The 144,179-nt window shown below is 43.6% G+C and overlaps 1 protein-coding gene across 2 annotated transcripts; it reads left to right on the top strand.

The window, feature by feature from the left end:
* Nucleotides 1-60,365: 60,365 nt before the first annotated feature.
* LOC140196178 (arylacetamide deacetylase-like) lies at nucleotides 60,366-118,104 on the top strand. 2 transcript variants are annotated; one of them, XM_072254946.1, is made up of 5 exons: nucleotides 60,366-60,445; nucleotides 95,958-96,180; nucleotides 99,488-99,557; nucleotides 102,717-102,888; nucleotides 115,423-118,104. In XM_072254946.1, the coding sequence occupies exons 2-5, from the start codon at nucleotides 95,994-95,996 to the stop codon at nucleotides 116,032-116,034; spliced, it is 1,041 nt and encodes a 346-aa protein (XP_072111047.1). In that variant the 5' UTR covers nucleotides 60,366-60,445; nucleotides 95,958-95,993; the 3' UTR covers nucleotides 116,035-118,104. The 2 variants fall into 2 exon arrangements, with proteins under 2 accessions (XP_072111047.1, XP_072111046.1); XM_072254945.1 differs by lacking the exon at nucleotides 60,366-60,445 and adding an exon at nucleotides 66,440-66,870.
* Nucleotides 118,105-144,179: the final 26,075 nt, after the last annotated feature.

The following is a 144,179-nucleotide window of genomic DNA, read 5'->3' as shown; positions in this document are numbered from 1 at the left end:
CAGCAATGGAGATGAGGCTGAGTACAGGGCTACGGTAGGAAACTTTGTCACATGGTGTGATTAGAATTATCTGCAGCTTAATGTGAAAAAGACTAAGGAGCTGGTGGTAGACCTGAGGAGAGCTAAGGTACCGGTGACCCCTGTTTCCATCCAAGGGGTCAGTGTGGACATGGTGGAGGATTACAAATACCTGGGGATACGAATTGACAATAAACTGGACTGGTCAAAGAACACAGAGGCTGTCTACAAGAAGGGTCAGAGCCGTCTCTGTTTCCTGAGGAGACTGAGGTCCTTTAACATCTGCCGGACGATGCTGAGGATGTTCTACGAGTCTGTGGTGGCCAGTGCTATCATGTTTGCTGTTATGTGCTGGGGCAGCAGGCTGAGGGTAGCAGACACCAACAGAATCAACAAACTCATCCGTAAGGCCAGTGATGTTGTGGGGATGGAACTGGACTCTCTCACAGTGGTGTCTGAAAAGAGGATGCTGTCTAAGTTGCATGCCATCTTGGATAATGTCTCTCATCCACTACATAATGTACTGGGTGGGCACAGGAGTACATTCAGCCAGAGACTCATTCCACCGAGATGCAACACAGAGCGTCATAGGAAGTCATTCCTGCCTGTGGCCATCAAACTTTACAACTCCTCCCTTGGAGGGTCAGACACCCTGAGCCAATAGGCTGGCCCTGGACTTATTTCATAATTTACTGGCATAATTTACATACTACTATTTAACTATTTATGGTTCTATTACTATTTATTATTTATGATGCAACTGTAACGAAAACCAATTTCCCCCTGGGATCAATAAAGTAGGACTATGACTATGACACTTAACCACACATTGCTCTCGTGTCTGTGCGAGGAGTGGCGCCCCACACAGACTTCCAATCTGGGCCTTGTGAGGCATGAAAATGCCCGATGCAGGCATCTCATGGTCTAAGCTGACGTACCCCCAAAACTTCAAAAATAACCAATGGCTATTTGATGGTCTGTAATAATTTTTATTTTTTAGTGCTTGAATCATAGGTGAGCTTGGTTGATTGATGTTTCAATATATCAGAGGAATAATATAAACTGCGGACAGAAATTGGTCCAGCAGAGTTTTTCTCCTGACAGAAACCATAAAAGCTAATTTTAAACAGCTGCTTATTCCTTGGAGCCATACAGAGCTCTGAGAACCAGCAAGGGAATGAACGTCCTCATGCAAACAACTGTAGCACAGTGCAAACAAGGTCATTCAGAATGTTGTATCCAGGAATGTTTTGCAAACTGGCTGCTACAAGTGAGAAGGCAGGATAATCCAAGACGCTTGTTTATTAGAGCTCCCAGACCGAGCTGTGGAGGAGGAGTCTTTTCAATTGCAGTCAATGTTGGGAGATCCCTTGGATATAGTATGATTATTTTCTGCAGAGTTTGATTCCCATTCATCACGTACAAGATGACAGATATGGTTGACTGAAACCAATTGGGCTCATCTAAGTGGAAAGAATCTACAGGGTTGCTTGATTATTTCATCAGCTGTACATTAAATTACTCCATAGGGATGGCTTTAAGAAACCCTTCCAGGAAAAAATATTGCATATATTTATTACTCTTCTCCTGAGGAATTTTTACCTTTTGAGACATCAGCAATTCTCTACATTCTTGTAGTTTTTTTTGTTTATTAATTGTGGTCATTATATTTAGCGGCCATTCCACATGGCCACTGGTTTATTAACCCATTTTAGAGGGTAATTGGTTCCAAGTAAATTTATTTTCAGAGTGTGTGTATGTCAAGAACTATCCTGAGATTTATTTTTCTTACTGGCATTCACAGTAAAACAAAGACATACAATAGAATCAACGAAGAGCGACACATAAATAAAGACTAGCAAGCAGCCAATGTGCAAAAAGACGACAAATTATGTAACCACAAATAATAAATACATAAATAAGGTGGGAGAGGGAAAAGGAGATGGGGATTAGTGAAGGGGAGGAAGTTCGAGAAATCAATGTTCATGCCATCAGGTTGGAGGCTACTTAGAAAGAAGATAAGGTGTTGTTCCTCCAACCTGAGTGTGGCCTCATCGCGACAGTAGAGTAAGCCACGGGTAGACATATTGGAATGGGAATGAGAAGTGGAGTTAAAATGGGTGGCCACTGGGAGATGTCGCTTTTCTCTGGTGGACGGAACCATTCACCATTCCCCATCCTCTTTTCCTTCTGTCACCTTGCCTGCCCATCTCTGGTGCTCCTCCCCCCTTTTCTTTCTTCCAGGGCCTTCCGTCCTCTCCTATTAGATTCCCCCTTCATCAGCCCTGCATCTCTCTCACCAATCAACATCCCAGCTCTGTACTTCACCCCTCTCCCTCCCGGTTTCACCTATTACTTTGTGTTTCTCCCACCCCTCCCCCACTTTTTTAAAATCTACTCCTTTTCATTTTTTCTTCAGTCCTGCTGAAGGGTCTCAGTCCATAACAATGACTGTATGCTTTTCCATAGATGCTGCCTGGCCTGCTGGGTTCCTCCAGCATTTTGTGCATATTGCTTGGATTTCCAGCATTAGCAGATTTTCTCCTGTTTGCTTTTAGTGGACTCTGGTTGTGTTTCAATGTGGTCAGAAAATACCAGCAAGTAGCTGACTGCAACTTTAGAACTTCAGTATTTGTGCACATGTCAGGAAATCACAAATCACAAACAGCCAAAAGGTGGGAAATGTCAGCAAATTTGCCCACACTTCCTGGAAAATACTATCATGTTTGCTGTTGTGTGCTGGGGCAGCAGGCTGAGGGTAACAGTCACCAACAGAATCAACAAACTAATTTGTAAGGCCAGTGATATTGTGGGGATGGAACTGGACTCTGTCACGGTGGTGTCTGAAAAGAGGATGCTGTCTAAGTTGCATGCCATCTTGGACAATGTCTCCCATCCACTACATAATGTACTGGTTGGGCACAGGAGTACATTCAGCCAGAGACTCATTCTACCAAGATGCAGCACAGAGCTTCATAGGAAGTCATTCCTGCCTGTGGCCATCAAACTTCACAACTCCTCCCTTGGAGGGACAGACACCCTGAGCCAATAGGCTGGTCCTGGATTTATTTCATAATCTACTGGCATAATTTACATATTACTATTTAACTATTTATGGTTTTATTACTATTTATTATTTATGATGCAACTGTAATGAAAACTAATTTCCCCCTGGGATCAATAAAATATGACAGTTTTCTACCTCAGAAACTTTTTAAAATTTCTCATTCTATTTATTGCTTTGTATGAAGGCTCCAATTCCCAGCATCACAAGAGGCTGCAGAGGGCTGTAGACTCAGCAATCTCCAGCAAAGCACTTGCCATCACCAAGAATATCTTCAAGAGGTGATGCCCCAAGGCGGTGGCATCCATCATTAAGGACACTCACCATTTGTGACGTGCCCTTTGCATTACTGTCATTGAGGGGGCGATACAGGAGCCTCGAGACCCACACTCAACAATTCAGAAACAGCTTTTCCCCTTGATTATCAGATTGCTGGACGGTTCATGAACCCAGGAACACCACCTCACTATTCCTTTTTTTCATAATGTTTATTTATTTATTGTAATTTAAGGTAATTTTATATTTTTGCATTGTATTGCTGACACAAAACAACAATTTTACATCACAGAAATTAGTGATAATAAAGCTGATTCTGATTCTATTAGTGTTCTTTATATATTCATAGTTATAGAACACTCCAGCACGGTCATAGAGCACTGTGGCACAGAAACCTGTCCTTAAGCTCATGTAGTCCATGCCAAACTGATATTCTACCTAGTCCCATCCTGGGCCATAGCCTTCTCTTCCCCTCCCACCCATGTACCTGTCCAAATTTCTCTTAGATGCTGCATTCAGAATCAGGTTTATTATAACTGGCATGTGTTATGAAATTTGTTAACTTACCACCAGCAGTTCAATGCAATACATCATAATGTAGAAAGAAAAAAAACTTTAAAAATAAATAAATAAGTGTGTGTGTGTGTGTGTGTGTGTGTGTGTGTGTGTGTGTGTGTGTGTGTGTGTGTGTGTGTGTTTGTTTTTAAAAAGATTAAAAATATGCAAAGATAGAAATTATATATATATATATTTAAATTGTGGGACTGTTATGGATTCAATGTCCATTTAAGAAAAGGATGGCAGAGACGAAGAACTGTTCCTGAATAAGTGTGTGCCTTCGGACTTCAGTACCTCCTTCCTGATGGTAACAATGGGAAGAGGGCATGTTCTGGGTGATGGGGTTCCTGATGGGGCCTTTCTGAGTCAATGCTCCTTGAAGATGTCTTGGGTACTATGGAGGCAAGTATCCAAGATGGAGCTGGCTAATTTTACAATTTTCTGCAGCTTCTTTCGGTCCTGCGCAGTATCCCCTCCTCCCATACCAGACAGTGATGCAACCTGTCAGAATGCCCTCCACAGCACATCTATAGAAGTTTTTGAGTGTTTTATTTGACAAACCAAATCTCTTCAAACTCCTAATGAAATATAGCTGCTGTCTTGCCTTCTTTATAGCTGCATCGATATATTGAGACCAGGTTAGATCCTCAGAAATCTTGACAGCTAGGAACTTGAAATTGCTCACCCTATGAGGATTGGTTCATGTTCCCTTGTCTTACCCTTCCTGAAGTCCACAATCAGCTCTTTTTTCTTACTGATGTTGAGTGCAAAGTTGTTGATAAGACACCGCTCAACTGGTTGGTTATAGATAGTTTTGAGCTGTACCTAGCCACATACGCATAGGTAGCAAGTGGGAACTTCCGATCGCAGCAGTGAAAGGATGAAAGTGTTGTTGAATACTCTCGCCAGTTGGTTGGCACAAGTTTTCAGAACTTACCAGGTTCTCCATCCAAACCCACATCCACCATTTTCTCTGGCAGTTCACTCCACGTCACCAGAAATATACATTGGTCTTAAAATTTGGAAATGTATAACACGTTATCTCCATTTGTCCACATATACAGTAAAAAACGAATCATTCCATTCACTTATAAGATTCAGATCATATCTGCAGTTTTTCCTTTTACTGATATTCCATGAGTAAACTGTCCATTAGACATAGATTCAAGATACCATTATATTTATCAAAGAATGTATAAATTACATAACCTTGAGATTTGCTTGCTCACAGGTAGCCACACAGCCAGAAACCCAAAATAAACTAATTTAAAGAGAAAAAAAAGAATAAAAATAAAAATAAAAGATCAACACATGGTCAAGAGAAGGAAAAATAAAAGTACAAATCATGCAAACAATTGAAGTGAACAACAGCATTTCGAACCAAAAATGAGTCCTCAGATCTGAACCCATGGAGGAGCCTGAAGCCTCACCTATCAGTTCATCATATTAGTGGGCAAGGAGTGCAGCAGCCGGGGCAGTCTTCATAGCCTCAGTGCCATAGGAGCAGAATTAGACTATTCGACCCATTGAGTCTGCTCTGCAATTCCATTACGGCTGATTTTTTTTAATCACTCTCAATCTCGTTCTCCTGCCTTCTTGTTGATGCAGAGTCTGAGTTAGACAGGAACATGGTACGGTGCTGTTTGGAAGGATAGGGATCAAATCTGGGAAAATGGGATTTTCTGATGGGTATTTTGTTTGGCATGGACCAGTTGGGCTGAAGTGCCTATTTTCGTATTATGGACCCTATGTGCTGTCTCTTCTGGCCCTACTGAATTTGATTGACCAGCAGTCTTCATGTGGAATGCGGCACTTTTAAAGCTGAATGGCCTATTCTTACTTCTAATCCTATTTTCTTGGTTTCAGTCATTAAAACCAAGAACATACATTCTTTTACCTTATTAAAATGCGAGTTTTATTGTTGTCCGTAGCTTTCAATCTATTTCACAACTTAACAGCAGAAATTCTGTTATAGTATTAGTGAAATCTCACTGAGTAATGCCACAAAGGAGATTTTCTCCTTGTTTAACTTGGCGTTAGCGCCAAAAACTCAACCTTCCTCAGAATTCATTTCATGGTCTGGTACGCTGAATGCTGTGATCTCAGCTGTATAAGCCAGCTACTTACCAGTTACACAGGGGAGATGATAGGGGTTGATTCAAATTTCTATCAGTTTATCTAATGCCTCCCCAGAAACCGGCAGACACTGACCTGAGGGCCCTGATCTCCTGCTGACAGCCCTACCCAAAGTATTTTGCTTGTTAATAACTCCCAGGAGGCGTGCATTTGGAGATCAAGTTAATAATGCAGAGTTCACTGTAAAACTGAGTGCTGGCTGTAAGCCAAATAATGTAGAACACAGGACACAACAGCACTGTACAGGACCTTGGGCCCATGATGTTGGGCCAGCCTTACAACCTACTCCAAAATCAATCTAACCCTTCCCTCATACATAGTCCTCCATTGTTCTATCATCCTCTGCATCTCTAAGAGTTTCTTAAATGGCCCTAATGTATCTGCCTCTATCATCAGCCCTGGCACTGCATTCCACACACCCTTTACTCTCTGTGTAAGGAATTTAGCTCTGATTACCCCATTATACTTCCTACCAAACGCCCTAAAATTATGCCCTCTCATATTATGCCCATTTCCACCCTGGGGAAAAAGTCTCTGGCTGTGCACTCTATGTATGCCTTTTATTATCTTGTACACCATTAACAAGCCTCCTCTCGTCCTCCTACATACCAATGAGAAAAGCCCCCACTTGCTTACCCTGTCTTCATGAGACATGTCAGATGTAAATAGTTGTAACAACACTACACAAGTATGATAGTATTTCAGAGCATATATCAATAGTCTATTTTAAGGCATCCGTTAGTCTTGCAAGACCATGGATCTGCGTCTGGAAAGTCTTCACTCTGCAGGGTGCAGGCCTGGGCAAGGTTGTATGGAGGACCAGCAGTTGCCCATGCTGCAAGTCCCCCCTCTCCACGCCACCAATGTTGTCCAAGGGAAGGGCATTAGGACCCATACAGCTTGGCACCAGTGTCGTCGCAGAGCAATGTGTGATTAAGTGCCTTGCTCAAGGACACAACACGTTGCCTTGGCTGGGGCTCAAACTCACGACCTTCAGGTAGCTAGTACAATGCCTTAACCACTTGGCCACGTGCTCACAAATAGTCTACAGGCTGTATTATAATCCAACAAATCATGCATGTACATTTAGATTAAGTAACATACAAATGAACACAACCCCACTGTGAATTTTGTTTTAAAGTTGAATTTGCTTTTGGAGCACAAAAATGCTTAACACTCTAATTAGAAGCATGATTGCTCGCTGTGTTATTTTACTCAGACAGTCTCGCATCTTAAACGTCCCTAATGCATCTGCCTCTACTGGCAACCTGGGCTGTAAATTCCATGCACTCACCACACTGTATCAAAAACTTACCTCTGACAACCACCCCCCAACAGATGCTTGAGTAATTTGTCATTCTCCAGGACTTCAGGGCTTCCAATGTTTACGCAGTGCTGAGCTGTGATCTCTCGAGACCCACTGCTGTGATCACCTCACACCCAAAAGGCAGAGTACAGAGACGCACTGATACAATGCCCGAGAAAGGGAGAACTGAGCTACAAGCAGAGGTTGTGTAGACTCAGACTTTATTCCTTGGGAGATAGGATACTGAGGGATACCGGGATAGAAGAAGCATGAGGAGCAGAGACAAGGAGGAAGCAAATCATCTTTTTCTGAGGGACAGGGTGCTAAAATGTACCCCTAGAGGCATTAGGGGTTGATGCTTTTGCAAAGAGTGGGGGGGTGGAGGGGTTTCAATGTTCTATCATTTATTCTATACATTGTATACATTCTCCAAAATTAAATTATCCAATATTAAAGGAGAATATTTATAAAGGAGACGTGAGTTGGCAGCAGCACATGATGAACGTTGAGCTCTATAATGACCTACCGATGCTCACCACTAAAATCGAGGCGAGAAGACTGCAACTAGCGGGGCACTGTCTACACCACCCCGAGCTACCTGCCAGCCTAGTCATCATATGGGAGCCCAAACATGGGAGAATGAACCCGGGGCGCCCTCCCAAGACTATGGTCAACACGCTCCTAGAAGACAGCGGCGTGGCTAATGTAGATGAACTGAACACACTGATGAGGGAGAGGGAGAACTGGAGGGTCCATCATCATGCCCAACGCCGGCCCCCTAGGCCTGAGTCGACGTAGACGTAGTAGTAATATTAATGGAACTCAAATCCAAAAACAAGAGGGAATAGGTTTATGATTAGAGGTGAGATATTTAGATGGGCCAACTATTGGCAGATGGGATTAGCGTGCTGGACAGCACAGATGGCATGAGTGCGCTGGACTGAAAGGCCTGTTTCCAGGCTGTATAACTCTGTGATTCTTCGACCCTATGGCCCCCCATTTTCCTTCAGGCCCTGGTGGTAGAGTGTGGCATGGTATAGGGGCAGTGCGATGGGGGAGTGGCCTGTGGGTGGCATGATTGTATAGTGCAGTCACTGCACAGTCCAGCACTCCAGCAATCACCCAGCAGTGTTTGATTCCCACCATTCCCTGTAGGGAGTTTGTGTGTTCTCCCAGAGACCGGGTGGGTTTTCTCTGGGTGCCCCGGTTTCCCCCCTACATTCCAGAGGTATGGGTTAGGGTTCATGAGTTGTGGGCTTGCTGTGTTGGCACAGGAAGCATGGTGACACTTGTGGACTGCGTCCAACACATCCTTGCTGATTTGATTTGATGCAAAACGACAGATTGTACTGTATGTTTTGATGTTTCAATTGTACATGTGACTCCACAGGAACCCATGGCAAATTTAAAGAAAAGAGATTTCAGATGCTGGAATATGGGGTAAAAAATAAATGACTTAAGGAACTGAATGGGTCAATAAGCATGAGTGGATAGAAATGGACAGTGACATTTTGGGTTGAGGCCTTTCACCTGGAATGAAAGGTAGAGGGAAGATTGTGAGTGCAAAGAGGTGAGGGAAATGTGTGGAGCAAGAGCTGAGGAAGGGTGATAGGGCAGATTTATTTAGTTATTGTAGGATGGGAGAGAGGCAATAGTGACAGAGACTGTGAGGTAGAGAGATGATAGACAAGACAGCTAGGTAACCGGCAGACCAATCGTGAGCTAGAGAGCTACGAGAGAGGAAGTGGCGCACAGGTCTGGGAGCGAAGTTTAAAAGGGGAAAGATTCGTGGGGACTCAGCTATAACTGGTACACCAAACGTATGTTGGAAAGAAGGGCGGGTTCAGGCATAAAAAGGAAGACACTGCCGAGCAGAGCGGTCATCAAAGGAGCGGTCTGAGACAGAGTGGCAGGGCTTTGGCTCGTTTGGTGCATCAAGATGCAGCTCCTGAGACACCGTGTTACAGATCTGGAGGTACGGCTTGATGACCCACAGCTTATCAGGGAAAGTGAGCAGGAAATCGAAAGGAGCTACAAGGAGTTAGTCACCGCGAGGCTGCAGGAGTTAGATAAGTGGGTGACTGTCAGGGAAGGGATGGGAAGAGCTCAGATAGTAGAGAGCACTCCTGTGGCCATCCCCTTCAGTAATTGTTATCTCATTTTGGATGCGATTGAGGGGGATGACCTGACTGAGAATGATCACAGTGACCGGGTCTCTGGCACTGAGACTGGTTCTGTGGTGCAGAAGGGAGAGAAGGTGGTGAGGAATGGGGTAGTCATAGGGGATTCCATAGTGAGGGGGACAGACAGGAGGTTCTGTCAGCCTGATAGAGATACCCACATGGTGTTTTGCCTCCCAGATGCCATGGTACAGGATGTCTCAGATCGGGTGCAGAGTATTCTGAAGAGAAAGGAACAGCCAGAAGTCTTGGTACACGTTGGTACCAATGACATAGGTAGAAAAAGGGAGAAGGTCCTGAAGAGAGAATTCAGGGAGTTGGGTAGGAAGCTGAAAAGCAGGACCTCCAGGGTAGTAATCTCAGGATTGCTGCCTGTGCTACGTGCTAACAAGCACAAGAACAGTATGATCAGGCATATTAAAGCACGGCTGAGAGACTGGTGTAGGGGGCAGGGCTTTGGGTTACTGGATCATTGGAGCTTCTTCTGGGGGAGGTACAACCTGTACAAAAAGGATGGGTTACACCTGAACCCAAAGGGGTCCAATATCCTAGTAAGCAGGTTTAATAGAGCTGATAGGGAAGGTTTAAACTAATTTGGCAGGGGGTTGGGAACCAGAGTGATAGGGCTGGGAAAGGGGAAAACAGAAATAAATCAAAGATAGTGTACAACAGAGATGACAGAAAGAACAGGCAGGAGATGAGGCTTAATCACAGCTAGTGGGATGAGTTACAGGGCAGTAGAGGCATGGTGCAGTTAAAACAGAAAGCAACAAATACTGGACTGAAAGTGTTATATTTGAATGCATGCACAATGGACGATCTTGAAATTCGGCTACAGATTGGCAGGTATGATGTTGTGGTCATCTCTGAAACTTGGTTAAGCAATGGCTGCCATTGGGAGCTGAACGTCCAAAGATATATGGTGTATTGGAAGATAGGTTAGTAGGCAGAGGGGGTGGTGTGGCCCTGTGTATACAAAATATTAAATCATTAGAAAGGGATGGCATAGGATTGGAAGGTGTAGATTTTCTATGGGTTGAGTTAATAAACTGCATGAGTAAAAGAACCCTAATGGCAGTTGTATACAGGCCTCCAAACAACATCCAGGATGTGGATTGCAAATTACAGCAGGAAATAGAAAAGGTGTGTCAGAAGGACAGTGTCATGATAATTTTTGGGGATTTTAACATGAAAGTGGATTGGGAAAACTAGGCCAGTACTGGACCTCAAGAGAAAGTTTGTAGAATGTCTAAGGGATGGCTTTTTAGAACAGCTTGTTGTTGAGCCCACTAGGGGGTCGGCTGTGCTGGATTGGGTGTTGTGCAATGATCCGGAGGTCATCATCATCATCATCATCATCGGGTGCCATGCCCAGTTTGAGCTTTGACTACCATGGCCCACACACTCCTGTTTCGGGTCAAGTGAATCAATTCATTTGTATTCATTTCCAGTTCTCTGGCTACTGTCTCCATCATCATTTGTCTTTGCCTTCCTTTTGCTTTCTTCCCTTCAAACTTTCTCATAATTACTGTGCATTCTAACATTCTAACTTATCTTTCCTAATCACATGTCCAATGAAGTTACATTGCCTTTTCATTATCACCGGAGCTGATAAGAGAGTTTAAAGTTAAGAAACCCTTAGGGAACGGTGATCACAATATGATTGAGTTCGCTTTGAAATTTGAGAAAGAGAAGCTAAATTCCAAAGTGTCGGTATTCAGTAGAATAAAGGAAATTAAAATGGCACAAGAGGGGAACTGGCCAAATTGACTGGAAAGGGACACTAGCAGGAAGGACAGCAGAGCAGCAATGGCTGGAGTATCTGCAAAGAATGAGGGAAGTGCAAGACAGATATATTCCAAATAAGAAGAAATTTTTGAATGGAAAAAGGACACTACTGTGGCTGACAAGTGAAGTCAGAGCAATAGTAAAAGCGGAAGAGAGCGCATACAAGGAAGCCAAAGCCAGTGAGAAGATAATGGATTGGAAAGCTTTTAAAAACTTGCTGAAGAAAACGAAGAAGGTCATTAGGGAGGAAGAAATGAATTATGAAAGGAAGCTGGCAACTAATATCAAAGAAGATACTAAAAGCTTTTTTAAGTATATAAAGGATAAAAGAGAGTTGAGGGTAGATATAGGACCAATAGAGAATGACGCTGGAGATATTGTAATGAGAGACGTAGAGATGGCAGAGGAACTGAATGCCTATTTTGCATCAGTCTTCACAGTGGAAGATGATTCAAGAGTGTCAGGGAAGTGAAGTATGTGCAGTGAAAATTAAGACTGAGAAAGTACTCAGGAAGCTTAATGGTCCGAGGGTAGATAAATCTCCTGGACCTGATGGAATGCACCCTCGGGTTCTGATGGAAGTAGCTGGAGAGATTGTGGAGGCATTAACAATAATCTTTCAAGAATCGATAGATTCTGGAAATGTACCGGATGACTGGAAAACTGCAAATGTTACTCCGCTATTAACGAAGGATGGGAGGCTGCAGAAAGGAAACTATAGCCTGACATCAGTGGTTGGGAAGTTGTTGGAATTGATCGTTAGGGATGAGATTATGGAGTACCTGGAGGCACATGACAAGATAGGCCAAAGCCAGTATGATTTCCTGAAAGGAAAATCCTGCCTGACTGACCTAATGCAATTTTTTTGAAGACATTACAAGCCGGGGATGCAGTAGATGTGGTGTACTTAGATTTTCAGATGGCCTTTGACAAGGTACCGCACATGAGGCCACTTAGCAAGATAAGAGCCCATGGAATTACAAGGAAGTTCCTAGCATGAGTAGAGCATTGGCTGGTCAGCAGAAAACAGAGTGGGAATAAAGGGATCCTATTCTGGCTCTCTGCTGGTTACCAGTGGAGTTCCACAGGGATCGGTGTTGGGACCGCTGCTTTTTATGATGTCGATGACTTGGACTGTGGGATTAATGGTAGGTGGCTAAATTTGCCAATGATACAAAGATAGGTGGAGGAGCAGGTAGTGTTGAGGAAAAAGAGAGCCTGCAGAGAGACTTAGATAGTTTAGGGGAATGGGCGAAGAAGTGACAAATGAAATACAATGTTGGAAAGTGTATGGTCATGCACTTTGGTGGAAGAAATAAATGGGCAGACTATTACTTAGATGGGGAAAGGATTCAAAATGCAGAGATGCAAAGGGACTTGGGAGTCCTTGTGCCAGATACCCTAAAGGTTAATATCTAGGTTGAGTTGGTGGTGAAGAAGGTGAGTGCAATGTTGCCATTCATTTTTAGAGGTACAGAACATAAGAGCAGGAATATGATGTTGAGGCTTTATAAGGCACTTGTGAGACCACATTTGGATTATTGTGTGCAGTTTTGGGCTCCTTATTTTAGAAAGGATATACTGACAGGACAGGAGAGGGTTCAGAGAAGATTTACGAGAATAATTCCAGGAATGAAAGGGTTACCGTATGAGGAACGTCTGGCGGCTCTTGGGCTGTACTGGAGTTCAGGAGAATGAGGGGGATCTCATAGAAACATTCTGAATGTTAAAAGGCTTGAACAGATTAGATATGGCAAAGTTGTTTCCCATGGTGGGGGAGTCTCGGGCAAGAGGGCATGACTTCAGGATTGAAGAACGTCCTTTAGAACAGAGGTGCAGAGAAATTACTTTAGTCAGAGGGTGGTAAATGTGTGGAATTTGTTGCCATGAGCAGCTCTGGAGGCCAAATCACTGGGTGCATTTAAGACAGAGATAGATAGGTTCTTGATTAGCCAGGGCATTAAAGGGTATGGGGAGAATGCAGAGGAGTGGGGATGACTGGAAGAATTGGATCAGCCCATGATCGAATGGTGGAGCAGATTCAATGGGCAGAATGGCCTATTTCTGCTCCTATATCTTAAGGTCTTATGGCAACAATCAAGAGATTGCAAGCTCTTTCTTCACACCTCTCCATTATCCCTTCACACTGGTTATCTCCACTCTGAGTTCCTCTTGCAGCTTCAGGGATGTCCCAGAATGGAGATTGAGAGGAATTTCTTAAACCAGAGTGGTGGTGCTACAGAATTTATTGCCACAGGTGGCTGTGGAGGCCAAAACATTTGGGGATATTTAGGGTAGAGGTTGTTAGATTCTTGATTGGTCAGGGCATGAAGGGATACGGGGAGAAGGCAGAAGATTTGGGGCTCAGAGGGAAAATGGATCAGCCATGATAAGATGGCGGAGCAGACTCAGTGGACCAAATAGCCTAATTCTGCTCCTCTATCTTATGGTCTTACTTTACTGAAAGTTAATCAGAGTGCCAAAATCTTAAACAAAGCATTCTGTGTGTTCTGTGTTAGAAGGGACTCCCAGCAGCTGTAAGGCACACTTTCCTCATGTGGGGCTGTTTCTCACCTCTTAAAGGAATATATGATCTCAAAAATATGCATTTTACCACTTGCTTCAACTTTGTGTCAATAATTAATAACACTGCCTACTTTGTACACTTCTTTTGTGTGCAGAATGATCAAAGTGCCACAGGCGAACAGGAAATATTTCCAGTATGCTCATTGGAACAGAATAAGACCGATGTGTTGCTGGACGATTATTGTCCTCCGTCTCCACAAAGGCTGCTGCTATTTATATTTATTTATTTATGTATTTATCAATACAATGCAGAATGGGCCCTTCCGGCCCTTTGAGCCACGCTGTCTGGGCAACCCCAGAACCTCGATTAACCCTAACCTAATCATGACGCAACTTACAATGACTAATTGAGCTATTCAGTACATCTTTGGACTGTGGGAGGAAACTGGAGCTCTGAGGGAAAACCCACCCATGCAAACATAGAATTTAAACATAGAACGCTCGGGAGGATTTTCCTTGTCCTCTGCTGCCCCAGTGTGGCCAACACAACAACCCTTTTCAAAAACTAACACATACAAAATACCGGAGGAACTCAGCAGGGCAGGCAGCATCCATGGAAAGGAATTAACAGTCGATGTTTCAGTCCGAGAATTATCATTAGAGCACTTACTGTTTCTCATCTTCTCACCTGCCAATCAGCTCCCCCTAGGTCCCCTCTTCCTTCCCTTTCTCCCATGGTCCACTCTCCTCTTCTATCAGATTCCTTCTTCTTCAGCCCTGTTCATCTCCTAGCTTCTCATTTCATCCCCTTCCCCAATCCAGCTGGTTTCATCTATCATCTTCTAGTGTGTACTCCTCCCCCATCTTTTTATTGTGGCTTCCTCCCCCTTCCTTTCCAATCCTGATGAAGGGTTGCGGTCCAACACATTGACTGTTTCTTCCTTTCCATAGAGGTTATCTGACCTGCTAAGTTCTTCCAGCAACTTGAATGTTTTACTGTGCATTTCCAACATATGTAGAAACGCTTTTGTTTTCAAAGACATACCACAGATTCTGGGGATCCTGAGCAACGCAAGACACACACACACACACCTGGAAGTACTTAACACATCAGGCAGCATCTATGGAGGGGAACAAACAGTCAACATTTTTATTATGGGCCAATTTATGATGAAGGGTCTCAGCCCGAAACTTTGAATATTTTTTCCTCTCCATAGGGGCTGCCTTACTTGTTGAATTCCACCAGCATTTTGGGTGTGTTGCCAGGCTAAATAAATCATATAGTTTTGACATTGGAAATCTTGCTGTCCAATTACCAAGTGTTTCTCTGAGGTTATAGGTTATAAGAAATAGAGAGGATTCGGGAGACCAGCAAAAAATAGGAACATTGATTTTCAAAATTGCATTGGATAAGGTGCAGTTTAAAAGGCACAGCAATGGCTGTGGCACGGTGCTGTACAATAACACACACAAAATGCTGGAGGAACTCTGCAGGTCCGGCAGCATCGATGGAAAGGAATAAACAGTCAATATTTCAAGCTGAAACTCATCAGGACTGGAAAGAAAGGGGTCATAGAGTCATAGAAAAGTACAGCATTAAAACTGGCCCTTGGCCCATCTAGCTTGTGTCAAAGGGCAGGATACTTGGTAGTGTGGAGGAGCAGAGGGATCTGCGGGTACATGTCCACAGATCCCTGAAAGTTGCCTCACAGGTAGATAGGGTAGTTAAGAAAGCTTATGGGGTGTTAGCTTTCATAAGTCGAGGGACAGAGTTTAAGAGTCGCGATGTAATGATGCAGCTCTATAAAATTCTGGTTACGCCACACTTTGAGTACTGTGTCCAGTTCTGGTCGCCTCACTATAGGAAGGATGTGGAAGCATTGGAAAGGGTACAGAGGAGATTCACCAGGATGCTGCCTGGTTTAGAGAGTATGCATTTTGATCAGAGATTAAGGGAGCTAGGGCTTTACTCTTTGGAGAGAAGGAGGATGAGAGGAGACACGATAGAGGTGTACAAGATATTAAGAGGAATAGATAGAGTGGATAGCCAGTGCCTCTTCCCCAGGGCACCACTGATCAATACAAGAGGACATGGCTTTAAGGTAAGGGGTGGGAAGTTCAAGGGGAATATTAGAGGAAGGTTTTTTACTCAGAGAGTGGTTGGTGCATGGAATGAACTGCCTGAGTCAGTGGTGGAGGCAGATACACTAGTGAAGTTTAAGAGACTACTAGACAGGTATATGGAGGAATTTAAGGTGGGTGGGTTATATGGGAGGCAGGTTTGAGGGTCGGCACAACATTGTGGGCCAAAGGGCCTGTAATGTGCTGTACTATTCTATGTTCTATGTTGTTCTATGTAAATGATTAAAACTGCCTTGTCTCATTGACCTGCGCCTATACCGTAGTCCTCCATACCCCTCCCTTCCATATACCTATCTAAATTTCACTCAACCGTTGAAATTGAGCTCACATACACCACGTGCTGGCAGATTGTTCCACACTCTCACCCTGAGTGAAGAAGTTTCCCCTTATGTTCCCCTTAAAACTTCATCTTTCATTCTTAACCCATGACCTCTAGTTGTAACCTCACCCAAATTCAGTGGAAAAAGCCTGCTTTCATTTGCCCTATTTGTGCCCTTCAAAATTTTGGAAACCTCTATCAAATCTCTCCTCAATCTTCTCCGACCCAAGGTATAAAGTTCTGACCTATTCAATCTTTCCTTATAACTCAGATCCTCCAGTCCCAGCAACATCCTTGTAAAATTTCTCTGTACACTTTCAACGTTATTTACATCTTCCTTATAGGTATGTGACCAAAGCTGCACACAATACTCCAAATTAGGCTTCATACTGTATGTCTTATACAACTTCAACATAACATCCCATCTCCTGAACTCAATTCTTTGATTTATGAAGGCCAATGTGTCAAAGCTTTATTTGCATCCCTATTAACCTACACTGCCACTTTTAATAAATGTACCTCTATTCCCAGATTCCTTTGTTCTCTGGCACTCCTCAGTGCCCTACCGTTCACTGTGTAGGGCCACCGAGTTGGTCCTACCAAAGTGCAAATCCACTTGTCTGGATTAAGTTCCATTTGCCATTTTTCCAGCTGGTCCAGATCTCACTGCAAGCTCTGATAGTCTACTTTACTGTCCACTACACCCCCAATCTCAGTGTCATCTGCAAATTTACTGATCCAGTTAACCACGTTACCATCCAGATCATTGATGTAGATGACGAACAACAATGGACCTTGTACCGATGCCTGCGGCACACAGCTAGTCACAAGGCTCTAATCAGAGGCAACCCTCTACTACCACCCGCTGGCTTCTCCCACAAAGCCAATCTCTAACCCAATTTACTACCTCATCTTGAATGCCCACCAACTCCCACATGGGACCTTGTCAAATGCTTTGCTAAAGTCCATACAGGCTGCCCTGTCTTTAGCAACATTCCTGGTTATTTCCTTGAGAAGCTCTGTAAGATTGGTCTGACACCACATACCACACACAAAGCCATACTGATCATCCATAATCAGTCCCTGTCAAATACTCATTTATCCACTCCATTAGAACACCTTTCAATAACTTTCCTACTACTGATGTCGGATTCACCTGCCTATAATTTCCTGGTTTATACTTAGAGCCTTTCTTAAACAGTGGAACAACATTAGCTATCTTCCAATCCTCTGGTACCTCACCTGTTGCAAAAAATGATTTAAATATCTCTAAGGCCACGTAATTTCTGCATTTTCCTCCCACTGGGTCCGAGGAAACAACGTATTATGCCCTGGGGATTATTCCACCAAATTTGCCTCTAGACAATAAACACCTCCTTCTGTGTAATCTGTTGCTGCTTTGACTCACCTCTGCAGACTCTGAAGACTACACACTACAGATTCTGGGACATAAACCAGAATAAGAACATGGAGGAGGTGGAGGAGCAGAAGCTGGCAGGTGATAGGGGGGACCAGGTGAGGGTAAAGATGGGTGGGTGTGGAGAGAGGAAATGAAGGGAGAAGCTGGCAGATGATAGGTGGGATCAGGTGAGGGTAAAGATGGGTGGGTGTGGAGAGAGGGAATGAAGGGAGAAGCTGGCCAGTGATAGGTGGGATCAGGTGAGGGTAAAGATGGGTGGGTGTGGAGAGAGGGAATGAAGGGAGAAGCTGGCCAGTGATAGGTGGGATCAGGTGAGGGTAAAGATGGGTGGGTGTGGAGAGAGGGAATGAAGGGAGAAGCTGGCAGGTGATAGGTGGAAAAGGTAAAGGACTGAAGAAGCAGCAGCATGTTAGGAAAGGACAGTCGACAATGGGAGGAAGGGAAGGAGGAGGGGCACCAAAATGGGGAATGGAAAAAGAGAGTTACTGCGTTCGTGAAATTGACGCTCATGTATCAGCTCAAAGGCTCAGAAGATGAAATATGAGGTATTTCTCTTCCAACAAAATGGATTAAAAAATTAAGGCATTCTCATACCAGGTCACAGAGCACAGAAACAGACATCAACTCTACACCCACTAGGAAGACCCTATTTATACTAATTCAATTTTATACTTCCAGTATTTATTTAAACTTCATCCAGAATCACCTACGCATTGAAGATAATTTACAATTAAGATCTGATCTTTGAGTTCTATACAAACTCCACTCAGGCTGAATCCAAGGTCAGGATTGAACCCAGGTCACTGAAATCGTGAGGAAGAAGTTCTACCAGCTGTGCCACCTCGCTGTCTCCTCTGTCATTTTGCTACATTGCCCTTTGTCAGTAGCGTTTACACTATTTTGTATTGTTATTAGACCATAAGAATATATATATGTTCTTATGGTGTGAGTGTATATATATATATATATATATATATATATATATAAAAGACCATGGATTTGCATCTTAGAAGGTTTCCAGGGCGCAGGCCCGGGCAAGGGTGTATGGAAACCAGCAGTTGCCCATGCTGCAAGTCTCCCCTCTCCACGACACCAATGTTGTCCAAGGGAAGGGCACTAGGGCCGATACAGCTTGGCACCGGTGTCGTCACAGTGCAATCTGTGGTTAAGTGCCTGTTCAAGGACACAACACATTGCCTCTGCCAAGGCTCGAACTAGCGACCTTCAGGTAACTAGACGAACGCCTTAACCACTTGGCCACGCGCCAGCACAACCATAAGAACAGAAAACATAAGAAACCATTCAGTCCATTGAGTCTGCTCTGCCATTCCATCATGACTGATTTGTTATTCCTTTCAATCCTATTCTCCTGCATTCTCTCTTTAACCTTTGATACTCTCATGAATTAAAAATCTATCAACCTCCAAGCTTAATATGTATACATATCTAGTTGGCCTCCACTGCTGTCTGTGGCAATTAAGTCTGCAGATTCAGCATCCTCTGGATAAAGAAATTCCTCTTCCACTGTATTCTAATTGGACATCCTATTCTGAGACTGTGCCCTCTGACTCTCCCACTACAGGAAAAAATCTTCTCCACATCCACTCTGTCTAAGCTTTACAATATTTGATTGGTATCAATGAGATTCTCCCCTCAATTTTCTAAACTCCATCAAGTACAGAGCCAGAGCCATCAAACACTCCTCATACATTAACCCTTTCATTCCTAGGTCATTGCCATGATCCTCCTCTCCAATGACACACATCCCATCTCAGGTAAGACACCCAAAACTGCTCACAATGCTCCAAGTGTGATCTGACCAATGCCTTATAAAGCTGTAACGCTATGTAATGGCTTCTCTGTAATGTTCACCGCTGAAGTAGCGGTTTCTCTGTAGCAGCATTGTTTGGGTTATGGCTGGAGAGAACAGGACTGTAGTTCTGCATGTTAGCTAATCAGGATTTTGTTGCCCTGTCTTGTGAATCTGGAAGGAGTTGATTTCACGGGCATTTGCCGGAATGAGAGTAGAGATGAGGAGAGAAGACGAGAATGGAGAGATTTGGTAGACTGCCGGACGAGGTGGACTCAGAGCAAAGATCCAAAGGGCAGCAACAATCGGAGGAGGTCGATGGTGAACGATAGGTCTATGAGTGAGCTCCAACTTTGCGCACAGACTGTTTAATAAGATTGGGCCCTTTTTTTTTCTTTTATTTTGTTTCTCTGCTAACCATATAGTCAAAGTAAGAGTTATAAAGCTTAATCATTTAATCGCATATTGTGTACTATTTGTTATTTCGGGGTACTGATTTCTAACAGGGGACACATGGCACAGCATCCATCCAAACGAGATTTCTTAAGTCTGGCCGGGCCGGGGGGGTGGGGGGGGGAGGGCGGGGTTATCACCCCCTATATTAAGCCACTAGGCGAAGGTAGATTTACAAAGCCTTAGCTTTTTTTTAAATATGCTAGCACTGATGAAATGAATGCTAAGATTGCATTTGCTTTCCTTACCACTCATTCAACCTGCAAGTTAACCTTTAGGGAACCCTGCATGAAAGCTCCCAAGTCCCTTTGCACCTCTGATTTTGAATTTTCTGCCCATTTAGAAAATAGTCTACACCTTTACTCCTTCTACCAAAATGCATGACCATGCACTAGATTCCATCTGCTACTTCTTTGCTCTTTCTCCTAATCTGTGCAAGTCCTTCTGCAGACTCCTTGCTTCCTCAACACTACCTGCCTTTCCACCTGTGTTTGTATTGTTTGCAAACTTGGCCACAAAGCCATCAATTCTGTATCCAAATCTTTGATATAATGCGTAAAAAGATCCCTGTGGAACACCACCAATCACCAGCAGCCAACCAGAAAAGTACCCCTTTATTCCCTCTCTTTCCCTCCAGTCAGTCAGCCAATCATCTACCTTTTGAAAGGATTTTGTCTTACCTTATTCCAGCTCAATGTAACAATCTGATCTGTATGAATAGTATACAAGACAGCTTTACACTGTATCTTGATACATATGACAATAATAACCAATATATTCACTGTAATTCGAAGTGAAATTTACAAGTGATGACGTTCTTATGAAAATACCTTTCTTGTCATCGTAAGTGTTCAAGGTTGTGGATTTGGGAGTTGTTGTGGAAGAAGTTTTGATGAGTCTCTGGGGTGTATTTTACAGACAATGCTCACCGCAGTCATAACCTGCTGGGTGTGAATAGAGGGAATGTTTCAGGTGGAGCCATGCGAGTCTGCAAATGCTGCGGTCCGTCACAGAAAGCAAACCAGCTGGAGGAACTCAGCAGGTCAATCCACATCTGTGGAGCAAAAGGGTTTGCTAATGAGAGGATCAACCCAGAACTGTCTCTTTGCCTCCACAGATGCTACATATCCAGCTGGGGTCTTCCAGCCACTTGCTTTTATCTTTTTATTTGCAAGGATGTAACGCTGAAGACTTATAAGCATTCGTCAGACCACGCTTGGAATATGGTGAGCAGTTTTGGACCTCTTATCTACGAGAGGATGTCCTGGCATTGTTGAGGGTGCAGATAAGTTTCGCAGGAATTATCTCAGGAATGAAAAGGTTAAAGTATGAGGAGCGTTTGATGGCTCTGAGCCTGTACTCACTGGAGTTTAGAAGAATGGGGGTGGGGTGATCTCATTGAAACCTATAGAATATTGAAAGGCCCAGATAGAGGATGATGATATGGGAAGGGTGGGGGGGAGTCTAAGACCTAAAGGCAAAGCCCCGAAGTACAAGGATGTTCCTTTAGAACAGAGAAGAGGGATACTTTATTTAGTCAGAACGTGGTAAATCTGTGGAATTCTTTGCCACAGAGAGCTGTGGAGGCCAAGTCATTGGGTATATTTAAAGTGAAGGTTGGTAGGTTCTTTGATGAGCAAAAGTGTCAAAGTTTACAGGGAGGAGGAGGAAAATGGGTTGAGAGAGATAATAAATCAGCCATGATGGACTGGCGGAACGGACTTGATGGGTCAAAAGGCCTAATTCTCTTCGGTGTCCCTATATCATATCGCATGATGTTCTAACTGTGAAAGACAGAGATCATTTCTGAATCTGGTATGAAAGTCCTTCTAGTTTATTTTGATACTGTATTTAATCTTGTACCATCAGGTTCCTGAACCACCGTGGATAACTTCATTCACCTCAACACTGAACTGATTCTACAACCTATGGACTCACTTTTAGGGATCTACAACTCATGTTCTCGTTATTATTTATTTACTTATTATTATTGTGGGCCACATGAGAGTGTAATGGTTAGCATAACACTATTACAGTGTCAGTAACCCAGGTTCAATTTCACTACTGTCTGTAAGGAGTTTATATGTTCTCACTGTGAACGTGCAGATTTCCTCCAGATGCGCTGGTTTCCTTCTACATTTCAAAGACATATGGGTTAGTAGATTAATTGGCTACATGGGTGTAATTGGGTGGCATGGACTCATTGGGTTGGAAGGGTTTGTTTCTATTCTGTATCTCTAAATAAAATCCATAAATATATATTTTTCATATTTGCACAGTTTGTCTTAATTTACACATTGGCTGTTGGTCAGTCTTTGTTTGTGTGTAGCTCTTCGTTGGTTCCATTGCACTTCTTTGTTCTCCTGTGAATGCCTGCATGAAATTGAATCTCAGGGTGGTATTTGGTGATATAAACATACTTCTATGATAGATTTACTTTGATCTTTTGAACTTTGAACTTTCAAAAAAATGATAAAACTTTAGTTAAGTCATACTTGAAATACTGTGTGTAATCCTGGTAACCCCATTGCATAAGGATGTGGAGACTCTGCAAAGGCTCCAGAGGAGGTTCATGAATATGCTGCTGGATTGAGTAAGAAGGAGAGCTTGAACTAACTTAGGCTCTCTGGACCAGCAGGGGCTGAAGGGACAACTTATAGAAGTTTATAAAATTAGGAGAGGCATAGATAGACATCCAGAATAATTTTCCCAATGTATAAATGTCAAATACTAGAGGAAATGCACTTAACTTGGAAAGGGTATGTTTAAAGAGTTTTGAACCAAAGGGAATTTCTCTGAGTTTCACTTGCCCTGTCATTGAAATTTTCCCACAATCAATGGACTTACTTTCATGGATTTTTCATCTCATGTGCTCAATATGTTTTACTTATTATTAGGTCCTCTTTTCATATTCACATACTTTGTTGTCTTCTGCTTTAATGCCCTATATGGGCTGTCTTTCATTGATTCCATTATAGTTATTAATACAGGGATTTATTGAATAAATCCCCAGAAAATGAAGCTCAGGGTTAAATATAGTCATACTTTATTGATCCCGGGGGAAATTGGTTTTCATTACAGTTGCACTATAAATAATTAAATAGCAATAAAACCATAAATAGTTAAATAGCAATTTGTAACTTATGCCAGTAAATTATGAAATAAGTCCAGGACCAGCCTATTGGCTCAGGGTGTCTGACCCTCCAAGGGAGGAGTTGTAAAGTTTGATGGCCACAGGCAGGAATGACTTCCTATGATGCCCTGTGTTGCATCTCGGTGGAATGAGTCTCCGGCTGAATGTACTCCTGTGCCCACCCAGTACATTATATAGTGGATGGGAGACAGTGTCCAAGATGGCATGCAACTTGGACAGCATCCTCTTTTCAGACACTACCATCAGAGTCCAGTTCTATCCCCACAACATCACTGGCCTTACGAATGAGTTTGTTGATTCTGTTAGTGTCTGCTACCCTCAGCCTGCTGCCCCAGCACACAACAGCAAACATGATCGCAGTGGCCACCACAGACACGTAGAACATCCTCAGCATCGTCCGGCAGATGTTAAAGGACCTCAGTCTCCTCAGGAAATAGAGACAGCTCTGACCCTTCTTGTAGACAGCCTCAATGTTCTTTGACCAGTCCAGTTTATTGTCAATTCATATCCCCACGTATTTGTAATCCTCCACCATGTCCACACTGACCCCCTGGATGGAAACAGGGGTCACCAGTACCTTAGTTCTCCTCAGGTCTACCACCAGCTCCTTAATCTTTTCCACATTAAGCCGCAGATAATTCTGCTCACACCATATAGTGACATAGGTACTTTGATAATAAACTTACTTAAAAATTTGAACTTTGAAGCATATTGCCACTGGGAGTGGTCGGTATCTGGAATGAATTGCAGTGGTCTGTGATGGAAGATAGTTTAGATGACTGTTGGATCGATACATTGAATCTCGAGAATGGAGGGGTATGCAGCATGTGCAGGCAGAAGGGACTCAGTTTAGTTCTGTACCTTGTTTGGTGTAGTTTTTGTAGGCCAAAGGGCCTGTCCTTGTGTTGTACTGTTCTATACGCTATCTTAATCACCATTATTGGATTTAGCTTTGGAATTGTATGTTTTCTCATTTAATTAACCACATTCAAATTGTCTCAGCTGTGTCAGTAACAATGGAATGTTATCAGTGGATTAGAAATGTTGGTCTGTGGTTTTCTGGGCCAGACACATAGGTAATACACAATACCGATAAAATGTAGAACTTCTCCCTTGGAAGTTTTCATGTTTTTTAGTTTTACCACATGGAGTCACTGTGGATTTAATTTGGTTTTTTTTTTGGATACTGATCAACAGAAAAAGACTTGTGTCAAAGTGAAAGCAAATTTGTACAAATTGGTCTAAGTCTATCACAATTATTAAACACAAAATAACTTACTGCATAATTACTCACCCTTTTCAAGTCAGTATTTAGTAGATGCCCCCTTGGCTGCAATTACAGCCTTAATTCTGTGTGGATAGATCTCTATCAGCTTTGGACATCTGGAGACTGCAATTTTTCCCCATTCTTCTTTACAAAACCGCTCAAGCTCGATCAGATTACATGGGGATTGTGAGTGAACAGACCTTTTCAAGTCTAGTCACAAATTCTCAATTGGATTGAGGTCTGGACTCTGACTTGGGTAATCCAGGACATAATTTTGTTGTTTTTAAGCCATTCCTGTGTAACTTAGGCTTTATGCTTTGTCTTACTGGAAAACAAACCTCCCAAGTCGTAGTTCTCTTGCAGACTGCATCAAGTTTTCCTTGTATTTTGCTGCATTTATTTTACCCTCTACCTTCACAAGCCTTCCAGGGCCTGCTGCAGTGAAGCACCCTCACAACATGATGCAACCACCACCATGCTTCATAGTATGGATGGTGTGTTTTTGATGATGTGCAGTAGCTGGCTTACACCAAACATAGCATTTAGTCTGATGGCCAAAAAGCTCAATTTTGGTTTCAGCAGACTATAGAACCTTCTTCCAGCTGACTTCAGTCTCCCACCTAACTTCAGGAAAATTCTAGCCAAGATTTCATGTGAGGCTTTTTCAGGCTCTTTGCCACTTTCCCATAAAGCTGCGATTGGTGAAGCACTCGGGCAACAGTTGTTGTATGTGCTGTCCCTCCCATTTCAGCCACTGAAGCTTATAACTCCTCTAGAACTGTCACAGGCCTCTTGGAGATTTTCCCTCACTTGTCCCCTTCTTGCACGGTCACTCAGTTTTTGAGGAGAGCCTTCTCTAGTCAGATTTACAGCTGTGCCATATTCTTTCCATTTCTTGATAATTGACTGAACTGTACTCCAAAGGATATTCAGTGACTTGGAAATTTTCTTGCACCCATTTCCTCACTTGTGCTTTTCAATAACCTTTTCATGGAATTGCTTGGAATGTTCTTTTATCTTCATGGTGTAGTTTTTACCAGGATACTGACTCACCAGCAGATAGACCACTTTAGAGATACAGATGTATTTAAACTACAATCAATTGAAACAGCTTGACTGCACACAAGTGATCTCCATTTAACTAATTATATACTTCTAAAACCAATTGGCTTCACCAGTGATGATTTGGAGTGTCATAGTAAAGGGGGTGAATACTTATGCAATCTATATTTTGAGTTTTATATTTGTAATTAATTTAGATCACTTTGACATGGAAGTGTCCTTTTCCATTGATCAGTCAAAAAAAGCCAAATTAAATCCACTATGATCCAATGTTTTAAAACAATAAAACATGAAAACTTCTGGGGTTGGGGGAGGGGTTGAATGCTTTTTATAGACACTGTACTACTGCACACTCTGGGAAGAAAAGTGAAAAGCATGTCTTAAAACATCACTGCAAGATGTTGGATCATGTTGCATGTTATTTAACTAGGAATGATCCGAATTAGTAATAATCTCTCAAGAATCACTAGATTCTGGCATGGTTTCAGAGAACTGGAAAATTGCAAATGTCAATCCACTCTTTAAGGGAGGGAGGCAGAAGGAAGGAAATTATATGTCAGTTAGCCAGACTTCAGTGGTTGGGAAAATGTTGAAATCTATTATGAAGGATGAAGTTTAGGGATACTTGCGGGCACATGATAAAATAGACTAAAGTCAGCATGGTTTCCTTTCGGGGTAATCTTCCCTGACAAATCTGTTCAAATTCTTTGAGGAAGTAACAGACAGGATAGGCAAAGGAGAGTCAGTGTTTATTTGGATTTTCAGAAGGCCTTTGACAAGATGCTGCACATGACGCTGCTGAGCAAGATAAAAGCCAGGAAAGATACTTCTATGGATAAAAGATTGGCTGATTGGCAGGAGATAAAGAGTGGGAGTAAGGGGGGGGCTTTTCTGGTTGAGTGCCAGTAACTTGTGGTGTTCCATATGGGTCCGTGTTGGGACTGTTTCTTTTCACATTAATTGCTAATGATTTGGATGATGGAATTGACGGCTTTGTAGCCAAGTTTATGGACAATTCAAAGCTAGGTGGAGGGGCGGGTAGTGTTGAGGAAGCAGGATGTCTGCAGAAGAAGTGGATAGATTGGGAGAATGGGCAAATAAGTGGCCGAAGGAATGTAATACAGGGAAGTGTATGGTTATGCACTCTAGTAGAAGGAGTAAAGGTGTGGACTATTTTCTAAATTGGGTGAAGATCCAGAAATCAGAGGTGCAGGGGGAATTGGGAGTCCTCACGCAGGTACTTGCTGTGCACAATTTTGTATCCATCTAAATTGATGGATCTACAATGAAAGATTGTGGGAATGAGGGTCAAGTGGACTGGGCGCAGTGAGGAGGTGAGGTGAGGAGGTGAGGTCTGGAGTTGATCATCCTTGATCATAGTTACTGGTGGGTCAATGTTCAATAGGTGTCGAATGGCCTGTTCCTGCTCCCATGTTCCGATGTATGGTAGTACCGCGCAAGTGCCAAAGGCAGAATACAATCTCAGAGCATTTTCATTGTACAGGTAGTTCTGTCTTTGCTGTATCTTCTACAAGGATTGAATAGTGTTATGCAGAATGTGCCATAACAGTAATATGCAGAATGACATTGCTGCATATCAAACTTTGGAATAGATGGGCTATGGTAGCAGAGGACCACGAACGTACACTCAGTAGCCACTTAGGTACAGAAGGTGCATAATAAAGTGACCACTTAGTGTATATTTGCAGGCCTTCTGCCATTAGATGGCAGTGCAGCTCCTGGTAAATACCTTGTGAGTAAGCCTATTTGTAAATGAGCCCAGTGAACCCAGTTTTATTAAATTTTCATCTACCCCTCACCCTCCCCCTACCCCTCCACTTCTCCTTCTCCCCTCCTCCATCCCCCTGTCCTCCCTCCCCCTTCCTCCTTTCCCCCTCCTCCTCCCCCTCTCTCCCCTTCCCCCCCCGAAGTCTGTTCATTACTCCAGCATAAAGTAAGAAGCTCCCTTGCCCCTTTTTATCCCCTTCAAACCTTTCATCCTAGTAATTTCCCATGGTATTAGGCGGTGCTTTCTTCACCGTTTTGCCCTTTCGGTCTGGACAACTATTTAGAAAGAGAAACAACACATTTTCCACCATCATCAGGCAACTTGCTTGTCCTTACTGTTACATGGACATCCGCTGAGAATTACTTTAACTGCAATAACTCTCTCTTCCCCTAGCCATAAGACATAGGAGCCGATTAGGCCACCCAGCCCATCGAGTCAGCCACGCCATTCCATCATGGCTGATCCCAGATCCCACTCAACCCCCATATACCCCCGTATACCTGCCTTCATGCCATGTCCTGACCAAAGTATCAATATTTGCTTTAAATATACCCGTGGATTTGGGCTCCACAGCTGTCTGTGGCAGAGCATTCCTCCTTACCTTTGTTCTAAAGGGTTACCTCTCAATTCTGAGGCTGTCTCCTCTAGTTCTGGACACCCCTACCATAGGAAACATCCTCTCCACATCCACCCTAATCTAGTTCTTTCAACGTTCGTTAGGTTTCAATCAGATCCCCCCTCACATTCTTCTGAATACCAGTAAGTACAGGGCCAAAGCTGCCAAACGCTCCTCATAGGTCAACCCTTTATTCCTGGAATCATTCTTGTGAACCTCCTCTAGGCTCTCTCCAACGACACCACATCCTTTCTGAGATATGGGGCCCAAAACTGTTGACAGTACTCCAAGTGCAGCCTGACCAATGTCTTATAAAGCCTCAGCATTATCTCCTTGTTTTTATATTCTACTCCCCTTGAAATGAATGCTAATATTGCATTTGTCTTCTTTACCACAGACCGAACTTATAAATTAACCTGGAGGCCTTGGACTCCTAAGTCCCTTTGCACCACTGAAGGGTGAATTTTCTCCCCATTTAATTAATAGCCTGCACATTTGTTCCTTTTACTAAAATACATTTCTCGACACTATATTCCATCTGCCGCTTTTTTGCCCATTCTTCCAATTTGTCTGAGACCTTCTGTAATCGCATTGCTTTCTCAGCACTACCTACCCCTACACTTATTTTCGTATCATTTGCAAAATTTGCAACAAAGCCATCAATTCCATTATTCCTTCTAAAGATTACTGTGCTGTGCTTCAACTTATAGGTAGTTGGGTTCATTTTAAAACTTATTGGTCACCACTCTTATGTTTTGTAACTCCAAAATATAAAATTAATTGAAAGCAAAGCACGGAGCTGTGAATAATGTGTATATTTTGTTCTTTAGTGAGGTGCACACATATGACATGGCGACGTAATGACATAAGACCTTCGCGTACTTTTTTATATAACCTGTAATGAATTATACAAACAAAAAAGAATGCTTAATCAAGCAAAGTATTTACAATATCACTCAAATATTACTGAAATATTAAAACGCAACATTTAAAGCTTGTAAATTTATTAATTACGCATAGCAGAGTGAGTGGACATAGCGGGAAGGAAATTGCCACAATGATAGATAGATAGATATACTTTATTAATCCCGACAGCTCAGTTCAAGACTGACTGATTACATAAGCTTCAGCCAGGATATAGAAATCCATTTCAGAAACTTCTTTTTCTATGACCTTTTGCACATCCTGAGGAGGGATCAAATATCTCTTCCATAAAATTTAATTCTCTCCTCATTATTCCCTCTATTATTAGACATTTCAACCCTGGGAAAAAGATACTGGTTGTTTATCTGTGCCTGTCATAATCCTATAAACCTCTACAAATTCTTTCATTCACAGGGATGGTGGTAGAGAGAGAGAGATACATTAGTGACATTTGAAAGTCTCTTAGATAGGCACATGGATGAGAGAAAAACAGAGGATTATGTGGGAGAGAAAGGTTAGATTGATCTTCAAATAGGTTAAAAGGTCAGGACAACATTATGGGCCGAAGGGCTTAAATTGTGCTGTATTCTATGTTCTATATCCCCCTCAGCCTCGAGCACTGGATAACATACAGGCAGATTGCTTTCCCTAAAGGATATTGGTGAAATACACCTTTTATTCAACTTAGTTGTCAGTTTAATATGTTCCTTGTATTTTTTTTTGCACATTCCTTAAATTCCCATCTCCTCTTGGATCTAACCCAATGGTTTAGGCACAGAGTAGATGGGCTGAAGGGCCTGTTTCTGTGCTGTGGTTTCTATGACTCTGATCTTATTTTAACCAACACAGGTTCTCATACCAACCACCCACCTGGGCATTTTCTCATCTTCCTTCACTCATTGGGTAGAAGATGCAAGTGCAGGAAACCAGGCTTGAGGACAGCTTGTATCTCACTGCTATATCGGAGTCAGAATCAGACTCTGTCTCACTGACATAGGTCGTGAAATTTGTTGTTGTTGCGGCAGCAGTACACTGTAACAACAAGCTGTGTGAACTGAGAGCCAGAGTCTCCTACCAGTGGGAAACAAAGGAATGTAACATTTTGTGCTTTGTGGAGACCTGGTTGATGGAGGAGGTACCAGGTCAAGCCCTTTGGTTTCTCCCTGTTCCAGGCAGACAGGTCAAAAAACCTCTCTGGGAAGAGTAAAGGAGGAGGGGTATGCTTCATGGTCAACAATGCTTGGTGTGACCCCCAGAATGTGCACGCACTCAAATCCTTTCGTTCCCCAGACCTGGAATATCTGGTGCTGCTGTGCAGACCCTACTGGCTGCCTAGGGAGCTCACTGCTGTTATCATCACAGCAGTGTACATTACGCCGCAGGCTGATACTGACCTGGCTCTGAAGGAACTGTATGGGACCGTCAACGTGCTGGAGACGGCACACCCAGGGGCTGCCTTTATCATCGCTGGTAATTGAGCATCGCTGACGAAAATCTCTCTGAAGTTTTGTCAGCACATCCAGGTGAGCACTCGTGGAGGCAACACACTTGATCACTGCTGTACTCCCTTGTGCAATGCTTACAAACCTCTCCTTCGCCCAGCTTTTGGAAAATCAGACCACTCTTCGATCCTGCTTTCGGTGACGTACAGGCAGAAGTTGAAACAAGAGATGGCCATAGTTAAAACCGTCCACTGTTGGTCCAACCAATCAGCCTCCATGCTGCAGGAATGTTCAATAACGTTGACTAGAATGTCTTCCGTGATGAGGATTTCTGGAAGTGCATGGACGATGCTGTCCCCCAGAGGTCGGTCAGGGTCTTCTCGAACCAGAAACCCTGGATCGATAGTTCTGTGCGACATAGAGCTTACATTGCCGGTAATCAGCAGGAGCTCAAGAAAGCAGCTACAATCCACGCAAAGCTATCAAGGCTGCAAAACAACATACAGGGACAAGATTGAGTCAAGATTCACAACAAATAACACACGTGACTTGTAGTGGGGAATGCATACCATCGCAGACTTCAAAGCCAATCATAGTGATGTTGCCAACATCGCGTCCTCTCTCCCAGGTGAGCTCAATCGCTTTTACGCTTGGTTCAATGTTGCTAACTCTGAGCCTCTGAGGAAAGCCACCGCTACAACCTGCAACCTGGTCACCTCTGATGCTGAGGTACACAGATGTTTCCAACGAGTGGACAGTCACAAGGTGCGGGACCAGACGGCATCCCAGGCGAGTACTCAGGATGAGCACAGCACAAATGGCAGGTGTGTTTACTGACACTTTTAATCTCTCTTTCTACCAATGTAGAGTGCCCTCCTGCTTCAAATTATCCACCATTGTCCCTGTACCAAAAAAGACCAAGGTAACATGTCTGAACAACTGGCGTCCTGTCACACTCACCTCAATAAGCAACACACACAAAAATTGCTGGTGAATGCAGCAGGCCAGGCAGCATCTAAAGGAAGAGGTACAGTCAACGTTTCAGGCCAAGATCCTTCATCAATCCTGGAAGGAGGAGGAGGAGGAGGAGATGGCAGCGTGATGCAGTGCACGCAGCCTCTCCAGTGAATGATATCTGTAATCTGTCAAGTAGGGTACCGTGCACAGTTCTGATTTGATGGAGACAGACGTGAGAGTACAGAGGAACATCTGGAGAAACTTCTGAAATGCCCGCTTCGCTGCTGCTGCTACTGTGTGGTAACGGGAATCTCCGGAGCAGAAGGCCCCGAATCCTTGGCTTTGCTTGTTTCGGCAGCCAGGGCTAGGTCGAAGGCACTCGGAAGAGGATGGTGCTCAGGAGGCCGTGTCAGAGGGGCTGGTTGGAGGCTTGAAGTTTTCGGATGGACGGACTCAGTGTCGGCTATAGTCGGCTGCTTTCAATGCATCGGCTGCTATCGGTGCCTGGAGGTTTATGGCAGGGAGTATCTCCCTTTTGCCACCTGCTATTGGGGACTCGGAAGTCGATCGGGACTTGAGACTTTTTTTATTGTGCCCATGGTCGGTTCTTTATCAAATTATGGTATTGCTTTGCACGGCTGTAACTATATGTTATAATTATTTGGTTCTGTCAGTGTTAGTCTTTGGTTTGTCCTGTTTTTCTGTGATATCACTCTGGAGGAACATTGTATCATTTGTTAAAGCATGTATACATTTCTAAATGACAATAAAAGAGGACTGAGTGTTCTCATAATCTAAAAAAATCTAAAACGCTATCAAAAGTTTTGGATCTGAATCTACAACCTAATTTGCTTATGGCAATTTTTGGGATTATCCAATCGGAAGCAGGAAACATTCCTGTTTCTGCTCAACATATGATAGCCTTTTCCACTTTATTGGTTCAGAGAGCCATTTTACTGAATTGGAAGGATTCTAATCCACCTACTGTCTTTTATTGGCTTTCCTCCATTATGTCCTGTTTAAGTTTAGAGAAAATAAGAAGTTGAACATTTGATACATCCTTTAAATTTGAGCAAATCTGGCAACCTTTTATTCAATATTTTCATTTAATTTGATTTATAACGCTTCCAATTTTTTTTTTGAAGTTTTTGATTTCATCAGAAAGTTTTTCTTTTTTTTTGGTCATATCCTCAGAATGGACTGCCCAGTCCCTTTTTATTTGTTTCTTTTTTTTGTATAGTGTAGTGTTTTTTTTTTCCTTCATTGAAAGTCCAAAGTTTTTTCTTTCCTCTTTATGAACTGATAAGAGGAGAATTGCTGTTTTCTTTTTTATAAATTATATACTAGATTAACACTACATATGATGTTGATAATGTTTATATCTCGGTTGGTATTGTTATTGATATATATATCTGAGATAATTCTCCTGTTGTTTGTATTTATGTTTCTTTTAAATCAATAAAAAGATTAATAAAGAAAGAGAATGCTGTTCTTGGACTACAGTTCAGCATTCAACACCATAATTCCATCCAGGCTCGACAGGAAGATCAGAGACCTTGGCCTTGACCCTGCCTTGTGTAGCTGGATCCTAGACTTCCTGTCAGATCGCCAGCAGGTAGTAAGAGTGGACTCTCTCACCTCCACCCCTCTGACTCTCAACACAGGAGCCCCTCAGGGCTGTGTACTAAGTCCCCTCCTTTACTCCCTGTATAACCATGACTGTGTCGCTACCCACAGCTCTAATCTGCTAATTAAATTTGCTGGCGACACTTGGCCTTATCTCAAACAATAATGAGGTGGCCTACAGGGAAGAAGTCATCTCTCTGACACAGTGGTGTCAAGAAAACAACCTCTTGCACTCAATGTCGTAAAAACAAAGGAACTGGTTGTGGATTACAGGAGGAATGGAGACAGGCTAGCCTCTATTGACTTCAATGGATCTGGGGTTGAGAGGGTGAACAGTTTCAAGTTCCTTGGCATCCACATCACTGAGGACCTCACGTGGTCTGCACACACCAGCTGTGGTGAAAAAGGCACAACAGCGCCTCTTTCACCTCAGACGGTTGAGGAAGTTTGGAATAGGCCCCCAAATGTAAGAACTTTCTACAGGGGCACAATTGAGAGCATCCTGATTGACTGCATCACTGCCTGGTATGGGAACTGTACCTCCCTTAATCGCAGGATTCTGCAGAGAGTGGTGCGGACAGCCCAGCGCATCTGTAGTTGTGAACTTCCCATGATTCAGGACATTTACAAATACAGGTGTGAAAAAAGGGCCCGAAGGATCATTGGGGACCTGAGCCACCCTAGCCATGTCTATTCCAGCTGCTACCATCCGGGAAGCAGTACCACAGCAAAAAAGCCAGGACCAACAGGCTCCGGGACAGCTTCTTCCACCAGGCCATCAGACTGATTAACTCACTCTGATTTGAGTATATTACTATATTACATTAGCTATTCTACTTATTATAAATTACTATGATTGCACATTGCACATTTAAACGGAGATGTAACGTAAAGATTTTTACTCCTCATGTATGTCATCGATGTAAGAAATAAAGTCAATTCAATAAAGTAATACATAATAATAGAAAAGAAATTAAATAAGTAGTACAAAGATAAAAAAAAGTAGTGAGGTAGTGTTCACAGGTTCAATATCCATTCAGAAATCAGATGGCAGGGAGGAAAACACTCTTCCTGAATCTTGAGTGTGTGCCTTTAGGTTCTGTACCTTCTTCCTGATGGTGGCAATGAGAACAAGGCATGACCTGGGTGATGGGGCTCATTAATGATGGACGCCGCCTTTTTGAGGCATCTCCCCTTGAAGATATCTTGCATACAATGGAGGCTAGTGCCTACGATGGAGCCGACTAAGTTTGCAACTCTCTGCAGCTTTCTTCAATCTTGTGCAATAGCCCCCTCCCTCAAAACCAAACAGTGATGCATCCAGTTAAAATGCTCTCCACAGTACACCTGTAGAAATTTGTTAGTGTTTCAGGTGACATACCAAATCTCCTCAAATTCCGAATAAAATATAATCACTGTCGTGCATTCTTTGTAGCTTCATCGATATAGAATAGCACAGCACAGTACAGGTCCTTAAAGCCATGTCCTCTTGTATTCAGCAGTGGTGTCCTGGGGAAGAGGCGCTGGCAGTCCACTCTATCTATTCCTCTTAATATTTTGTACACCTCTATCATGCCTCCTCTCATCCTCCTTCTCTCCAAAGAGTAAAGCCCTAGCTCCCATAATCTCTGATCATAATGCATACTCTCCAAAGCAGGCGGCATCCTGGTAAATCTCCTCTGTACCCTTTCCAATGCTTCCACATCCTTCCTATAGTGAGGCAGCCAGAACTGGTCACTGTACTCCAAGAGTGGCCTAACCAGAGTTTCATAGAGCTGCATCATTACCTCACGACTCTTAAACTCTATGAAAGCTATCACCCCATAAGCTTTCTTAACACCCTATCTACCTGTGAGGCAACTTTCAGGGATCTGTGGACATGTACCCCCAGGTCCCTCTGCTCCTCCACACTACCAAGTATCCTGTCATTTACTTTGTACTCTGCCTTGGAGTTTTTCCTTCCAAAGTGTACCACCTCACACTTCTCCGGGTTGAACTTCATCTGCTACTTCTCAGCCCACTTCTGCATCCTATCACTGTCTCTCTGCAATCTTTGACAAACCTCTACACTATCTACAACACCACCAACCTTTGTGTCGTCTGCAAACTTGCCAATACACCCTTCCACCCCCACATCCAGGTCGTTAATAAAAATCACGAAAAGTAGAGGTCCCAGAACTGATCCTTGTGGGACACCACTAGTCCAACCCTCCAATCCGAATGTACTCCCTCCACCACCACCCTCTGCCTTCTGCAGGCAAGCCAATTCTGAATCCACCTGGCCAAACTTCCCTGGATCCCGTACCTTCTGACTTTCTGAATAAGCCTACTGTGTGGAAGCTTGTCGAATGCCTTACTAAAATCCGTATAGATCACATCCACTACACTACCCTCATCTATATGCCTGGTCACCTCCTCAAAGAACTCTGTCAGGCTTGTTAGACACGATCTGCCCTTCACAAAGCCATGCTGACTGTCCCTGATCAGACCATGATTCTCTAAATGCCCAGAGATCCTATCTCTAAGAATCTTTTCCAACAGCTTTCCCACCACAGAGGTAAGGCTCACTGGTCTATAATTACCCGGACTATCCCTACTACCTTTTTTCAACAAGGGGACAACATTCGCCTCCTTCCAATCCTCCGGTACCATTTCCATAGAAAACAATGACATAAAGATCCTAGCCAAAGGCTCAGCAATCTCTTCCCTCCCCTTGTGGAGCAGCCTGGGGAATATTCTGTCCAGCCCAGGTTAGATCCTCAGAGATATTGACATCCATAAATTGCTCACTCTTTCCTCTTCTGATCCCTCTTTTTTATCCTTTTTGAAGACCACAACCAGTTCTTTGATCTTATTGATGTTGAGTGGAAGGTTATTGCTGCAGTACCACTCAACCAGCTGGAATATCTCGCTGTATGCCCTCTCGTTACCATATGAGATTCTGCCAACAATGATGTACCATCATCAATTTTATAGATGGCATTTGAGCATTTGAACTGTGCCTAACCACACAGTTATTGGTGTAGACAGAGCAGAGTAGTGGGCTAAGCAGACATCCCTGAGGTTTGTCAGTGTTGACCATCAGCAAGGTGAAGATGTTACTTCTAATCCATACTGAATGAGGTCTTCTGGTGAGGAAGATGAGGATCCAATTGCAGAGAGAGGTACAGAAGCTCAGCTTCTGGAGCTTTTTGATCTGAACTGTCGGAATGATTGTGTTAAATGCTGAGCTGTAGGCTATAAACAGCATCCTGACATAGGTACTTGTGTTGTCCAGGTGACCCAAGGCCACGTGGAGAGCTAGTGAGATCACATCTACCATAGACCTGTTGTAGCAACAGGCAAATTGCAGTGGGTCCAGGTCGTTGCTGAGAAAGGAGTTAATTCTAGCCATATCCAACCTCTCAAAACTCCTCATTACTGTAGATGTGAGTGCTACTAGATGATAGTTGTTAAGGCAGCTTATCCTGCTCTTCTTGGGCACTGTTAAATGAGTCTATTAACCAGTTTCCTTGTATGATAAATTGGAATTTGACCTCACAATCCACCTCATTATAATCTCGTACCTTATTGCTTACCTGTACTGCGTTCATTATTTCGTATTCACTTACTGCCCATTACGCTGCTGGCATTTAGGGCGGCAATGAAGATCCTCCGTCTCTGGCAGTGATCAGGGCTTCCTTCATCATGTCAGTAGCTTCTCTCAATTTTCATCGCTGTCAGTCATGCAAATCCCAGGTGGAGACTCAGGAATACCGTCACACTCCTTGCTGTTTCCATAGCAACTTTATTTTACCATCAGGGCTGCTGTTAGCCCTGTGCTGAACCCCCGAACCTGGAAGATGGCTGGACCAGTCTTAGTCCGGCATCTACGCTTTAACCTGTTTGGCAGGTTATGATTATACCAAAGAGCTAAAAAGTAGTATAGCTCTCCAGGTCATTGAGACATCCAAATCACAACAAGGTTGTGGCCCTCTTGGAGGTACATTCATTAAACACTCTGTTATTCCTTTACCTCATTCTACCTCATTGTATGGTGAAATAACCTGATTTGTATAATAGTACGTAAGACAAGCTTTTCTTTCTGTGCCTTGCTACATGTGACAATAATAAACCAATTCTAATTCCAATTCCAAATGTTAGGTACAAACAAAATTTAATTATAGTTTAATATTCCAGATAAACAATTCTCATGTTTCCAGCTGCTAAGACCATAAATTCAGGAATTTCCTCTCTTAAACATCTTTGCCTCTACTTCTTCCTTTACACTCCTTCCATCTGGCCACTGTGCATTGCTGGAATGACTTGCAACCTTGGGAAAGGTTTCAGTTGACCAATGGTTTGTGGTTGGCTCATGGGTATCCCATCATTTTGCAGTTCATAGCCTGAGGATGTTCTGGTTACTCGTTAAAAAAAAATGGATTCTCACAATACAGATACAGGCCCTTCCATCCATCACATCTATGCTAACATTTTTGCCATCTACACTAATCCAAGTAAGAACTGTATCATTCTGTGCCTTGTGGAGACAGAAGGGACTGCAAATGCTGGAAACTGAAATAACAAACTTAGCCCATTAAGCTCCTCCAAAAGAGTGATTGCTGTCTATTTAAGGGGATCGCTTGCTGCCTCTTAAACACAGCAACGGAATTTGATTCCACCACTTTGCAGATACATCCCAGATATGAAATACCCTTCATGTAAAACACTTACACTTCAGATTAGCTTTAGAAATCCTCTAAAAATCACCTCCCTCTACACTGATCCCTGAGGCTCAAGCACACAAGGTCCTCCTTCACATTTCAATGCTCGAGGTCCATGGTGGAATCACGAAGAAAGCACACCAGCAGCTATACTTCATTGGGACTTTGAGGAGATTGGTATGTCACCAAAGGTTCTTACAAATTTCTACAGCTATATGGTGGAGAGCATTCTGACTGGTTGCATCACAGCCTAGTATGGAACCTCTAATGCCCTGGATGAAAGTGGCGTCAGAGGGTTGTAAACTCAGACAGCTCCATCACAAGCACAAGCCTGACATTATCGAGGACATCTTCAGAAGGCAATGCCCCAAGAGGGCAATATCCATCATTTAGAACCCCCGCTACCCAGGACATCCCCTCTTGTCATTACTGCCATCAGGAAGGAGGTACAAAAGCCTAAGGAAATATACTGAAAGTTTTAGGAACAGCTTCTTTCCCTCTGCCACCAGAATTCTGAACAATCAAGGAATGCAAGAACACGGTCTCGCAATTCCTCTTTCGCACTAATTATTTATTTTGTAACTGACAGTAATTTTTATGTCTTACACTGTACGGCGCCCATAAAACATAACTTATGTCAGTGCTATTAAACTTGATCCTGATTCTCATTCTGATTACACCAGAGAAATGTTAAGTGCTTTAAGACATAAAATTTGGAATATCCCTGGGAATTCCATCTGGGTAACCTCCAATCTAATAGCATGAACAGTGATTCTCTAACCTCTGGTAATTTCTCCCCCCCCCCCCCCACCTTTCCCTCCTCTTCTTTTCCATTCCCCATCCTGGCTCCCCTCTTACCCCTTCTCTTCTCCTCACCTGCTAAATCACCTCACTCTGGTGCCGCTACTCCGCTTGTTCTCCCATGATCCACTCTCCTGCCCTATCAGATTCCTTCTTCTTCAGCCCTTCACCCTTTCCTATCAACTCCCAACTTCTCTCTTCATCCTTCCTCTGCCACACATCTACCTTCCCCCTCACTGGCTTCACCTATCACCTTCTAGCTTGTACTCCTTCCCCTCCTGCCACTTTCTAATCCAGGCTTCTGCCACTTTCTTTTCCAGTCCTAATGAAGGGTCTCAACCTGAAACATTGGCTGGTTATGCCCCTCCATAGATGCTGCTGAGTTCCTCCAGCATTTATGGGTTCCGCATTTACAAGAGACTCACCTGTAGCCTGCACTGCCATCTAATGGCAGAAGGCCAGCAATTACATGTTGATGACAAATCAGACACTAAATTGAGTCACAGGTAGATAGGGTTGTAAAGGGAACTGTTGCACATTAGCTTTCATTATACAGAGTATTGGCTATAGAATGTTAGTTTATGTATGTTACTTCGGAATATCTCTGAAATCTAAAACTTTTAAAAAAGAATTTTAAGAAGAATAATTCATCTGTTCTGATTAGTTTTAAATGCAGCATAACAGTGTTCAAAGTAAACTTATTATAAAAGTACATATATGTCACCTTATATTACCTTGAGATTCATTTTTGTGGGCATTTACAAGGGGAAAAATACAATAGAATTTATGAAAAACCATACATAAATGAACACCGAAAAGCAACCAATGTGCAAAAGAAAACAAGCAGTGTAAATACAAAAGGAAAGATAAAAGAAAGAAATAATAATAATAATAATAAGCAATAAATATTGAAAACATGAGGTGAAGAGTCCTTGAAAGTAAGTCCATAGGTCCTGTGAACAATTCATTTATAGAGTGTGAAGTTATCTCCCCTAGTTCAAGAGTCTGATGGTTGAGGTGTAATAACTGTTGGTTGAGGTGTAATAACTGTTTCTGAACTAGCTGATGCAGGTCCTGAGGCTCCTGTACCTTCTTCCTGATGGTAGCAGTGAGAAGAGGGCATGCCTGGGTGGTGGAGGTCCTTGATGATTATTGCTGCTTTCCTGCATTAGCGCTCTGTTTAGATGTGTTCAATGGTGGGAAGAACTTTACCCGTGATGGACTGTGCTGTATCCAATGCATTTTTGTAGGCTTTTATATACAAGGGCATTGGTGTTTCCATACCAGGCCATGATGTAACCAGTCAATATATTCTCCACAACACACCTATGGAAGTTTGTCAAAGTTTTAGATGTCATGCTGAATCTTCACAAACTTCTAAGAAAGTAGAGGTGGTACCATGCTTTCTTCATAATGGCACTTGCGTGCTGGACCCAGGCCAGGTCCTCTGAAATGATAACACTGAGAAGTTTAAAGTTGCTGACCCTTTCTACCAATGAGAACTAGCTCATGGACCTCTGGTGTCCTCCTCCTGAAATCAATAATCATCTCTTTATTCTTGCTAACATTGAGTGAAAGGTTGCTGTTGTTGCACTCAGCCAGATGTTCAATCTCCCTCCTATATGCTGACTCACCACAACCTTTGATTTGGCCAGCAACAGTGGTAACATCGGCTAACTTCAATATGGCATTGGAGCTGTGCTTTGCCTCACAGTCGCAAGAGTAACGCGAGTAGCAGGAGGTTAAGCACACGGTCTTGTGGTACACCTGTTCTGATGGAGATTGTGGAGGAGATCCAAACTGACTGGGGTCTACAAATGAGGAAATTGAGGATCTAGTTGCATAAGGAAGTATTGAGGCCAAGGTCTTACAGTTTATGGATTAGCTTTTAAGGGACAATAGTATTGAATGCCAATCTGTGATCAATGAAGAGCATCCAGATGTATGAAGCTTCTCTGTCCAGAGGTTCCAGGATTGAGTGAAGAACCAATGAATGAAATGGTATCTGCATACACAATGGAATAGCATCTCCATTGACCTGTTGCACCAGAAGGCACATTAGAGTAGGTCCAAATACTTCTCAGGCAGGAGTTGATAGGTGTCATCAACAACCTCTTGAAGCACTTCATCACTTTGGATGTAACTTGAAGCGGGTGGGTACCTCAGACTGCCGAAGTGAGGGGTTAAAGATATTAGTGAACGCTGTGCTGTTGATCAGCACAGGTCTTTGGTACCTGGACAAGTACTCAGTCTGGGCTGGATACCTTTAGTGGGTTCACTCTTCTGAAGGATGCTCTCATGTTGGCCTCAGAGACTGAAGTCCCAGAGTCATCAGGGGCTGTAAGAGTTCATGAAGGTGCCTCCATGTTTTGATGGTCAAAGGGAGTATCAAAGGCAGTAAGCTTATTTTGGAGAGTAATCATATTGTCACCTATGTCGCTTGATTTCACTTTGTAGAAGGTGATAGTATACTGTGACGGGGTCCTGAATTACCCCTATGAACTGTGCTCGATTACACCTATAAACTGTGCTTTTGAAAAGAGAGAGGAAGAGGTATTTAACACTGACATCTTGTTTTTAAGAGAGAGAGAGGTGAAGACTGCTCGCAGTATGTTTACATTTCTACAAGGACGCTGCCTGCTTGCAAATTCTTACAGACAGAGAACGGAGGAGCTGTTTGAGTGGCAGTTGGTATTCAGCATGGGGAGATAAATAGAAGGTCAGATGATAGACCTCAGACGCATGGTTTTGGAAACTGAATGAGCTTTGTTGTGCCCACGGAAAAAGTGGGTTTTGGAGGATCAAACAGGCGGATCGATCAGTGGCTCTTGCAGTGTGAACAGAGCGTGACTGGTGGGGAGTTATTTGTATCCAACCCTAGCCTGGGTTGATAGCTCCACCACAGAAGAACAGTCCCCTTTGTTGTGGTCACAGTCGGTGACTTTTAAAGGATTTCGGAGGACAATGGGACAATCGACGGTGTCAGCTCACCTGAAGACTCAAATCTCTCCCTCTCTCTCTCTCCATCACTACTCAACTCAATACCACGAACTGAACTGAACTTTACTCATCATTGTATTTACCCCTAGACTTGAAGAAGCTTGATTTTCATATATTTCCATATTTATATATATTCATTGCTAACCTGTTTGACTTATCTGCATTTATATTACGGTATTGCGTAGTTACTAATAAATACCACTAGTTAATAGCAATACTGGACTCCAAAGTGTTTTCCATTTCTGCTGGTTCTTTAACCCGTCACAGGGCACGTGTCAAAATAAGCCCTGCCACAGCCATTGAGCATTGTTCAGTGATTCAAGTTTGGTCTGGAGTTGCTACTTTGCACCTGAGTTGGCTTTCCGGAGATTGTACCTGGACCTCTTGTGTTCTACTTAGTTGCCAGACCTGAGTGCCAAGATCTGACCCTCAGCAGATTACAGATATCCAGGGCATCTGGTTAGGGGCATTCTCACCTATGACTGGTTTTTATAAAAGGCGTGACAACCATGGTGTATTTGTTCAGATCCTCTGACGAGTCCTTGAATACGACCCAGTCCAGTGACGCAAAGCAATCCCGTAGCTGTTCGTCTGCCTCCCACGACCACCTCTTTGTTGCCTTTACCTCCGGAGCCTTGCTCTTTAGCCTCTGCCTGTATGCAGGTAGGAGAAGGGCAGCTAGGTGATCAGATTTACCTAAATGCACTCTGGACATAGAACAATAGGCATTCCTAAACTTAGTGTAGCAGTGATAAGAGTATGTTGGGACCCCTGGTACTACAGGTGATACACTGATGCTAAACTGGGCAGATATTTCTTCAAACAAGCCTGACTGAAGTCCCCGACAATGAATTGAAAGGTGTTGGTGTATGCTATTTTTTGTTTGCTGACTGCGGTACTCAATACATTGAGTGCTTGTTTATCATTGGCCTATGGTGGTATATAAGTTGTGGTCAGGATCACAGAAGAGAACTCTCTTGGTAAGAGCATAAGAACATAAGAGATACAAGCAGAATTAGGCCATTTGGCCCATCAAGTCTGCTCCTCCATTCAATCATGGCAGATTCTTTTTCCCTCTCCTCAGGTCCACTTCCTGGCCTTCTCTCTGTGACCTTTAATGTTGTGTCCAATCAAGAACATATCAAGCTCTGTCTTAAATACATCCAATGACCTGGCCTCCACAGCTGCCTGTGGTAACAAATTCCACAAATTCTCAACCCTCTGACAAAAGAAATTTCTCTGCATCTCAGTTTTAAATGGATACCCTTCTATCCTGAGGCAGTCCCATCTTGTCCTAGACTCACTCACCATGGGAAACATCCTCTCCACATCTATGCTGTCTAGGAATTTTAATATTCAAAAAGTTTCAATGAAATCCCCCCCCCCCCCATATGCTTCTAAACTCCAGTGAGTACAGACCCAGAGCCATCAAATGTTCCTTGTACAATAACCTTTTCATTCCTGGTACTATCCTTGTGTACCTCCTCTGAATTTCTCCAATGCCAGCACATATTTCCTTAGATGAAGAGCCCAGAACTGTTCCCCCTCCCCCTCCCACTTTCAAATCTCTTGCTAGCTCTTCCTTCAGTTAGTCCTGATGAAGGTTCTCTGCCTGAAATGTCGACTGTACCTCTTCCTAGAGATGCTGCCTGGCCTGCTGCGTTCACCAGCAACTTTGATGTGTGTTGCTTGAATTTCCATCATCTGCAGAATTCCTCGTGTTCACAATACTCAAGGTGAGATTTCACCAGTGCCTTATAAAACCTCAGCAATATATCCTTGCTCTCGTTTTCTAGATCTCTTCCTCACTCCCGACTCTACCTGCAACTTAACCTTTAAAGTGTTCTGCACAAGGAATCCTGAGTCCCTTTGCATCTTCCATTTAGAAATTAGTCTGCACATTTATTTCTACTACCAAAGTGCATGACCGTGCATTTTCCAACATTGTATTTCATTTGCCACTTCCTTGCCCATTCTCCTAATCTGTCCAAGTCCTTCTGCAGCCTACCGGTTTCCTCATCACTACCTGCTCCCCCAGCAATCTTCGTATCATCTGCAAACTTGGCAACAAAGCCATCTATTCCATGAACTAAATCATTGATATAGAGAATTAAAAAAAGCGGTCCCAACACTGACGTCTGCGGAACACCAATGTTCACTGGGAGTCAACCAGTAAAGGATCTTTTTATTCCTACTCACTGTCTCCTACCAATCAGCTGGTGCTCTAACCATGCCAGGAACTTTCCTGAAATACCATGGGCTCTTAACTTGGTAAGCAACCTCATGTGTGGCACCTTGTCAAAGTCCTTCTGAAAGTCCAAATATACAATATTCACTGCATCCCCTTTATCTATCCTACTTGTAATCGCTTCATAGAATTCGAATAAGTTTATCAGGCAAGATTTTCCCTTAAGGAAACCATTCTGGCTTTGTCCTGTCTTGTGCTGTGTCACCAAGTACTCCATACCTTCATCTTTAACAATTGACTCTAACATCTTCCCAACCACTGGGGTCAGGCTAACTGGTCTATAATTTCCTTTCTGCTGCCTTCCTCCTTTCTTAAAGAATGGAGTGACATTTGCAATTTTCCAATCCTCTGGCACCAAGCGGGAGTCCAATGATTTTTGTAAGATCATTACTAATGCCTCCACAACCTCTACCACTACAACTTTCAGAAGCCCTGGATGTAGTTCATCTGTTCCAGGTGACTTATCCACTTGGATCAACGTAATATCTTTGTGGAAGGTATAACCTGTACAAAAAGGATGGTTTATGCATGAACCCATAGGAGACAAATGCCTTTGCAGGCAGGTTTTCCAGAGCTGTTGGGGAGGGTTTAAACTAATTTGGCAGGGGAATGGGGACCAGAGTGATAGGGCTGAGAATGAGAAATTTGGCATACCAGTTGATGCTGTGAGTATTGAGACTGTGAGGAAAAACAAGCTGATAATAGGGCAAAATTGCAGTCAGCAGGATGAGGTAGAGTGTAACATGGGAGGGAAATCAAAAAGTGTGATGAATACAAGATTGAAGGTGTTATATTTGAATGCACACAGTTTACAGAATAGGGTAGATGATCTTGTAGCACAGTTAGAGATTAGCAGATTGTGGGTATCACTGAGGTGTGCCTGAAAGTTGGGAGATTAATATCCAGGGATACACGTTGTATCAAAAGGACAAGCCATTAGGCAGAGGAGGTGGGTGGCTCTGTGGGCAAAAAAATGAAAGGAAATCCTTTGAAAGAGGTGACATAGGATCTGAAGGTGTAGAACCCTTGCGTTATAGAGTTCAGAAACTGCAAGGGTGAAAAGACCCTAATGGGAGTCATATACAGGCATCCAAACAGTAGCCAGGATGTGAGCTACAAATTACAAGGGAGATGGAAAACGCATTTCACAAGGAGAATTTTATTATAGTCATGGGGGTTTTCAATTTCCAGGAAGATTGGCAAATTAGGTTGGAGCTGGATATCAAGAGAGTGAGCTTGTAGAATACTTTAGGGATGGCTTTTTAGATCATCCTATGTTGAGCCCAAGCAGGGAAAGGTAATTCTGGATTTCATATTGTGTAATGACCCAGATTAGATTAGGAAATTTAAGGAAAAGGAACCGTTAGGAGACAGTGATCATAATATGATAGATTTTTTTTGAGAGGGAGAAGGTAAAATCAGATGTATCAGAGTTTCATTGGAGTAAAGGGAATTGCAGAGGCATAAGAGAGGAGTTCACCAAATTTGATTGGAAGTGGACCTATCAGTGTAGGGTCTCGTCCCAAAACATTGACTGTGTACTCTTTTCCGTAGATGCTGCCTGACCTGCAAAGTTCTTCCAGCAGTTTGTGGGTGTTGCTTTGGATTTCCAGCATCTGCAGACTTTCTGATGTTTGTGATCCACTGTCAGGGATCATGGCAGAACAACAATGGCTGGGGTTTCTGGGGGCAAATCAGAAGGCACAGGATAGATACATCCCAGAGATGTTGAAGTATTCTGACGGGAGGATGAGGTAACCAGGGGTTCCAAGGAAAGTCAAAGGCAGCATGAAAGCAATATAATATTGCAGTGTGAAATTAAAGGATTGGGTATCTTTTAAAACCAACAGAAAGCAACTAAAAAGACCATTAAGGAGAGAAAAAATGAAATATGAATGTAAAAGTTTTTGAAGATATATAAAGAGTAAAAGAGAGGTGATAGTAATATCAGACTGCTGGAAATGATGATGGAGATGTAGTAACTGGGACAAAGAAATGGTGAATAAACTTACTAAGTATTTTGCATCAGTGTTTACTGAGAAAGACGCTAGTAGTATACCAGAAACTTGAGAGTATAGTGGGCAGAAATGAGTGTAACCACTATAACTGAAGAGAATGTATTTGGGAAACTGAAAGGGCTGAACGTAGATAAGTCACCTAGACCAAATGGACCACACCCTAGGGTTCTGAAAGAAGGAACTGAAGAGATTGTGGAGGCATTAATAATGAACTAGATTCTGGAATAATTCCAGAGGACTGGAAAATTGCAGCTCACTCCATTTGTGCTGTGGAATTAAAGTTCACATCACAGCAAATAAGAAAACAACATCACAGTGTAGATGTGAACTGATATCAGTGACCTTGCAGTGAACTGCGCTGGACTGGATCCTGTGAGGTATCCTTATGAGGGAGGCATAGGGAAGGAAATTATATGCCAGATAGGCTGACTTCAGTGATTGGGTAGGTATTGGTGTCTGAGAGGACTAGAATATAAGAGCAAGGATGTAATGCTGAGGCTTTATAAGGCATTGCTCAGATTGCACTTGGAGTATTGTGAACAGCTTTGGGCCCCTAATCGAAGAAAAGATGTGTTGGCATTGGGGAGGATTCAGAGGAGGTTCATGAGAATGATAGGTTTAACTAATGAAGAGTGTTCGGTGGCTCTGTGCCTGTATTCACTGGAGTTTAGAAGGACTAGGCGGGATGTCATTGAAAGGCCTAGACAGAATGGATGTGGAGAGGACGTTTCCTATCTTTGTTGAGCCTAGGACCAGAGAGTACAGTCTCAAAATAGAAGGACATCCTTTTAGAACAGAGATGAGGAGAAATTTCTTTAGCCAGAGGGTGGTGAATCTGTGGAACTTGTTGCCACAGGCGGCTGTGGAGGCCAATTCTCTGGTTATTTTTAAAGTGGGGCTTGATAGTTCTCGATTCGTCAGGATGTTAAAAATTAAAGGGATAAGGTGGGAGAATGAGATTGAGGGGGATAATAAATCAGCCATGATGGGTTTTCCTGGCTCAGTTCTGCTCTGCTGTCATGTCTTATGATCTTCTGAGTGGTGCTGGACACACAGTGTATCTGTTCATCTACCAGGGCCTGAATCCATCTTCAAAACATCCTCAGTGCTGGAGAATCTTGTGACTTCAGCACTTTTCATCATGAGAATCACATTACTTTTCCTCAAAACTTCACAAATCCTACCTTGTTTAACTCATTAAAGATCAAAACGCGTCAAGGCTTTTCTTCGGAGGATGTCAGTGATGAACTCAATAATCTAATTCTTCTCCTATGTCTCATGGTCTTTATGGTCTCATACCTAGAGTGGGTAAGGTTTTCGTATAAGGAATAGATGGACTAGTTCGACAGCTTCAAAAGGTGAAAGGGATTTCAGTGGAGCATACAAGGTTCTGAGGACTCTTGACAGGGTGATGGTGGAGAGGATTATTTCCTTTTATGGGAAAACCTAAAACTAGAGGTTACTGCTTCAACATGATTGGTCACCTATTTACGACAGAGTTGGGGAGAATTATTTTGTCTTAGGAGCCTTGAACTTCATAAATATTTTAACGACAGAGGTACTTGATGAGCAAACAGGCGAGAAGTACAAGTTCAAGTTTATTGACATTCAACCGCTAAACAAAAAAAAGTTCCTCTGGAATCAACATGGAAGACACAGTACATATATGACATACAGCATATAAAGTAATAGTAACACAATAATATTAACAGATAATAATTTCTAAAAATCTGCATACGTTCAAATTAATAAAAAGTGCATATAGAACATATAGTCTGTGGAGTGACTAGAATGAGGAGTTGAAATTATCATGATATTAGCCAGAGACTCCAGTTCATCTGCGAAACAGTTAATTCTTCTTTTCTTATGTCTTTCTTTTCTTTTCAAGGAGGCTGGTGCGCTATCGGAGTCTGTGATTTACAGCTGTAATTCAAGCTATGGTTCTCTGCGAACAGTTTCTCGGACTTGCCGTGTGGCCTGGCATTTTGATATCTCCAGGTGTGGACTGGAAGACGAGCAACTTCAGGATGCGGCCACATGCCCGACAGGGTTCCTCACCAGTGTCACTGACTGAAGCGCTGCTGTCAGAAAAAAATCCCCTGAACAATTCATTCTCTCTCTTTCCCTCTCTCTCTCTCTCTCTCTCTTTCTTCTCTCTCTCTCCCCCCTCCCTCTTCCCCTCTCTCCCTCCCCCCTCCCCCCTCTCCCTATCTCTCTCCCTCTCCCCTCTCTCTCCCTCTCTCTCTCCCTATGCCTCTCTCCCTCTCCCTCTCTCTCTCTCCCTCCTCTCTATCTCCCCCTCTCCCTTTCTCTCTCTCTCTCTCCTTCTTTCCCTATGCCTCTCTCCCTCTCCCTCTCTCTCCCTCCCGCTCTCCCTCTATCTCTCTTCCTCCCTTCTGGCCCTCTCTCTCTCTAAAAATCAAAAAAGAGGCTTTTGCTACCTCTTGTGTGTGTGGGGGGTTAGTTTGGGGTTCTGACGTTTCTTTCATTCATTCTTTGAGTTTTTTTTGTTTCATGGACGTCTGCGAAGAGTAAGAATTTCAGATTGGATACTGCTGACATTCTCTGATATTAAATTGAACTATTGAATATGGTTCCTTAAGGCTGGTGTAGCCTGGGAGGTAATGGGGACAAGCTCCCACTCCCTATTAAATGTTCCCAATGGTGTGCACCTCAAATAGCCTTTGACAACCAAGTCCAGATTCTGGCCTTCATGTGTGGCTTAGTCACTAAGCACAATAGAACCATTTCTACTGACAGGAGGTGGGGCAAAGGTGGGTTACTAGCACTTTAAAACCAGTCGCTTCGGGCAGGTGGGGCTCCTCAGCCTCGGTTGGCAGCTCAGCCAGGAGAAGGAAAAGTCTGTCCTCAAACCTCCGCTGCCTTGTAGCTATACCTACTCATGGGGAAGGCTTCAGAAGTAAACCCTGTGGGAAAGATCTGGAGATGGAGTCCCCAAGGGAGTCCTACGCTGAGTTCAACGTTGATTAGAAACTCCTGCGATGCTGCTGGGGCCACTGGTCTAAGCTGTTTCTTTGGGTTCATCAGATGCATGGTGAAGGGAAGCTTGCTCTCTGTACTGTTCTGCCTAGATTCCCATATCTAGACAACTAGGACACAACATCCAAGGTCACCCCTGACTGATGGGGCCAATATTAGCAACAATTTTGGAATCAGATTTATTATCACCTATATGATGTGAAATTTGTTCTTTCGTTATGGCATTTCAGTGCAAAGCCTTAAAATTACCTTAAATTGCAAAAGTAAATAAATAGTGTAAAAAAGTAATAGTGAGGTTCATGAACAGTTCAGAAATCTGATGGTGGAGAGGAAGAAGTTGATCCTGAATCACTGATTGTGGGTCTTCAGGCTCCTGTACCTCCTCCCTGATGGTACTAACAATAGACGGCATGAACTGAGGATGCTCAGTGATGGACGCTGCCCTCCTGAGGCACTGCCTCGTGAAGGTGTCCTCAATGTCATGGAGGGTTGTGCCTATTGTCGAGATGGCTGTGTCCCTAACCCTCTGCAGCCTTTTGCAATCCTCCATATTGAAGCCTCCAGTCTAGACTGTGATTCAACCAGTCAGAATTTATAAGATTGTGTGGTTACTGACTATATCTCCTCAAAACTCTTAGAAAAATAGAGCCAATGATGCAATTTCTTCATCATTGTATTAAGGTGTTTGTAAATCTGATTAAATCAGATAGTTCTGTTCTGATTTCATATATATCGATTGTGATGGAGAGTGTTCGATAAACACACACACACAAACAAATTTTGCCTTGTCATTCGGCTGTCATTGCAGTGAGTGTGCACACTTCAATGTCATCCCCCCCCCTCTCCCCCCGGTGTATTCTCATAAAGTCCGAAAGGGTTTGGGCACCTTTCCCACCATACACAGTGGAACATTCTATTTCTTTAGTGACGGGGATGTGTAAATATGTACATGTTGTCTGTATACTGTATTGAAGATAGATACTTCTGCCTATTTTGTAATATGAATGTAACTACATTGTGGGGTGCATCATATTCTAGTTCACGTGTAGTCTTTGTGGGTAATTATGGATGGTATGTCCAGATGCCGAAAAAACAAACAGAGCAGATTGCTCTTGGTAGGGGAGAGAGAGATCGGGATGCTGGGAGTTCACGCTGGACAAAATGGTATACTTCAGCTTCCAGTAAACAAATTCTCCCTCTGCCCCCACCACTTTATTCTATTCATCACTGTGACCTTTCACTTCTTCTCACTCTGCCTATTACTTGCCCATAGGTCCCCTCCTCCTTCCTCCTTCCCTTTTTTCCTGTGGGCCACTCTCCTCTCCTATCAGATTCTTTCTTCTCCAGCCCTGACCTTTCCCACCCACCTAGTTTCACCTATCATCTTCCAACTAGCTTCTTTCCCCTCCTCCCTCCTTTCTATTCTGGGGTCTTCCCCCTTCCTTCTCAATCCTGAAGAAACGTCTTGGCCCAAATCTTTGTCTGTTTACACTTTTACATATTTGCTGCTGAGCTCCTTTAGAATTTTGTGTGTTTTGCTTTGGATTTCCAACATCTGCAGGATTTCTCAAGTTTGAAATTGCGTGGAGTTATGTATTGTGTTTTCTGGTAGATATCTCAGTAAATATTGGCAGTTTTCCTTTTCCTAAATTCGCTAATTTTTCTAAGTTTTATTTTTGACGCACTAAATAAATACTCTTGCACAAAAGCCATTTTTTCTTCAGTCATAACCCAGAATTTAATGAAAGCCTTGCAGGCATAGTACAAAATTAACATCAAGAGACTCAACCGGGACTTGTGATGTTTATTTGCCTTCTACTGGATGCCCACGTGTGGGATTGCATTCAATATAACGATGTTGTTAAGGATTGTCACAGGATCCAGTCCAGCGCAGTTCACTGCAAGGTCACTGGTATCAGTTCACATCTACACTGTGATGCTGTTTTCTTATTTGCTGTGATGTGAAGTTTCATTCCACAGGCCAAATGCCTCCTCAATAGTATAATCTAACACCAGATGGCTGAATGAAAAGTAAGCAAAGCATTCAGTTCAGTAATGTAAAACTTTTTTTTAGAAATCAGGATGTGTATCAAAACCCATTGTAATAAGTTCTAAGTGATACACCCAAAATGCTGAAGGAATTCAGCAGGTTAGTGAGCAAAGGAATAAGCAGTCAACATTTCAGGCTGAGATCCTTCATCCGGACTGGAAAGGAAGGGGAAAGAAGCCAGATTAAGAAAGTGGGGGGAGAGGAAGGAGTACAGGCTAGAGGGTGATAGGTGAAGCCAGGTGGGTGGGAGAGAGAGGTTGAAGTGAGGGGCTGGGAAGAAGTAGGTGGAAAAGGAAAAGGGCTGGAGAAGAAGGAATCTGATAGCAGAGTGAACCAAGGGAGAAAGGGAAGGAGGAGGGGGTGTTAGCACGTGAGCAGAAGAGGAGAACTGTTGCTCATCCAACCTGAGACTGGCTTCATCATGGCAGTAGAGGAGGACATGGGCCAACATGTCAGAACGGCAATGAGGATTGGAATTAAAATGTTTGGCAACTGGGAAATCCTCCTTGCTGCAGATGGAGAAAAGGTGTAATGTCTGAAAGGGAGATCATTTTTAGAAAAGATCAATGCATTAACAAAGTTGCGTTCAAGTCAACAGAACGGTTTTGTAATTTACAGCACAGCCACATGCCCCTCGGCCTTCAGTCTATGTGCTGAACATTATGTCAAATTATATCTCTTCTGCCTGCAGGTGTTGCATAACCCACTCACTTAATTGTCTGTCTGAAAGCTTCTTAAACACCATCTCAATCACATTCTCTGGCAGCCCGAACCAGGCACCCACCACTGTGTGAAAAAAAAACTTGCCCTATGCATCTCCATTGACCATTTCCCGTCACCTTTAAAAATATATCTTCTTATATTATACATCTCATAAACACAAATAAAAATAACAATTGCAGATTCTAGAAAACCTGAAACAAAACCCTAAACTGCCACTTACACCCAGCAGGTCTCCAACAGTTAATACCCCTCAACCATCAGGCTCCTGAACCAGATTAGATAACTTCACTCAACTCAACACTGAACTGATTCCACAACCAATTGACTTATTTTCAAGGACCCTACTACCTATATTCTCAATATGTATTACTCATTTATTTATTTATTGTAATCTTGTATTGTTATTTTATATATTTGCATAATTTATTGCCTTTCGCACATTGGTTGTTTTACTGTCTGTGTGCAGTTTCTCATTGATTATTTGTATGCTTGCAAGGAAATGAACCTCAGGGTTTTATATGGCGGCATAGTGTACTTTAATAATAACATTTTCTTTGAACTTTGAAACCATATTTATATTCTTTCAAGTTTGCGGAGAAATTACTTTAGTCAGCTGGTGGTAAATCTGTGGAATTTGTTGCCACGAGCAGCTGTGGAGGCCAAGTATTTGGGTGTATTTAAGGCAGAGATAGATAGGTCCTTCATTAGCCAGGACATCAAAGGGTATGGGGAGAAGACAGGGGAGTGGGGATGACTGGAGGAATTGTATCAGCCCATGACTGAATGGTGAAGCAGACTCAATGGGCCAAATGGCCTACTTCTGCTCCTATATTTTATGGTATTATAATAACTGGCAAGTGGCCAAGTGGTTAAGGCGTACGTCTAGTGATCTGAAGGTCGCTAGTTCGAACCTTGGCTGAGGCAGCGTGTGTGTCCTTGAGCAAGGCACTTAATCACACATTGCTCTGTGACGACACTGGTGCCAAGCTGTATGGGTCCTAATGCCCTTCCCTTGGACAACATCAGTAGCGTGGAGAGGGGAGACTTGCAGCATGGGCAACTGCTGGTCTTCCATACAACCTTGCCCAGGCCTGTGCCCTGGAAACTTTCCAAGGCGCAAACCCATGGTGTCATGAGACTAATGGATGCCTATATAGAAAAAAATAACTGGAGGCATGTAGAAAATTTGCCACAGAAAACAGCTACTTCAGTAGTTCAAATTTTGTTTTAGCAACCTAAGTTGAGGGATAAATTGTTCTCCTGATTGTTTGGGTGGTCCATAATAAAATAGCATGGACACTGGACTCTTCAATTTCAAGTAAACTGTTCCCCCGTCTCTCGCTGTGATCTACCATGAACCTCCTACACCCACCACAGACCACACTCCCATCATTCTGTTTCATTCTCTATCTTTCCTCTTCCCCAATCATTCCATCTGCACACCTCTCCCACTGTGTCCCCCCCACCTACTGTTCACATCTGCCCACTCCACCTCCCTTATTTGGTTACATGTCCCACTTTACTTTCACGTCAGATTCCATCATCTGCAGTTCCTTTGTCACCACCAGCTGTCTACCCTCACCTATTACTCCCCACCACCTATCTTCCCCCCACCTATTACCCCCACCACCTATCACCCACCACCACTTATCGCCCACCACCACCTATCACCCACCCAGCAACCAACCCCCACCACATATCACCCCCCTCCACCTCACACCCCACACCACCTATCACCTTCCCACCTATTAGCCCCCCACCACCTGTCACGCGTAGTTATTTGAGTTACTATCACCTTCCTGTCAGCTTGAACCAGTCTGGCCATTCTCCTCGGACCTCTCTCATTAACAAGGCGTTTTCACCCACAGAACTGACACTCACTGGATGTTTTTTGCACCATTCTCTGTAAACTCCAGAGACTGCTGTGTGTGAAAATCCAGAGAGATCAGCGGTTTCTGAGATACTCAAACCACCCCGTCTGGCACCAATGATTATTTCCCAATCAAAGTCATTTAGATCATATTTGTTTCCCATTCTGATTTTCAGTCTGAACAACAACTGAACCTCTTGACCATGCTTACATGCTTTTTTGCATTGACTTGCTGATGATTGGCTGATTAGAGATTTGCATTAAGAAGCAGGTGGAGAGGTGTACCTTTTAAAGTGACCACTAAGTGTACAAAATATTAGAGCATAAAATATAGGAGCAGAATTAAGCCATTCCATCATGACTGATTCATTTTCCCTCCCAACCCCAGTCTCTTTTCTCCTTGTAATCTTTGATGCCCTTAATAATCAAGAAGCTAACAGCCTCCAATTAAAATATACCAATGATTTGGCCTCCGCAGATTCACCAACATCTGGCTAAAGAAATTTCTCCTCATCTCTGTCCTAAAGGGGTGTCCTGTCTGAGGCTGTGTCCTCTGGTCCTAGATTCCCCACTATAGGAAACTTCTTCTCCACATTCATTCTATCTCGGCCTAAAAACGAATAGAACACACCTGTTGTAACGTTATTCAATGCAGCAGACATCATGTGCTAAAAGGCTTGTTCTGGCTTCAATGTTCTGTATGAAGTGAGGCTGAAGATCAGCTGCTATCATAGTGAATGTCACTGCAAGCTAATTACAGGATTAATTTACAAATTCTTCCACTATCATTCAAGTGGAGAAAATTTAACAAAGTGGTCATCCACCCGCTGTTTCTTACCGGAATTCGATATTCAGTGAGTACAAGATCACCACCCTATTAAAAATCAACCACGCTCACAAAGCTATCGAGTAAACCAATGAGGCTTTAAAACACTCAGAGAATGATCAAAACTGAATGGAATATTTAGAGGCAAGTATAAGGAGACGGAAAAGTACGTTACTGACATTAATGCCAGAAAACCCAGTTTCAACAACTTGCTTCACGTCAAACACACGATGATATTTCCTATCGACTGTGGTAGACAAGATGGAGAATTTAGATCACAGTGATGGAGGCAGTGGACCTGGAGCAATAATTATTCTGTTTCCCTTACACTGTGTACAGAAAATGATATTAAACAATCTTGACTCATTGAGGCATCATCTTAATACATTCCCTTCCATCCTGACTTGCTGTACCTACTGTTTCTAATTACCTTCTGTGATGTGTGCACTTCAGGAAAATACTCAAGTGCTTCCATCAAAATGAGAGTAGAATTCCTGGGCTAGGTTATTCAAAGATGCTGCATTTATAGTGCTTCCTTGATTTTGTATCTCTTGTGCATTTAATGAATTAGATTGGCATCTTAAGGAGAAATGAAAAGATAGACTGCATGAAAACTCAATTAACTGAGCAGAAGGTGTCAGTTCTTGGCTCAGGTGTAGTTGTCTTGACATGTTTGAAAAGTTTGCAGTCTTGTCTGGTTGCACAAGGTAGTACCAAGACCTAACTTCAGTTTCTTTTTGCTACAGCTAAACCATACATGTCTGCATAAGACCATAAGACATAGGAGGAGAATTAGGCCATTCCTTCATGGCTGCTGTAGTATTCCTCTCTACTGTATTCACCTGCCTTCTTCCCAATAGGTTTATCGAGATTCTCCCTTGTTCCTCTAGTCCTAGACTTCCCCAATATAGGGAGCATTCTCTCCACATCCACGGTATCTAGTCCTCTCAATATCTGATATACAAAGGGTATTTCAATGAGATCCCCCTCAGTTTTCTAAACAGTCAGTACAGGTCCAGAGGCATAAAATGCTCCTCATATGTTATCCCTTTCATTCTCGTGAACCTGGACCAAAGCCAACACATCCGTTCTTAGACAAGGAGCCCAAAGCTACTCACGATTCTGCACTGCAGTGTCCACATGCTGAAGTTCTGCAAACAAGGCAGAGCTGGGAATAAAACTGCGAAAGAAAATGCAATGGGCAACACAAAATTCAAAGTTCAAAGTAAATTTATCCCTTTCAACCCCTATTCAAAAGTAAATTGGTACTTCCCTCTGTGTCACAATAATTTTATTTCTGAGTGGCCTGGGTCAGATTCGTTCAGACCTGGGTCAGCGCATTTGGCTCCAGATTGGCAGTGTTAGGACCTGGGTTGGCGGCCACTTTTTACAGAAGGACTGAGTTTGCGCGGCTGCTCTCCACACATGCGGGCAAAAAGACGTTTCCCGTATTCTGAGATCTGTGTGATGATCGGACTGTATTTTATATCGGCTTCGTTCAGTTTTCGGTGTTTTCTTTCTTGTGGACTACTGGCAGGTGGGTGATATGTTAATTTTTGTGTGGGGGGGTGTTGGGGATTTGGTGCTACTGTCACTGTAATTTGCTGTGAGTGAAGGCGTCGGTGATTGCTATGCGTAAGGGGTTGGTGAAAGTTATTGTGGCTGTTTTTTTTTTGCTTGGGGAGGGAGGAGTTTGGGGTCTGTGAGTTTTTTTTCTTTTCCATAATGGGGTGGGGGGGAGTTGATATCTTTTCTTTCATCAACATCCATGGTCATTCTGTATTTAATGGCTATCTAGAGTAGACAATTATCAGAGTTGTATTGTACATACATAGTTCGACAATAAAGTCAACCTAGGAACATATGGACTTACATAATCAACGTTTTGGAGCTGCATGACTAATAACGAGGAATCATAATGAGGAACGATTCATAATCTGATTGGCACAGGAAGATAGGGCAATGCGGCATTGAAGAACAAATGGTTATTGGCTAGAAGCAAAGGATTATATAATCAAATTCCCAGCAATGTTTAAAACCAGATACAACTGCAAAGGCAAAAGTGATTCTGCAGATACTGGAAATATTGAGAAATACACAAAAATGTTTTACAAACTCAACTGGTCAGGCAGCAACGATGAAGAGAAATATCAGAGTTAGAAATATCGCCCTGTCATCATTTCAGGCTGAGGGTATTCATCAGCCCCTTCCACTTCACCATTCCCATTTCCATTCCCCTCTCTCACCTTATCTCCTTCCCTGCCATCACCTCCCTCTGGTACTCCTCCCCCTTCACTTTCTTCCACAGCCTTCTATCCTCCCGTATCTCCAGCCCTTTATCTCTTTCACCAATCAGATTCCCAGTTCTTTACTTAACCCCTTTCCCCCTCCCAGTTTCACCTATCACCTACCACCTTGTACAGGTCGACCTTCACTAATCCGGCACCATTGGGACCTGAGGTGTGCCGGATTAGTGAAAATGCCGATTTACAGAAGGATTACATTAAGCATAATCAGTGCCGGATTATTTGGCTTATTTCCCTCTAAGCCTCACCTGTTGAAGAATCTTTTAGCAACACACATAAAAGTTGCTGGTGAACGCAGCAGGCCAGGCAGCATCTCTAGGAAGAGGTGCAGTCGACGTTTCAGGCCGAGACCCTTCAGCAGGACTAACAGAAGGAAGAGTGAGTAAGGGATTTGAAAGTGGGAGGGGGAGGGGGAGATCCAAAATGATAGGAGAAGACAGGAGGGGGAGGGATAGAGCCAAGAGCTGGACAGGTGATAGGCAAAAGGGATACAAGAGGATCATGGGACAGGAAGTCAGGGAAGAAAGACAAGGGGGTGGGGGACCCAGAGGATGGGCAAGGGGTATATTCAGAGGGACAGAGGGAGAAAAAGGAGAGTGAGAGAAAGAATGTGTGTATAAAAATAAGTAAGAGATGGGGTACGAGGGGGAGGTGGGGCATTAGCGGAAGTTAGAGAAGTCGATGTTCATGCCATCAGGTTGGAGGCTACCCAGACGGAATATAAGGTGTTGTTCCTCCAACCTGAGTGTGGCTTCATCTTTACAGTAGAGGAGGCCATGGATAGACATGTCAGAATGGGAATGGGATGTGGAATTAAAATGTGTGGCCACTGGGAGATCCCGCTTTCTCTGGCGGACAGAGCGTAGGTGTTCAGCAAAGCAGTCTCCCAGTCTGCGTCGGTTCTCGCTACTATATAAAAGGCCATTTAAAAGAATCTTTTAAATGTTTCTGTATTTTCATCACCTATTTGCTCTTGCAGCTTGTTCCATAGAGTTATCTTACTCTGCAGAAGAAGTTGCCCCTTTGGTCCTTTTTAAATCTTACCCCTCTCACCTTAAATTTATGTCCTCTCATTTTTGATTTTTTCCGGAGAAAAAGACAGTGTGCACACACTCCACCTGCGTCCTCTATAAATTTATACACCTCTATGAAGTCGCCCTTCAGTCTCCAATGCTCCGAGGAAGATCTAGCCTGCCCAACTTCTCCCTATAACTCAGACGCTTGGGTCCTGGCAATATTCTCTAAACTCTTCATTGCACTCTTTCCTGCTTTATGACGCCTCTTACAACAAGGTAGTCAAAATTGTACAAAGTCTTTCACCAATGTCTTGTATTTTATCAGGTTCCAAACTTAGGTCTTGTAAATTGTGGAAAGGTTTTGTTGTACAGGTCGACCTTCACTAATCCGACACCATTGGACCTGAGGAGTGCCGGATTAGTCAAAATGCCGAATTATAGAAGGATCACATTAAGCATAATCAGTGCCAGATTATCGAAGGATCCAGATTACAGGTAGTCGGATTAATGAAGGTCGACCTGTACTTCTTCCTCACCTCTCCCCACCTTCTTGCTCCAACTTCTCATTCTGTTTTTTTCCAGTCCTGGTAAAGGGTCTCGCCCAAATTGTTGGCTGTTTACTCTTTTCCATTGATGCTGCCTGGCCTGCTGAGTTCCTCCAGCATTTTGTGTGTGCTACTTGGATTTCCAGCATCTGCAGATGTTCTCTTTTTGTGCCTCCTGATCTGCTGAGTTCCTTAGGAATGCTGTGTCTCTGATTCAACAACAGCGACATCAGTTCTAAAATGAGCCTCTGCGAGAATGGTTGACTGCTCCCAACAATCCCCTGCCCTGCTAACAACCTAAAATCACCTCTCAGAGGAATCTTACCGGATCAAAGTCACTCTTTTGCTCAGGGGAGTTTAGAATCACAGAAGAATGGATAGGGCTTTAATCTAAATCATAGGTGGTGGTTTCAACAGCTTGGAAAAGTATGGATAAAGTAAACATAAGAACATAAGAAATAGGAGCAGGAGTAGGCCATCAGGCCCATTGAGCCTGCTCTGCCATTCAATAAAATCATGGCTGATGTGGCTGATTATGACTCATCTTCACCTACCTGCCTTTTCACTACAATCCTTAATTCCCCTACTACGCAAAAATATATCCAACCTTGTTTTAAATATATTTACTGAGGTAGCGTCCACTGCTTCATTGGGCAGAGAATTCCACAGATTTACCACTCTCTGGGAAAAGCAGTTCCTCCTCATCTCCGTCCTAAATCTACTCCCCCAAATTTTGAGGCTATGTTCCCTAGTTCTAGTCTTACCTACCAGTGGAAACAGCTTTTCTGCCTCTATCTTATCTATCCCTTTCATAATTTTATATGTTTCTATAAGATCTCCTCTCATTCTTCTGAATCCCAGTGAGTACAGTCCCAGGTGACTCAATCTCTCTTTATAGTCTAACCCCCTCATCTCTGGAATCAACCTGGTGAATCTCCTCTGTACCTTCTCTAAAGCCAGTATATCCTTCCTCAAGTAAGGAGACCAGAACTGCATGCGGTACTCCAGGTGTGGCCTCACCAGTACCCTGTACAGTTGCAGCATAGCCTCCCTGCTCTTAAATTCAATCCCTCCAGCAATGAAGGCCAACATCCCATTTGCCTTCTTGATAGACTGCTGCACCTGAAAAGCAACCTTTTGTGATTCGTTCCCTTTTGTAAAACGGAAGGAGAGGGCGGGAGAGATTACGCAGGTCTCCAGAATAAAAAAAAGGACACAAAGTTTGGCTAAGCGGTCATTTCTTCAATAACAACTTTGGATACTGTTGGTGAAGGGAAAGGGAAAACAACAGTGACCAGATCTTTGACACTGAGTCTGGTTCTGTGGCTTAGAAGCGTGGGATTGGGGAGAAGAGAGTGGTGGTGATAGGAGATTCAATAGTTCGAGGACCAACTCAAGGTCATGAACTACAGCACAAAAAGGAATCTATTCCACTAATTCAGTCAAAGTCAGCTCCGTTAATGCTTTCTATTCACTTATTCTTTGCCTGCTGACCTGCAAGTTATTTTCATGAAAGCCTATATCCAACTCTCTTTAGAAAACTCCCATTAACTTTGCTTCCATCACCCTCACGGCAGTGAATTCTATCCCTGCTTAAAAATATCATCCCAAATTTTGTGGTGGCACAGCAGTGGAGTGGTTAGCACAACACTTTACAGTACCCAGTAACCTAGGTTGAATTCGTTTCCCGCTGTTTTCAATAAATTCTCCCCGTGACTATGTGGATGTCCTCCGGGTGCTCCTGTTTCCTCCCACAGTCCAAAGATGTACCAGTCGCTAGGTTAATTGGTCATTGCAAATTGTCCTGTGATTAGGCTAGGGTTAAATCAGTGCTTGCCGGATGGCACAGCTCGAAGGGTCAGAATGGCTTATTTCACATTGTATCTCAATAAATTAAAAACATAAATAAATATTCCCCATGTACTTCCTTATTATAACCTTAACTTTTTCTCCTGATCCTTGTATCTACTGCTAATTGACGCAGCTTCAGGTTAAGTATACACTCAGTGGCCACTCTGTTAGGTTCACCTGTACACATGCTTGTTAATGCAAATATCTAATCAGCCAGTCATGTGGCAGCAACTCGATACATAAAAGCTTGCAGACATGGTCAAGTTGTTGTTCAGACCATTCACTGGAATGGGGAAGAAATGTGATCTCAGTGACTTAGATCAGGCAATGATGGCTTGTGCCAGAAGGAGTGGTTTCAGTATCTCAGAAACTGCTGATCACCTGGAATTTTCACACACGACAGTTTCTAGAGTTTACTGAGAATGCTGTGGGAAGCACAACATATCCAGTGAGTGACATCCTGGTGGGTGAAAATGCCTTTGTAATGAGACCAGTCAGAGGAGAGTGGCCAGACTGGTTTACACTGACAGAAAGGCAGCAGTAACTGAAATAATCACATATAACAACAGTGGTGTGCAGAAGATCACCTCTGAATGCAGAACATGTCAAACCTTGAAGTGGATGGGCTACAGCAGCAGAAGACCATTAACACTGAGTAGGTAAAATGAGAACTAAAACAGTGAGATGGTGTTAATGGTCCATTCAGCAACGTGAAGGAGGCTTAGAAGCTGTTCCTAAAACTTTGAGTGTGTGTATGTTTGTAAACATCTAACTTAGATTTGAACATATCCCTGGTCCTATTTTAATTTAAATGTTGTTGCCTATTGCTAATTTTAAAAACCAGAGAGTCTTGTGATTACAGTTTGGAGTATGCAAGGATCAAAGGTGCCCTGATATATTTAAAAGCTCAGTTATATGGACTCACTTTTGGGGACCTTGTGTTCTGTGTGTTATTTGTTTATATTTTTATTGTTGCACGATTTGTACTTTTTGTACACACTTTGAGTGTTTGACAGTCTTTGTTGTAAGAGGGGTTTTAATGGTTCTATTGTGTTTGTTTAGTGGCTGTCTGCAATAAGATGAATCTCAAGGTTGTGTGCAGTTTACATACTTTGAGAATAGATGTATGTTAAACTTTGGTAAGCAATGACTTGAGGTCACACAGCAGCAAGAAATCTGAGGCTGAAGTTAATGAAGTGGAAAAATAGCAGGCTGTTAGGAAGTCTGTAGGCTAATTAATAAACCTATATTTGAGTTATTAATGGTAATGCTCAAAACCCATAAATCTTTACTTCAAGGCATTTAATTACTGCTGAAAGAGGCTTGTGTGAGATTCCCTCCTGGCATTGTGAAATGGAACTGCAAATTAATTTATCAGGCATTCATATGCAAAACGAATCTCTGCATCATTCATCAGGAATGACATAAAATAGAAATGTAAAGGCAGCAGAGACTGTAGCCAAAATAGGCAGAAGGAAATATTTTATCTTTAAAAATTTGGGTGGCATAGTAACATACTGTACTGTGCAAAAGTCTTAGACACGTATATATGCTGTAGCCAGGGAGCCTAAGACTTTCGCACTGTACTGTATTTGCCAACATGAGTTTAAGCCTGGCGGCAGCTAAAGTTTTTAAAATAATGAGTGTGGAGCACCAGGGGAGGGGTGTGGGGCAGGTGGCAGAGGAGTGCCAAGGATGGGGGTGGTGTGGGTGCAGTGCAGACACAGCCAGCCCTGAGACATTAGGCAAGGTCTTTAGATTCCATACAACTGGTTTATTGATCACTACAGAATGTCACTTTGATGCTTCCCATTCTCTCTCCTCTCCCTTCCCATTTTCCCAACCATGATTCCCCTCTCTTTGCCCTTCCCCCACTCCTTCCCACTCTCTGTCCACAATGGAGAACCCTGTCGGAATCAGGTTTATCATCGCTTGCATTTGCCATGAAATCTGTTTTTGTTTGCAGTACAGTGCAATACATAAAATTACTACAGCCCTTTGCAAAAGTCTTAGATGTGCCTAAGACTTTTGTACTGTATTGTACCAGTTAGTGCAACATTTACAGCAGCCGGCTGTAAGAGCTGTTCCTGCTGCTGTCTGTAAATTGTTTGTATGTTCTCCTCATGACTATGTGGGTTTCCTTCAAGTTCTTCTGTTCCCTCTCACATTCCAAACGCGTACAGATTATGGGTAGTGAGTTGTGCGCGTGTTATATTGGCACAGGAAGCGTGGCCACACTTGTGGGCTGACCCCAGCATGCCCTCACTGATTTGATTTGATGCAATATGACACACCTCACTGTACGCTCCGATGGGCATGTGACAAGTAATGCTCAGCTAATCTAATCTCTTTTTTTTACGCAAGTCTGTAGTGTCTGATGAATGGCCCTCTGGAGCATCTGAACAGCATCTGGCCTTGAATACTGTAAATCACTGAAACGCTGTACAGAAGTGGGAGCAGACAGAGGTCGCCAACTGGACAGTGGAAGGGTTCTCAAATGGTCAGCAAAGAGCTGGAGTTGTTGCAGGACAACAGGAAGATGAAGAGTTTCAGGAAGTGGTCCACAGTGGAGCAGTAGCCTGGAGAAGGTGTGGGAGGAGGACAAGGAACATTGGGGGATGGGGGGGGGGTGGAAGGCATAAAATGAGATGAGGGAACTTCATTCGGATGGCAGAGAGTCTTTGGAGTTCTTTACCACTGAACACAAGCAACAGTAACAAATGGTGTACCGGGGTACTGGGCTATTTTTTACCTCTAATACCCAGAGTCAATGTTGTGTTTATTGCCATACACATATATGCACAGGTGCAACGAAGAACTTAAAAACAAGAGAAAGTCTGCAGATGCTGGAAATCCAGGCAATAGACACAAAATGCGGGAGGAACTCAGCAGGCCAGGGAGCACCTGTGGAAAAGATTATAGTCGATGTTTCGGGTGAGACCCTTCAGCAGAGCAAATGAACTCAATACAGTTAATTTCAACTTGAAATTTGATAGGGAAAAAGTAAAATCTGACATAGCAGTATTTCGGCTGAGTAAACTAATGGAAGGAGGTGCTGGCAGAGATGACAGCAGAGTAGCAGTGGCCTGGGATACTGGGAAAAGTGAGGGAGGTGCAGGATAGATGCACTCCAACCACAAAGAAATACTGAAATGGCAAAATAATACAGTTGTTGCTGCCAAGGGAAGTCAAAGTTAATGTAAGAGCAAAAGAGGGCATACAACAAAGCAGGAAGATAGAGGATTGGGATGATCTTTCAGGAATCATCGGAGATTGGCATGGTTCCAAAGGACTGGAAAATTGGAAATGTCACTCCACTCTTTAAGAATGGAAGGAGGCAGCAGAAAGGAAATTATAGACCAGTTAGCTAGACCTCAGTTGTTGGGAAGATGTTGGAGTCAATTATTAAGGTTGAGGTTATGGAGTACTTGCTGACACAGGACAAGATAGGACAAAGTCTGCATGGTTTCCCTAAGGGAAAATTTTGCCTGATGAACCTATTGGAATTCATTGAGGAGTTTACAAGTAGGATAGATAAAGAGGATGCAATAGATGTTGTATATTTGGATTTTTAGAAGGCCTTTGCCAAGGTGCCACATATGAGGCTGCTTACCAAGTTAAGAGCCCATGGTATTACAGGAAAGTTACTAGCATGGTTATACCATTGGCTGGTTGGTAGGAGGCAGCAAGTGGGAATAAAAGGATCCTTTTCCGGCTGGCTGCCAGTGACGAGTGATGTTCCACAGGGGCCAGTGCTGGGATCACTTCCTTTTATGTTGTATATCAATGATTTAAATGATGGAGTAGATAGCTTTGTTGCCACATCTGTAGGTGATACAAAGATTGCTGGAGGGACAGATAGTGATGAAGAAACAAGAAGGCAGCAGAAGGGCTGGCCGGCTGGTGGTGCAATGGCATCAGTGCCGGACTCCGGAGCGAAGGCTCCTGAGTTTGAATCCAAGTCAGACCACCCCCCCCCCGAGCACGCTTTCCATGCTGGGTTGAGCATCGAGCTAGCCACTTGGCCTCGTAAGGAAAAAAAACAAGGGTCGAGTCAGGAACATTCATATCGTGACCTGGTTAACCCGAGGAGACCAATCCTGACACCACTGGCCAGACAAGAATGGCTGACTGTCTGGTGTGACACACTAAAAAAAAACAGAAGGGCTTAGACAGATTAGGAGAATGGGAAACAATGTGGCAAATGACATATAATGTTGGAAAATGTGAGGTCACGCACTTTGGTAGAAGAAATAAATGTGCAGACTATTTTTAAATGGGGAGAAAATCCAAAAATCTGGGATGTAAAGGGACTTAAGAATTCTTGTGCAGAACACTTTAAAGGTTTACTTGTGGGTTGAGTTGGTAATGAGGAAGGCAATGCAATGTTAGCATTCATATCAAGAGGTCTAGAATACAAGAGCAGGGATGTGATGCTAAGGTACTCGTGGAGCCTTACCTGAGTATTGTGAACAGTTTTGTGCTCCGCATCTAAGAAAAGATGAGCTGGCATTGCAGAGGATTCAGGTGAAGTTCACAAGGATGATTCCAGGAATAAAACAGTTAACATACGAGGAATGTTTGATGCCCTGGATCTTTACTCATTGGAATTTAGAAGGACTAGGGGGATCTCGCTGAATCCTTTCGAATATTGAAAGGCCTAGAGAGAGTAGATGTGGAAAAGATCTTTCTCATAGTGGGGGTGGTTCAGGACAAGAGGCACAGCCTTGGGACAGAGAGGCATCCATTTAAAACAGATGAGGAGAAATTTCTTTAGCCAGAGGATGGTGAAGTTGTGGAATTAGTTACCATAGGCAGCTGTGGAGGCTGGGCATATTTAAGGCAGAGATTGATAGGTTCTTGATTGACCACAGTATCAAAGGTTACAGGGTGAAGGCCAGGGAGTGGGGCTGAGGAGAAGGGAAAGAAAGGATCAGCCATGATTTAATGGCAGAGCAGACTCGATGGGCCAGCTGGGCTAATTCTGCTCCTATATCTCGTTGTCTTAAATATACTGGCCAATGAATAGTCTAAAGATTGATACAAAGTCAAATAAATAAAGCAAGGTGAAAGGTTTGGAACTTTGATCAAATTAATTGACTTTTGGTGTTATTGTGACAATTACCTTGGATTTTTGGTAACAGTTTTGTAACTAAATTCTCACATGATGGTCCACAAGCTGGTGAGGTATGGAATCAAAAGCTTTAGATTCTGATATGTCGAACATTTGGAAAAAGTGGTTCTAATTTAAAAATTCCATCTGTCTGAGTGCCTGTGAGTCCTCTCAGGGAAGGGAATTAAAAAACTAGAAGGCACAGGTTTAGGGTGCGAGGGATAAATTTTAAAAAGGACTTGAGAGGTGATTTCCTCATGGGGAGTTTAGTGTGTGTATGGAATGAGCTGTCATAGGAAGTGACGTTTAAGACATTGATAGAAAAGGCTAACATAGATATGGGCTAAATGTGGCAAATGTGACTAGCTTAGGTGGGGACCTTAGTCAACATGGAAGATTACGGCCGAAGGACTGTATTACTTCACAACTCTCAATCAAAGAGAAATTTGGATAAATTCCCGGAGGTGTGGATAACAGAGTGATCCTGTACCTTCAGTATCTTGTTCGATGATAGAGCACATAATCTGAACTATTCTTATTGGCTGCAGAAGATCACAGTGCAATAATATGCAGAGCAGAAAGATTACTCCAATGTGATTTGTAAGGAATGTTCTTCCAGAAACTCCTGGGAGCCCACAAAGGCATCACTGATGCTATTTCAGTCCTGTGAAATGAACAGCTGACGAATTTAAACATGGAAACCAGGAGAAATGTGTAAGTATAGATACTGAAAAGCTTGCTGCTTTTCTGTGGTTATTTGAGTTACTGTCACCTTCCTGTCAGCTTGGCCCAGTCTGGCCACTCTTATTAACAAGGTGCTTTAGCTTACTGAACTGCTGCTCACTGGATGTTTCTTGTTTATTTTTGTACCTCTTTCTGTAAACTCTAGAAACTGTTGTGCCTGAAAATCCAAGATCAGCAGTTTCTGAGATACTCTGACCACCCTGTCTGGCACCAACAATCATTCCACGGTCAAAGTCACTTAAAATGCAGCTCTTCCCTATTCTGATGTTTGGTCTGAACAACTGAACACCTAGACCATGCCTTCATGCTTTTATGCACCATGTGAAATGTGATCTAAGTGACCCGTCAATGAGAAAGGTCAGAGGAGAATGGCCGGATTGACAGGAAGGCGACAGTAACTCAAATACCACACTACAACAGCGGTGTGTAAAAAAATAAACATCTCTGAACACACAACACGTCCGACCTTGAAGAGGATGGGCTCAGCAGCAGAAGACCACGAACCTGCACTCAGTGGCTATTTTATTAGGTGCAGAAGATAACTAATAAATTGGTCACTGAGTGTCTGCTCTCCTGTTTTCTGTCTTCCTTGCTTGGAAATATTCCGGCTGTTCAGTAGCTCCCCGGGACAGTGTCAGTATTTAAAACAAGACCCCGGGAATGATTCGCTAATACTTAGCATACGGGGAGTAATCAAGGGTCCCGAAGATTTAGCACCTCCCCCTCCCACTTCATCACGTTAAAGTTATTTTAAAGGGCCGGCACTGCCCCGTTTAACTTGTTACAGGCAGCGTTATTCGCTGTACACACTTCGGTAGCTTCGCATTGAGGTCGAGTTCTTCGGGTAAAACACAAATCTCAGCAGCAGTGTGGAAGCAATCTCACCGACAAGAGGTTGCTCCTCGACGGCTACCAGTGACTGAACAATGTCATCAGACCTCTATCACATCCGCTTAGCAAAATTGAACCTCACCTTTGTCCCTCCCGCGGCAGCTCGATGAGACTGCCCAATTCAGTTTATTTTTTGATCTTCTAATCTTCGTGTGGTACCTTATCTGAGGTAATCTCTTGGGGGCAGAGCGAGCATGGGAATCAGACTACTTTCCCTCGCCGTGGTCGGTATACTCCTGGGTTACTATGTGTACCTCCCCCTCCCGGAGACATTGGAAGAGAGATGGAAATTGATGGTAGTCGATGCCTGCTTCCGAAGTTTGGAACATCTGGTAAGCTTTCTAAGGCGCTCTCGTACTGAAAGTGAAGTGTATGGTATGCCTGCCGGATTTGTATGATTTAATTGCAACTTCGTAATGACTGTGGTAGCCTTGCCCAGACATTTCCTATAAGGCTGCTGGTGACTCTCCACTCCTGGAGCCGTCTGGATGCCTCAGCGTTTTATTCAATTAAAATGATCTTTTGATGCACTTTGAATTATATTTTATTAAATTATTTGTGGTAACAAATCCTATGCGTGATATATGTTTTGTGGGTGCACCGTGGTCTACAGGAACGTTGTTTAGTTTGGTTGTATGTTAGGGGCGGCATGGTTAACACAACACTTTACAGTACCAGCGATGCTGGTGCAATTTATGCCGCTGTCTGTAAGGCGTTTGTAGTTTCCCCCGTGTCTCCGTGGGTTTCCTCCGGGTGCTTTGGTTTCCTCCCACAATCTAAGGACCTACCAGTTGGTAGGTTACTTGGTCATTGTAACTTGTCCTCAGATTAGGTTAGAATTAACTCAGAGGTGAATTGCTGGCCAGTACTGCTTGGAGGGCCAATTCCGTACTGTATCTTGATAAATAAATAGTCAGGTGACAATAAACTTGAGCTTGAACTTGGTATAACCTTGGCACTGACAGTCCATTTGTAAAAACAAATTGATACATTCTTGAACATCCAAAGGGTCCAATATGACCTTAGTACAGAAATGACATACTGAGATGCATTTTGAAGTTAACTTTGCAGCCCGGCGCACTCAGGAGGGAATTAATCTGTTGTTTTCAGTTTCTATTGTTCTTCACCTGAGTACTTGCCCTCTGTGAGGTTCCCTGTCCTCTAAACAGAGCAATACCAGATACATTCCACTTCAAACATGAGGAAGTCTGCAGATGCTGGAATTTCAAGCAACACACATAAAAGTTGCTGGTGAACGTAGCAGGCCAGGCAGCATCTCTAGGAAGTGGTACAGTTGACGTTTCGGGCCAAGGCCCTTCGTCAGGATTAACTGAAAGAAGAGCTAGTAAGAAATTTGGAAGTGGGAGGGGAGATCCGAAATGATTGGAGAAGACAGGATGGGGAGGGATGGAGCCAAGAGCTGTACAGTTGATTGGCAAATGGGATATGAGAGGATCATGGGACAGGAGGCCTAGGGAGAAAGAAAAGGGGGAGGGGGGGGAAAGCCCAGAGGCAAGAGGTATAGTGAGAGGAACAGAGAGAGAAAAAGGAGAGAGAGAAAAAGAATGTGTGTATATAAATAAATAACGGATGGGGTACGAGGGGGAGGTGGGGCATTAGCGGAAGTTTGAGAAGTCAATGTTCATGCCATCAAGTTGGAGGCTACCCAGATGGAATATAAGGTTCCTCCAATCTGAGTGTGGCTTCATTTTTACAGTAGAGGAGGCCTTGGATAGACATATCAGAATTTACATTCCACTTCATACATTTTACATTCTCCTGAAATGTAAATTGTGCGGGTTATCAAGGAGTTTAAATCGGGTCTCGTACTATTTTCTTGTTGTTCACAATCTGGCTGAGGCTTTTTAAGCCATTGATCAGAGTGCACTTGGAGTACTGTAAGGTACATGAAATGCTGGAGGAACTCAGCAGGCCAGGCAGCATCTATGGAAAAGAGTATACAGTCGAAATTTCAGGCTGAAAGCCTTCTTCAGGCTTGAGAAAGGGCCTCGGCCCGGTACATCAACTGCTTACTCTGGCCTGCTGAGTTGCTCCAGCATTTTGTGTTTGCTGCTTTGGATCTCCAGCATCTGCAGATTTTCTCATGCTTGGGGTATTGTGAGCCGTTTTGAGCCCCTTATGAAAGAAACAACATGCTGGCATTGGAGATGGTTCAAAGGAGCTTTAGGATAATGATCCCAGGGATGAAAGGGTTAACATATGAGGAGCATTTGATGGTGCTGGGCCTGTCCTTGCTAGAGTTTAGAAGAATCGGGGGGGACCTCACTGAAATCTATCGAATATTAAAAAGCTCAGATAGAGTGGATGTGGAGAGGATGTTTCCTATAGTGAGGGATACTAGTACCAGAGGGCACAGCCTCAGAATAGAGAGGCATTCCTTAAGAACAGAGATGAGGAGCAATATCTTTAGCCAGAGAGTAGTGAATATGAGGAATTCACTGTCACAGACAGCTCTGAAGGCCAAGTCACTGGGTATATTTAAAATCAAAAGTTGATTGGTATTGATTAGTAAAGGCATCAAAGGTTACTGGGAGAAGACAGGAGAATAGGATTGAAAGATAATAAATCAACTATGATGGAATGGCAGAGCAGACTTGACGGGCTGAATGGCAGAGCAGACTTGATGGGCTGAATGGCCTAATTCTGCTCCTATGTCTTATGATCTTGTGCTCTTGTAGTTGGTTTGCATTTACTACCATCCTTAGTTAGAACATGGAGGAGCACAACACAGTAACAGGCTTGTGCCAAGCTAATTAAACTAGTCATTAAATGCCTAACTACACTGATCTGTTTTACCTACACAACGTCCCAAGGCTTGCCACCTTGTTGTGCTGGAGAGGCTTGTGAATTCCTGAGATTACAAGAGCGATGCTGACCAGAGTTTAGCTCCCGGTAGGGTCACCATTGGAGTTAAGGTCAAGAGGAAAGTTCCAGACAAAGAGCGATCCAACCAAGACCTGAACAGTGGAGCTGGTGGAAGATGATGACTCATCATAATGGTAGTGAAGATGGAGGAAGGCTGCAGCAGTGAAGGGTCCCCGGTCACTTTGCATTCCACACAACTTGACCCTGACTCCAATCTGTTAAGGACCATGTGGTGGTTGCACAGGCATCAGCCTCTCTACGTTAAAGAAAGTTGCCCACTGGCGTTCTCCATTAAGGGAATACCCCCTTGTACCATACTCTACTTGAATGGTTGCACTACAATGTAATGCCCACATCCCTCCAATCTCTTCATATTCATGATGAAGGGTCTCGGCCTGAAACGTCGACTGTACCTCTTCCTAGAGATGCTGCCTGGCCTGCTGCATTCACCAGCAACTTTGATGTGTGTTGCTTGAATTTCCAGCATCTGCAGAATTCCTGTTGTCTTCATATTCATGTAACTCATCGAAAGCACTTCTGTCATATTTGACATCGCTAGCAGCACATTCCAGGCACCCAGCTCCCTGTGCATGTATATAAAACCACACACATCTCATTAGAACTTACCCCCGCCCCCATCACCTTGAATGCCCACTGGCATTAGACATTGTGTTCTCTGGGGAACAGAGGATACCAAATATCTACTCTGTCCATGCCTCTCGTAATCTTAGAAGCTTCTTACATTAAGTCTCCTCAGTCTGTGCTGCTTCAGAGATAACAAACCAAGTTCAATTGTCCTGGGGGGGGGGGATGAAGTGGTGGGGAAGCTTTCTTGTGCTACAATCCTTCAGATAAAGGCTCTTCCAGAGTTGGGACAAAGTAGATCCAATTCAGGATTGTGACTTGGAGGGCAACCTGCTGCTCTGCTACTAGGTTGTACAGGTCAAGGGTATGCGGGGGAATAGGAACTGGAACACCAGAGCAGATAGCAGAGTTGTTGTAGGGAAAGGTGTTTTAAGCCAACATACAAAGCCAATAATCAAAATGTTGAGCATGGTGGGACTAATATTCTGAGCTGTGTATATATCAATGCAATGAGTATTGTAGGAAAGGAGGATGATCTTGAAGCAAGGATCAGCACATTGCAGCCATTAGTGCTACAGTACCCAGGCTTGTGTTCCTAGACAGCTAGGACACAACATCCATGTTCGACCCGGACTGATGGAGGACTCGTCATCATCAGCCGCTGTTAGTGAAACTTGGTTGCAGGAAAGGCAGGATGGGTAGCAATGTCCAGGGTTCCATTGCTTTAGATGTGATAGCGCAGAAGGGATTAAAGGAGGAGAAGTGGCATTACTAGTTATAGAAAATGTCACGGCCGTGTTCAGTCAGGACGGATTGGAAAGCTCACCCACACGGCAGAAGTCTGGCAAATGTTCATATATGCATGGTGTTCTGCATAGGTATGTTCCATTGAGACAGGGAGAGGATGGTGGGGTAAAAGAACAATGCCGTACAAAGGATGTAAAAAATCTAGTTGAAAAGAAAAGCTTATGAAAGGTTCAAAAAAGCTAGGTACTGTTAGGCTTTAGGAACTTACAAGGCTGCCAGGAAGGAGCTCAAGAATGAAATTAGGAGAACTAGAAGGGGCCATGAGAAGGCCTTGGAAAGCAGGATTAAGGAAAACCCAAAGGTATTCTACAAATATGCGAAGAGCAAGAGGACGAGCCGTGTGTGAATGGGACCAATCAGGTGTGATAGTGGAAACGTGTGCAGGGAGCCAGAGGAGATAGCAGAGGTAATTCATGAATGCTTCAGTATTCACCAGTGAAAAGGACCTTGGCATTCGTGGGGATAACTTTCAGTGGACTGAAATACTTGCGTGTGGAGACATTAAGAAAGAGGATATGCTGGAGCTGTTGAAAGGTATTAAGTTAGATAAGTCGTCGGGACCGGACGAGATGTACCCGGGCTACTGTGAGAAGCAAGGGAGGAGATTGCTGAGCTTCTGGCAATGACCTTTGCATCGTCAATAGGGACGGGAGAAGTACCAGAGGACTGGAAGTTTGCAAATGTTGCTCCCTTGTTCAAGAAAGGAAGTAGAGATAACCCAGAAATTATAGACCAGTGAGTCTTACTTCAGTGATGGGCAAGTTGTTGAAGATCCTGACAGGCAGGATTTTTGAACATTTGGAGAGACCTAATCTGGTTGAAGATGGTTCGTATTCTGCATTGAGTTCATTGACCAGTGGTGTTCTGTAGGGATCTGTTCTGGGATCCCTTCCCTTTGTGAATTTTAGAAATGACCTGGATGAGGAAGTGGAAGGTGGGTTAGTAAGGTACGTACATATGGAGCTTAGAAAATTAGAGGGCTATGCGGTAGGGAAATTCTCAGCAGTTTTTAGAGTAGGTTACATGGTCGGCACAACATTGTGGGCTGAATGGCCTGTAATGTGCTATATTTCTATGTTCTATATGTGTGGAACTGAGGAATAAGAAAGGGATGGCAACATTTTTATATTATAGTCCGCTGGATTTATAGGAGCAAATTTGTAGAGAGATCGCAGACTATTGTAAGAAACATTTAACTTTCAACTAAAGACTGGGCCTCCTATACTGTAAAAGGGCTGGATGAGATAGAGTTTGTCAAATGTGTACACTGAAGTCCCAAATAGAGAGATCTCCTATTCTCCTAATAGATCTCCTACTGGGAAATGAGACAGGTGACAGAAGTTTGTGTCAGGGAACACTTTGCATCTAGTCATTATGATGCCATTAGTTTCTCCACCCTGCTCTGCTGGGGGAGAAGCTGACAGCGATGCAGGTGGATGCTTCCTTGGTATCATGGATTCTTGGTTTCCTGACTGGCAGACCACAGTACGTGTGCTTGCAAGACTGTGTGTCCGACAGAGTGATCAGCAGCACTGGGGCTCCACAGGGGACTGTCTTGTCTCCCTTTCTCTTCACCATTTACACCTCGGACTTCAACTACTGCACAGAGTCTTGTCATCTTCAGAAGTTTTCGGATGACTCTGCTATAGTTGGATGCATCAGCAAGGGAGATGAGGCTGAGTACAGGGCTACGGTAGGAAACTTTGTCACATGGTGTGAGCAGAATTATCTGCAGCTTAATGTGAAAAAGACTAAGGAGCTGGTGGTAGACCTGAGGAGAGCTAAGGTACCGGTGACCCCTGTTTCCATCCAGGGGGTCAGTGTGGACATGGTGGAGGATTACAAATACCTGGGGATACGAATTGACAATAAACTGGACTGGTCAAAGAACACTGAGGCTGTCTACAAGAAGAGTCAGAGCCGTCTCTATTTCCTGAGGAGACTGAGGTCCTTTAACATCTGCCGGACGATGCTGAGGATGTTCTACGAGTCTGTGGTGGCCAGTGCTATCATGTTTGCTGTTGTGTGCTGGGGCAGCAGGCTGAGGGTAGCAGACACCAACAGAATCAACAAACTCATTTGTAAGGCCAGTGATGTTGTGGGGATGGAACTGGACTCTGACTGTGGTGTCTGAAAAGAGGATGCTGTCCAAGTTGCATGCCATCTTGGATAATGTCTCCCATCCACTACATAATGTACTGGGTGGGCTCAGGAGTACATTCAGCCAGAGACTCATTCCACTGAGATGCATCACAGAGCGTCATAGGAAGTCATTCCTGCCTGTGGCCATCAAACTTTACAACTCCTCCCTTGGAGGGTCATACACCCTGAGCCAATAGGCTGGTCCTGGATTTATTTTATAATTTACTGGCATAATTTACATATTACTATTTAACTATTTATGGTTCTATTACTATTTATTATTTATGGTGCAACTGTAATGAAAACCAATTTCCCCCAGGATCAATAAAGTATGACTATGACTATGACTAAGATAATTATGGAGAAGGACAAGACTGGTCCTCTGGTTGAGATTCTAAATTGGAGGGGGGGGTGGTGGGGAAAGGCCAATTTTTGGGATTGTTCTGGGATTTTCATGCACATCAACCTCTAGGGTTTATAGAGAAGAGTGTGGAAAGCAAAAAAAAAAAATCTAGTGAGCACTGGTTCTGTGGATGAAAACACCTTGTTAATGAGAGAGCTCAGAAGAGAGTGGTCAGACTGGTTCAAGCTGACAGGAAGGTGACAGTAATGCAAATAACCACATGTTGCAACAGTGGGGTACGGTAGAAGACGTCTGATTGCACAAGCTTGAAGTGGATGGGCTGTAGGAGCAGAGGACCATACCGGCTTCCATTCCTGTGACCACTTTATTAAGTACACTCCTGTACCTAACAAAGTGGCAACTGAGTGTATTTGCGGTCTCTTTGACAATTTTGCAATCAGTTCAATAATGTTTCCAGTTAAACAGCTTTTAACAGAGATTTAATTCCACATGGTTTGTTTATCACACAGTCTAAACACTAGCAATCTCCGTCCTATCACACTTCATAACTCAGACTACAAACGACAAAGATCCTCAAAATCGCAGCTGAGCGAATCAATGCTGGCTTTGCCAGTGATTAACACATTCCATATGAATAATAAAATAAATACTGAATTGTCAGCAGTTTTTGGGCCTCTTTTCTAAGAAAGGGTGTGCTGGCATTGGAGAGAGTCCAGAGAAGGTTCATGGGAATGATCCTGGGAATGACAGGTTCACTGTAAGAGGAATTTTTGATGGCTCTGAGGCTGTGTTCACTGGCGTTTAGAGAATAAGGGTGGGTCTCATTGCAATATCTGTCGAATATTGAAAGGTCTAGGTGGGGTGGACGTTTCCTATAGTGGGGGAGTCCAGGGCAAGAGGGCACAACCTCAGAATAGAAGCATGCTCCTTTAGAACTGAGATGAGGATGTTTTTTTTTATAGGTGAATCTGTGAAATTCATTACCATGGACGGCTGTGGAGGCCAAGCTATTAAGCATAATTAAAGCAGAGTTTGATAGGTTATTGATTAGTAAGGGTTAAAGGGGAAAAAAAGGCAAATGGGGTTGAAAGCAGTAATAAACCAGCCATGATAGAACTGTAGAGCATAGCTAGATGGGCTGAATGGTCTAATTCTACTCCTATGTCTTGTGTTTGGGTCAGAATATTCTGCCTAATAGCAACTACCTTTTCCTATCCATCTCTTTGTCCCCCCTCACTTCCCACATCTCTGCTCTCCATATCCCCCACAATACGCATTTCCTGAAATTTCTGCTGTTAAACAAGTAAGTCAAATTGAGGAACAAGTTTACATTGTTTCTCCTCACCAACGGGCATATCTATAAGGAACACTGCCACAAAGCCATATCCATCATCAAACAGCATCAGTATCTGGGCCATGCTCTCTTCTCGCTGATGCCATCTGAAAGGGGTACAGGAGCTTCAGGTCCCTCGCCACCAGGTTCAGGAACAGTTATTACTCCTCAAACATCAGGGTCCTGATGGGACCACATCACTCACCTCAACACTGAACTGATTCCACAACCTATGGACTCACTCTCAAGGACTCTACAACTCATGTTCTCAGTTCTATTTATTTACTTATTTTTTTGTCAGTCTTTGTTTTTCATTGATTCATTGTATTTCTTTGTTCTACTGTGAATGGTGCAAGAAAATTCATCTTATGGTATTACATCATGACTAATATGTACTTTGATAATAAATTTACTTTGATCTATTTGAATTATTCTATATTAACAGGCAGATGTGAACCACAAGCAGAACAATGTGTTTCACCATGAAAGGAACCAGAAGTGGAAAGAAAATGTTTTTCACGTAGAGTATTTATAAAAGCACATTGTGTGCGGTTCTGGTCCAGAAAATATATCAACAAGATTGAAAGGGTGCACTGAAAATTTATGAGGATGTTGTCGGGAATTGAAGACCTGATTTATAGGGGAAGATTGAATAGGGTTAGGACTGTATTCCCTGAAGCATTAGAGAATGAGGGGTGATTTAATAGTGGTATAAAAAATCATGACGGATATAGATGAGGTGAATGCATGCAGACTTTTGACACTGAAGTTGGATGAGTCTAAGACTGGAGGTCATAGGTTGAAGGTGTAATGTTTAAATAGAATATGAAGGGGGCCAACTTCACTTACAGAGATGAGAGTGCAGAAGGATGTGGTGGATGTGAGTTTGATTTTTAACCTGCAAGAGAAATTTTGGTAGGTACATGGATGGGAGGGGTTTGGAGGGCTATGGTCCGAGGGCAGGTCAATGACAAAGACAAAGTAATAGTTTGGCATGGACTAGATGGGCCAAAGGGCCTGTTGCTGTGCCATGGTATCTATGACTCTAAAGCACTTACTGAAGGCTAGAGGAAGCAGAGTCAACTGTACATTCGTAAAAGGATAAAGGATAAAACGGAGGACTACTGCCTGAAGATAAGAAATGAAAATTGTATTGCACGCTCAGAAAGCTAAAAGATACATAATGGGATGAAAGAGACTCTTCTCCAGTGCTGTAGCTCTTATGATTCCAAGGTTAGAAGTTATCAAAATTACAAAATTATGAGGCATATTTCGGGTAGAGTCAGAATCCTTTTCAAGGGCAGAAGTGTGAGTGGTCCCACCCAGACATTCTCTCTCTCTCTCCTGTCAGACAGAAGGTACAAAAGTCTGAAAGTATGTACCACCAGTCTCAAGAACAGCTTCTATCCTGCTGTTATAATACTACTAAACAGATCACTTATGGGGTCATGATTCCTTCTTATTGTACGATCTACCTTGTCATAGCATTATTAACTGCCTGCACTGCACTTTTTCTGTGAATGTAACAATTTATTCTGTATTGCCTTTTCCCTGTATTATCTCAATGTATTGATGTGAAGGAAATGATCTGTATGCAAGGTTTGCAAAACCCTAACCCTCATGCCTCCATGCATATGATGGCCTCCATTGGCTGTGGTTGACCATGGGTGTTGCGTCCTTGCTGTCTACACGATGTGCAAGCCTGGGCAGTATGATATGGAGAGCAAGCTGTTGCCCATGCGGTAGGCTCCACTTCTCCATGCGCATGAAGAATCGAAAGGAACAGCAAAGACCAATATGGTTTGGCATCAGCAGCCTCGCAAGAGTGACCAGTCTGCATTGAACTCAACATAGTCGAGCCTGGGCTTTTAGATCATAAGATATAGGAGCAGAATCAGGCTATGTGGCCCATCGAGTCCGCTCCGCCATTTCATCATGGCTGATCCAATATTCCTCTCAGCCTCAGTCGCCTGCTTTCTCTCTATATCCCTTCAAGCCCTGACCAAACAAGAACCTATCAACTTCCATGTTAAATATAGATAAAGACTTGGCCTCCGCAGCTGCCTGTGGCAAAGAATTCCACAGATTCACTGCTCTCTGGCTAAAGAAATTCTTCCTCATCTCCTCTCTAAAAGGATGCCCCTCAATTCTAAGACTGTGTCCTCTGGTCTTAGACTCTCCCACCATAGAAACCATCATCTCCACATCAACCCTATCAAGGCCTTTCACCATTCGATAGATTTCAATGAGGTCACCCCTCATTTTTATGAATTCTAGTGAATGCAGGCCCAGAGCCTTCAAACACTCTTCATATGGCAAGCCATTCAATCCTGGAATCTTTTTCATGAACCTCCTTTGAACCCGCTCCAGTTTCCACACATCCTTTCTAAGATAAACATCACAAACCTGTTTGCAATACTCTAAATGAGGCCCAATCATCGCTTTATAAAGTTTCTACATTATATCCTTGCTTTTATATTCAAGTCCTCTTGAAATGAATGTTAACATCACATTTGCCTTCCTCATCAAAGACTCAACCTGTAAAATAACCTTTAGGGAATCCTGCATAAGGACTCCCAAGTTCCTTTGCATCTCAAATTTTTGTATTTTCTCTCCATTTAGAAAATAGTCAACCCCTTCATTTCTTCTACCAAAGTGCATGACCATATACTTCCCACATGGTATTCCATCTGCCATTTCTTTGCCCATTCTCCTTATCTATCCAAATTCTTCTGTAGCCTCACTACTTCATCAAAACTACCTGCTTCTCTAATAGTCTTTATATCGTCTGCAAACTTTGCAACAAGCCATCGATTCTATCATCCACATCTTGGACATATAACGTAAAAAAAAAATTCAGGCCCAACACTGACCCCTGTGGAATACTACTAGTCACCGGCCGCCAACCTGAAAAGGCTAACTTTATTCCTAGTCTTTGCTTTCTGCCAATCAGCCACCGCTTTATCCATGCTAGAATATTTCCTGTAATATCATGGGCTCGTAGCTTGTTAAGCAGCCTTGTGTAGCACCTTGTCAAAGGCCTTCTAAAAATCCAAGAACACAACATCAACTGATCCTCCTTTGTCTATCTTGCTTCAAAGGATTCCAACAGATCTGTCAGGCAAGATTTTTCCTTCAGGAAACTATACTAACTATGGCCTATTTTATCATGTACCTCCAGGAACCCCAAAACTGCATCCTTTATAATTGACTCCAACATCTTCCCAATCCTAACTGGCATGCAGTTTTCTTTCTTTTGCCTCTCTCCCTCCTTGAAGAGTGGAGTGACAATTTTCCAGTCTTCTAGAACCATTCCAGAATCTAGTGATTCTTGCAAGATCATTGCTAATGCCTTCACAATCTCTTTAGTCATCTCTTTCAGAGCTGTGGGGTGTACAAAATCTTGTCCAGGTGCCTTATCTGCCTTCAAACCTTTCAGTTTCCCAAGAACCTTCTGTCTCGTTGTGACAGCTTCACACATTTCATGCCCCCTGACACCTGGAACTTCCACCATACTACTAGTGTCTTCCACAGTGAAGTCTGATGCAAAATACTTATTCAGTTCGTCTACCATTTTGTTGTCTCCCATTACTACCTCTCCAGCATCATTTTCCAGTGGTCCAATATTGAATTTCAACTCTTTTACACTTTATGGATCTGAAAAAACTTCCAGCATCCTCTTCAATACTATTGGCTAGCTTACTTTTTTATTCAATCTTTATTTTTAGTTGTCTTCTATTGGTTTTTAAAAGTTTCCCAATCCTTTAACTTCCATTAATATTTTCTCTATTACATGCACTCACTTTAGCTTTTATGTTGACTTTGACTTGTTAGCCATGATTGTGTCATCTTTCCTTTAGCATTCTTCTCCATCTTTGGGATGTACAAAGTATATATCCTGTGCCTTTTCAATTGCTTCCACAAATTCCAGCCATTGCTGCTCTGCCGTCATCTCTGCCCGTGTTCTTTTCCTATCAATTCTGGCCAGCTCCTCTCTCATGCCTCTGTAATTCCCTTTACTCCACTGTAATACAGATATGTCTGATTTTGACTTCCCCCTTCTCAAATTTCTGGGTGAATTCGATCATTTATAATCTCACGCCCCTAAGGGTTCTTTGATCTTAAGCTCTCTAATCAATTCTGGTTCATTGCCCAACACCCAGTCCAGAACAGATGATCCCCTAGTGGGCTCACCACGAGCTGCTCTAAAAAGCTATCTTGTAGGCACTCTAGAAATTACCCCCTCCTGCAATCCAGTACTAACCTGATTTTCCCAATCTACCTGCATATTGAGGTCCCCATAACTATTGTAACATTGCTGTTTATAATATATTCTGTGCCTTCTGAATTGCTTCCAGAAATGCATAAAACGTACAGCAGTACAGGCCCTTTGGCCCACAATATTGTACCGACCTTTAAACATTCTCTAAGGTCAACCTAACACTTCCTTACTGCATAGTCTACCATTTTCTTACATCCATGTGCATATCTACAAGTCTCTTGAATAGCTCTAATGTATCTGCATCTACTACCATCCCTACCATCCCTGGCTGTGTGTTTTATATACCTACCATATGTGTTACCTCTGATATCACCCCCCCCCCCCCATACTTTCTCCTAATCACCTTAACATGATGTTGTCTCTTATTAGTCATTTCTGCTCTCGGAAAATGGGTGCTGGCTGTCCGCTCGATCTATCATCTTGTATACCTCTATCAATTGTGCTTAAGAGGCTGAAAACACATGTAATGGAGGAATATGTATCATATGTGAACAGCAGAGACTTAGCTGGTTTTGGCATCGTGCAGACCATGTGGGCTGAAGGTAGATTTCATTTTTTTTTTGTTGTTTGCCTTGGCAAAAGACTTCTCACATCCTTAAATACCTCTGTTAATCGGTTTACTATTTTAAATTGTGGCTTCTCCCAGTAACCATGCAATTGATTTTCCCTTCCAACTACTTATTTAAAAAAAAAATCTTTTCAACAGCACAGATGAATGAGTAGTTATTGGCTGCTGAGTGCTTTAGAATGACCTGATAAACGTCAACTGTTTATTCATTTCCATAGATGCTGCCTGACGTGCTGAGTTCCTCCAGCATCTTGTGTGTGTTGCTTTTTAGAAAGACCTGAAGTAGTTACAGGAATGCAAAGCCTTTCCTCTTCATTATATACTGTAGTGTAGTCATATCCAGTATATGACATGTGCACAGGAAGGTTCTACAAACCGCAGCGATGGAAGTGACTGGTTAATCCGCTGCTACAAAGTACAAAATGTGTGTGCATACCCAGCAAATCTATAGAATAGTAACTACAACAGGATGAATGAAAGACCAAGAGTGCAGAAGACTTCTTCCCCTCTCTTAGGGAGGACTGGTAGCACAGTGGTTAGCACAACAATTTACAGTACAAATGACCCGGACTCAATTCCCACCGCTGCCTGTAAGGAGTTTGTACATCTCACCCCCACCCCCCACGCTTGCATGAGTTTCCTCCGAATGCTCTGGTTTCCTCCTACAGTCCAAAGACATACTGGTGGGTCGGTTAATTTGTCATTGTAAATAGTCTTGCAGCATCTATGGAAAAGAGTAAACAGTCATGTTTCGGGCTGAGTTGCTAGTTAGAACCTGTTCAAGTCTCCTGTTCCAATTAAGTGGCATAGTGTACCAAATAAACAGAGGGAATCCCAGATATTTTCTTGATTAGTTTTTGTTCTTAAACAGCTGTCCCAATAACCAATAGTCCAAATAACCACTGTATATGTTATTATAATTAATGGTGATTTTTATGTATTGCACTGTACTGATGCTACAAAACGAGACTTTTTATGATATGCGTTAGAAGTAGGTTCTTTAATCAGAGTGGTGAGCACATGGAATGCCCTGTCAGGGGGTGGAGGTAGAGGCAGATACATTCGGGGCATTTAAGAAACTCTTGGATAGGAACATGGATGATAGAAAAATGGAGGGTTAGGAGGGAGGGGATAGATTGATCTTGGAATAGATTTAAGTGTTCAGCTCATTGCTGTTTGCCAAAGGAACTTTACTGTTCTATGTTGTATATGTCAGTAATAATAAATCTGAGGCAACACGCATAAAAATTACTGATGAATGCAGCAGGCCAGGCAGCATCTCTAGGAAGAGGTATAGTTGACGTTTCAGGCCGAGACCCTTCGTCAGGACTAACTGAAAGAAGAGATAGTAACAGATACACATATGGACCAGAGAGCAGAATTCCAAAGGGGAGATAGAAATGACTGCCTTTGACATCAAAGAAACATTAATTGAACGTGGTCCCAGTGCCAGATCAGAAACAGAATCAGATTTATTATCGCAAACACGAGGATACTACCTCTTCTTTCAGTTAGTCCTGACGAAGGGTCTCAGCCTGAAACGTCAACTGTACCTCTTCCTAGAGATGCTGCCTGGCCTGCTGCGTTCACCAGTAATTTTTGTGTGTTGCTTGAAATTCCAGCATCTGCAGATTTCCTCGTGTTTGCGATAATAAATCTAATTCTGTTTCTGATCTGGCATTGGGACCACATTCAATTAATGCTTCTTTGACGTCAAAGGAAGTCATTTCTATCTCCCCTTTGGAATTCTGATCTCTGGTCCATATGTGAACCAATGCTCTAATGTGGTCAGAAGCATATGATTAAGAATGATGCATTCATGGCTAGCTTCCATCATTTGCTGCCAAAGGGTTTCGGTCTGAAACGTTGACTGCTTTTTTCTATGGATGTTGCCTGGCTTGCTGAGTTCCCCCAGTACTGTGTGTGTCAGAATTAGATTCGGGTTTATTGCCACCAGCATGTGTCATGAAATTTGTTAACTTAGCAGCAGTAGTTCAATGCAATACATAATATAGAAGAGGAACAAAAAAAGGTAATAATAAATAAATCAACCAATTACAACATATGTATATTCAGTAGATTAAAAATCATGCAAAAAGCAGAAATAATATGTATTTTTTTTTAAAAAGTGAGGTAGTGTTCATGGGTCCAATGTCCATTTAGGAATCGGATGGCAGAGGGGAAGAAGCTGTTCCTGAATCGCTGAGTGTGTGTCTTCAGGCTTCTGTATCTCCTACCTGATGGTAACAATGAGAAAACGGCATGCCCTGGGTGCTGGGGGTCCTTAATAATGGACGCTACCTTTCTGAGACACCACTCCTTGAAGATGTCGTAGGTACTTTGTAGGACAGTACCCAAGATGGAGCCGACTAGATTCACAACCCTCTGCAGCTTCATTAGGTCCTGTGCAGTAACCACCCCTCCCCCCCCCCCCCCCCCCCATACCGGACAGTGGTGCAGTCTGTCAGAATGCTCTCCACGGTACAGCTATAGAAGATTTTGAGTGCATTTGTTGACATTTCAAATCTCCAAGTTCCTAATGAAGTATAGCCAGTGTCTTGCCTTCTTTATAACTACATCAATATGTTGGGACCAGGTTAGGTCCTCAAAGATCTTGACACCCAGGGACTTGAAACTGCTCACTTTCTCCACTTCTGATCCCTCTGTGAGGATTGGTGTGTGTTCCTTCATCTTACCCTCCATGAAGTCCACATTCAGCTCTTTTGTTTTACTGACGCTGCGACCCCATTCCACTAGTTGGCATATCTCACTCCTGTACGCCCTCTCGTCACCATCTGAGATTCTACCAACAATGGTTGTATTATCAGCAAATTTATAGATGGTATTTGTGCTATGCCTAGCCACACAATCATATGTCGCTCGAATTTCCAGCATCAGCAAATTTTCTCTTGTTTCCATTATTTGCTGATGTTTGAGAGTGAATGGTTGCTAATCAGGTTGGATTGGTCCTTGTATTTGTGTATTGAAAGATACCTTGGCAATTTTCCACATGGCTGGGTAGATGCCAGTGTTTTAACTATACTGAACAGATTGGCTAGAAGCACAGTAAATCTGAAGCAATGGTCTTCCATCCTACCGTTGGACATTGCAAAGGACATGTCAAGCCCATGGGCTTATAGATTGCAGTGGGTTACACTTGTTCTGGTGATGGTCGATAAAGATTCCTGTTCGCCCATTCTTGAGCAGGCCAGCTTTGTCTGAAGCTAAGCAACACACACAAAATACTGGAGGAGTTCAGCAGACCAGGCAGCGTCTATGGAAAAGAGTGAACAGTTGATGTTTCAGGCTGAGACCCTTCATCAGGACTGTATATAAAAAAAAAAGATGAGAAGTAGGAGCAAGAAGATGGGGGAGAGGGGAGGAAGAATTACAAGGTGGAAGGTGATAGGTGAAACTGGGAAAGGGTGATTGGGGGAGAGAGCTGGGAATCTGATAGGAGAGGGTAGACCATGGAAGAAAGACAAAGGGGGGGGGCACCAGAGGGATGTGATAGACAAGTAAGGAGATGAGAGAGAAATGGGAATGGTGGAGGGGGGGAGCAATTACTGGAAATTTGATAAATTGATGTCCATGCCTGTTCTGTTGAGTTTCTCCAGCATTTTGTGTCTGTTGCTTGGATTTCCTGCATCTACAGATTTTCTGTTCTTTGAAGCTATCACATTTGTAGTGTCACACAACGTGACTCTGGAGTTCATTGTTCCAGACAGCTGTGGAGAGCAAACCATTGGGTAATTTAAAGCAAGGGGTGATGGCTACTTAAGTAGTAAGGGTGCCAATGAAGATGGGGGAAAAAGGCAGGAGAAAAAAGTTGAGGGATAATAAATCAGCCATGATTGAATGACAGACCAGACAATGGACTGAATGGCAAATTTTTTTGTCTTGTCTTACAGTTTTGTTATCAACATGATGGAAAATACAAAGCAAAAACGTAAGAGATTCTGCAGATGCTGGAGATTTAGTAACACACACAAAATGCTGGTAGAGCTCACCAGGCCAGGCAACACCCATGGAGAGGATAAACAGTTGATGTTTCAGGACCTATTGAGTTCCTCCAGCATTTGTTGTGTTATGATGGAGGATGGAGATAGTACTGTCATTGGATTAATCACTAGATGTGACAAATCCAATGCTACCCAGAAGTAAACAAGCTAGTTCAGGGGGTCTTGGGAGTCCTCGTGCAAGACTCCCAGAAGGTTAATTTACAGGTTGAGTCTGTGGTATAGTAGGCAAATGCAATGTTGGCATTCATTTCAAGGGGAATAGTATATAAAAGCAAGGAGATAATGCTGAAGCTCTGTAAGACACTAATGGCCACACTTGGAGTATTGGGCCCCCATCTCAGAAAGGATGAATGAAGTCTGACCAATGCTTTATAAACGTTCCACATTATATCCTTGCTTTTTGTATTCTAGTCCTCTTGAAATGAATGCTAACATTACATTTACCTTCCTTACCATGATCTTTTGTTTGCATACTATCCTGATAGATCATTCCAAAACAAAAGTACATTGAGGAAGTACAAAAGGAAAAACAATTATGGAATGTACTGTCAGAGTTGCTGAGAAAGTGCAGTGCAGGTACAGTAAGTACCATATTGAGGTAGAGTGAGATCAAATCAATATTTATCAATCAAAGGTGCAATAATGAATCTTATAGCAGTAGGTTATGAATTTCCCTTCAGCCTGATGGTACATATTGTAAGCTTTTGTATCTTCTGCCTGATGGGAGACAGCAGTAGAGAGAAGATGTACTTTGATATACAGCATGCACTTTGCTAGTAAATTTACTTGGACTTTGACTTGAATGACTGGGGTAGGAGGTGGTCCTTAATTATGTTGACTGCTTTCCCGAGGCTGTGGGAAGTGTAAACACTGTCAGTTGAGGAGAAGCTGGTTTTCACGATAGATGTTCACAACTTGCTACAAATTCCAATAGTCAAAGTCCAATGTGCACTTATTATCAAAGTATGTATACATTATATAACCTTGAGATTCATCTCCTTACAGAGAGCTACAAAACAAGAAACCCATTAAAAAAACATATATCACCAATGCACAGAATGGAAAAAAAGTCAAATGATAAAAGTAAGCAAATAACCTTCAGCACTGAAGTTTTACAAAAGGCACGGAGCTAGGCATCACTGCAGCTGGAGTAGGCTACAACCTCAGTTTAGCGCAGAGATGAGTAAATGCCACAGAGCAGCTTGCTGAACCGGCCTGTTCCTCACCTCTGGTCCCAGCACCTTGACCTCGTCAATATGGCCTGGTGCTTCAATCGCCCTCACTCTCGGCCAGCTCCTGGGTCTGGATCCTGCTGCCGTGACTCGGCCCATAACAGACCTTTCCAATTTGACCCAGTGCTTAAATCGATAAGACATCAGGACTTTTCTCACTTTAAACTTCACTTGTCTCTGCTATGCTTTTGTCTTCACCTTGGCCTCTGCCTCCACTAGCCTCTACACATCTCTTGGGCAGGTCTACAATTTAGGTGCCAGTGTTGGTGACTGCACAATCTTGACTGATGCTAAAGCCCTCTGGAAAGGGAAATATGCTCTTCATTCAGTGACTCCAGATCCATTTATAATGTAGTTGGGTCTTAACTTGAGCCCCCAGTAAGACGATCAGTTCAAGGGCATTAAATACTGATGTTGTCAACAACTCCTCCAACAGGACCACACCTTGTCCTAGGGTTTCGAGCCGAGCGTGCCTCAATGACTCTGAGAGCTATACGGCTGGAGTTGGGGCTTTATACTTTGGTTGTTAGCAGGGTCACCCATGCAAACAGGTCAAAGAGTAGATGCCTAAGAATGGTCCACAGATCCTCCAGGTTTGTGGTTCATCTCAGGGCTAACAACCCTAAGTGGTAAAACAGAATTGTTACGGAAACAGCAATGAAAAATCCTTCTAAATCTGTGTGTGATAGACAGAGATGGAGGACCTTCATTGCTGCCCTAAATGCCAGCAGCATAAAGGGCTGTAAGTGAGTTGTCAACAACAGATGAATCTTGAAAGAGGTTTTAAAATATATAGTTTATAAACTGGGAATCTTAATGCAGTTAAATGATTAGTAATCAGTGCAGAGTAGAAGGAAAATTTGAACTTCAGATATTTTCGCAAAAGGGCAGTTAGACCATTAATTTTAGGCCAACCTTGGACTGAGTCTTTAAAAAGTGATGTGCAGTGCCAAAGTCAATTCTTTGGATTAAGTACAATCCTTCTGCAAAATGATATCAAGATAGATTCAGTAGCTGTTAAGTCAGTCAGCGGATTGCCTTGTTTACAATGAAGGTGAAAAGTCTCCCTCAAGAAACTATCTTTATTTGCAGCTTGTTCACATTGCACTGGTGTTTCGTCTTCAAATAGTACAGCACAGTACAGGCCCTTCGGCCCACAATGTTGTGCCGACACTCAAACCCTGCCTCCCATATAAGCCCCCACCTTAGATTCCTCCATATACCTGTCTAGTAGTCTCTTAAACTTCACGAGTGTATCTGCCTCCACCACTGACTCAGGCAGTGCATTCCGCACACCAACCACTCTCTGAGTAAAAAACCTTCCTCTAATATCCCCCCTTGAACTTCCAACCCCTTACCTTAAAGCCATGTCCTCTTGTATTGAGCAGTGGTGCCCTGGGGAAGAGGCACTGGCTATCCACTCTATCTATTCCTCTTATTATCTTGTACACCTCTATCATGTCTCCTCTCATCCTCCTTCTCTCCAAAGAGTAAAGCCCTAGCTCCCTTAATCTCTGATCATAATGCATACTTTCTAAACCAGGCAGCATCCTGATAAATCTCCTCTGTACCCTTTCCAATGCTTCCACATGCTTCCTATAGTGAGGTGACCAGAACTGGACACAATACTCCAAGTGTGGCTTAACCAGTGTTTTATAGAGCTGCATCATTATATCGCAACTCTTAAACTCTATCCCTCGACTTATGAAAGCTAACACCCCATAAGCTTTCTTAACTACCCTATCCACCTGTGAGGCAACTTTCAGGGATCTGTGGACATGTACCCTGAGATCCCTCTGCTCCTCCACACTACCAAGTATCCTGCCATTTACTTTGTACTCTGCCTTGGAGTTTGTCCTTCCAAAGTGTACCACCTCACACTTCTCCGGGTTGAACTCCATCTGCCACTTCTCAGCCCACTTCTGCATTCTATCAATGTCTCTCTGCAATCTTTGACAATCCTCTACACTATCTACAACACCACCAACCTTTGTGTCATCTGCAAACTTGCCAACCCACACTTCTACCCCCACATCCAGGTCATTAATAAAAATCATTAAAAGAAGAGGTCCCAGAACAGATCCTTGTGGGACACCACTAGTCACAACCCTCCAATCTGAATGTACTCCCTCCACCACCACCCTCTGCTTTCTGCAGGCAAGCCAATTCTGAATCCACCTGGCCAAACTTCCCTGGATCCCATGCCTTCTGACTTTCTGAATAAGCCTACCATGTGGAACCTTACTAAAATCCATGTAGATCACATCCACTGCACTACCCTCATTTATAGGTCTGGTCACCTCCTCAAAGAACTCTATCAGGCTTGTTAGACATGATCTGTCCTTCACAAAGACATGCTGACTGTCCCTGATCAGACCATGATTCTCTAAATGCCCAGAGATCCTATCTCTAAGAATCTTTTCCAACAGCTTTCCCACCACAGACATAAGGCTCACTGGTCTATAATTACCCGGACTATCCCTACTACCTTTTTTGAAAAAGAGGACAACATTTGCCTCCCTCCAATCCTCCGGTACCATTCCCATGGACAACGAGCACATAAAGATCCTAGCCAGAGGCTCAGCAATCTCTTCTCTCGCCTCGTGGAGCAGCCTGGGGAATATTCCGTCAGGCTCCGGGGACTTATCTGTCCTAATGTATTTTAACAACTCCAACACCTCCTCTCTCTTAATATCAGCATGCTCCAGAACATCAACCTCACTCATATTGTCCTCACCATCATCAAGTTCCCTCTCATTGGTGAATACCGAAGAGAAGTATTCACTGAGGACCTCGCTCACTTCCACAGCCTCCAGGCACATCTTCCCACCTTTATCTCTAATCGGTCCTACCTTCACTCCTGTCATCCTTTTTTTCTTCACATAATTGAAGAATGCCTTGGGGTTTTCCTGTACCCTACTCGCCAAGGCCTTCTCATGCCCCCTTCTTGCTCTTCTTAGTCCCTTCTTAAGCTCCTTTCTTGCTTCCCTATATTCCTCAATAGACCCAGCTGATCCTTGCTTCCTAAACCCCATGTATGCTGCCTTCTTCCACCTGACTAGATTTTCCACCTCACTTGTCACCCATGGTTCCTTCACCCTACCATTCTTTATCTTCCTCACCAGGACAAACTTATCCCTAACATCCTGCAAGAGATCTCTAAACATCGACCACATGTCCATAGTATATTTCCCTGCAAAAACATCATCCCAATTCACACCCGCAAGTTCTAGCCTTATAGCCTCATAATTTGCCTTTCCCCAATTAAAATACATACAATGACACACATACACAAACCAGTGACTAACAATTACTTCACTACAAATAGACAATACACATTAAACTAATATGCTTCCACCTCTGTCAGTGATGACAATTACCCCCCGCAGAGCCCAACGGTCCCGGATTGCCTCTATGGTTATCATGGACAGCGTGTGTTTCCTCTCAATATTTACTTGGGCACGAACATACCCCCTAAACATTGTTAGGCACTCTGCCTGGGCAGATCCTCCCACCACCCATTTCCAAGACCCACAGATGGCTGATTTTGCCAGTCCCAGGAGCAAGTTGATGAGGACATCCTCATCCCTCTTACTGTATATAAATAGGACCTCCTTTACCTCCAGGTGGAAAGACCAACCGCCAAGGCGTGTCTGGATGGTGGACAAGGGCTGGGAAGTGGAGGGTGTGCAGCAGTCCATACAGATACCTCCTACTTGCATCCCTGAATGGGATTGTGGGTGTCGAGGAGAGACGGCTGAAATTGTGTGGACTCTGTTCTCGGATAAGATTGCGAGGCCCGGGCGGGCCCGACAAGCAGCTCAGCCTGAGTCGGTCCACACACCTGAGCCACACCGACATCCATTGAGGTAGGGCAAGGGTCGGCCAGGACTCCACCCTCTGCCAGAGGAGGGGATTCTCGGCCTGAGGCAACCATGTTCCAGACTCTCAGTAGATCCTGATAGAATCTGGCAGACTCCGCAAAGCAGCACGGCTGACGCCCGCCGGTGGTAGCCACATTTCATCATGAAGACAGCAGCCCCTCCGGAGAAAGAATGTTGCCAACACGTGCCACCTGGGGGTTGCTTGGCATTCAGGAATCTCTGCAGAGTCCTGAGGCGGAAAGCCGCCAATCACATACATACGCACTCCAGTGACTGTCCGCCCTATCCCACTGGGAGACTAAAGACTGCTGCAGAGATCCAGTGTTTCCTGTTACCCCAGAAGAAGTCCACTAACTTCTTCTGCATTCTCACTACAAAGGGGGCAGGAGGGGCCAAGGTGACCATCCGGTACCACAACATGGAGGCCACCAGCTGGATTATGACAAACCACCCTGCCTCAATAGGAAAGCACCCTGAGAAGGCATGACCAGCACCCCAGCCAGGCCACGACTTTCTTCTCCAGGTCCTGCCAGTTCACCAGCCGGGTCTCCCCAGAAGGACACTGGTAGACTCCCAGATAGAGGAGATGCCTGGTGCTCCATTCAAAAGCTCTCATCTCCTCCGTTAGGGAGTCCGCCTGCAACTGACCCACGAAGAGTCTGGGACATTTTGCCCTGTTGATCCTAGTGGAGGACGCCGTTGAGAAAGCTTCTTGGCACTCGCATATCCTCCGCAGGTCACTGGGGTCTGTCACGATGAGTACGTCATGGGCGTAGGCCGAGGGGACAACCTCCATGTCTGGTTCGCACAGGACCAGACCCGTCAGCCTACGCCAAACAAGGCTCAGGAATGGCTCGACACAGATTGCATACAATTGGCTGGACATGGGGCACCCCTGACATATTCCTCTTCTGAAGGGAATGAGTGCTGTCAGTGACCCATTGATCTTAACAAGACACTCTGTGGCAGAGTATAGGAGCCGAACTCGGGGCCATAAAGTGTTGTCCGAGCCCAAAAGCCTGCATAGTGCCCACCAGGAAACTGTGGTCTACCCGGTCAAATGCCTTCTCCTGGTCAAGAGAAAGAAACGCTGCCTGAGGCCCAGTCTCCTGTTGCAGGTGAATCAGGTCCCATACTAGGTGGACATTGTCCTGGATGGAGTGACACAGGACTGTGTAAGATTGGTCAGGATGGATCACTTATCTCATTACCGAACCAAGATGGTTGGCCATTGCCCAGGCGAAGAACTTGTAGTCCGTTCACAAGAGGGACACCGTACACCTGTTCTTTAGCAGGCGGAGGTCTCCCTTCTTGGGCAGTGGGACCACGACAGCTCTCCGCCATGAGAGGGGCATTTCCCCGGTGGCTAGGCTCTCCCTAAAGCAAAGTACTTCATCAACCCAGATGGAACTTGAACCCACGATCCCTGGCTTAGGAGGCCATTGCCTTATCCATTACACCCTGAGTATTTGGGACTGTGGGCCGGTTCCAAGGAATGACACTGTGCACAGTGCAGATGTGCTCTCCTGCCAAGCTTGTGGTCCAAGATATCTTATTACTTGTTTGCATGAAGTGCACTGAGAGTGCTCAGTGTAGAGACTGGTTGTGAAATGCCAGCAAAGCAGGCAGCAAGAATTTGTAATGTCTCAAAGAAAATTGCATGTTTTGAGACTAAGTAAAGGCATCTGTTAGTCTTGCAAGACCATGGATCTGCGCCTGGAAAGTCTTCACTCTCCAGGGCACAGGCCTGGGCAAGGTTATATGGAAGACCAGCAGTTGCACATGCTGCAAGTCTCCCCTCTCCACGACACCGATGTTGTCCAAGGGAAGGGCATTAGGACCCATACAGCTTGGCACCAGTGTCGTCGCAGAGCAATGTGTGATTAAGTTCCTTGCTCAAGGACACAACACGTTCCCTCGGCTGGGACTCAAACTCGTGACCTTCAGGTAGCTAGTCCAATGCCTTAACCACTTGGCCGCATGCCCACACTTTTGAGACTAGGCTCTGTTTTAACCTTCAACAATTAGGTTCCTGAACCAACATGGATAACTTCACCCAAGTCGACATTGAAATGATTCCAAAACCTAGAATCTCACTCAAGGACTCTATAACTCATGTTCTCTATTATTATTAATTATTAGGTTTTATTATTTTTTTGTACTTGTGCAGATTATCTTCATTTGCACATTAGTTGTTTGTCAGTCTTCCTTTGAGTGAAGTTTTTCATTGATCTGTTGTATTTTTTTGTTCTACTGTGAATGCCTGCAAGACAATGAACCACCGGGTAGCATTCAATAACATATACATACTCTGATAATAAAGTTACTTTGAATTTTGATCTGAAATCTGACTGCAACATAGTGTAAATAGACATTGTAAAATAGCAATTAGTTTGAGAAAAGAAGAGGGCAAATAAACATTTACAAAGCATCTATGTATGTACACTGGAGAGTATCTTAATTGGTTGCACCATGGCCTGGTATGGAAGCACCAATGCCCAGGAAAAGAGAAGTCTACAAAGTGATAGAGAAAGCTCTTCCCACCATGGAGCACCTTTACATGGAGAGCTGCATCCATCCTCAAGGACCCCAACCATCCAGGCCATGCAATCTTCCCAGTACTAACATCAGGCGGAAGGCACAGAGCCTTGGGTCCGGCATCACCTGGCTCAAGAATTACTAACCGACAATCATCAGGCTCCTGAACTAGTGTGGAGAACTTCACTCACTGAAACTCTGACTATTGATTCTGCAACCTACAGGCTCACTTTCAAGGATTCATTACAACTCATGATTAGTATAATCTATTGTTTGCATTTTGGGGCAGCAGTTCGTCAAGCACCTCTGCACCATCCACCACAAGCGGGACTTCCTGGTGGCCAAACATTTTTCATTCTGATTCCTATTCCCGTTCTGTCCATGGTCAAGATGAGGCCTCAGGGTGGAGGAGAAACCCCTTCTATTCTGTCTGGGTACGCTCCAACCTGATGGCATGAACATTGATTTCTCCTTCTGGTGAACAAAATTCACTCCCTTGTCCTCTATTCCCCACTCTGACCTTTCACTTCTCACCTGCCTATTAATGGCCCAGGGGTCCCCTCTTTCTCCCACTGTTCACTATCCTCTCCTGTCAGATTCTTTCCTCTCAAGTCCTTAGCTTTTTCCACTCATCTGGCTTCACTTAGTACCTTCCAGCTCTCCTCTTTCCCACCAACCCCCCTCACCACCTTTTTATTCAGGCATCTTCTCCCTTCTCGGTTCTGACGAAGAGTCTCGTCCCAAAATGTCAACTGCTCACCCTTTTCCATCGACGCTGCCTGGGTTGCTGAGTTTCTCCAGCATTTTGCGTGTGTTGCTTTTGTTGCACAACTTGTCTACATTTCCACATTGGTTGTTTGTCTTTGTTTATATATAGTTTTTCATAAATTCTATTTTTCCTGTAAATGCCTGCAAGAAAATAAATCTGAAGGAGTAGTATATGGTAACATCGACAGACTTCGATAATAAATTTTACTCTGACAATGACAATGCAGAATAAAGTGTATCCAGAATGCTGGAAGGACATGGACACCAGGTAACATCTATGGAAAAGAGTAAACAGTCAACATTTCAGGCTGAGACCCTTTGTCAACTTTGGGGAAAAATTGAGATTAGAAGTCAGAGTAAGAACGTGGGGTTGGTGGGGGGGGAGGACAGGAAGAAGTATAAGGTAGTAGGTCATGGGTGAAACCGAGAGAGTATACTACCTTGTACTTCCTCTCCTCTCCCCCCCCCACCCTATATGAGGAATTTATTTAATCAGAGTGTGGTGAAAGTGTGGAATTCATTGTCACTAATGGCTGTGGGGAGGCCAAGTCACTGGGTATGAATTGCAGAGCAAACTCGTTGGGCTTAATGGCCCAATTCTGTTTAAAGATTAGCTTTAATTGTCGCATATACATGGAAACATCAAATCATTTTATTTTTAAACACATTAAATAATTTGTATCTCATTCTGAAGGTTCCCTGATATTTATGTGATAAGGTTATTTCTCCGCAACTCAAAACTGTTAATCTAGCTGTTGCTCTTGACTCGAAACCACTTCTCACCATTGTTGCAGTGCCCTGAGATGGCACCAGGTGTCGCCATGCTTCCAATGCCAACGTTACGTCCTCAACCTACTGACCCTTACACTAACTGTACACCTTTGGAATGTGGGAGGAAACTGGAGCACCCAGAGGAAACCCATGCTGTCAAGGGAGGATGTACAAACTCTGAATAGACAGTGGTAGAAAATGAACCCTGAAGTGTCTTATTACACTAGCTATTATGCTGCTGTGCCATCCTGGCCATCAAGCACCCAGTTCTCCACTAATCCTACATTTTATTCTCCTGTTCCCATTTACTTCCCCTCAGATTCTACACCCTCCTACACACGCAAGGCAACTTACAGCAGGCAGACTAATCTACAAAGCCAAGGGTTTAATGCAGGGTTTCCCAGCCTTGGGTCCATGGACCCCACTGTCAATGGTAAGGGTTCATGGCATAAAAAGGGTTAGGAGCCCATTGGTTTAATGGAATGTGGGAGGAGATTAGCAGGGATAGAAAATTGGCTAACTGGCAAAAGATAAGGAGTGGGAATAAAGGGGGCCTTTTCTGGTTGGCTGCTGGTGACTAGCAGTGTTTCACAGGGGTCAATGTTTGGACCGCTTCTTTTTCACACTATATGTCGATGATTTGGATGGCAGAGTTAATGGATTCATGGCCAAGTGTACGGATGACATGAAGATGCATAGGTGATAGGTGGGGCAGGCAGTGTTGAAGCATGGAGTCTGCAAAGGGACTTGGATTAGGAGAATGGCAAATAAGTGGCAGATGGAATATAGTGTAGGAAAGTGCATGGTCATGCACTTTGGTAGTTGGGATAAAGCTGAAGACTATTTTCTAAATGGGGAGAAAATTCAAAAATCCAGAGGTGCAAAGGGTCTTGATGGTCCTTGTGCAGGATTCCCTAAAGGTTAACTTGCAGGTTGAGTCCTTGGTAAGGAAAGCAAATGCAATGTTAGAATATATAAGCAAGGATGTAATGCTGAGACTTTATAAGGCATTGATCAGAATGAACTTGGAGTACTATGAGCAGTTGTGGGCCCCTTATATAAGAAACGATGTGCTGACATTGAAGAGGGATCAGAGGAGTTTCATGAAAGTGATCCCAGAAAACATAGGGTTAATGTATGAGGAGTGTTTGATGGCTCTGGGCTTGTACTCATTGGAGTTTAGAAGAATGAGGGGGGACGTCAAAGGTTACAGGAAGAAGACAGGGGAATGGTGTTGAGAGGGATATTAAATCAGCGATGAACAGACTCAATGTGCCATATGGTCTAATTCTGCTCCCATGTCTTAATGGTTTTATGGAAACTGGAGCACCCAGTAGTAATCCATGAAGACATGGGAATTACATGCAATCTCATACAGACAGCACTCGAGGTCAGAATTGAACTTGGATCATTGCAGCCTTGAGGCAGTGGCTCTGCATAATCTGTCACAGTGCTGCCCTAGGGCTACTTGTGGTGTTTCCGAGAAGACGACTGGTGAAGCAGTACGAGCTTCTACAAGTCTTCGGCCCATGATTCACTTTGAGCACTGGCTGTCTCCCCTCTCTACTCACTCCTGCTGCAGTGTTTTTTAGCGAAAACCTGGACAATCCCTTTCCTTCCAGAGATGCTGTTTGACCTGCTGAGTTCCTCTGGCAGATTGTTTATTGTTCCTGATTGCAACATCGTGTGATCTGAATTGTGTTTGCATAGATTTGGCATGTTATCTGAGACTTTGATAAGGTTGATAGATGCACAGTGCAGTGTGGCCCAACTGGTTGAATCACAGCCTGGTGTAGAAGTACCAATGTACAAGAATGGAGAAGTCTACAGAAAGTGATAGATATATCCTAGTCCATCACAGGCAAAGCCCTCCCCACCGCTGAGTACACCGACAAGGAGCACTGCCACAAGAAAGCCGCATCCATCATCGCGGGTCCCCACCATCCAGGCCGTGCTCTCTTCTCGTTCCCACGATTAGGTAGGAGGTACAGAAGCCTTTGGTCTCACACCACTAGGTTCAGTTACAGTTATTATCCAACAACCATCAGGCCTCTGAACCAGCATGGATAACTTCACTCACTGCAACACAGAACCGTTTCCACAATGTATGGACTCACTTTCAAGGAGGCGACAGCTCATATTGTCAGTATTACTTGCTTTCTTTTGCACGTTGGTTGTCAGTCTTGATGTATAGTGTTTCATAAATCCTATTGTACTTTATTTTCCAGTAAAAACCTGGAAGAAAATGAAACTGGGTTGTATATGGTGACATATATGTACTTTGATAACATTTACTTTGGTATTGACTTTGCATTCTGTTTTGTTTTATGACCTCAATGTAATTATGTATGGCATCTGTTCCGATGCCTGACAAAACAAAAGCTTTCCATTGTATCGCGGTACATGTGAGTATAATAAACTCATCCAGTCCAATGAACTGTCCCTTATTTTAAACAGCAGCTGCTCACATTAGATCCTTCCACAAGTGGAAACAGCTTTTCTACATCTGTCTTGCCGCAGTGTTGTATTTCAGTCCCAACCCATTTCTCTTTTAACCTCCAGTAGAGACAAACCTAACCTGGCTAACCTTGTCAGGTAAGGAGCCTATTCCATAGGGCAGAATTAAGCTATTCAACCCATCGAGTCTGCTCTGCCATTCAATCATGGCTGATTTATTTTCCCCCTCAACCCCATTATCCTGCCTTCTCCCTGTACCATTTGATGTCCTGAATAATCAGAACTTATTACCCTCTGCTTTAAATATACCCAATGACTTGGCAGTAAATTCCACGTATCCGCCAACATCTGGCTAACGAAATTCTTGTACATTTCTGTTTTAAGTGAATGTTCTTGTATTCTGAGGCTGTGCCCTCTGGTCCTAGACTCTCCCACCACAGGAAATGTCCTCGGCTTGTCCACTCTATATAGTCCTTTAAAGATTCAGTAGTTTCAATGAGATCTCCCCTCACTCTCCTAAACTCCGGTGAGTACAGCCCCAGGGCTATCAAACCTTCCTCAGACATTAACTCTTTCATTCTTGTTCTTCATACATTAACCCTTTCATTCCCAATATTGAGTCCTGGTGCCCCTGCAACTGAAGATACATCTGCTAATGGTGGGGTGAATGGAATGGGTGACAGACAAGAAGGAGGATTGGAGGAGGACTGCAGGTGGTCACTACGTAAATGCCTGTGTTTGGATTAACCTGGATATCCCTGTTTCCTTGTCCAAATCTAGGCTGAGCTGACCGAGTTCATTGGGCTGAAACACTACATGGAAGTGATGATGCTGCTCACCGTCGCCGAGATGGTCGGGCCGACGTCCGACGTGAACGTCACTGTGGTGGACACCACCTTCAACGGGGTAGCTGTTCGTGTCTTTGAGCCGGCCACTCGGAGCACAGGACTGAGGCGGGCGGTCATTTATCTGCACGGTGGTGGTTGGTGTTTAGGAAGTGCGAGTAAGTTAGTGAATTAATCCTCGAGAGAGTGGCTAACATGAGGTCACATCTGTCGTTGCTTTCCCTTGTACTACCTCAATGCATCGTCTACCTCAATGCATGCAAGTCGAGCTTTTCACTCTACCTAGGGACATGTGACACCAAGAAACAAATTCGGCTCTATCTATCACAACCTCAGGATTGTCCCAGGCTGATCAGCAACCAGCAAAGTGCCTTAGAAGTCTATTTGTATAATATAGGGGGCAGCACAGTAGTAGCAGCTAGAGCAAAACTTCACAGCACCAGCAATAGCTGTTCAATACCCACCACTGTCTGTAAGGAGTGTGGATGTTGTCCCTCGGACTGCGTTGGTCGTTGATGCAAATAATTCATTTCACTTGATGTTTTGATGTGCATATGAGAGGTTTGTCTTTTGATCTTTATCTTCAGAAAACACAGTAGCAAGTTTACACACAAGCTCCCTCAAACTGAATTTGCCTTTCCAAATATTCTGTTTAATATCCTGGAACTAGATACATGGTTAATGTAGGAAGAGGTGCAGCCTGGCCTGCTGCGTTCACCAGCAACTTTGATGTGTGTTGCTTGAATTTCCAGCATCTGCAGAATTCCTGTTGTTTACATGGTTAATGATAGGCTTTGCAAAGATTTGAACATTCAAAGGTCAAAGATGGATTCTCTGAGCTCTGGCAACACACACAAAATGTTGGTGGAACGCAGCAGGCCAGGCAGCATCTATAGGAAGAAGTACAGTCGACGTTTCGGGCCAAGACCCTTATCGTCAGGACTAACTGAAAGAAGAGATAGTAAGAGTTTTGAAAGTGGGAGGGGGAGGGGAAGATCAGAAATGACAGGAGAAGACAGGAGGGGGAGGGATGGAGCTAAGGTCTGGACAGTTAATTGGCAAAGGAGATACGAGGCTGGAGAAGGGAGAGGATCATGGGATGGGACCTACACTCTGTCCGCCAGAGAAAGCAGGATCTCCCAGTGGCCACACATTTTAATTCCACATCCCATTCTGATATGTCTATCCACGGCCTCCTCTACTGTAAAGATGAAGCCACACTCAGGTTGAAGGAACAACACCTTATATTCCGTCTGGGTAGCCTCCAACCTGATGGCATGAACACTAATTTCGCTAAATTCTGTTAATGCTCCTCCTCCCCTTCTTACCCCATCCCTTATTTATTATTCTCCCCCCCCCCGTTTTTCTTTTTTCTCTCTCTGTCCCTCTCACAATCACTCCTTGACTGCTCTCCATCTTCCCCTGGGCTCCCCTCCCCCTTTCTTTCCCCCTAGGCCTCTTGTCCCATGATTCTCCCCCTTCTCCAGCTCTGTATCCCCTTATTGGAATCCACTTTCCAGCTCTTAGCTTCATCCTTCCCCCTCCTGTCTTCTCTTATCATTTCGGATCTCCCTCTTCCCCTCCCACTTTCAAATCTCTTACTATCTATGCTTTCAGTTAGTCCTGAAGAAGGGTCTCGGCCCGAAATGTCGACTGTACTTCTTCCTATAGATGCTGCCTGGCCTGCTGCGTTCACCAGCATTTTGTGTGTGTTGCTTGAACTTCCAGCATCTGCAGATTTTCTTGTGTTTGCATTCTATGAGCTCTGAATCATTTTTCAGTATTGAAATGCACAAGCAGTCCCATGGAGAAGCTGAATAATAAATTACCAGAGCAATATAGAATTTTATTCAATTCCATTTGTAATGAGGAAATTGGTTTCAATATGCAGAGTTTTCACTTGTAAATTGGATGTTTGTTTCTCTTTTGTTTTGCTGTGATGCTCATTGCTTTGCTGAGGATGTATTCAGAGTTCTGCACAGAAACAGGCATTCAAACCATCATATCCACACTAACCTTTATGCTAGTCCCAATTGCTCAAATCATTACTGAATCTCCCCACGCCTTGCCTATTCAAGTACCCATGACCTGTAGTTTAGTCTCATCTGACTTCAGTGGAAAATGCCTGCTTGCACCAATACTGCTACCCCAACCCCCAAACCTTTATTCTCTGCACTATACATACTGAGGGTTTGCTTTAATTTTTGAAATGCTGATGTATCCATATTCAGATTTGGTAGTCACTAGGCATAAACTCTGTAACTAACTGCATTGTATCCGGAATGTTTGGCACTGTGGTTGTCAGGAAGTGCAACAGCGCTGCATGGTGGCAAAATGAGGAACTGCGTTTGATCTGCCAGCACTCTAGGATTTCCGCAGTTTCCCAGAAATTCAGTACTTCTGTCAGCATCACTGGCAACCTATCACAGGGGCATTTCAGACCTGATTGTCTCACAATAGTAAAGACGTGGAAGCTTTAGAGAAGGTGCAGAGGAGGTTTGTCAGGAAGCTGCCTGGATTAGGGGGCACATCTTATAAGGAAAGGATGAGTGAGCTAGGGCTTATCCCTTTGGAGTGAAGGAGCATGAGAGATGAGTTGACAGATGTATACAGGATGATAAGAGGCATAGATCGAATGAGCACCGAAATATCAATCCCTCTCCCCATTCCAACAAGAGGACTCTAACCTGAGACATTAGCTCCATGTCTCTTCCTACAGATGCAGCCAGATCTGCTGAATGTTTCAACAATTTTCGTCTTTTACTTTGACTGGCAGATGGGTTGGCCATTTGAATTTGTTTGCCACTGTGGCCAAAAATGGTAGATGTGTAGTGCTAATACCCTTCGGAACTGTTCAATCAGAGCTGAGAATTCTACATTGATCTAAACTAGGTTTTTGTTAAAGTTACACTATCTGAATAAGTGCAGCCGCTACATTATGTCCTGCTTGACATCATTCATTTGACCAACACAGAGATTGCAGAGAGATCAATAATGGAGCAATCTCATTGGTTGTTGATTCCACCTGGAGAGAAATTGTATTTGAAAACAAATTAAGTGATTTGAATTGAAAACAATTTATTATGGCAGATGAAATTGCAAATATTAATGCAACAACAACAATTTCTATGTCTCGTGTGTTGGGAAACTTCCCAAGGGCCTTCATAGAAGGGAATACAAGATTAAGTTATCACCAGGCCATAGAAAATTAAAGACAGGTTAACAAGAACTTGAACAGGTTTAGGAAGCATCCACTCTGAAAGTTTTGGAGACTTCCGGTAAGATGGTCGACTGTATGGACAGTGAACCCAGTACTGTCACAGATGATATTGCCAGGACTAGAAGACCTGAGTTATTGGGGGAGGTTGGCCACTTGTGGACAGCATGAATGTAATTTGCCATTTATTGCTGATATTCTTGTGCTTTTTTGCCAGCCAATGACTGAATCTTTTATTTCCCTTTTAGAAATGCTGCCCTATGATATCCTGTCAAGAAGGAGTGCAACAGAACTGAATGCAGTTATTGTTTCAGTGGAGTAAGAGCTTTTGTCATTTTTCTTCCCCCACACAATAGACTGTGATCGAGTTTGTACTCAAATTCCTGAAAGCTACCAGTATGTAGGGGTTCTCAGGTCAGACATGGGTAATTTTGTGAGTCATTTTTGATATGAATGGGTGATCTAGGCAGATATAAAGATTATTTCAAGCAGTTTAACTTTATCATTGTAATTATCCAGGCTTTTTGTAACACACTATGCTTACTTAAAGGGGCAATCCCAAGGTAGAAATTAGCCATTGGATGTAAGTAGTTAATGGGGGCTGGGATTTAGTACTGATTGTTCATAGATCTCCAGATAGCTGGCTCCACTGTTAATGCCTGCCTGTGGGATTGTCCTCTTTTTAAACACTTCATTTTTGGGAATTTGGTTGTTATTTGCTGGCAGAATGGAGTGGGTGAGTCATCAGCTTGATTGAGTGCTGGTCTTCTGATGCACCAAAGGGTGAGTTCAACTGCTACACAAAGCCACAGAGAGATCATCATCATCATCATTATGAGCCATGTCATATGACATGAACAATCATGGTCTTTCCATGAGCACGATTGTTCTAGGCAAATTTCCTACGATAGTGGTTTGTCATTGCCGCCTTCTGGGCAGTGTCTTAACATGGCGGGTGACCCCAGCCATTATCAATACTATTCAGAGATTGTCTGCCTGGCATCAGTGGTTGCATAACCAGGACATTATAGGCACCAGTTGCTCATACGATCATCCACGAACTGCTCCCAAGGATTCACGTTACCCTGATCGTGGAGCTAAGCAGGTGATGCACTTTGTCAAGGGTGACCTGCAGTGCCTTACTCCTCTGTTAGAGACAAAACTCCACCTTGCCACCCACCGAGAGATACAGGTGGAAAACAGGCCATTCATCCCATTGACTCCATGCTGACCATCAAACACCCTTTTATACAAATGTTACCTGAATCCCAATTTTTATTCCCATCCACCGCCACATATTCTAGCACTCCCCAGCACATTAGGGGCAATTTACACTGGAGAATTGCCCCATGAATCCACATATGGGAGGAAGCCTGATAACATCAGAAAAAACAATGTGGTCATTGGGAGGGGATACAAACACCACACAAATGCCACGCGGTCATAGGGAGGGAACGCAAAAGCTGCACGGAAGCCACACAAAAGCAATGTGGTCATAGGGAAGGGATGCAAATGCCACACAAACAGCATTGGATGTTGGGACTGAATACAAACTGCCTGTGCTGAGAGATAGTAGTAAAGACCATAGATTATCCTGGGCCTTAAGTCAACTTCCCCTTCCCTTCAGCTGATTTCATTAGTGTCCAAAAGATTAGATTTTTATTTTATTCTAGAGATGCAGCATGGTTACAGGTCCTTCCGGCACATTGAGCACGTGCTGGTCAATTACGCCCATTTGACCAATTAACACAGCAATGGGTACGTCTTTGGAATGTGGGAGAAAACCAGAGCACCTGGCGGAAATCCACACAGACACGTGGAGAATACACAAACTCCTTCCAGACAGCAACAGAATTAAACCCGGGTCACTGGCGCTGTAAGTGTTGTGGTAACCGTTAGCTACCATGCCACCATGTCCGCCCCCGAAAAATATTCTCACCGCCGCTTACTTTTTTTAACCAATAAACATTATTATAAATTCAAACCACCACAGTGCTATTGTACATTCACATTACAAGCCAAGACCAGGCAAATTATGACATTTCCATCCTCTTCGAGGATGGCATGATATATACTCAACAACAGAGTGTCCACGTCCATCTGGGATAAGGGTTGACAAACATCCGCTGAAAGAAATTTGTCCCTGTACTAAATGAGAGGGGTATTGAAGACAATGCTTTGGATGCAGGTGAGGGAAGCATCCGTGGAAAAGATCAGTCAACGTATTGGGCCGGAACCCTTCGTCAGGACTGAGGGCGTGTGAATCAGGGAGTTGCGGAGGGACCGATCCCTGCGGAAAGCGGAGAGTTGTGGAGAGGGAAAGATGTGCTTGGTGGTGGGGTCCTGTTGAAGGTGGTGGAAGCTGCGGAGGATATTGTGCTGGATCCGGAGGCTGGTGGGGTGGTAGATGAGGACAAGGGGAACTCTGTCCCTGTTGTGGTGGCGGGAGGATGGGGTGAGGGCCGAAGTGCGGGAAATGGAGGAGATGCAGGTGAGGGCATCATTGATGACAGCCGAAGGGAAACCACGATCCTTACAGAAAGAGGACATTTGAGCTGTCCTGGAACGGGAAGCCTCATCCTGGGAGCAGATGCGGCGAAGACGGAGGAACTGGGAATAGGGAATGGCATTTTTTCATGTGGTGGGGTGGGAAGAGGTATAGTTGAGGTAGTTAGGAGAGTCAGTGGGCTTGTAGAAGATGTCAGTGGACAGTCTGTCTCCAGAGACGGAGACCAAGAGATCAAGAAAGGGGAGAGAAGTGTCCGAGATAGACCAAGTGAGTTTGAGGGTTGGGTGGAAGTTTGAAGTAAAGTTGATGAAATTGACAAGCTCAGCATGGGCGCAGGAAGCAGCACCAATGTAGTCGTCAATGTACCGAAGGAAAAGTTGGGGAGTAGTACCAGAATAGGTTTGGAGCACAGACTGTTCCACATAACCAACGAAGAGGCAGGCATAGCTGGGGCTCATGCGAGTTCCCATAGCTACACCCTTAGTCTGAAGAAAGTGGGAAGAGCCAAAAGAGAAGTTATTAAGTGTGAGTACCAGTTCCGCCAACCGGCGAGGGTTGTGGTGGTGGGGAACTGGTGAGGTCTATTGTCCAGAAAGTAGCGGAGGGCTTTGAGGCCTTCTTAATGGGGAATGGAGGTGTATAAGGATTGGACATCCATAGTGAAAATGAAGTGGTCGGGACCGGGGAACTGGAAGTTATTGAAGAGGTGGAGGGCATGGGATGTATCCTGGATGTAGGTGGGGAGGGACTGAACTATGGGTGGATCAGGGAGTCGCGGAGGGACCGATCCCTGTGGAATGCTCAGTCCTGACGACGGGTTCCAGACCGATACGTTGATGCTGGCTGAGCTGCTGTGTTCCTCCAGCGTATTGTGAGTGCTGCTTTGACCCCAGCATCTGCAGAGTATTTTGTGTATCTGATATTACTGATAATCGTTAGCAAAACTCAGTTCCTGTGTTATCTTTCAGATACCGATTAGCACCACAGCATCACTTTCCTGATCAGTTCAATGATGTCTATGCTGTGGTGAAGTACTTTCTTCAGCGAGATGTCTTGGCCCAATACTCTGTGGACCCAGGCAGAGTTGCTGTAGCTGGGGACAGTGCTGGAGGGAACTTGGCGGCTGCAGTGACCCAACAGGTAGTTATGGGCGTCAATAATTGTTTGTGGCAGTTCTCAGTTATAGAATCATAGAAATATACTCGACAGAAATGGACTCTAGGACCTAGATCACTCATGGGTCCTACCGGTACTCTGGCCTCTTTATTAGGTACACCTGTTCATCTTGCAAAATCTAATCAATCAATCAATCACATGGCAGCAATTCAATGCATAAGAACATGCAGACATAGTCAAAAGGTTCAGTTGTTGTTCAGCCCAAACATCAGATTAGGAAGAAATGTGATAGTGATATAGAGATGTATACCCAGGGTACCTAAGACTTTTGCACAGTGCTGTAGTAATTTTATGTATTTCACTCTACTACTGCTGCTGCACCAAAAAAAACAATTTCATGACATATGTGAGTGATGATAAACCTGACTCTGATACGGGTCTCTAATTGCGGACTGAGAGTATGAAGGGGGCAGGGAGAGGGGAATCATGAATGGGGGAAAAGGAGAGGGGAGATGGGGAGGGAGTGGGAAGCTTCAGGGAGACATTCTGTAATGATCAATAAACCAATTGTTTGGATTCAAATGGCCTTGCCTGCTGTCTCGGGCTGGGCGTGTCTGCACCTGCGCTACCCCGACACTCGTCTCAGCCACCGGTCCCACAGCCATCCTGTGGCACACCACCCTCAGGATTTCCAACATCCTTTGCTCCTGCCAGGTTTACAGACTCGCTCTCCACTCCACGTTGGCAAATGCAGTACTGTGCAAAACTCTTAGGCACCCTAGCTACGGATATGTGCCTAAGATTTTACGCAGTACTGAAGATTAAGCTCATGGGTGCATTTGATCATACAAGAGGTCCATTAAATGTCTTAGAACAGTGGGATAGAAGCTATCCCTGAAAGAATTGACCTCTACTTCTGTTGAATGTTCCCTGACGGATTGCACCATGGTCCGGTAAGACAAAAAGAACGAAGATCGAGCAATAGGATTCTCATTTTCCACCATCATTTGCTGCCAGGAATCAGTTTATCATATTCCTTGGCAACACAGCAATACAGCTCCACCCAGTGTCCATAGACACAACATTTAGTAGGTCAATCGGTCATTGTAAATTGTCCTATTATTCAGCTCGGGTTAAGCTGAGGGTTGCTGGGTGGTGCAGCTTGAAGGGACAAAAGGGCCTACTCCACCCTGTATCCCAACAAATAAACTTGACATTTATGGAATCATTATGCAAAATACTAAATAAGAATCAGAGTGTACAGTATTCACGTGAATAATGCTTGCCTGTGGTGTAGAATGCTACAAAGCAGCAGAGGTTATGGATGAGACCAGATAGCAGCTTCAGGATTTCCCTTTCTGAACTCTGCCCGTGTGCAAATACTCAAGCTGCCATCAACCGCACACAGTCGTGATAATGAACAGCAAAAGTTTTGTCTGATTCACCCCAGCTGCAAACCCTACAAAGGGGATAGCAAAACACTAATGTCGAAATATTTATCCATTTGGATCATGGAGACAATCTCCTGGTGCCTTTACTTTGCAAAGCTGTGCCTCCGTCGTCAAACTGATTGCTGCTTGCAATGAAGAATTGGGGACTGGTCCTTGTTTGAAATTTGAAAAAGCTGAGCAAAAAGTATTTGTCAAATGTTTAACTTTATCATCAATAACGCTGACCATTTGGAAAGGTCATGCAGCTACAGTAAAAAGCTAAATTTAGTAATAAGCCTCTCTGGGCCCCAAAAAGTGATTATCCATCACACAAGATGATTAGTCAGTTCAAATCCCCACCAGAGCCTGTGGGAATTTTAATTATAAACCATAACGTTACTGGTTTGTGGAAACTCAAAACTGGATAGGTAACCAGACAGCTATGGGGTTATCGTAACTGCTACTGCTGTGAAAATAACCATATATCCACCGTACAGATAACCATGATACCACAGGCTGGTTTATGTCAGTTTTACAAGTAATTATAAAGCTATCTGATTCATTAATGTCTGTGATGGAAATCAGTTGATATCATTTAGTGTAGCTGCTATATGCAGAAATGGTTGAGTCCTGATGAAGAGTCTCTGCTGGAAACGTGGACTGTACTCTTTTCCATAGATGCTGCCTGGCCTGCTGAGTTTCTCCAGCATTTTGTGTGTGTTGCTTGGATTTCCACCATCTGCAGATTTTCACTTGCTTATGGTTGACTCCTATCTGCTTAGAAAAGCTACTCAGCAAAATCAAAATTATGGATTCTTACAGCATAGAAACCGGATCTGCAGCCCAACTGATCCACGCTGACTGTGTTGTCCAGTAAGCTAATGTTTTTGCCTGCATTTGGCCCATACAACTCTCCTATCTGTTATGCTCGTCCATCGTCGTCATCGATGAAGACCTCGACACCATTGATGGTGTCAAGACTGGCGCATGATTTGGATTTAAGTGAGGGAGAGTTGCGCAGCATCAGCCTTGCTCTCCCTTCCCAATTCCCATCTGGATCCAGTGGCAGGACAGAGTCGAGACGACTGGAAATGGGACTAGGCGCAGTGGATAACCAGGACATCTTCTGTGTCTTGTCCTGCTCTACACTTTCCTATCTGTGTACTTATCTTGAAGGCTTTTAAGTATGGCTAATGTGCCTGTGCCAACCTGCACTTCTGGCAGCTTGTTCCAAATATGCACCACCCTTTGGTTACAGGGCGAAAGCAGGAGAATGAGACAGATAATAAATCAGCCATGATGGAATGGAGGAGTAGACTTGATAGGCCATAAGACATAGGAGCAGAATTAGGCCATCTGGATTCTCAAGTCTGCTCTGCCATTCAATCATGGCTGATCCTTTTTTTTAATCATCTCCTCAACCACAGTCCTGTTCTTCTCCCCGTAACCCTTGATGCCATGTCCAATCAAGAACCTATCAATCTCTGCCTTAAATACACCCAATGACCTGGCCTCCACAGCTGCCTGTGGCAACAAATTCCACAGATTCATCACCCTTTGGCTAAAGAAATTTCTCCGCATATCTGTTTTGAAAGGGCGCCCCTCTATCCTGAGGCTGTGCCCTCTGGTCCTAGATTCTCTCACTGTGGGAAACATCCTTTCCACACCTACTCTGTCTAGGGCTTTCAACATTCGAAAAGTTTCAAAAAGATTCCCCTGCATCCTTCTAAATTCAAGCGGGTACTGACCAGGAGCCATCAAATGTTTCTCATATGATAACCCTTTCAGTCCTGGAATCATCCTTGGAAACCTCCCCTGGACCCTTTCTAATGTCAGCACATCTTTTTGAAGATGAGGGGCCTAAAACTGTTCACAATACTCTAGCTGAGGCTTCACCAGTGCCTTATAAAGCCTCAGCATCACATCCTTGCTCTTGTATTCTGGACCTCTTGAAATGATGCTAACATGGCATTTGTTTTCCTCACCACTGACTCAACCTGCACGGTAACCTTCAGGATGTTCTGCACAAGGACTCCCAAGTCCCTCTGAATCTCAGATTCCTGGATTTTCTCCCCGTGTAGAAGATAGTCTGCACATTTATTTCTACTACCAAAGTGCATGACCATGCATTTTCCAACTTTGTATTTCATTTGTCACTTTCTTGCCCATTCTCCTAAATCTAAGTCCTTCTGCAAAAAAAAACATCCAGTGAAGGGCAGTTCTGTGGGCAAAAAGGCCTTTGTAAATGGAAGCGGTCTGAGGCAAATGGCTAGGCTGAGTCAAGCTGACAGGAAGGCAAAAGTAGCTCAAATAACCATGCATTACAACTGTAATGTGCAGAAGAGTATTACTGAACACAACCTCACATGGTACCTTGAAGTTGGTGGGCTGCAGCAACAGAAGACCACAAACGTGCACTCAGTAGCCACTTTATTACATGTAGGAGGTATCTGATAAGGTGGTCATTGTGTGTATGTTGTGAAATTTGACGTTTATGGAAGCAGTACAGTACATTAAAATTGCAATAATAAATAGATGTAGTGTTCACAAACCCTTCAGACATAAGGCCATAAGATATAGGAGCAGAATTAGGCTAATTGGCCCATTGAGTCTGCTCTGTCATTTCATCATGGCTGATCCTTTTCCCCCTCGGCCCCAGTCTCCTACTTTTGCCCTGTAACATGATCTGACTAATCATGAATCTGCCAACTGTCTTAAATATACCCTATCACTTGATCTCCACAGCTGGCTGTGACGACAAAGTCCGAAGATTTGCCAGTCTCTGGCTAAAGAAATTCCTTCTCATCTCCATTCTAAATGGAGGTTGTGCCCACATGTCCTATATCCCCCACGATAGGAAACATCCTCTCCACATCCACTCAATCAAGGCCTTTCAACATTAGATAGGATTCAAGGGGATCCTCCTTCAGTCTTCTGAATACCAGTGAATACAGTCATAGAGCCATGAAACCCTAATTCATACGCTAAGCCTTTCAATCTCAGAAACATTTTCATGAACCTCCTTTGAAGCCTCTTCAATGCCACCACATCCTTCCTTAGATATGGGGCCCAAAACTACTCGCAATGCTCCAAGTGAGGTGTCAGCAATGCTTTATAAAACCACAAGACACATGCTTGCTTTTATATTCTAATCCTGTCAAAATGAATGCTAACATTGCATTTGCCTTCCTCACCACCAACTCAGTTTGCAAATTAGCCTTCAGGGAATCCTGCATGAGGACTGCATGTCCTTGTTGTCCATTGGAATGGTACCAGAGGATTGGAGGGAGGTGAATGTTGTCCCCTTGTTCAAAAAAGGTAGTAGGGATAGTCCGGGTAATTATAGACCAGTGAGCCTTACGTCTGTGGTGGGAAAGCTGTTGGGAAAGATTCTTAGAGATAGGATCTATGGGCATTTAGAGAATCATGGTCTGATCAGGGACAGTCAGCATGGCTTTGTGAAGGGCAGATCATGTCTAACAAGCCTGATAGAGTTCTTTGAGGAGGTGACCAGACCTATAAATGAGGGTAGTGCAGTGGATGTGATCTACATGGATTTTAGTAAGGTTCCACATGGTAGGCTTATTCAGAAAGTCAGAAGGCATGGGATCCAGGGAAGTTTGGCCAGGTGGATTCAGAATTGGCTTGCCTGCAGAAAGCAGAGGGTGGTGGTGGAGGGAGTACATTCAGATTGGAGGGTTGTGACTAGTGGTGTCCCACAAGGATCTGTTCTGGGACCTCTTCTTTTCATGATTTTTATTAACGACCTGGATGTGGGGGTAGAGTGTGGGTTGGCAAGTTTGCAGATGACACAAAGGTTGGTGGTGTTGTAGATAGTGTAGAGGATTGTCAAAGATTGCGGAGAGACATTGATAGAATGCAGAAGTGGGCTGAGAAGTGGCAGATGGAGTTCAACCCGGAGAAGTGTGAGGTGGTACACTTTGGAAGGACAAACTCCAAGGCAGGGTACGAAGTAAATGGCAGGATACTTGGTAGTGTGGAGGAGCAGAGGGATCTGGGTGTACATGTCCACAGATCCCTGAAAGTTGCCTCAAAGGTGGGTAGGGTAGTTAAGAAAGCTTATGAGGTGTTAGCTTTCATAAGTCAAGGGATAGAGTTTAAGAGTCACGAGGTAATGATGCAGCTCTATAAAACTCTGGTTAGGCCACACTTGGAGTACTGTGTCCGGTTCTGGTTGCCTCACTATAGGGAGGATGTGGAAGCATTGGAAAGGGTACAGAGGAGATTTACCAGGATGCTGCCTGGTTTAGAGAGTATGTGTTATGATCCAGAGATTAAGGGAGCTAGGGCTTTACTCTTTGGAGAGAAGGAGGATGAGAGGAGACATGATAGAGGTGTACAAGATAATAAGTGGAATAGATAGAGTGGATAGCCAGCGCCTCTTCCCCAGGGCACCAGTGCTCAATACAAGAGGACATGGCTTTAAGGTAAGGGGTGGGAAGTTCAAGGGGGATATTAGAGGAAGGTTTTTTACTCAGAGAGTGGTTGGTGCATGGAATGCACTGCCTGAGTCTGTGGTGGAGGCAGATACACTAGTGAAGTTTAAGAGACTACTAGACAGGTATATGGAGGAATTTAAGGTGGGGGGTTATGTGCGAGGCAGGGTTTGAGGGTCGGCACAACATTGTGGGCCGAAGGGCCTGTACTGTGCTGTACTATTCTATGTTCTATGTAGGCCTCCTATGTCCCTTTGCACCTCAGATCTTTGAATTTGCTCTCCATTTAGAAAATAATCTATCCTTTTATTTCTTCTATCAAAGTGCATGACCATACACTTCCTGACGCTATTCCCACTACCACTTCTTTGCCCATTCTCCTCATCTGTCTAAGTCCTTCTGTAGGCTCTCTGTTTCTTAAACACTACCTGTCCCTCCACCTATCTTCGTACCATCTGTAAATTTGGCCACAAAACCAAAATTCTGTTGTCCAAATCATTAACAAACAACATAAAAAGAAGCAGAACCAACACAGATTCACAGTAGCGGAACCCCAGTGGTCACCAGCAGCCAATCAGAAAAGGCTCCCGTTATCCCCACTCTTTGCCTGCTGCCAATCAGCCAAAGTTCTAACCATGCTAGTATATTTCCTGTAATACCATGGGCTCTGAACCTGTTAAGCAGCTTCATGTTTGGCACCTTGTGAAAGGCCTTCTGAAAATCCAAATACACAACATCCATCATTTCTCCTTTGTCTATCTTGCTTGTTATTTCCTCAAAGAATTCTAACAGATTTGTCAGGCAAGATTTTTCCATAAGGAAACCATGCCGACTTCAACCTATTTTACCATGTGCTTCCAAATATCTGTGAACCACATCCTCAACAATGGACTCGAACATCTTCTCAACGACTGAGATCAGACTAACTGGCTATAATTTCCTTTCTTCTGCCTCTCTCCCTTTTTGAAGAGTGGAGTGATATCTCCAGTTTTCCGGTCCTCTGGAACCTTGCCAGAATCTAATGATTCTTGAAAGATCATTACTAATGCCTCCACAATCTCTGCAGCCACTTTTTTCAGAACCCTGATGTGTAGACAATCTGGTCCCGGTGATTTAGACATTCCAGTTTTCCAAGTAGCTTCTCCTTAATAATGCCAGCTTCACTCACCTCTGCCTCCTGACACCCTTGACCCACTGGCATACTGCTGGCATCCACAGTGAAAAGGGATACAAATACTTATTCAATTTGTCTGCTATTTTCTTTCCCCCCATTACTACCTCTCCAGCATCATTTTCTAGTGGTCCAATACCTACTCTCACTTCTCTTTTAGTCTTTATATATACAGTATCTGAAGAAGTTTTTGGTATCCTTAATATTGGCTGTTCAATTTTTCTTATTTATGACTTTTTAAATTGCCTTCTGTTAATTTTTGAAAGCTTCTTAATCCTTTAACCTACATCTCTTTGGCTTTTATGTTGGCTTTGAATTCCCTTCTCAGCCATGGTTGTATCATCTTGCCTTTAGAATACTTCTTTGGGATTTATCTATTCCGTGCCTTCCAAATTTCTCCCAGAAACTGCAGCCATTGCTGCTCTGCCATCATCCCTGCTAGTGTCTCCTTTTAATCAACTTTGGCCAGCTCCTCTCTCATGCCTCCATAATTTCCTTTACTCCACTGTGATACTGATAAATCTGACTTTAGCTTCTTCCTCTCAAATTTCACTGTGAATTCTATAATATTATGATCACAGCCCTCAAAGGTTCCTTTACCTTAATCTGTCTAATCAATTCCAGTTCATTGCATAACACCCAATCCAAAATAGCTGGGTCCCTAGTGGGCTCATCCACAAGTTGCTCTGAAAAGCAATTGTGTAAGCATTCTGCAAATTATGCTTCTTGGGATCCAGCACTAGCCTGCATATTTTCCCAGTCTACCTGCATATTGAAATCCCCATGACTATCGTAACATTGGCCTTTTGACATGCATTTTTTACTTCCCATTGTAATTTCTAGCCCACATCTTTGCTGCTGTTTGGAGGCCTGTATATAACTCCCATCAGGGTCTCTGTACCCTCACAGTTTCTTAGAGTTACCACAACTCTACACTCTCCGATCCTGTGTCACCTCTTTCTAAGGATTTGATTTCATTATTTACCAACAGACTCACCCCATCCCCTCTGCCTACCTGCCTGTCCTTTCAATACAACGTGTATCCTTAGATGTTAAGCTCCCAGCTGTAATCTTCTTTCAGCCACGACTCAGCGATGCCCAGAATGTCAGAATCAGGTTTAATGTCACTGGTAACCATCATGAAATTTGTTAATTTATTGGCAGCAGTACAATGCAATACATGATAATGTTGAAAAGAAAAGAAAAGTAAATCAATTACAAACTGCTACAAGTTCATCTACCTTATTCCACATATTGCATAAACTTAGATAAAACATCTTCAGTCCTGTATTCATCACCCTTTTTGATTTTGTCCAACATTTATATTTTACCATCCTGTTGACTGTAATTTTGCCCTATAATCAGCCTGTCCTTGCTAGCAGTCTCACTAAATACTGCCTCTGTTTGTAAACCAACTGCCCCATCCTCAGACCTGCTGCTATAGTTCCCATTCCCCTATCAAATTACTTTAAACCCTCCCGAACAACTTGAGAAAACCTGCCTGCAAGGATATTCAGGTAGAACCCACCCCTTTTATACGGGTCATACCTTCCCCAGAAGAGATCCCAATGATCCATAAATCTGAACCCCTGCCCCCTGCACCAGCTCCTCAGCCATGCATTTATCTGCCAATCTGTCCTAGTCTTACCTTCACTGGAGCATGGTACAGGCAGCAATCTAAAGATAACTACCCTGAAGGTCCTGTTTTTCAACTTTCTAACTAGCTCCCTAGAATCTCTCTCCAGGACCTTCTTGCCTTTCCTACTTATGTCAATGGTATCAACATGAACCAAGATTCCCTCCCCTTAAGAATTCCATGGACCTGATCCAAGACACCCCTGATGCTGGCACCTGGGAAGGAACAACATACCATCCGGTATCTCTATCGCATTCACAGAATCTCATTTCTATTTCTCTATCTATAGAATCTCCTGTCAGTCTGCTTCACCTCCTTTCTCTTCTGAGCCATAGTGCCAGGTTACTGAAGCTCCCCTGGTGGATCATCCCCCTTGACAGTGTCCAAAACCACATCCTGATTGTTGAGGGAAATGACTACAGGGCTATTCTGTACTGGCTGCCCATTCCCCTTCCTTCACCTGACAGTCACATTGTTACCTGCCTCTTGCTACTTAGAGCTGACTACCTCTCTGTAGCTCCTAAGTATCATTTCCTTGGTCTCCCATATGAACCGAAGATCATCAAGCCGCTGCTCCTATTCCTCAATATGTTCTCTGAGGAGCTGCATCGCAGTGTACCTGGTGTGGATGTGATTATCTGGGACCCTGTAGGTCTCCCAAGTTCGCACATCGCGCACAATGAACACAGCACCACCTGTGGAGCCATTCTCACTGCACTAACTCTGTCCTCACAGACAAGAAATGAAGAATAAAGAAGAAGCAGAAACTAAACTCGCTCAAGCTTGATCTCGCCTAAGTCTGGTGAGCCAAAGCTTCTCCACTCTAATACCAGCCCACTCCAACAATGGCTGCTCTGCTTGCCCCTGCTTTATATTTATTTGCCCTTGCTAATGAATACTGATTGGGCACAGTTCAAATTCCAAAAGCTTCCATAAAGCACTGTTTTTTTCAAATCTTCAGTTGCGGACCTGTGTGAAATCGTCTCTTTTTCTCGCACTCCTGTTATGATGCCTGATTGGCTCTCTTGGTTACCTACTCAAGAATACCAAGAAATTTGTCAGGTATCAAGTTCCAGGAATTAACAAGCAGAAATCCAGCCAGACAATAGAACATGGAGAAAATTAGCTATATTTTTACTAGACTCAAGAGATTTTGCAGATGCTGGAAATCCAGAGCAGTACACAGAAAATGCTGAAGAAACTGAGGAGGTCAAGCAGCATCTATGGAGGGAAATAAACTGTTGCCATTTTGGACCAAGACCCTTCATTAGGACTGGAAAGGAAGGGGGAAGAAGCTAGAATAAAAAGGTGAATGCTGTTTCCCTCCTAGTCCTCCCTGAGCAATGACAGTAGACATCTGGAGCAGGACAACAGCTGGTCCTGAACGGGAGTCTCCCCACAATTATCATCCTTAACATGTATAAGATGTGACCCTCTTCCTTCTCTTTCTCCTATTTTCCACTCTCCTGTCAGATTCATTCTCCTCTTCAGCCCTTTCCTCTTCCAGCTTCTCACTTTATCCTCCCTCCTCCACCCATCTTTGTTTCCCCTCACCCGCTTGTATTCCTTCCTCTTCCCACTCTTCCTTATTCTGGCTTCTTCCCCCTTCCTTTCCAGTCATAATGAAGAGTCTCAGCCCAAAACGTTGACTCTTTATTCCCCTCCATGCCTTTTGTGCATTGTTTGTCCTGGATTTGGTTGAGCTTTGCATGTTTTATTGAAGTGGGACTCATCCGCAGAAGAAGAGAAGATTCCAACTTTCAGCTTACTTATCAAAGTCAAGTTTATCATCATTAGCACAAGTATATGTATGTATGTACAAGTACAATGAAGACATTACTTGCAGCAGCATCACAGATACATAGTATACAAGGAACATTCACAATAAAAAAAACATAAATTAAACACAAATTATATACCCAGGTTTTACAAGAAGGAACACAACTTAAAACAAAAAAAACAAGTCCATTTAGCGCCAGGGGATCAAAGTGACCATAGCGTTGTTAGACTGACGTAGTGAATAAGACTGGTTCAAGAGCCCGATGGTTGAAGAGAAGGAGCTGTTCTTGAAAGTAGTTGTATAGGACGTCTGTACCTCTTGCCCGATGGCAGCTGCAAGAAGATGACATGACCTGGATGGGGATCTTTGATGATGAACCCTTTGCCTTCTTAAAAGTCAAAGTTCAAAGTACATTTATTAACGAAGTATGGATACATCATACAACCTTGAGATTCGTCTCCTAACAGGCAGCTATGAAACAAAGAAACCCAAAAAAATTCATAAAAAAAGAACGTCAAACACCCAATATGCAGACAGGGAGAGAAAAAACAAATCATACATCTGAGACCCTTAGTTCAGTGCAGAGCCAAGTAAACGCCATGTGGCAGCCAGCGGAACTAGCCCATCCCTGGCCTCGGGACCCGACACCCTGACCTTTTCAATCTTGGCCTGGTGCCTAAATCGATGTCCAAGCATCGGGTTCAGTCACCTCTCTGCGCCCCGGAGCCTGGTCCCTGCCACCTTGATTTGGCCTGTACCTGACCTTTTTGATCAAAAGCAAGAGAGAATCTGCAGATACAGGAAATCCAAGCAACACATACAAAATGCTGGAGGAATTCAGCAGACAGGCAGTGTCCTGCTGAAGAGTCGCCCAAAACATCAACTGTACTTTTTTTCCATAAATGCTGCCTGGCCTGTAGAATTCCTCCATCATGTTGTGTGTGTTGCCCCAACCTTTCCGATTTGGCTTGGTGCTTAAATCGATTGATCCCTGGGTCTTCCTCACTCTCAGTGACGGACCCACTGCCTCGCCTCGACTTGGTTCTGCCTCATCAAATTGACTCCAAGTCCAAAGAGAAGCTTGCGATAATCGTTTGCCAGAAAAAGAGAGAGATTAACAAAGTATTTAGTTGGTTTCCTTGACTCACTGGCCACCAGCCAGAAGCCACTGAGATTCACCAGCTCCATTTGAAACTGGAAATACCTTAAGGCAATTCCTCCTGCAGATACTACTGATGGTGGGGAGGGAGATGCCCATGTTGCACTGGGGAGAGTCCACTACTCTCTGCAGCTTCTTGCATTCCTGCGCACTCGAAGTGCCATACCAGACCATGATGCACTCAGTCAGGACACTTTCAACAGGACATCTGCAGAAGTTCATAGAGTGATCGGTGACCAGCATGTTGCATGTGGAAAGTTTAGGGGTGGTAGGGGTGCGGTGAGAGCTGGAATCCTGCTTGCTCTTGTTGCTGCTGTAATTGTGTTGTTAGGCCAGTGAGTTTGAGAGATATAGGAAGGTAGTTATAGTTTTTCATTTGTACCATGTCCACTAATAAGTAGGAAGTACATTAGTGCCATTTAAAAGACTGTTACAGGCATGTATAAGGATGCAAGACAAATGAGATTCTGTGGGAGCGAAGGGTTAGATTGGAGTAGATTAAAGAGTTGGCCCAACATCGTAGGTAGAAGGGTCTTTCCAGAGCCTTGTTGTACTATGTTCTACAGCAGGGGTTCCCAACCTATTTCTGCCTGGACCCCGATATTGCCAGAGAGTGGTAAATTTATGGAATTCATTGCCGTAGGTGCTGTGGAGGCCAGGTCATTGGGTATATTTAAGGCAAACGTTGATAAGTTCCTGATTAATCAGGTCATGAAGGAATATGGGGAGAATACAGGAGACTAGGACTGAGAGGGAAAATGGATTGGCTATGATAATACGGCAGAGCAGACTCGATGGGCCGGATGGCCTAATTCTGCTTCTGTATCTTACGGTCTTGTGGTGAATCACCGAGGGGTCCAAAGAACCCACATTTAGGCATCCCTGTCAGTGACGGGCACCAAGTAATGACAGAAATGTTTTGCAGATCAAGGAAGAGCCTGGGGTTGAAGTTGAAATCAAGATTCAAGCCTTGGTGTACCCTGCACTTCAGACCATCGATTTCAATACTCCTTCCTACCAGCAGAATGAGAACATGCCCATCCTGCCCAAGAACCTAATGGTCAGGTTCTGGAGTGAATACTTCAGTCGAGACAAGTCACTGCTGGAGGCCATGGTGGCCAATGCCCACACTGGCCTTGAAGCCAGAGACTTGAGCAGCCTGGTGAACTGGAGCGTCCTTCTGCCAGAGAAATTCAGGAAAGAGTACAAATACATGCTACCCACTCGAGGGAATGAGGGGACGTCCCACACAAAGGTCCCCGGGGTCTTCGACCCGAGGGCTGCTCCACTCTTGGCCAAGGACAAGGAGCTCAGGGCGCTTCCCCGTGCCCTCATCATGACCTGTGAGTTTGACGTTCTGAGAGATGATGGGACCATGTATGCCACGAGACTGCAGCGAGCCGGTGTCCAAGTAGCCCTCGAGCATTTCGAGGACTGCTTCCATGGTGTCTTGATGTTCATTACGTGGCCGACCAATTTCGCCATTGGCCACAAGCTGATGGACCGCTACATTGACTGGCTGCGGGAAAACTTATAAACAGAGTTTTCATTTAATTCTCACTCCCCCCTCCCCCACTATTTACCACCTTACTTCCATACCTGTGGATTATCAGCAAGTGATTTTTTTCTCCTAATGATCCACTTCCCTGATTATCATTGTATCTAAAATATCGTTTTACTGAGGAGCTTTTAGTCAGGGATTTTAATCACTTGAATTAAAATATTTAAAAGAAGCTTACTAGGTACGGAAGAGTGGGGAGGTTGATGTCACGTGGCTCAAGAACGGATGCAAACCAGGCCACAGAGTCAAAGAGCCATACAGCTCAGAAAGAGGCCATTCGGCCCAATTGCTGCATGCTGACCGAGACTCCCATCTAAGCCAGTCCCATTTGCCCGTGTTTAGCCCATATAATTCTCAACCTTTCCCACTTAAATGTCCCTTTTAAATGTTGTTCATGTACCTTCCTCAGCCTCTCCCTCTGGCAGCTCATTCCATAAACTGATCACCCACTGAGTGAAAAACTTCCCCTTCAGGTTTTACCATTAACTTTATCTCTTCTTGTCCGAAGCCTATAGCTCTTTGGTTCTTGGTTCCCCAACTGTGGGGAAAAGACTGTGAACATTGACCCTGCCTATGCCCCTCATGATTGTACACATCTTGATAAGATCCCCCCTATTTCTGTTGCACACTTACTCATCCTCTTTTCATAACTCAAGTTCCTCAAGTCCCAGCAACATCCTCATGACTCTCCTCTGCACTGTTTCAAGCTTTATGCTATCTTTCTTATAACAGGGTGGCCAACACTGAACACAGTATTCCAAATGTGGCCTCACTAGTGTCTTGTACAACTACAGCATAATGTACCATCTTCCCAATTTGCCCTCTCCAAAATCATAAATGGAAGAAGGGTGTTCATGCCTGCCCTACCATTCAATAAGAACACAAGAAACTGGAAGCAGGTGTAGGCCACTCAGGCCTTCAAACCTGCTCCATCATTCAATGTGATCATGGCAGATTTCTGCTGACCTCATCTCCTCTTCTGTGCTAGTTCGCTCCCCCACCACCACCCCATAACCCTCAACTCCTCGTTTTTATCAGCTAATTTCACTGCCTTGGTTGGATACCGCTTGTTTGTCTAACAAACATCTATCAGGTTCAGACCTGATAGTATAAAAGGCAAAATACTGCAGATGCTAGAAATCTGTGGAAAAACTGAAAATGCTGAGTAGGTCAGGCAGCATTTGTGTGGAGAGAAGCAGTGCCATCATGTCAGGTTGGTAACTTGATAGAACATCATTGACCTGAAATATTAATTGTGATTTTATCTCCACAGATGCTGTCTGACTAGCTGAGTGTTTCCAGTATTTTGTGTATTATTTCAGTTTTGAACTTTTCTTTAATGCCTGGCTTTTTGGGGGAGAGTTAGCGTCCTGTCATTGCCACTGGATAACCTGGTTCCAGCTTCAAGCTTCCATCTCCCTGTCCTTCCAGAGGAGACCTGCCTGCTTAACTTACCAATTGTCTCAAACAGCAGATCATTTCTTAACATTCCACCCAAGGGAATGAAAAGACTTGTCCGAATCAATTCAGCTTTCTTACCTGACAATCTCATTCAGAAAGTAATCATTTCTGCTGCATCCATTCCAAAAGCTCACAAGCTGTGATATAACCTTCACAATGCTGAGACTTTGATAGCACAATGTCTATGTCAGAGCTGAAAATTAATGTATGCTTATGACAACAGTTGGGATGTGAAATTTGGAATGTCCATATTGACACTCACCAGTGTTTATAGATGCACAAGAGAAAGCAACCTATCTTCATGCATCAAAGCTTGGTGGTCCCCAAACCAGTTGAATGCCTCGTTGCTCACGACCTTCTCCCACCATAACACCAGAAAATCCAGCCCCTCCCACTATACAATGCCCACCTAAGTTGTTCAGGTACTGAAAGCCTTTCCACTATCACTGTACTCCTGATGAAGGTTAACTGCAATGGGGTAATAGTCAAGTTCCATGCTGTGTATCAACTCCATTTCTCTATTGATATGTTCTGTGTGTATATCACCTGCCCTATTTGTATCATGATGAATAAACTATTGTGTGAAAAGGCCCTTTCTTGGTTCAAATGTCTCCAATCTTGTTGTTTTCCTGAGAACACAGATATGTTAGAGATTCAGATTCAGATTTAGATTTCTTACCACATGTAGATCCAAACATACAGCAAAATACACCATTTGTATTCACAACCAACACACTCAAGGATGTGCTGGGGGCAGAATCAGATTTAATATCACTGCCATATGTTTTGAAATTTGTAGTAATGCGGCAGAAGTACATTGCAAAATATAATACAGTTTTTTATAATTATGTATGGGTGTTACTTATTGAAATACAGTGCAGAACAGGGTCTTTTGACCATTCAAGGTGCACTGACCAGCAATCACCTAACTTATTCCTGGCTTAATCAAGGGACAATTTACAATGACCAATTAACCTATCAACCAGTATGTCTTGGGACTATCAGAGGAAACCAGAAACCCAGTAGTCACAGGGAGAACATACAAACTCCTCACAGGCAGCATTGGGAATTGAACCCGGGTCGCCTGTACTGTAAAGCTTTGTGCTAACCACTGTTAGCATGCTACCATTATCAAAGAGGGTGTAAGGTTCTCTTTCCGTCTGAGTACATTATGTAGTGGGTGGGAGACATTGTCTAAGATGGCATGCAGCTTAGACAGCATCCTCTTTTCAGACACCAACATCAGAGAGTCCAGTTTCATCCCCACAACATCACTGGCCTTACGAATGAGTTTGTTGATTCTGTTGGTGTCTGCCACCCTCAGCCTGCTACCCCAGCACACAACAGCAAACATGATCGTACTGGCCACCACAGACTCGTAGAACATCCTCAGCGTCGTCCGGCAGATGTTAAAGGACCTCAGTCTCCTCAGGAAATAGAGATGGCTCTGACCCTTCTTGTAGACAGCCTCAGTGTTCTTTGACCAGTCCAGTTTATTGTCAATTCATATGCCCAGGTATTTGTAATCCTCCTGCTGGTTCGACATACAATCATGAATGTCCTCCATCACATGTCCATGTGTCTGGCCATCAAATGCAGAATTTAGTCTGATTTCTAACTCTCCCGCCGGCCTATCTCTAAACCCTAGGCTAACACCCTGCTTCCCTCTCTGTCCCCTGAACCATCCCTAAAAGACTTTAAATGCAACAACTAAATCTGAACCATGACCTCGATGGAGACTACAACTTGGCGCCATCTTGATCAGAACTGCACAGTTCATGCCCTTCAGGCTACAATGTTGTGCTGAACTGTTGGTCTACTCTAAGATCAATCTCACCCTTCCCTCCCTCCCACATTCCCCTCTACTTTTCATTCATCCATGGGCCTGTCGAAGAATTTCTTAAATGCGCCTCTACCACCATATCTGGCTATGCATTCTGTGCACCTACCACTCTCTGTAAAAAAAAAAAATATATTAGCCATTTGTGCCCTGGGCAAAAGGCACTGGCTCTCTATATATCAACCTGTACACCTCTATCAAGTCACCACACATCCTCCTTAACTCCAAAGAGGAAAAAACTCGAGCTCACTCAACCTATCGTCATAAGGCATACTCTTTAATCCAGGCAGCATCCTGGTAAATCTCCTTTGCACCCTCTCTAAAACTTTCACATCCCTTCTATAATGAAGTAATTGGAACGGAATATGATGCTGAGGATGTTCTACGAGTCTGTGGTGGCCAGTGCGATCATGTTTGCTGTTGTGTGCTGGGGCAGCAGGCCGAGGGTAGCAGACACCAACAGAATCAACAAACTCATTCGTAAGGCCAGTGATGTTGTGGGGATGGAACTGGACTCTCTGGCAGTGGTGTCCGAAAAGAGGATGCTGTCCAAGTTGCATGCCATCTTGGCCAATGTCCCCCATCTACTACATAATGTACTGGGTGGGCACAGAAGTACATTCAGCCAGAGACTCGTTCCACCGAGATGCAGCACTGAGCGTCATAGGAAGTCATTCCTGTCAATTGTGGGCATGCTATGTTGGTGATGGAACTTTACAACTCCTCCCTTGGAGGGTTAGACACCCCGAGCCAGTTGGCTGGTCCTGGACTTATTTCCTGGCATAATTTACATATTACTATTTAATTATTTATTGTTTTATTACTATTTAATTATTTATGGTGCAACTGTAACGAAAACCAATTTCCCCCGGGATCAATAAAGTATGACTATGACTATGACTGTTCCAAGCATGGTCGGCATTTTACGGAGCTGCAGTATTACCTCGTGGCTATCGAACTCAGTTCCCTGACTGCTGAAGGCCAACACACCATGTGCCTTCTTAACCATTTTATCAACTTGTGCAGTAATCCATCAGATTCACTGAACCAGTGACTAGAGTTCTGGGCCGTTGATGCCACCCTTGCAGTTGCAAAATTTACATTCAAGGAGATAAAGAGATTTGACACATGTACATCGAAAGATATAATGAAATGCTTCGCGTCAGATCTAATCAGCAAGGGTTGTGCTAGGCAGCTTGCAAGCATTGCCACATTTCCATCACCAACATAGCATGCCCACAATTGACTATCTCTAATGTCTTTGGAAAGTGGGAGGAAACCAGAGCTCCTGAAGGAAACCTACGCAGTCATGGAGGGAGCGTATGGACTCCTTACAGATAGCAGCGGGAATTGAACTCTGACCTTACTCAAACATGGTTTAAGAAATAATCTTGATAATGACAGCTATTCAGGTTTCTACCAAAGGAGGTGTAAGGAGCTCCTTCCTTCTGTTAGCCTGCAGATCACCCTTGGGTAACCGGTAGCACTTGCTTAGCCTCCTCCTTCCCCACATAATTAGGGTCACATCAAGCAACGGGAGCAGCTGGTAGATGGTCGTATGAGCAGCTGTTGCATATCACAAGTTCTATAGGCAAACACTGATGCCAGGCAGGCAGTTTCTGGAGAGTATTGATAACGTCTGGAGTCACCCGTCTTGTAAAGGTACTGCCTAGAAGAAGGAAATGGCAAACAACTTCTGTAGAAGAATTTGCCCACAACCATGATCTTCATGGAAAGACCATGGTCGCCCATGTCATATGACTTGGCACGTAACAAATGAATGAATGATAGGTATGACTCTACCAGAGTGTTGTATAGAAATGTTACTCGATTTGCTAATATCCTTCAAGGATGGCTTCATCTGTGTTGGCCTGTGTGTGATATCAGACCCACTAATGTTGCTCAGTTTAAACTGGGACCGTGTTCCGAAGCACAGAGGGATGAATAATAAAACTTGGACTTGTAAACAATCATGTTATGTAAATGACTGAAAAAAAGCAATAGGGTTGACTAAATCCCATTCCCTCTTAACTTCATCTTTACCTTCATAGTCTTAGAGTCAAAGAGCACGACAGAAGAGAAAGTTGTTATTCTGCCTAGTCCTATTGAGTCACATTGGGACAATAGTCCTTCATAATCCTCCCATCCATGTACTTCTCCAAATTTCTCTTAAACACTCTAATCAAACCCTCATCCACAACTTCCATCGGCAGTTTGTTTCACACTTGCTCCCCCCTCTGATGAAGTGAAGAAGTCTCCCCCTCAGATTCACCTGAAATATTTCCCCTTAACCTATGACCTCTAGCTCTCATCTCACCCAACCTCAGTGGAAAAAAGACTTCTTCCATTTATCCTATCCATACCCTTCATAATTTGGTATCATTATCATCCTTATGTGCCGTGTTATATGATGTAGGTGATCATGGTCTCTGACTAGGATCGTTCTTAGCAAATTTTTTCTACAGAAGTGGTTTTGCCATTGCCTTCTTCTGGGCAGTATCTTTACAAGACTGATGACCAGCTATTATCAATACTCTCCAGAGATTGTCTGCCTTCAGGACTTGTGATATGCAACAATTGCTCATATGACCTTCCACCACCTGCTCTCATGGCTTCACGTGACCTTGATCGGCAGCCTAAGCAGGTGCTATACCTTACCCAAGGGGGACCTGCAGGCTAGAGGAGGGGAGGAGATCCTTAACACCTCTTTTGGTGGAGACATATCTCTACCCCGCCACCCTACTTTGTATACCTCTATTAAATCTTCCCAATTTTCCTGTGCCAACTTAAAGAACCTTGGATTGTTTTTTTTTGAGGCCAAGGCGAGACCTTATAGAAATTTATGATACTATGAGAAGGATAAATAGGGTAGAGATTCATAATATTTTATTCAGGGGAGTAGGAATGTTCAATACTAGAGCATATGTATTTAAGTTGAGAGAAGGAAAGTAGAAAGGAGATGTGCAGGGCAAGTTTTTTACAAGGAGGGTGCTGGGTTCCTAGGGGTGGTAGAAGCCATTATGTTAGGGGAATTTAAGAAGCTGTTAGACAAAGAAAAGAAATATACAGGGAATGGAAGGATATGAATCACATACAGGCAGAAGAAAATTAGTTTATTTTGGCATTGTGTTCACCAGGACTTGTGATTTCAGGATCAGAATCAGGTTTAATATCACTGGCATATGTCATGAAAGTTGTCAACTCTATGGCAGCAGCACAATGAGATATATGATAAGTAAATACAGAGAAAAAACTGAGTTTCATTAAGTATGTGTATGTCTATTAAGTTAAAATAAGTGGCACAAAAAAAAAGTAGCGAAGTACTGTTCATGGATTCAATGTCCATTTAGAAATTTCCGAATCATACGGCAGGTGTGAAGAGGCTGTTCCTGGATCACTGAGTTTGTGCCTTTGGGCTTCTGTACCTCCTTCCTGATGGTAACAGTGTGAAGAGGGCATGTCCTGGGTGGTGGGGATCCTTAATGATGGATAATGCCTTCCTAAGCTACTGTTCCTTGACGATGTCTTCGATACTACAGAGGCAAGTACCCATGATGGAGCTGACTAATCCTACAAGTTTCTGCATCAGCTCCTCGTACACCCATCCACCACCTGCTCCGATGGCTTCATGCCACCCTGATCGGGGGCTAAGCAGGTGCTACACCTTGCCCAAGGGTAACCTGCAGGCTAGCGGATGGAAGGGGCGCCTTTCATCTTCTTTGGTAGAGACGAATCTCCACCCAGCCACCCAGGAAATACTTACAGTAAAAGAAACAGGAAATGTGCCCAGTGGTGATTCCCATGTAGTAGGAATTTCTGTATGTAACTTTGGGCCTATGTTCACTGAAGCTTCAAAATACTAGAGGTAATCTTATTGAAAAACAGGATTTTATTTTCAAGTGGGCACATGGCCAAGTGGTTAAGGCATTGGACTAGCGACCTGAAGGTCGTGAGTTCGAGCCCCAGTCGAGGCAACATGTTGTGTCCTTGAGCAAGGCACTTAATCACACATTGCTCTGCGATGACACTGGTGAATGGGTCCTAATGCCCTTCCCTTGGACAACATTGGTGCCATGGAGAGGGGAGACTTGGGCAACTGCCAGTCTTCCATACAACCTTGCCCAGGTCTGCGCCCTGGAGAGTGAAGACTTTCCAGGTGCAATCCATGGTCTCGCGAGACTAACGGTGCTGGTCATAGCTCAGACTTAGTTGCCTCTTTAAGTTTGTAGGGATGATTTTAGGCAGAGAGGGGAGTTAGGGGTCAGGGTAGGGCTTAGAAACGATGATATGGGGAAGGCAGATGTCTGATTTGTGCTTAGGGACAGGAATGTGGCGGAATTAGAGGTCAGGCCTCTACTCCATGTTCCATGTTCAAGGTCCAGCAACCTGGTTGCATGATGAAGGACATCCACAGCCCAGTCCTTCGCTGTGCTCAAAGGCTTGTATCCAGCAAGAGGCACCAGAATGTGTGATGTCCAGTCAGTCAACGTGGAGTTTGGAGTCCCAACATTGGCTAGTGCAGGGGTCAATACAGAATATCAGAGCCCAAACATCAATCAATAGTCCAGATGACGAAGTTTAATGGCTGAAGCCTGGAAATTGGAGGACCAGAAGCCTGTACTGGAGCTGGGGGACTGTCCCTATGTGTGTGTGGCTGGGTGGCTTATTGTGCTCTGTGTTGTGCTGTTGGGCATTGTGGGTACGCTGTGTTGGCACCAGAATATATGGTAATACTGGTGGCAACACCGCAAGCATATTGCGCCATTGTGTTGGTTGTTAGCACAAACAAAACATTTCACTCTCTGTTTCAATGTGCATCTGATAAATAAACCTCATCTGAATCTGGAAAAATATGTTTCCAAGAGAAGTTTGATAAGATTTTTTGCTGAGCTGTAGTTTTCAGGGGAACTTCAAACTTGAGTAATTCTTTCAGAATAAGAAATCGTCTCTTCTAATGAAGAACATGAAACATTTCTTACAACGTTGTGAATCTTTGGACCTGTTTTGAAAATCTATAGAAAAGCAAGAAGTTTTGCTTTGTTGTAACAATCAGTCCTGGGAGGCTAGCTGAATCATCCACCCTCCATGGTCAGATGCGTGTTGTTTCTCAAAAGGGGGTTATCCAGATGTCTGTGAGTGCTAAAGTGCTGAATCTGTTCCTGGCAGAGTTAGAGAGATTTTTGAACAGTAGGGGATTAAAGCATATTAGAGATGGGACAGGAATGTGGAATTGAGGCCAGAATCATGGAGTCATAGAGCTGTATAGCGTGGAAAAAGGTCCTTTAGCCTACCCTTGTCCATGCCAACCAAAATGTACATTCCGGCCAGCTTCACTTCCCAGCACCTGGCCCATAGCCATCTAAACTTATGTCTACAAGATCATAAGACATAGGAGCACAATTAGATCATTCCCCGCCCTGTGGATGCCAGGAGGAGGAATGAGCAGTTCGATCAGACACAGTGGGGGATTTCCGGGACCGAAATGTGCCTCAGGGTCTCAATTGCATTCTCAATGGTGCCGACTGTGTTATACTTTGAAGTGTGAATCATGGAGCTCCGTAATGCTGCAATAATGTGATGCTGTAATCACTGAACGAATATCCTTTCGACAAGGAAAACAAACCAGACTGTATGACAGGATGATTCATTTATTGTCGTCACATCATGACCCTGAGCTTGGAAATGTGGCAAGGAAAAACATTCCAAAGTAGTTCTCTGCAAAGGGAGGAAATCATAAGATCATAAGACCTAGGAGCAGAATTAGGCCATTTGTCCCATTGAATCTGCTCCACCATTCCATCATGGTTGACATTATCCCTTTTAACCCATTCTCCTGTCCCGTATCAAGTATGATGGCAGTATATAGTATAAGACTCTTGGCAGTGTGAAGGATCGGAGGGATCTTGGGGTCTGAGTCCATAGGACGCTCAAAGCTGCAGCGCAGGTTGACGCAGTGGTTAAGAAGGCATAAGTGTATTGGCCTTCATTAATTGTGGAATTGAATATAGGAGCCGAAAGGTAATGTTGCAGCTATATAGGACCCTGGTTAGACCCCACCTGGAGTACATTTCTGGTCGCTTCACTGCAGGAAGGATGTGGAAACCATAGAAAGGGTGCAGAGGAGCTTTACAAGGATGTTGCCTGGATTGCGGAGCATGCCTTATGAAAATAGGTTGAGTGAACTCGGCCTTTTCTCCTTGGAGCGACAGAGGATGAGAGGTGACCTGACAGAGGTGTATAAGATGATGAGAGGCATTGATCGTGTTGATAGTCAGAGCCTTTTTCCCAGGGCTGAAATGGTTGCCATAGGAGGACACAGCTTTAAGGTGCTGGGAAGTAGGTACAGAGGTCAGGGGTAAGTTTTTTTACTCAGAGTGTGGTGAGTGCGTGGAATGGGCTGCCGGCAACGGTGGTGAAGGTGGATACGATAGGGTCTTTTAATAGACTTTTGGATAGGTACATGGAGCTTAGAAAAATAGAGGGCTATGGGTAAGTCTAGTAATTTCTAAGGTAGGGACATGTTCGGCACAACTCTCTGAGCTGAAGGGCCTGTATTGTGCTGTAGGTTTTCTATGTTTCGATGTATCCTCTGACCCCTGGGGAGTAAAGTCCTCACCTTTTCAACCTATCTCTGTAACTCCGGTTCTCAAGTCTTGGCAAAAAACCTTGTAATTTTCTCTGTGTTCTTTCAATCTCATTGATATCTTTCCTGTAGGTTGGTGCGAAGGGAACACCTTAAGTGTTCCCCTTTCCCCCTTAAGTATCTTCCCCTTTCCTTTCCAGATCTGATGAAGGACCTTGGCTCGAAATATCGAGTGTTGATTCATTTCCATAGAGGCTGCCTGACCTGCTGTGATCCTTCAGCATTTTGTGGGTGTTGCTCTGGATTCTGGATCTCTAGCATCAGCAGTCACTCGTGTTTATCTTAAATGTTCCCAAGTGTACAGAAATGTAAACTTCCTCGAGTGTTCAACTCATTAACAAAATCACTGCACCACTTGTTCTGAGAAATAGAGAAATTCAAGAATATCTCTTCACTTATGCCATTTGTGATTTTTTAAAAATTTGTATTTATGCTATTTAGCTTAAGTCCCATACAACCAGGTTCAGGAACAGTTATTACCCTTCAACCATCAGGCAAATGAACCAGCATGGATAACTTCACTCACCTTGACACTGAACTGATTCCACAACCTATAGCCTCACTTTCAAGTACTCCACAACTCATATTCTCAATTTTATTTATTTATTATCAAATTATCTTGCACAATTTGTCATCTTTTGCGCATTGGTTGTTTGTCAGTCTTTGCATATGTGCAGTTTTTCCCTGATTGTATTGTATTTCTTTGTAGCTTCTCTGAATGTCCATAAGAAGATGAATGTCAGGGTAGTATATAGTGACACATGCATACTTTGATAGTACAGTTAGTTTGAACTTTGAACTTTGTGGAACCTGTGGTTTCTAAAACGCTGAGCATAATGTTCTTAACTTGCAATACACTGAAGTGAGTCGAGGCCTCAGTGGGATTTGAGGCTTTTCTTTGAAATACAGCCTCGACCTTCAAGCCCAGTTCTGACCAGGGTTTGACTTCAGATTTTTCTCCCTCATCACCATCTTTGAGTCGAATAATTCATGTTTCTTGCAGGTAATGTTTATAGTAATCAGGATACTTGGTAATCAGAACCACCTTGACTATTGCTGGTAGGACATTTCCTGAACAGGACATCACCACTGTATCTTAGAAACTTAAAACATTGTTTGTTTATGAACAGCCACTGTTTGTTACTGAAGTGGAACAGGAAGGGATTCCACAAACAGTAAGTGTTATACACAGACTGTGGGACTGGTTCTTCTTTAACAAGTTTGCAGGTGACAGCACTGTAGCAGGCCAGATCTGAAACAATGATGAGCTGGAGTACAGGAAGGTGATAAAAAGCCTAGTGGTATGCCACTCCCTTCCTCTATGTCAACAAAACGAAAGAATCGGTCATTGATTTCAGGAAATGGGGCAGCGTACATAATTCTGTATGCATCAGTAGTGCTGCGACAGACGTGGTCGAAAACATTAGGTGTCTACATACAATACTGTGTAATAGTCTTAGGCACACACACACATATATATATATATATGTGTGTGTGTGTGTGTGTGTGTGTGTATGGCTATATATATATAGCTTAGTTATTCTTTTACCTCATTGTCAGGAGACCAGAATATAAAAGCAAAGATGTAATGATAAGGCTTTATAAAGCACTTGTGAGGCCTCACCAGTTGTAAGTCCCTTATCTAAGAACGAACATGCTGAAACTGGAAAGGGCTCAGAGGAGGTTCATGAACATGATTCCAGGATTGAATGGCTTGTCATATGAGGAGTGTTTGATGGCTGTGAGCCTCTACTCGATGGAATTCAAAAGAATGAGGGGTGACTTGATTGAAACCTATCGAATGTTGAAAGGCCTTGATAGAGTGGATGTTTCCTATGGTGGGTGAGTCTAAGTCCAGGAAATACAGCCTCAGTATAGACGGGCATCCTTTTGGAACGGAAATGAGGAGGAATTTCTTTAGCCAGTGGATCTGTGGAATTTGTTGCTACAGGCAGCTGTGGAGGCCAAGTCATAGGATATATTTAAGCAGAAGTTAATAGATTCTTGATTAGTCAGGGCATGAAGGGAAATGGGGAGAAGGCAGGAGATTGGAGCTGAGAAGGAAAATGGATCAGCCATGATGAAATAGCAGAACGACTTGATGGGCCAAATGGCCTAATTCTGCTCTTATATTTAATGGTCTTATTGAGTTAATTTAAAATAGACACTGACAGACTTCTAAATGTTCAGAACATCAGGTGATATAGGGACAGAATAAGGAAATGGTGGCAAGGTAGAAGATCATGGACCAGAGGAAGTTCACAAGAATGATCCCAGGAGAGGCAGGGTTAATGTATGAGGAATATTTGATGGCTCTGGGCGTGTACTTGGTGGGGTTTAGAAGAATGAAGTGGGATCTCATTGAGACCTAATAGGTATTAAAGGTCTGGGTAGAGTGGACATGCAGAAGGTATTTCCTATAATGTGGGAGTCTAGGACCAGCAGGCACAGCCTCAGAATAGAAGCGCGTCCTGTTAGAACAGAAGAGGATTTTATTAGCCAGGGTGTGATGAAACTGTGGAATTCATTGCCGCTGATGGCTGTGGAGGCCGAGTCATCGGGTATATTTAAAGTGGAGGTAGAAAGTTCTTGATTAGTAAGACCATAAGACCATAAGACAAAGGAGCAGAAGTCGGCCATTCGGCCCATCGAATCTGCTCCGCCATTTTATCATGAACTGATCCATTCTCTCATTTAGTCCCACTCCCCTGCCTTCTCACCATAACCTTTGATGCCCTAGCTACTCAGATACCTATCAATCTCTGTCTTAAATACACCCAATAACTTGGCCTCCACTGCTGCCTGTGGCAACAAATTCCAGAGATTCATCAGCCTCAGACTAAAAAAATTTCTTCGCATTTCTGTTCTGAATGGGCGCCCTTCAATCCTTAAGTCATGCCCTCTCGTACTAGACTCCCCCATCATGGGAAACAACTTTGCCACATCCACTCTGTCCACGCCTTTCAACATTCAAAATGTTTCTATGAGGTCTCCCCTCATTCTTCTAAGCTCCAAGGATTACAGTCCAAGAGCGGACAAACGTTCCTCATATGTTAACCCTCTCATTCCAGGAATCATTCTAGTGAATCTTCTCTGTACCCTCTCCAACATTAGCACATCCTTTCTTAAATAAGGGGACCAAAACTGCCCACAGTACTCCAAGTGAGGTCTCACCAGCACCTTATAGAACCTCAACATCACATCCCTGCTCCTATACTCTATTCCTCTAGAAATGAATGCCAACATTGCTTTTGCCTTGTTCACTACCGACTCAACCTGGAGGTTAACCTTAAGGGTATCCTGTACGAAGACTCCCAAGTCCCGTTGCATCTCAGAACTTCGAATTCTTTCCCCATTTAAATAGTAGTCTGCCCGTTTATTACTTTTGCCAAAGTGCATAAACATACACTTTCCAACATTGTACTTCATTTGCCACTTCTTTGCCCATTCTTCCAATCTATCCAAGTCTCACTGCAGACTCTCCGTTTCCTCAGCACTACCGGCCCCTCCACCTATCTTTGTATCGTCAGCAAACTTAGCCACAATCCAAATCGTTGATGTACAATGTAAAAAGAAGCGGCCCCAACACGGACCCCTGTGGAACACCACTGGTAACTGGCAGCCAACCAGAATAGGATCCCTTTATTCCCACTCCCTGTTTCCTGCCAATCAGCCAACGCTCTATCCATGTGAGGGTGCCAAAGGATATGGGGAGAAGACAGGGGTTTACGATTGAGAGGGATATTAAATCAGCCATGATGGAATGGCGGAGCAGACTCGATGGGCAGAGTGACCTAATTGTGTTTCTATGTCGTATGGCCTTATAGTGTTATTTGAACGAATGGCAGAACAAATTTGAAGAGTTAATTGTTTTTCCTACCCCATTTCTTATGTTGTAATACTTTCATGTCCTGCCAGTTGATGACAGTGTGTTGAAAATAACTTCCTTCCCAATCTAAAACTTGTTTACTTAGCAGATTTTTTCTGGATAAACCCAATGCCCTCTTGGGCACTAGCTCCTCTTCCCTTCACCAGCCCCTTGCTTGCATTACAATACTGCAGATAGAAGGTTCTCAAAGTAATGATAGGCAATAAAGCTTAGGTTCATTTGTCACACGTACATCGAAACAGACAGTGAAATACTCAGCAGATCAGGCAATGAGCCAAGGAGAAAAACAGAATTAGCTGTGGTCACAAGGGTTTCAGAAATGATCACTGTTCCGCATATCAGAACATCCAATGATATCTAAAGAGAAGAATTTATTTTTATCTGCGTGTGATTATCTCTTAGACTGGTGCAATGGCTGGACTCATTAATAAATCAACTATATTGCTTTTATCTCAGTAATAGCAAGAATTAGTGCATACATAGTCAAGGGCAGCTTCTATCCCACTGTTGATCTGTCTCCCAGTACAATAAGATAGACTCTTGCCCTCACAATTAACCTTACAATGGTCCTGCACCTTAATGTCTACATGCACATTACTTTCCTCCATAACTGTAATACTATTCTACGCTCTGTTATTGTTTTCCCTTTCACTATCTCAAACCACTGTGGAATGAAATGATCTGTATGGAAGCTCGGCAGAGGGAGTTTTTCATTTTACCTCAGTAGATGTGACAATAATAGACCAATTGACAGATTAACTCCGTTTTATTTTTAAAAGGCCTCGTCTTTGGGTTTGGAGGCTTGTGTATCTCAGTGACTCGGAGAGCTGTGTTGGCTGGAGTTAGGGCTTTGTGGTTTGGCTCTTGGTAGGGTCACCCAGGTCAAACAGATCAAAGAGTAGAGGCCAGACTAAGTGTGGTCCACTTACCCACCAGGGCTAACAACCCCGAGTGGTAAAACAAAATTGTTACAGAAACAGCAATGGAGAATCATTCTACATCTGAGTGCGATGGTAGTCCTGAGTCACCACTCAGTACTTGCATGACTGGCAGTAGTGAAAACAGAGATGGAGCCACTGACATGATAAAGGAAGACCTGAACACCGCCAGAGATGGAGGACCTTCATTGCTGCCCTAAATGCCAGTGGCATAATGGGCAGTAAAAAAGTTTTTTGGAAGGGGATAAATGGATAAGGCAGTGAGCTGGCAAATAACAAAGTGGTGTTTGTGGAACAAAATTAAATTTGGTAGCATTTCATGTTGAATTATGGAAAAACTTGTTGAGGTCCATATTTCCATGTTTGTTTTATTTTACTGAACATTGCTTGAAGAAATGAAAGGGTAAAACATGACAAGGTTCATTAACAATAGAATAAATATCACTTCAAAAGTTGAACTGTTCCGTTATTGACTTAAAGCCTATAGGGGAAACACAAAATAGATTCTATCATAAGAAAGGCACTTTCTTTAAAGTCCTCAAAGCTAGGAAATTAAATATATACACTGTTGAGATTCATACACAATTCCAGATAATTTTTAAATACTTCCACACTATTGGTAGTTTTGGCTATCCCTAACATGCAATTTTATTTTTTCACTTTGCACTCTAAGATCAGGAGAAGTTCCTCAAACGTAGACAATTGAGAACAGGAACAAAATGCAGATTTGAAATATAAATAGAAAATGCAGGAAATGCTCAATATCACGAAAATGTGTTAATGTTTCAGGTTGCAAACATTCACCAAAACAGGAGAATATTAGCATTAAACAACAGGAATTCTGCAGATGCTGGAAATTCAAGCAACACACATCAAAGTTGCTGGTGAACGCAGCAGGCCAGGCAGCATCTCTAGGAAGAGGTGCAGTCGACGTTTCAGGCCGAGACCTTTCGTCAGGACTAACTGAAGGAAGAGCGAGTAAGAGATTTGAAAGTGGGAGGGGGAGGGGGAGATCCAAAATGATAGGAGAAGACAGGAGGGGGAGGGATGGAGCCAAGAGCTGGACAGGTGATAGGCAAAAGGGGATACGAGAGGATCATGGGACAGGAGGTCCGGGAAGAAAGACAAGGGGGGGAGGACCCAGAGGATGGGCAAGAGGTATATTCAGAGGGACAGTTTCTTTCTCTCACTCTCCTTTTTCTCCCTCTGTCCCTCTAAATATACCTCTTGCCCATCCTCTGGGACCCCCCCTCCTTGTCTTTCTTCCCGGACCTCCTGTCCCATGATCCTCTCGTATCCCCTTTTGCCAATCACCTGTCCAGCTCTTGGCTCCATCCCTCCCCCTCCTGTCTTCTCCTATCATTTTGGATCTCCCCCTCTCCCTCCCACTTTCAAATCTCTTACTCGCTCTTCCTTCAGTTAGTCCTGACGAAGGGTCTCGGCCTGAAACGTCGACTGTACCTCTTCCTACAGATGCTGCCTGGCCTGCTGCGTTCACCAGCAACTTTGATGTGTGTTGCTTGAATATTAGCATTAGGTTGCATTCGAGTTCTGGAGAAGATGAGGGGGTGAAGAGAGCAAAAGGAATGGTTGTGAAGGGATGGATATCACAGCAAATGAGTGATTATCACAAGTGGTATGAGCAGTGGCTGAGAGATCAGAAGGACAAGTAGCCAAGAGCAGGATTAGGCCATTGAGTCTGCTCTGTCATTCAGTCACGGCTGATTTGTTTTTCAAGCCTATCAGAACATAGTAAAGTACAGCACTGTACTGGCTCTTGGGTCTTCAATTTAATTGAAACTTTCCTTCCGATATAACAACTCATAAACCTCCATTTTCTTTTATCTCTGAGCCTATCTAAGAATCTCTTAAATGCCACCCTCTACCATTGAACCCAGCAGTGCATTCTGGGCACTTATCACTCTTTGTTAAAAAAATCTCTGACGTCCCTCCTAAACTTTCCTCCACTCACCGGAAAGGATGTTCTCTGGTAGTAGCCATTTCCTCCCACGGAAAATGGCACTGACTGTCAACTCTATCTATGCTTCTTACACAAATCTATCAAAATTATCTCTCATCCTCCTTTGATCCAAAGATAAAAGGCCTCTCTCACTCATCCACCTTCATAAGACATGCTCTCTAGTCCAGGGAGCACCATTCTTTCTAGTGCTTCCACATCCTTCCTATAATGAGACAAACAAAATTGAATGCAATATTTCAAGGGTGGTCTTACTTACTTACAGCCCATTTATAGTACTGACATTTGGGCAGCAATGAAGGCCCTCATCATGTCAGTAGCTTTGTCTCGGTCTTCACTACTGTCAGTCATGCAAGTCCTGGGTGGAGACTCAGGAATACCATCACACTCAGGTGTAGAAGAAGTCTTCATTGCTGTTTCTGTAACAATTTTGGCTTACCCGTCAGGGTTGTTTGCCTGGAGCTGAACCCCTGAACATGGAGAACTGGTGGACCACTCTTAGTCTGGTCTCTACCCTTTGACCTGTTTGACATGGGTGACCCTACCAAGAGCCAAAGGATAAAGCCCTGACTCCAGCCAGCATAGATCATCGAGTCATTGAAGCATGCAATCCCCCAAACCCTGACAAGGTTGTGGCCCTCTTGGAGGAAGTGTGGTTTAAACTGGGGTTTATAGAGCTGCCCCTTTACCTGGCAGTTCTTGAACTCAACCCCCCAACTACTGAAGGCCAACACTCCACATGCCATTTTAACTACCCTCTCAACTTAGGGAGATAGGGATATATAGTTACAGATTTTTTTTTACCCAGAGTGAAGAGACTAAAACGAGAGGTCATAGGCTGAATGTGAAGAGGGAAGATTTAAAGAGGGTCTGAGGGACAACATTTTTCACTCAGAGAATGGAGGGTTTATAGAATGAGGTAAGAGGATGTTGTAGAGGTGTATACAGTCTCATCATTTAAAACACTTCTGGACAGATACACAGATGGGGAAGTGTTATAGGGCAAAGAATAATGAGGACTATTGTCATTAGTAAATTAGTAAGTAGGGATGTGGATTGTGTTAATGTGGTAACAGGGAACTGCAGACAAAAATAGAGACATGGAATGCAGCCGCGATTAAGCTTCAGGAACTTCACTAATTTTGTTATAATGTGCACCCATTGTTGTAATAGAAAACTGGATTTACTGCTATCAGGACCTATCCTGTTTCATAACTAAATATTCCTGTAGCCACCATTCTGTTACCGAAATGTAGTTTTACTGGTAATCTCGTCAACAGAGACTGGAAAAGCTATATCAAATGCATGCTCAGGTAGATCAGCTTTTTCTGGTCTCCTGGTGTAACCAGTTTTCAAATACCTACTCTATGTGATCTTTCCTACAGAATGGTATAGAAGGAGGTGGTCCAAGTGCAGGCAAACAGGATTCGCTTAGACGGGCACATTGTTCAGCATGGACAAATTGGGCTGAAGGGCCTACTTTCATGCTGTGTAACTCCATGAATCTCTATGAATCTAGACAATCAGAGGAGAGAGAATAGAAGATATGGCCAGATTTAGGAAGCTATAAGCTTGATTTACAGCCAGGTATAGACAATCTGGCTAAATGGTCAGTTGTGCGTGGCACACTCTGAATGCTTGTGAGTACATGTCCCTTGCATCTCAATTGATTTCAGGGGTTCATGAACAATGGCTTCTGATTAAAGTATTTATTCTGGATATTTACCTCAGAATCAGAATCAGGTTTACTATCACTTTCATATGTCGTGAAATTTGTTGTTTTGCTGCAGTAGTACAGTGCAGTACATAAAAAACTATAAATTACAATAAGATATATACAAATATATATCTTGTTACATACACCTGTTAGGGTGCATTCTCCAGTTACCTTATAAGGTAACCGTAGCCTTCAGCCAGGAGCAGATGTCATCAGGTGGTTCCCAATCTTTCGACCCTTAACCACGACACTCTCCAGTTGGTGGGCCGGCAGTGGTGGCCAAATCACTGCCCATCTGCTCCTGGCTTCCAGCTCCCCTCCTCTCACCAACTCCAAATACAACAAGAAGCTCGTTCTGCCTCTTCCCCCATCCTACGAGCTGCTTGTTTTTTGCTCCTTTCATCTAGGCCCAGATCTAACAACAACCGCCATGCTGATTTGGCAGGGAAACCTCTGCAGCCGATCTCCACAGGGAACAACCATGCCTGCCATCCCTTGTCTTTACACTCCTGCAGTAAGGGCTGGTGCTTCATGGCCTTTCTCTCGTGGGCCTCTTCCCATCCTTCCTCCCATGGCACAGTCAACTCGACCAGAATTATTTTCTTGTCTTCCATTGACCTCAGTACAATGTCCGGGCGTAGGGTTGTGTGCACCACATCCGGGAACTGCAACCTCCTTCCCACATCGACCCTCATCTCCCAGGACCTGGCTGTTAGCAGCAGATTGGGCTTTGGTTGTTTGGTTACGAAAGTCCTGGCTCCCTCTTTGATGAAGGTGATGACCTTCCTCAAATCTGTGTCAGCCATCCTCTCCTTGCATCTCTCCTGCTCTAGTGTGTCAGCAAGAGCCAGAAGCACCTTATCATGGTGCCACCTATACCATCCTTGAGTTAGAGCTGTTTTACACCCAGACAGTATATGAGCCAGTGTCCCCTTTTGACCACAGAGCTTACAGTTCGGGTCCTCTCTCATCCCCCATGTGTACAGATGTAATGGTGAAGGAATAGTGTCATACACGGATCGCAAGAGGAAGGAAATACGGAAGGGCTCCAGTCTCCATAACTCTGCCCATGAGATCTTGCGCTTAGGCAGATCCCATTTTGTCCAGGCACCCTGGGACCCTTGTTCCACTGCCTTTGACATCCGCTTCTCTTCCTCACGGATCTGTACTTCTGCCTGTACCATGTCTCGCCTGTTCCTTATGCTTGCGTTTCCCCACTGCTGGAAGTGAACTGAGCCGAGGCGTTGCCGCCCGATGCAGGGGTTGCCGATGATATCTCGCAGCTTCAGAGAACACACTGCCTGCTCCACAGCTGCGCTGGCTGCCCACTTGTGCCCAGATCTGGTTGTAATGCCTGTTTGCTTTACCAAGACGTCATTGGAATCTCTCAAGCTTAGGCTCTGCATTTTGCCACCTTGAATTCCTCCACAACAGATGACAGGGGAAGCTGCAGTTTCCCAGAACGAATGTAAAGGCCCACTGAAGAGAAGCTTGGGGGAACTCTCAACCATCTCCGCAGGTGCTTGTTGGTTTTCCTCTCGACGCCCTCTACGGCAGTCATGGGGAACTCATAAAGTGTGAAGAGCCGGAGAAGCCTGGGCAGAATGCTGTATTGGTACAGCCAGGTCTTGAATTTACCCGAAAGTCCGGATTTGTCGATCTTCTTCAGCCATTCGTCTGTCCGTTTCACTGGCCCCATCTGTCAGTGACACATTAAACCACTTCCCCAAGCATTTTATCGGGTTATCTTCGATGGAAGATATGACCTCACCCTGAACCTGGAGGCTATACTTGCCAGTAACTTTGCCCTTTCTGCTCACCATGCACCTGGACTTCTTGGCCTTGAAGGACATCGTCGCCCAAGTGGCTACATTATCCAGGGTTTCCAATAACCATCTTGCTTGGACATGTGACACAGTTATTATAGTGATGTCGTCCATGAATCCTCGTAGAGCCGGCTGAACAATGCCTGACTCCAGCGTCAGGCCGCGGGTTACATCTTCTGCTGCTGATAATAGGAGGTTCATTCCCATAATAAATAGGTTGGGGTTGATGGTGCAGCCTGTTGGAATCCCCTTCTCGAGGTCCTGCCAACTAGTTGTGAAATGGGCTGATGTAAATCTGAGTCTGAATCCTCCTAGGTAGCTGGTGATCATGTCTCGAATAGCCACTGGGATGTAGTAGTGGTCGAGTCCTTCTGGGATGAGGTCATGTGGAATAGACCCGTAGGCGTTCGCGAGGTCTAACCAGACGAGTGTTAGGTCGCCTTTTTTCTGCTTGGCCTCACGGATCAAATGGCTAATCATTGAGATGTGTTCCAGACACCCCGAAAAGCCTGGAATACCGCCTTTCTGGATGGATGTGTTGATATAGCGGTTCTGCGTCATGTAAGAAGTCAGCCTTCTTGCGAGCACAGAAAAGAAAATCTTACATTCCACATCCAGGAGAGAAATTGTCCTAAACTGGGCAATTGTAGAAGAAACCTCTTCCTTTGGAATAAAGCATCCCTCTGCCAATTTCCAACTTGATGGAATAGTACTTTTGGCCCAGATCTTTCTCATGACCTTCCACAGCCTCTGAAGAAGCTTTGGGCATTTCTTATACACCTTATAAGGTATGCCTCTTGGGCCTGGGGCAGCTGATGCTTTAGCTTTCCGGATGATGCCATGTAGGCTCCTTCACATTCAGCTCAACTGTTGGATTTTCCGGTCTACGCACAGCCCGATTGGTTCCTAGTCCCGGACCCCTCCGTGGGTCGCTGTGTGCCTCCCGCAGGAGCTCCTCCACCTCTGGCTTCGAGCTGGATAGTTTACCAGATTTTTGTTAGCCAAGAAGAGTCCTGGTGAAGCTGAATGGATCTCTCACAAACTGCGCTTGCCTTTTCTCTTTCTTCCTTCTTTGCTGTCACAGATGTTCCGCCCTCTGGAGTTTGCACAGCTTTACCCACAGCATACTGGTTAAGTCCTTGATACCTTCTTTTTCGGCCAGTGAGCTGGTTTTAAACCTCTTGTTGAGTGCCTTTAATTTATTTAATCACATTAAGTAGTGCAAAAAGAAAACAAAATAATAGTGAGGTAGTGAGAACACGGGTTCATTGTCCATTTAGAAATCTGATGGTGGAGGGGAAGAAGCCGTTCCTGAAATGTTGAGTGTATGTCTTCAGCTCCTGTACCTCCTCTTTGATGTTAGCAATGAGAAGAGGGTCCTTATTGACGGATATCGCCTTTCTGAGGTATTTTCTTTTGAAGATGTCCTCAATGCTGGGGCTCATGATGCAGCCCCTCTGGTAGATTAGTGAATCAGTAAATCTCCACATCATTATAACATATCTCCAAGCTCAAGTCCAACACAACACTGAGTCTGACACAATGCATTACATACCTAAAAATAAATGCCAGAGCTGCTCTGAATTGGTTTGCAATTCTTCTCACACTTTAAGACAGCATGTTTCAAACTGAACTTCACTTTAGTCATGACACCTGCCTTTTGAACCTTATCTTGTTCCAGCCGATCAAACAATTTAGCTTCGAAGAAAGAGAAAACATGTTTCAGGTCAAAGTCATCATCTTCATCAGAATCATTATTTTCCTGTTTCTCTTTCCAGAGATACAATCTGATTTGATATTTTTTAAAGAGAAAGATAAAGATTAGCTCTATTTATCATCGAAACATGGAAGTATACGTCGTTTCCATCGGCAAACGACACAATCCGGGAATGTGCCGGGGGGGGCAGCCCCCAAGTGTTACCATACCTCTTGCCTCAACAAAGCATGCCCACAACTTACTAACCCTTACTAAGCCGTACATCTTTGGAAGGAAACTGGAGTACTCAGAGGAAGTTATTGTTGTCATACAGCAAGATACAGTGAAAAGCTTTGTTTTGTAAGCCATCCAAACAGATCATGTCATACATAATGCCATCAGGGTAGAAAAAAGAAAACAAATTGCAGAATATACTGCTACAGCTCAACAAAATGTGCAGTGGAATAAAGAGAAAAGGTGCAAGAACAACAAAACAGCAGAAGAGAGAACAATAGTTCACTTTTTGGCATATGAGGGAGTGGGAGAAGGGAGAAGAGAGAATATTCAAGTTGGGAGGTCCTTGATTACGTTGGCTGCAGAGAATTTACAGTATTTTTTAATTTTGTTTCATATCTCCAGTATCTGTGTGTGAGTTTGTGTGTGTGTGCATGTGTGTTTTTAAAATTTCTTTTATTTGAACTACCCAAGTGAGATCAGTACTATTGGGATGGATCCTCTTATAAGTTGATGCGGATGGATTTATTTTGTATATAGAGTTGAAGTGTGGAACAAGCCCTTCTGGTGAAATGAGCCGCACCTCCCAACAACCCACCTATTTAACGCCAGACTAATCACAGGACAATTCACGGTGACCAATTATCTTTCTAACTGGTATGTTTTTGGACTGTGGGAGGAAACTAGAGCACCTGGAAGAAACACATGTGGTTCATGGGGAGAAAGTAGTGAATTCCAAACTTGGGAATGACCTGAGCTGTAATAGTGTTACACTAACTATTACACTAGCCTAGAAAAGTTGAAGTTAAGAACCTTGCTCACTCGGTGTGGCTGTCTGGGTTTCAAGTTTTGTCTGGATGGATACCTTTTGAGATTCCAGCCACAGAGCTAAATTTAATTTGAGGTTTCCTGCTGAGGTAAGAGTACAATTATATCACTAAACATAGACTCAGAGGCCACATTATTAGGTACTCCTGTACACCTGCTGATTAATGTAAACGTCTGATCAGCCAATCATGTGCCAGAAATTCAAAGCAGACATGGTCAAGAGGTTCAGTTGTTGTTCAGACAAAATATCACAATGGGATGGAAATGTGAGCTAAATGACTCTGACCATGGAATGATTGTTCGTGCCATACGGGGTGGTTTGAGTTTCTCAGAACTGCTGATCTCCTTGGATTTCCACACACAACAGTTTCTGGAATTTACAGAGATTGGTGCGAGAAACAGAAATCATCCAGTGAACCACAAACTCGAGGAAATCTGCAGATGCTGGAAATTCAAAGCGACGCGCACAAAATGCTGGAGGAACTCAACAGCTCAGGCAGCATCTAAGGAAAAGAGTAAACAGTGGACATTTCAGACTGAGACCCTTCACATTAGTTCTGTGGCTTAAAATGTCTGATAATGATAGAGGTCAGAGGAGAATGGCCAAACTGGCTCAAGATGACAGGAAGGCGACTATAACTCACATAACCAAATAACTTCAATAACCACGTGTTACAACAGTGGTGTGCAGAAGAGTATCGCTGAATGCTTAACGTGTTGAACCTTGAAGTGGATGGGCTACAGCAGCAGAAGACCATGAACGTACGCTCAGTGACCACTTTATGAGGTACTGGAGGTATCTAGTAAGAGGCCACTGAGTGTATTTCTTTGAGTATTGCAATTGAAGGTTATGAGCAACAAACACAAAATGCTGGAGGAACTCAGAAGCTCAGGCAGCATCTATGGAGGGAAACGGCAGTTGATGTTCGACGCCGAGGCCCTTCATTTAGCCTCACTGAAGATTATAATTCTTCAATGGGTCAATTGGATACTCGGCATGAAAAATGACTGATGGGACAATGTTGTGCAGTATTGCCTGTAAGCATATTCAGAGCGTACACCCTTCGCAACAAATCTAGGAATGTAAACAACATGATTTTATCTTGAATGACTGCTAACATTTCACATTTCTATCTTGAGTTGCTTGGGTGTGTTAGCTGTAATGGAGCCACGAGATAACACTTGTGTTTGGGATATCCGTCAACTTCACCGCATTTCAGATTAACCTAGAAATTCTTCTATTGCACTTAACGGGGTTTAAATTTTCCTCCCAACTTCTCTGCTCATTCCCCCGTCCCCGACTCTGGATTCACCTGACTCCTTCAAGCTTGTACTCCTTCCCCTCCCCCTTACCGTCTTTTTATTCAAGAACCTTCCCACTTCATTCCCAGTCCTGAAGAAGGGTCTCAGCCTGAAATATTGACTGTTTATTCCTTTCTATAGCTGCTGCCTGATCCGCTGAGTTCCTCCAGCATTTTGTGTGCATCTCACCCTAATGCTGCTTTGAAGTCTGGTAGGAATTGCAATCTACAGTTAAAAGGTTCACAGAAACATTGTTGAGATTCTCTATTTAATGCCATTATACAATGGAACTGGATGACATTTTTATGAACCTTATAGCTGAAGGCTACAGTTTTGACAGGACGTCAAAGGTCAATAGAGTATATACTGCATTGAAACTGATATTTCAGTAACACGTTATTGAAACTTGACAGTGCTTCGGGGCACCTTCTAAGTGAATATTGCAATTCTTACCAGACTTGAAAAGCAGCAGCAGGGTGAACCATGTCTTTCCAACCCCATTAAAATTCAGTCAAGCAGTTGCTACTTAATTGGAAAATGTTGCCAACGTCCCACGCAGGAGCGTTTTCTCTTGCTGCATTATGGTTGAAACAGGCTATCAGTGCATCTCAAGGTTGAAATATGCTTGGCTGACAGTCAGGGAAAGTTAAAGCACTTTTGTTTAACTCAAAGATTACGTGCTGTGAATATAATTACAGGAAATGATGTACAAATTAAGTTACATTAATTATGATAATAATATGCAAGCCTGACATGGGATGAATGAAATCAATGAAATGTCACTTAAAAAGAACATAAATTTTAGCCGGTAAGTAAATGGTCATCACATCTCTGACACTGCTCTATACCATTGTTGCTCCACTCATTTTTGCTCCAGATTTGAGAATATTCTTAAAGACATGATCCTCAACATTGCCTTTAATAGTCTCTTAATCACACTGTCGTCTCCGTTTTCCTCTATCCCTTCAAAACTATTCAATAAGCTTCAAGATCTTGGCCTCAGTACTCCCTTGTGCAATTAGATCCTCGACTTCCTTGACATTGTATCAGAGGAATGGGAAGGTAGGCAGAGGGGAAGGCATGGCTCTGCTGGTAAAAATGGCATCAAATCAGAAGAAAGATGTGACATTGCATTGGAAGATGTTAGATTAAGTTAAGAAACTGTAACGGCAAAAGGGCCCTGATGGTAGTTAAATACAGACCTACCAACGGTAGTTGGGGTGTGGACCACAGATTACAATGGGAAATAGAAATGGAGTATTAGAAAGGGCAATTTCAGTGAGATTTCAACATGAAGTTCGATTGGGAAAATCAGGTTGGTAATGAATCTCAAGAGAATGAGTTTGTTGAATGCTTACAAAAATGTACTTTTAGAGCAGTTTGTCATTGAGCCTACTAAGGGATCAGCTATATTGGATTGGATGTCATGTAATGAAATGGAGGCAATTAGTGAGCTTAAGGTAAAAAAAATCCCTTCGGAGACAGTGATCACAATATATTTGAGTTCAACTTGAAATTTGATAGGGAGAAAGTAAAGTCTGATGTAGCAGTATTTCAGTGGAGTAAAGGAAATTACAATGGTATGAGAGAGGAGTTGGCCAAAGTAAATTGGAAGGAGCTGCTGGCAGGGATGTCAGGAGAGCAGCAATGGGTGTGAGTTTCTGTGAAAAAATGAAGAAAGTGCAGGATACACACATCAAAGTTGCTGGTGAACGCAGCAGGCCAGGCAGCATCTCTGGGAAGAGGTACAGTCGACGTTTCAGGCCGAGACCCTTCGTCAAGACTAACTGAAGGAAGAGTTAGTAAGAGATTTGAAAGTGGGAGGGGGAGGGAGAGATCCAAAATGATAGGAGAAGACAGGAGAGGGAAGGATGGAGCCAAGAGCTGGACAGGTGATTGGCAAAAGGGATATGAGAGGATCACGGGACAGGAGGTCCGGGAAGAAAGACAAGGAGGGGGGGAACCCAGAGGATGGGCAAGGGGTATAGTCAGAGGGACAGAGGGAGAAAAAGGAGAATGAGAGAAAGAATGTGTGTATAAAAATAAATAACAGATGGGGTACGAGGGGGAGGTGGGGCATTAGCGGAAGTTAGAGAAGTCGATGTTCATGCCATCAGGTTGGAGGCTACCCAGATGGAATATAAGGTGTTGTTCCTCCAACCTGAGAAGGAGCACCAGAAGTAGGAGGTGACACAGGTGCAGACACATCAGCCCTGAAACACCAGGCAAGGTCACTTGATTCCAGACTATTTGTTTACTGATCATTACGGAATGTTTCTCTCATGCTTCCCATCCCTTCCCCTCTCCCTTCCCATTTTCCCAACCATGATCCACTCTCCCTGCTCCCTTCCCACTTTCAATCCACAATTGAGACCCATATCAGAATTAGGTTTATCATCACACACAAATGTCATGAATTTTTTTTTTGTGTGGCAGCAGTACAGCGCAGTCTGAGGCATTCTAGCTATTTATATATGCTAAAGGCTTTTGCTCTGTACTGTAGTTGACATATTTGTATTTAGATAATAAAATTACTTAGAACTGTGAGCTTTGATGTCTGTACAAAGCTTGTTATTCAGAAATACAGAACAGAAATTAATTCAGGACTACAAAACAGTATGATAATTGGTTTATTTCTGTCACATGTACTGTGGTATCCTAGAAAGGATATGATGTCGTTGGAGAGGGTTCATAAAAATGATCCCAGCAAGGAAAGGCACATAAGAAGTGTTTGATGGCTCTGGGCCTGTACTTGCTGCAGTTTAAAAGAATCATGGAGAGATCGCTTTGAAACCCTTTGAATATTGAAAGGCCTAGACAGAGTGAGCATGGAGGGAGCACAGTCTCAGAATTCAGGGGATGACCCTTTAGAACAGAGGTGAAGAGGAATTTATCTAGCTAGAGCAGGGGTTCCCAACTTGGTGTCCATGATCCCTTTGCTTAATGGTATTGGCCTTTGGCATAAAACAGGTTAGGAACCCCTGAGCCAGAGGCTGGTGAATCTGTGGAATTTGTTGCCACGGACAGCTGCAGAGGCCAAGTCATTAGGTATATTCAAACTGGAGAAGGCAGGAAAACAGGGTTGAGAGGGATAATAAATCAGCCATGGTGGAATGGTGGAGCAGACTCAAAGGACCAAATGGCCTAATTCTGCTCTTACTTTTTATGGTCTTCTGAAGGGCAACTGGTAATAGGCAATAAATGCAGAGCTTGATAACAATGAGTACATTCTGAAAAAAATGAATCAACCATTCCCAGATCAGAAGAGAGCTGTCTCACAACATAATTAATAGCGAATACTGGGTTACAGAATTCCTTGATCAAATGACATACTGTTATTTTGTACTGATCATTTCTGCACTGTACCAGTGCTCTGTCAGATGTCTGTGTGATAGGATTTCTGCAGGCAGGTTCTTTCAATGTGTCTTTAGCTGATATGGAGTTTGAACTACCTGTTTATCAAAAGTGTCCAGTAATTAAATGTTTTGAAAACTAATTTATGTATAACAGAAAAAGTAAGGTGAACTTGTGGAACAGTTTCTTAAGCTCAGCACATTACAATGCCCTCCACAAGTGCTGATGGATAAGAACTTAGGAAGTAGAAAGTGTGACTAGGCATAGCACAAATGTTGTTTCTAAATTTGCCAATGACGTCACTGCCATTGCAGAATTTTTTATTTAGAGATAGAGCACTGAACTGGCCTTTCCAGCCTAACAAACCACATCTCCTAGTAGCTCACTTATTTAACCCTAGCCTAATCATGGGGCA

The sequence above is a fragment of the Mobula birostris genome, chromosome 4, assembly GCF_030028105.1.
Source record: "Mobula birostris isolate sMobBir1 chromosome 4, sMobBir1.hap1, whole genome shotgun sequence".
Lineage (NCBI taxonomy): Eukaryota > Metazoa > Chordata > Chondrichthyes > Myliobatiformes > Myliobatidae > Mobula > Mobula birostris.
Note: the sequence above shows the minus strand (reverse complement) of the source record. Positions and strands in the feature narration are given on the sequence as shown.

What these genes read in the sequence shown, in the direction of transcription:
- LOC140196178 (XM_072254945.1), top strand. Translation starts at nt 66,733, where the DNA reads ATGGGAATCAGACTACTTTCCCTCGCCGTGGTCGGTATACTCCTGGGT. An exon ending in TTGGTGTTTAGGAAGTGCGA is followed by an intron (nt 96,181 to 99,487) that starts GTAAGTTAGTGA and finishes TTTCCCTTTTAG; the next exon opens with AAATGCTGCCCTATGATATC. An exon ending in GCAGTTATTGTTTCAGTGGA is followed by an intron (nt 99,558 to 102,716) that starts GTAAGAGCTTTT and finishes GTTATCTTTCAG; the next exon opens with ATACCGATTAGCACCACAGC.